Source organism: Idiotropiscis lumnitzeri, chromosome 9, assembly GCF_059441095.1.
Source record: "Idiotropiscis lumnitzeri isolate Australia: NSW breed Sydney's pygmy pipehorse chromosome 9, RoL_Ilum_1.0, whole genome shotgun sequence".
In the NCBI taxonomy this organism is placed as follows: domain Eukaryota; kingdom Metazoa; phylum Chordata; class Actinopteri; order Syngnathiformes; family Syngnathidae; genus Idiotropiscis; species Idiotropiscis lumnitzeri.
This window is the reverse complement of record NC_142399.1, coordinates 3,647,414-3,770,532: the sequence shown is the minus strand read 5'-3', so window position 1 is coordinate 3,770,532 and position 123,119 is coordinate 3,647,414. Positions and strand designations below refer to the sequence as shown.

At 43.0% G+C, this 123,119-nt stretch overlaps 10 protein-coding genes and 1 long non-coding RNA gene across 16 annotated transcripts in view; 5 read left to right on the top strand and 6 right to left on the bottom strand.

Annotated features, from left to right (window-relative positions):
• Nucleotides 1–4,487: 4,487 nt before the first annotated feature.
• Nucleotides 4,488–14,225, bottom strand: trim8a (tripartite motif containing 8a). The gene is made up of 7 exons (XM_088304788.1): nt 13,890–14,225; nt 12,134–12,765; nt 7,528–7,623; nt 7,173–7,406; nt 6,639–6,670; nt 6,162–6,277; nt 4,488–6,090 (listed from the first exon to the last, which is right to left on the bottom strand). Exons 2-7 carry the CDS (start codon nt 12,704–12,706, stop codon nt 5,516–5,518), a joined length of 1,626 nt encoding a protein of 541 aa, XP_088160914.1. The 5' UTR covers nt 12,707–12,765; nt 13,890–14,225; the 3' UTR covers nt 4,488–5,515.
• An 827-nt stretch (nt 14,226–15,052) lies between these two features.
• sufu (suppressor of fused homolog (Drosophila)) lies at nt 15,053–22,647 on the bottom strand. Of its 2 annotated transcripts, none has more exons than XM_088305612.1 (12): nt 22,299–22,647; nt 21,865–21,999; nt 20,932–21,068; nt 20,174–20,316; nt 19,782–19,867; nt 19,423–19,495; nt 18,344–18,497; nt 18,174–18,270; nt 17,190–17,324; nt 16,780–16,918; nt 16,356–16,424; nt 15,053–16,272 (listed from the first exon to the last, which is right to left on the bottom strand). In XM_088305612.1, the coding sequence occupies exons 1-12, from the start codon at nt 22,445–22,447 to the stop codon at nt 16,183–16,185; spliced, it is 1,407 nt and encodes a 468-aa protein (XP_088161738.1). In that variant the 5' UTR covers nt 22,448–22,647; the 3' UTR covers nt 15,053–16,182. The 2 variants fall into 2 exon arrangements, with proteins under 2 accessions (XP_088161738.1, XP_088161737.1); XM_088305611.1 differs by having other exon boundaries at nt 18,344–18,500; nt 22,299–22,646.
• Nucleotides 22,648–23,125: 478 nt separating this feature from the next.
• On the top strand, nt 23,126–28,478 carry LOC148329898 (uncharacterized). Its single transcript, XR_015845098.1, has 3 exons — nt 23,126–23,246; nt 24,166–24,263; nt 27,871–28,478. It is a non-coding gene; the product is annotated as an uncharacterized LOC148329898 (long non-coding RNA).
• Nucleotides 28,479–28,921: 443 nt separating this feature from the next.
• On the bottom strand, nt 28,922–31,477 carry mettl18 (methyltransferase 18, RPL3 N3-histidine). Its single transcript, XM_088305142.1, has 2 exons — nt 31,088–31,477; nt 28,922–30,039 (listed from the first exon to the last, which is right to left on the bottom strand). The coding sequence occupies exons 1-2, from the start codon at nt 31,187–31,189 to the stop codon at nt 29,161–29,163; spliced, it is 981 nt and encodes a 326-aa protein (XP_088161268.1). The 5' UTR covers nt 31,190–31,477; the 3' UTR covers nt 28,922–29,160.
• Nucleotides 31,478–31,524: 47 nt separating this feature from the next.
• Nucleotides 31,525–36,914, top strand: zdhhc16a (zDHHC palmitoyltransferase 16a). 2 transcript variants are annotated; one of them, XM_088305140.1, is made up of 11 exons: nt 31,525–31,699; nt 33,534–33,797; nt 34,021–34,215; nt 34,295–34,383; nt 34,539–34,567; nt 34,649–34,782; nt 34,938–35,021; nt 35,138–35,223; nt 35,539–35,662; nt 35,769–35,839; nt 35,927–36,914. In XM_088305140.1, the coding sequence occupies exons 1-11, from the start codon at nt 31,667–31,669 to the stop codon at nt 36,027–36,029; spliced, it is 1,212 nt and encodes a 403-aa protein (XP_088161266.1). In that variant the 5' UTR covers nt 31,525–31,666; the 3' UTR covers nt 36,030–36,914. The 2 variants fall into 2 exon arrangements, with proteins under 2 accessions (XP_088161266.1, XP_088161267.1); XM_088305141.1 differs by lacking the exon at nt 34,938–35,021 and having other exon boundaries at nt 31,526–31,699.
• A 997-nt stretch (nt 36,915–37,911) lies between these two features.
• Nucleotides 37,912–44,621, top strand: ubtd1a (ubiquitin domain containing 1a). 2 transcript variants are annotated; one of them, XM_088305293.1, is made up of 5 exons: nt 37,912–38,239; nt 38,611–38,697; nt 42,326–42,553; nt 43,438–43,623; nt 43,698–44,621. In XM_088305293.1, the coding sequence occupies exons 1-5, from the start codon at nt 38,188–38,190 to the stop codon at nt 43,910–43,912; spliced, it is 768 nt and encodes a 255-aa protein (XP_088161419.1). In that variant the 5' UTR covers nt 37,912–38,187; the 3' UTR covers nt 43,913–44,621. The 2 variants fall into 2 exon arrangements, with proteins under 2 accessions (XP_088161419.1, XP_088161420.1); XM_088305294.1 differs by lacking the exons at nt 37,912–38,239; nt 38,611–38,697 and adding an exon at nt 40,549–40,856.
• Nucleotides 44,622–44,986: 365 nt separating this feature from the next.
• On the top strand, nt 44,987–55,466 carry rrp12 (ribosomal RNA processing 12 homolog). The gene is made up of 34 exons (XM_088305360.1): nt 44,987–45,156; nt 45,646–45,875; nt 45,970–46,053; nt 46,232–46,308; nt 46,388–46,493; nt 46,571–46,687; nt 46,761–46,899; nt 46,965–47,092; nt 47,164–47,262; nt 47,349–47,440; nt 47,518–47,629; nt 48,311–48,411; nt 48,498–48,612; nt 48,961–49,103; nt 49,189–49,310; nt 49,387–49,451; nt 49,559–49,721; nt 49,786–49,940; nt 50,021–50,088; nt 50,886–50,979; nt 51,050–51,208; nt 51,308–51,388; nt 51,464–51,569; nt 51,825–51,932; nt 52,111–52,268; nt 52,359–52,450; nt 52,809–52,964; nt 53,027–53,193; nt 53,659–53,769; nt 53,847–53,893; nt 53,988–54,063; nt 54,710–54,777; nt 54,958–55,040; nt 55,119–55,466. The coding sequence occupies exons 1-34, from the start codon at nt 45,018–45,020 to the stop codon at nt 55,219–55,221; spliced, it is 3,864 nt and encodes a 1,287-aa protein (XP_088161486.1). The 5' UTR covers nt 44,987–45,017; the 3' UTR covers nt 55,222–55,466.
• Nucleotides 55,467–55,872: 406 nt separating this feature from the next.
• antxr1d (ANTXR cell adhesion molecule 1d) lies at nt 55,873–80,080 on the bottom strand. 2 transcript variants are annotated; one of them, XM_088305362.1, is made up of 18 exons: nt 79,690–80,079; nt 75,330–75,401; nt 74,435–74,506; nt 73,372–73,453; nt 73,239–73,269; nt 73,085–73,158; nt 72,609–72,677; nt 72,441–72,521; nt 72,313–72,373; nt 67,885–67,983; nt 67,562–67,631; nt 63,811–63,889; nt 63,480–63,575; nt 63,355–63,393; nt 62,320–62,418; nt 62,085–62,249; nt 61,909–61,989; nt 55,873–56,894 (listed from the first exon to the last, which is right to left on the bottom strand). In XM_088305362.1, the coding sequence occupies exons 1-18, from the start codon at nt 79,860–79,862 to the stop codon at nt 56,604–56,606; spliced, it is 1,734 nt and encodes a 577-aa protein (XP_088161488.1). In that variant the 5' UTR covers nt 79,863–80,079; the 3' UTR covers nt 55,873–56,603. The 2 variants fall into 2 exon arrangements, with proteins under 2 accessions (XP_088161488.1, XP_088161489.1); XM_088305363.1 differs by lacking the exon at nt 55,873–56,894 and adding an exon at nt 57,111–59,819 and having other exon boundaries at nt 79,690–80,080.
• znf488 (zinc finger protein 488) lies at nt 59,014–84,911 on the top strand. Of its 2 annotated transcripts, XM_088305364.1 has the most exons (6): nt 59,015–59,323; nt 59,502–59,657; nt 81,745–81,867; nt 82,466–82,685; nt 82,763–82,991; nt 83,357–84,911. In XM_088305364.1, exons 2-6 carry the CDS (start codon nt 59,593–59,595, stop codon nt 84,424–84,426), a joined length of 1,707 nt encoding a protein of 568 aa, XP_088161490.1. In that variant the 5' UTR covers nt 59,015–59,323; nt 59,502–59,592; the 3' UTR covers nt 84,427–84,911. The 2 variants fall into 2 exon arrangements, with proteins under 2 accessions (XP_088161491.1, XP_088161490.1); XM_088305365.1 differs by lacking the exon at nt 81,745–81,867 and having other exon boundaries at nt 59,014–59,323.
• A 7,322-nt stretch (nt 84,912–92,233) lies between these two features.
• gdf10a (growth differentiation factor 10a) lies at nt 92,234–97,410 on the bottom strand. The gene is made up of 3 exons (XM_088305369.1): nt 96,873–97,410; nt 93,247–94,382; nt 92,234–93,169 (listed from the first exon to the last, which is right to left on the bottom strand). Exons 1-3 carry the CDS (start codon nt 97,087–97,089, stop codon nt 92,978–92,980), a joined length of 1,545 nt encoding a protein of 514 aa, XP_088161495.1. The 5' UTR covers nt 97,090–97,410; the 3' UTR covers nt 92,234–92,977.
• Nucleotides 97,411–121,412: 24,002 nt separating this feature from the next.
• Nucleotides 121,413–123,119, bottom strand: part of ptpn20 (protein tyrosine phosphatase non-receptor type 20) — a 25,768-nt gene continuing 24,061 nt past the window's right edge. Inside the window, exon 47 of the mRNA XM_088305370.1 lies at nt 121,413–123,119. This exon is cut by the window's right edge and continues 474 nt beyond it. The gene's annotated coding sequence lies outside the window, so the exon portion shown is untranslated.

Here is a 123,119-nt window from a genome sequence, read left to right as displayed (position 1 = left end):
AGTCAACGGGGTTTCGGTTTGATACGTTGCTATTGCTAAATATCCAGGGTCTTTTTTCCTACATTTAAAATTAAGCACGTTTTCATCCGTCACTGACCCAATGGCTTGTACCACAAAGGTTAAAGTTGTAAAAGTTAAGAGCCGCTCAGGCAATCACATTTCTGGCGAGGTTGTGTTACGTGCTCGGAACAAAGGCGCTAATTGGACACAGATCAGCGTTCTGCATTTGATTGTTCTTCAAATACCCGAATGTTTTGTCAACCGAACTGGAATTTTTTTTAGCCATTTTTACTAGTAAAACTGAATGTGAAAAGTTACGCGAACTTAATGCGTGGTAAAAGATTTGTAGATGTAAAACTGAATGTAAAAAAATAATTTATAGCAAGGAATACAAATTTTATAAATCCGGTTTTAAATTGATCAAATGAAAGATTCAAATTATTACGCCATTAGAATTCAGCCAGCTTGTGTAACCTCGTTGATTTTTTAGTACGCCTTCAGAAGCAACACCGTGGCGTTTGTGCTGTGCGCGTTAACGGCTCTCACAGTTGATAGACAGTTGCGATAGCCAATCAGATCACGAGTTGTTTACGGTTGGCCTTACGTTGAAGGTGCGAACGTGTTCTGTGATTCGATACTCACTTGTGGCATCACGGCGCCATGCGGAAATGGACGCCAGATCGTCTTTCCCGGCGACCGTTTGAAAATCTTAAATATATTCTTGTTTATTTTTAACCCGCAATGACAGAAGGAGGGAAAAGTGTGGATTTGATAGTAGATATATTTGCAAGGCCATATGGTAGACGGCCCTTTCAAAAGAAGCTTTCGTGAGACGAGGTGAGTGTGACATATATTGTGTCCTGCTTTTTTGTAAGAGCTCTATGAAATGGATTTAGGAAAGGAAAGAAGCGTTTTGAATTGAAATTTTGTAAGGTGTTTTATTTGTGGTAGTGAGGCATGGGGTCTTTTTTCACAAACCATTGATATAATATATAATAGTCTCCATTACTGCACTGTCAACACTACATTTTGGTGCTGTAACACGCTATTGGGTGTAAAACATTTAACACTTCAGTAAATGTTTCCTTAAAACCAGCCAGTGTGGATGCATATAAACACTTTGTGTTAAACTCAACACTCTACTGTGCTGAATTAACGCCAACAGATTTCCAGTATACAGCTATTGCATAGAATTTCTGTTTTTTGAAAATATGATGGCTAAAACAATCCAATCAAAATTTTAATATTTGTTAGTTAGGCTCTACAAAAAAAAGCCAATAGGCTGGGTCACTGTTTTGCTAAAGTTTTATTCCAATAACTTACTGACTGATGAATCACTCATATACATGTTTGAACCACTGTTGGTACTCTATTGCAATCTGTAACAAACTATTTTAGAGGTAGAGAGTGCAGGTCATTTAATATAGTCTGCAACCATTACCTCAAAGTAGGGAAGGAAAGTACTTGATTGAATGCACTTTCCACCTTTCTCAGTAACAGGTGTCACTTCAATATAATATGAAATCCCAGTGTTGCCACAGCAACAGCTCAAGCACTCCACAAGTCACCCTCAACAACATACAGCTTTTTCTTGCTTGTATTTGTGTGTGCGTGTGTGTGTGTGTGTGCGTGCGGGGGTGTGCGTGCGCGTGTGTGTGTGTGTGTATAGTATCCAAAGGGGTTTGCAAAGGCCTTATCAGATGAAGGTTAGCATTCTGCATGTGAGCTTAATCGTCATTCTCCATACTTCCCGCTGTATGCGTCCAAGGAATGTCAGTTTTCCTGAAACTCTTTTGGACACCGCCACACTGTCTGCAGACTTTCTAAGTGTACCATAGCAGAAGAATGCTCAGAAACATGACTTTACAGAAGCTAATTCTTTGCACCAGTTCCAAAGGAATTACATTTTTGTAATTCATTTGTTGCAGTAATTGGCACATTGGGGCTGATTGAGAGATTGACGCAGCAATCGGGGCAACTCAATTGAAAAAATAAAAACTATTTTCAAAAGTGGAAGAAAAGATCCCTCGGATGCGATAGAAGCTTTCCGTGGAGTGTGTTGTGCTGTAAAATGGGATGTGATTAAGTTTGTCTGGAAGAACCTTCTAGAACGGCTGAACTTTATTTGGGGTTAAGGAGAGGTTGGTGATGGTGGGTTGTGTTGACTCCCACTTTGAATGCGATTGGCAAATTCTGAACTCAGCCACCAGTCACATGCTGGTTACGTGTAGGAGGTTGTGCATGATCTTAGTTATTTATCTTTATCTCAAGAACCTGCCGTTTGAGCAGGCGTATGTCGCTGTGTGTTTTGGACAATGGAAAAGCATCAAGTAGAGCCTTGTCCAAAGATGCATTTGTGGGGAAAATGGAGTCCATTATAAACACCCGCTTTAGATAACCAACACACCTGCCGCTACATAACACAGCTGTCAAGTGCATCACTCTTTACTTTATACATAACCTCAGAGTGCCGTGCACGCTGACACCTGAGCACACATTCATTTGCTCAACAGGATTCAACTCGCACTAAGCCTAACACAAACACATATAAATGCAAACACACAAGCACACACACACACACACCCCCACCCCCACGTGCTGTGACATTGCACACCTCCCCTTGAGCTTTCATTCCTGTGAGAAGAGAAAATCATGTGATATGAAGCTGTAATTAAAGACTTCTGTGTATAGGGTGCTTTTTTCAAACCTGTTTCCTGAGATTGGTCACTCGTTTTAGGTTTGGCCATGTGATGTTTGCAAGCTGAGCTGTGATTGGTCGTTACCTATATATTGTATTTGAAAGAAATGCATAGAAACACCTTTAGTCCACTAGCCATCCGACAAGCAGCTCAGAGCAGGAAGACAAAGACGATGAAACATCGGCAAGTAAAATATTAAAGTCTTTGTTAACTTTTGTCTCAAAACAGTTAACCTCAACTAGTCTTGGGTTAGTTCAGCCGTTTCTGCATTCAATAATTACATTGAAAAATATTTAGGGTTTTTTTTCGGGCCAATTTTCAGCATCGTCACAGAACGAATGAAACTTTCAAGGCACAATTGTCGCTGTAAAACTACTCAATATTGACACAGTACATGACCTTTGGTACACCATGATGTCATGCCCCCCCCCCCCATGAATATCTACTGTATGTTTTATTAATAACACAGACTGGAGGAGCAATACACAAGTGGAATGCTAATGGGCTGACACGCACACACACACACCCACACACACACACACACCCCCACACACGTGTGCACCGTGAGTGCCAGGTTGATGTCACACTGCAACTAAATAAGCTCCGCCCACTCCTCCACCATATACTGCATATTGAAGGCCAGAAGGCGGCCGCACTCCACTCAGAAAACCTCATCCCTTCTCTTGGATTGGGACTGAAGAGAGAAGGAATAAAAAGACAGTGGAAAAAGAACATTTTACAGATTATGAATAAGTGATGCGAGTTGTGCTCGTCATTTTTTTCTCCTCCCCTCTCGCACTGTGGGTAGGGTCGATGATGAAAGGTGGATGAGTGACAGATAAGTAGATGAGTGTACTATCTGAGCCCTCATTAAATCGTCTACTCCACTCTACAATGCCCCTCCTCCTCTTCCTGCAATGAGCCCCAGTAAATGATACCCCGGGAGAGAAAAAGGGTGGGGGGTACGTCTCATCAGTTATTCACACTATGACATAACTTGACAAGCAGCTCCAATAATGAGACAAAGAGGCACGATTCTGCCAAGAGCAGGATGTTGTCAAGGACTGACTAGAATGCTGTTTTTTTTTTTTTTACGACTAAAGGGAGCAAGCAACTTTTGACTTTCTAATGAGACAGCAAGTCGAAATGGAACATGCAAATCTCAAATTATGAACAAAAATGTGGATATAAACTCTACACATCCCTGTTCAAATGGCTGCTTTTGTCATTTAAAAAAATAAAACGAAGCACATCAATCATTTCAACTTTTTCATTTTAAAAATGACTTATTACAGGACAAGTCCATGAGGCAAAGTCCAAATAAACAACAACGATAATGTGGCCGCACAAGCGTGCACAACCTCACATAGCTGGAGGTGTGATTGTGTTCATAATTAGCCAATCTCGTTCAAATTTATAATCTTAAATGTGAAGTCAGTTTGTTTGTCTCGTGTGTATTACTACAATATTACTCTCCCAGACCATCAACAACAAATCAGCCGAGCAGCTTTTAGCTTCTACAATCAAATAAATAGCTGTTGGTTTAATGAGAGATAAAATATGTTGATTTCCCAGAAATGTTTTGTGGTGTCATATTGACTAAGTAACAGATCTCGAAAGCCTCCTCGGACCAGCAAAACCTTGGTGTGCTTCTGTTGCAATTTTAAGGACAGGGTCAGTCACCATCAAAAATTAATCAGCCCTATGCTTGAATCTGGAAATGATTGCATGCGCTTTGTAAAGATTTAAAAAAAAAAAAAAAAAAAAGCACACATACAAGGAAGAAAATCCCCATTCCACTGAAAGTTTATTCCGAATATCCACTGATTCTGTTTTTTTGAAGCTTTTACAAATGTATTAAAATCCTCACAAGCATCTGTATTCCAGTGTTTGTTCAAAGCCACGACGACTTTGGAGTGCCTAAGAGCATTCTTGCATGTTTTTAGCAGCCAACAGGAAATAAAACATCAAAATAAGAGCATACTATTCAAGTCTTGTTAGGCACTGTCTGTTTTTATTTTATTATTCACTATTCAATTTGACATACGTTTGACTGACTGACTGCATTGATTTCGGAGTAAACGGTATCATCCACATAATGTCAAGATGAGTTGACTAAAAGAAAAAAGAAAGCTGTGGAAGGGAATCAAACAGATTCATAAATCATAATAGGGATGATCTTGCTAGATACGAAAGTGCCAATCTTGCATTAATTTATGTAATCATGTCAACGACTAATGGGACACTTTATTAGGTACACTTGGACAATTAGATCCAATACAAGAGCTATATCAAAAGTACTCGATAGCATATTTTTGCCGTCATGAGGGTCGTGGGTGTGCTGGAGCCTGTCCCAGCTGGACAGGGTGAAAGGTGGCGTACATCCGGGACTGGTCACCAGCCAATCACAGTGCACATTCACATAGACAATCATTCACAATCAGTCTTCAGTGAACCTACTTTGCATGTTTTTGTAATGTGCGAGGGGGCCAGATTCAAACTCTCAACTTTAGAACTGTAAGGCCTCTCACTGTTCAGCCTGCATAAAAAAAATACTGCTAATTTAATCATTTTGTGTTGAATAATGTAGTGCATAAAATATTAGTAGTAGCATTCAGTATAATGCATTGCAGTTCTCCACATTTGTGAACCACAATAATAAATATTAAATGCTTCATTCGTGTGCATGATGATCATCGTGAAAGCAAAATTGTTTAACCAGCTCTAGTATTGTACCCCTTCAGGTTTTGCATGTATTCCCTAATCAAGTGTCTGCCGAATGTATTCTTAATCCTGGTGTTGTTTCTGCCATTTGGTTACTTGGTCCCGTAATGCTTGGTTGACGCTTGACCGTACAAGCCAAAATAGTCCGAGCGCCTGGATGTCTGTGAGGCTTCCATCAGTCCCCTCATGGGTAAATGCTGCAAGGGCTGGCTACCAGGTATGGGGCCAAACTCCTGAGAGTTGATGGGGGCGAACGAGTCGTGCGTCGGGTAAAGGGCTCGAGCGGCTGCAGGCCTGGAACACATCAGGACTTTCCTTCCTTCGTACACAACCTGTTGGGACGCGCTCCCGCTGCGGAGGTGTGGAGAGAAAATGGCCCCCGAGTGTTGGCCCACCACATGAATGTCCGAAGTGTCCAGGAAGTGATTGTGGCCTTGACCAGAGTGAACATTCTGGCCCAGAGCATCAGAGGAGAATATAGTTGAGTCGCGCTGGCTGGGTTCAGTCAGGAGAGGCATTTTGTTGGGGTAGAGCAAAGTCGGGGGATGCTGGGAAGTGGAGTTTTCTGTTGTACTCTCCAGGAAAGCCATGCCATATTTCCTCTTATTGAGCCCTGAGCGGGCGCCAACTGAGTTCACCTCGAGGATATACGCCTCATTGACAGGTTCTGATAATGACAAGACATAATTAAGTCTCTCTCTTATATATTTAATCTATCTATCTCGAAATCCGCCCTACCTTCCAGGATTTTGCGCAGATTCTTTTCCTGTGTTGAGAGGCCCGAGAAGAAATGATGAGCGCTAATTTGGCCCACTGAGAGCGGAGGCACAGGACAGCTCAGCTGTGAATTGGACCTAAAAGCATAGGTGCAATTGAAACAACCAATTACACAAATATATTTAAACATTCATCTAACCAGTTAAGATGGATTTCTTTTTTTTTTCTGATGCGAAACCATCCATCCATTATCAAAGCCCCTCACAAGAGTTGTGGGCGTGCTGCAGCCTATCCCAGCTGTCTTTGGGCAGCAGGCGGGGGACACCCTGAACGGGTTGCCAGCCAATCGCAGGGCAGACGAAGACAAACAACCATCCGTGCTCACACTCATACCTAGGGGCAATTTAGAGTGTCCAATCGACCTGCCATGCGTATTTTTGGAATGTGGGAGGAAACCGGGGTGGTGTGTTGAAACCAAATGGAAAATCTCGTGCTTACCTGTCAAGTAGCAGTTGGTAAGGTTTTGTGTTCTGCAAACGAAGGGACACAAGTCAATTAGCATAGAAAATCCGCTTCTATATTCTCAAGAAAAATGCAAGACTCGGTCACCTTAGCAAGAGTATTCATTTAAAACAGGAATGTGTGTGTTGATGATGATGACGCAACAATAAACTATAGGATAGCCTAAAATATGAACTGCAATTATGACAATATGCAAACAGCAGCTAATCATACATGACAGGAAACAAAATAATAGGTTATGATTGAACAGACACAAAAAAATTAGGAACTTTAGAAATTTATCCATTCATTAATCGGAAACACTTGGCAAGGACGAGGATAAATAAAAAGATGCAATAAAGCGATACAACCGGATTGGACGGAATAAGGAATGGAATCGAATACGATACTCTAGAAAAGAATATCTTCATCTTGTCATCTTGTCTAGAATAAAAACGACATCAGGATCTGTTGTCGCCGTCCTTAATCTTATGTGGTTTGGATGGAGAAAAAACCGAAAACGACACCAACCTTCATAAAGTTGATGTTGTCGGCTCTTTGAAAGAACGCCTGTACTGAGCTCAAGAGTTTTTCCGCTTGCTGCCGCCTCTCGTTGAGCTGCAAAACCTGCTGGGAGTTTTTCCTCCTGTATGAGCTGTATGCTCGCTCCAGCATCTGCATACTTTCACACTGCTTGGCTTCCAGCAAGCTGTGCATCCGCTGGTACTGGTCCCTGACTCGCTCCTTCAGGTCTGAAACTGCATCCTGTGGAGAGGTAGGGCAGGTTGTTTTACGACGCCATGCGGCGACTTGATAAAACAAGACTGAGTTCAAACGTCAAGACGTTAACGGTTGTCTCCAGAAGGGCGTATGCAGTTTAGTGTACCTTCATCAGTGTCTTGTCGGACTCCAGCTTGGTCATGTGCTCATCGATGTTCTGAACACGATCCTCCAGTCTGTCTTGTTGCCTCATTAGTGCGGCCTGTAAAGACAACCAACGGGAGACGGATAAGTCAAGAGAAGAATGACAAATGCGTAGTTTGACAGTAAATTCCGACAGGGAGTGGCATTGAACAACTTGAAGCCACTTGTTTGATGAATTGCTCACTATTTGCCAAGCTGCCGCTAATTAAAAGCGTTGCTCGTATCGCAAGTCTGTGCTTGAATAAATTAAGTTGAACAACGGTTGGTATCTTGAAAAAAAAAAAAAAGACGGCCCACTTGTAGGGCTGGACGAGCTCTCTAATCTCGTTGCACACTGTACAATGACAATAAAGGGATTTTTGATTTCAGGCAGGAAGGCCGGAGCCACTAAAAGATAAAAAATAAAAACATGCCAGCTGCGCACGCATTTGCCTCTTAGCCGCGGCTGCATGGAGAAAGCACCTTGAGATAAGAAAAGTCGAAAACGAAAGTTGTCTGTTACCTGTCAGTGTGTGTTGCTGCAGCGTTTGTGTGTGAATATTCATAATGTGACGACATATCACTCCCAGATGTTAATGCTAACTCTCCATGGGCACGTTTATGGGATTTCTTATTGACTTGAGCATTCGTTCTAGTGTCGTTTTTAAAAACAAAGCATGCCTTATATTAAATGATACAATGGGTGTGATTCCTGTTGCTGTTTAGTTTTGCATTAAAGCTCAATTGCGGAATTACCGCATTCCTACAGAATAGTAATTTTGCTTTTGTTTATAACAACAGTGTAAAGGGCTCCCCCTTTCTTTTCTCCTATTGAGTAAATATGTTGTTGTTTTTTTTTCATTTCGAACAAAGCAAACAACCTGAAGACAACTAAACAATACTGCCTGCTTGGTAGCTCATGAGTCACATCATCTACCGCCTCCAAAATCCCGAGTGGAACACAGGAAGCAAATGCTGCCCGGCACAAAAGCAAACATTCAGCTATGAGAACACTGACAACTGCACAAATCCACCTGACCCCAGCTGTCCACTTTTGGGAACCGGCCCACTTCCTGTGTGCACACTCCAAAGAATCCCACAGTGCGTGAACAACTAAACAGAATCCTTCTTGGTTTAGGGCTGCAGATGGAAATCAATGTACAGTCTCAGGCTGATTGATGACCGAGAGCATGGGGGGGGCACTCTTTAATGAGCTTGCTAGTGCATGGAAAAGCCACTTGCGTACCAAATAGAAGAGAGTGCAAACAAAGCCTGCTGGATTATCTAACGTGCATGTGGGGGAGGAGACGCTGACTAGCCCCGCTCTGCTTTCTCCTCTCGCTCGCCACATGCATCGCTCCCGTCCGTCATTGTTGTTGCCGTTTGGGCTCTGCCGCAGCGACACCGTCGTGTCTGCGGACGGGCCGCCGGGGTCCGAGAAGGAAAGTGAGAAACACAAAAAGGAAGCAATAGAGAGAAGGTTTGGAGCCCAAAAAAATGGGGGAGATTGAGGACATTCCTGCGGTCTCCAGCGAACGTTGTATCACAGCAACCGGCCTCTTCAGCTGCCCACAACAAGCCACTAGACTCAAACTACAACAACACTGCAACTCATCTCAGTGATGACGAGTGCTTCGAGTGCACCAAGGAGACTGCATTCACAAGTCTTTCATTATTTGAAACAAATTGCAATTTGACAAGCAGGACTCGTCGAGAGGTACTCGCCTTTACCACATGCAACAAAATGCCCAATTTAATCAGCCAATCCAAAATTCTGTTATTAAATACGTATTTTAATAGTCTTGTTTTGAGCACGATAAAACTGCTCGCGATCTCCATTGGAGCACAGACGGAGATGGACATAGAATTTTAAAAAATACATTTATAATTTTTTGTTATTTTTTTAGGAAAAATAAGTTGGAACCAAACAGGTCATAGAATTTAAAAAATATGTTTATAATTTTTTGTTATTTATTATGAAAAAAATTAAGTTGAAAGCAACCACACAAGCTACGTTACATATGCTTGCACAAAGGAATCCAATAGACTCCTCTTATTTGGAGTTACTATTCACAAATTCAGTTATTCACCTTATTTATTTTTTTAAATGTAAAACTTATCCCCAGCAATTTGCTGGAAAATTCAACTCTTTGTGGTTGAGTGCACAAAGATGCCACAAAATAGGATTAGCAATGAAATGATTATTTGCAATATAAGTGTTTTGAGTTATGAGCGTAATCAAGGAACAAATTCAACTCTTATTTGAAGTTAGCACTGTATGTTGAAGAAATACATCGGCGATGAAGAATTTGGTATGTTGGGGAGGAGCCAAGATTTGCAGAATTTACGGAGATTACTCTTAATTTGTGGTATATTTACAATTTAAAACCTTCCAACAGCAGAGTACTACAGGTGATAGCAACATTTGAACCAAAAAATGTCACTTTTCCCGCTTATTCAGAAAGTCAGTATGGTGAAGGCGGCAGCTGCATATGTGACATGGGAGCTCCCTGCACTTTTTGTTCGACTTTTAAAACTAAAGTTGTCTATTTTCTATAACCTAAAAGAAATAGCTTTAACATGATGTCAATCACTGAAGGTGTTTAATATATATGTGCTTAACTCATTCACTATCGGCTGAGTAAAAAAAAAAAAAACGTCTCTGGCCGTCTATGGCAGTAAATGAAACGCATGTAACCTAAGACAAGTTTTGGAGTTTTTATTTTTCACAATTTTGACACCATTTTACCCCATTTCGACTTCAAATATCGGTAATCTGCCTCCATGACCACTAATAATCTGCATCGAGCCTGAAAAAAGCATATCGGTCTATCACTACTCTCTTTGACACTCCTTTGTACTGCCTTAACGTTTATAGAGGGAACCGAGTTAGAACTTGCAATGACTCCTTCGAGGTGAGTTGGCATCACAAACTGAGAACACCTAGTCTACGTGTCTTCCTGTTTCCTTAAGTTTCCTTTTGTCTGATTAAGTGCTTGAAGCGGAACACGAGGGCCACTCTCTGGTTGGCGAGTGAGAAAGCCTACCTTTATCGAGATTAAATCCAACAAGGGTCACTTTCCCCACTGTCCTATTAATGCATTGCACAGCCACCGGTTTGCCAGGAAGCTCATGTTCAAACGTAGAGCCTCAGGGTCAATGAACAGAGAGCCTCTTTCATAATCAACAGACAGCTGATGTCATCCAACAGACCGATTCATTCCAGTGCACTTGCAAGATACTGGAGGGGGGGGGGTGAAATCAAGTTTCCTGCTGAGAAAGGCAAGGTGAGGTTTGCGTGGGAGGACTCCTCCTTCATCAGTCCCTGGGATGACATTAGTCTTTTATTACTCGGCCTTTCTTGTATCTGGCCACTCTCAAAGTCTCCTTTGAGAGCCACTCAGCCAAAGATAACCAAAGATATGAACATAGTCACATTGGTATTTCCATCTTTGTTTATCCCAAAAGCAACAAGACAGCTGCCAAGGGAATCTAAAAGGTTTTCAACCAAAATAGACCACAGCTCCCTCTAGGACACGGGTGGTGAACCGTTTTCCTATCAAGAGCCAGTTTGTTTTTTCCCAACAGTTAAGTTTTATTTGTTTTTCAAATTGCAGGGCAGGCCAGATCATATACTCTGGCGAGCCATATGCAGCCCGTGGGCCGTAGGCTTTCCACCATGCTCTCGGAGGGCTTGGTCAAATGAATCCGCTCCTATACTTTATTAACTCATTCAATCCATAAGACATACATATATGTTTTCAAAAATGTAGTCCCTGCCTCCCAAAGACGTATTTATACGTCTTAGCCTTTTTTTTTTTTTGCGTCATAACTCTGTGTTTTTATAGCATTAGAACACAGTATTCTATTGGCCTCGCAAAATCAGTCAAAATCCAGAAAAATGCGGGAATTGAGGCGTTTCCTCTCGTGAAAAATTCTGGCATTAAATGAGTTAAACAACCCTGCATGCAAAACTCCAAACTTTGTGGCATGGAGAAATATGCGCGCTCATCGGTGTGGACAACGTTAATGTGGGAAGAGAATCCTGGACGGATCTGTTGACCGTTTTGCACATACAGCTGTGAGAGAATACATGGTGGGTGTGTGCGTATACTTGTGTGGTGAGCAGCTGTGGAAAAGGCTGAACAGACATCTTTTGTCCCAATAATAGCTCTCCGCCCCAGCAACAATTTGCACCAAAAAACATCTCATTTGGAGCTCTGTGAACTTTATGTGAGCTTTCAACATTCTCATCGGGAAAGGGAAAACATATGTCACCCTATGCATGGGTCCGACACCAAAACCAAAATGATTCTCAAGCCAAACCCGACTTTGGCATCTATACATTTACGGGTTGGCCTTTTATTGCATTTGCATTGCATAGGGTCCTCAATATCTGACCTGAACGCTGTCATTTTTTTATTGACAGCTAATAGACTTTAGCTGGAGCGCAGTGCTCATGCAGATCTATGTTTATCTAAACTGGAAGTTCATCACTTCCGATGGACGCATTACAGATTGATCTAATGCGCAAGGCATGGGCTGCATGACCAAGGTTCGACGCGTGCGATCTCATACGTGGCGCTTACCTGCATGTGCATGCGCTGTGTGTCCACATCGCAGACGGTGTGTCTTTGGGCGCTGCAGTGGGAGATGCAGCAGAAGGGACACAGAGCCACCTGCTCTTCCTCGCAGTGGAGCAGCCTGTACTCATCATGGCTGGGACACGTCCAGGCGCTCAGCTCCTCGGCGTCCACCAGCAGGTGCCCCGGGGCCACGCACGGCTGCTGCAGGTGCGTATGCACGTGTATCTGGCAGCAGGGCTCCTTGCAGCGTAGGCACACCTTTCGGACGGGCAGCGGAGGGCCTCGCCTGCACAGGACGCAGTGCAGCGCCGTCGGGGACTTCTCCGAGTCCAACACGTTGAACCGCTTGACAATGTTGGCCAGCTTGAAGTTCTTCTCCAGTAACGGCTTCTGCTCATACTCGTGGTTGCACTCAGGGCAGCGAACCCCGGCGCCGTTGTCTTTGGCCCACGCCTCTGAGATGCAACCTTTGCAGAAGTTGTGCTTACATGGCAGCTGGATTGGCTCCTCGAAAACATTCAGGCAGATGGGACACAGAAGCTCCTCCTCGAAACAGTTCCTCCAGCTGGCATCCATGGCTGCAACTGCTCCAAACACTCAAGGCAAGTAGGGAATAAGTTCCTTGGGATATACCACTGTTGAAAAAAAAAAAGACATTCTTATGACAAAGACGCAAAAACATTTCAAGATGTAAAACGAACACAGGATTCTGGAATTCCTTTTATAAAGCAGGTGGAACAAAACATCAATAAATTCAAATAATTCAAATGTAATGGGTTGTTGGTAAGTAGTACCTCACAATAAGTTAAAGTCAAGCTTTTTTAATCCCACTCTACCATTCCAACCTGAACCCCAAAAGCCAATGAGAGCGATCAACGGTCAACGCCATTTTGTATACGGCGATCAGTGGGTCATTCATTCAAATCATATCAAAAAAGCACAATGACCTGATATACATTCCTTTTTCACACTTCTACTTAGCATTAGTTCGTTCCTCCTTGTCTTATGAGTGCACTGGGCAAAATTGGTATGTGTGCATTTTATTTCAGAGAATGACAAGGGGGGGCCGCTCCGCCCCTGTTTAAAGGGCACAGTATCACTTAACTTACCTTTTATTTATATAGCGCCTTCACCATAGCGGCGACAGCAACAAGCATTTTATAGCGCACGTGACAAAACATTGAAAAATTAAAAACAAAACTACAAAATACCACCCCCCACACCCCCCCTTATTCCTCCAGACGCTTTGTTACGCGAAGCGGATGGCACGGGAAGGAGATGGGACGTCATGATCACAGTGAAGTTTGAAGTTAGACGGCTTTAAAATGATAAATTCAGGTAGTCCCGAAAAAAACTAAATTCAAAAAAAGTTCTAGCAATGCTAATTTAAAGGGTATGCAAGGCACAATAGAAGAATAAAACAAATCCTACAGTGATGGAAATTTAACTTGGGGGGGGGGGGCGATAACTGAAAATTATCGTATTTAAATAGTTATTTTATTATTAATTATGGAACTACAGTTAATAGCGTTTTTTGTTGTTCTTGTTGATCATTATAGGCAATCCATTATAAGCATTTCCTTATCGAATGGGATTGGGGGATGGGGGGGGCGATGTCACTTTGCTCTCGACAGAAATGTCACGGTGAGCTCCGTTGACGTTTCTGTTTGTTATTACTGGCAACGTCACATCTTAGCTTCCTGTCAGCGAACATTAGTGTTGGAATTATCCGGTTAGAAGAAAAACAAAAACGACGTACCAACTATCGGCTTTCCATGTCCTCCGCACACTCCAGCGCACCTTCGCGGCTTCTTCGTCGTCCAAGCCCCGCGATGAGAGCCAAGCTCCTCCGCTGCCGAGATCGCAGCAGCTCGCCCACCAAACCCAACGAGCGGCAGCCTTTACCTTTTGTTTGATCTGTTTCTCAACCAAACTCGTTGCATTCCTCGACGTCGCGTAACTGTTGCGTTGGCTCGTCAACTAACCATCAAAGAACACGAAAAGCACGAAGGAAGGGGAGGGAAGTCGTCATAAAGGGAGCTGCGTGCGCCCACACACACCGGCCCCTCTCGCTAATGTGACCCGTCAGAGTTGATACATACGCGGGGAGGGGTGGGGAGGAGCCCCGGAGGGGGCGGGCGCAGAGGCCAGCAGGCCGGGAGTCAGCAGCAATCACTTTTATGAGCCGAGACCCCTCCGGGACCCATGAAATATTGACAATAAATTCATAAGCACAACATACAGCGTGTAAATGTGATTTCAAAGAGAACAGAAGCTTACCATTTTTACGAGGCTAATATCTATAAATTAGTAATGATTGTCACATACGCACAGAATATGCTTCTTTTATTCCGGAGGGATTTGACTGCAAATCATATTTCAAATTTGGACAATTAGTCAAATAATTCGAGTTCCAGCACTTTGTAGCAGTACACGTGGTACTGCAGCATGTGAGTGAAATGACATCCATCTCAGGTGCAGGTTTGAAGGTTGGGCCAACATTTCAATAACAATGCCGGATGTATGTATATTTCTAACATTTCCGCAATTAACCATGCTCCTGGAAGATTAGATTGTGTTCTGTTTTCCATGGATCATCTAAAACTGTTTTTGTATTTTTTTCTCTGCTTGTGATTTTGAATATTGCTGCTGTGACAAATTATCACCCCATGGGATACATATCTGTCTGTTTATTTAGCTTTTTATTTTTAGTTTGAATCACAAAATAGTGGAATCATCTGTCAATGGGGATACATTTAACAGCATTCATCCATGTCCTATTTGGGACCCCGGGCACAAATAGAGAAACAGGCATTTACACTCACATGCACACCTATGGACAATTTATTTTGGGAGACCGGCATTTCCAGTACATAAATCAAAGCCAAATAATGCTTTTATCAGGCAAAAGTACATCAGATGTTCATTTGTCAGTGTTCCAGCTTTATTTGTGTAAATACAAATAAATGTAAATACTCTTTAATGCACTTGGGATTATAATCGGCAAGTTCAGTCAAATAAAATGGCAAATAACAAAACCACAATATCTGTATTTATCACTTGATTAAAAAAAAAAACTGGCGTAACAGGACACACAGTCTAAAAAGACAATGTAGTAAAATTTGTCTTTTCAGTTTTTGTGTCATCAAGATTCAAATCTGGACAGCTCATGCCACAGTAAAAGTCATTGCTGACTGAGTCAACATATTGTTGTGTGTGTGTGTGTGTGGTCCGTTCCAATTCGAGGCACTGAGTTTTTGCTCCAACTCCTTGTCAAACTGATTGTACAAAGGACAACACAAGAATCCAAACCTTTTCATCCGCGCTGGCCGCTGGAGATAACACTGAAGAGATTGCCATCTTAATACACTAAAACAGACAAGTTATTACGTAACACAAGCAAATGGAGACATTACAAACGTAAACCGGGTGAAGAACCTACAGCCATATACACATTTGAACTGGCAATGCTAAAAACAAAACAAACCTCAGAGGAATTGTTGATATTATATTTCATACATTTAGGAGAACTTGATGTCAAATGAAATGGCCCCTGATAGAAAAAAGGTTCCTCACTCCTCCGATACAAAACCTTGGCGTAAAGCAACGTATCTAAAGCATTAGTCAGCTATACCAGAAAGACAAGAAATGTTGGCTTATTTCACTCAGTCGAAGCATTTGCACCGAGTGACTGACATTACCTTTGGCATCATAACAGGAAAAAAAAATGTCCAGCATTTGTTAAACGTACACACACAGCAAAGAAAACATGTTAAAAATGGTTCAGTAGCTGACTTTTTTTTCGTCTCTACTCTGGCCACTGAAATAAATACAACACAAGTTATTGCTTGTGATGTGACACCTGCATGGCTAAACTGCGTTAACGACGTCTGTAATTTGTACCGGAGACTCTGATCCGCCCAGATCGACTAGTAAGTCTTTTGGAGTTCACGTTTCCTTAGCGAAGACATTTCAACGTCCTCTGAGCATGTGGACGTGCAGGTTTTGACAATGTTTTTGTTTTTTTCTTGTAGTGATCAAGCATCTCCGGCTCATTGCAGAAGGTTATCAAAGACACAGTCTGGTAGGATGGAGATTTTCAGCTTCTTCTCTGGCCAACTGTACTCTTTTGGTAGTTTTGCCTATCACAACGAGAGAAACGAGAGTTAAGTGGGTCAAAACAAAATGAAGGCGAAAAACATACAATTTGCCAAGATTTACTCACATCCTCACGAGTGTTCAGATCGTGCAAATCCACGAGCATCTGATCCACAAACTCTTCAGTCAGTAAGATCTACACAGGGAGCATAGATAGTCATTCATTAAAATACGCAAATTACAAAATGAAAGTGGTGTTCACAACAAACTACAAGGGACGACTGTGTGAAACATGGAGGAACAAATTAGTTGCATAGTTCCCCAAGGAACATAAACATGGATGCACACATCATCGCGGCGTAATCATTTCATATTTTAACAATTTTCACTTAATATATAATGATGTTTTATAATTCTAAAAAATATAGTAATTATATGTCATCAAAAAAAAGAAATAATTTGAGCACATACGATGTTTCTGCCAGACAGCGATGATAGTGTACTTTATGGGAAAAAAATCGAACAACAAACTCCCACATTTGTGTTCGTACCTGAAGCCAGGGGCCGTGGGCGGCGTATGGATGCTCCTCAGTAGCGAAGGCTCCCTCCACCCCAGTAGACACAAACGTAATGGCCGTGTCGCCATTGATACTTTTGAAAGTAAAATGTCTGCCGTGCAGCAAGCGGCCCCTGTAACAAATACATTGGAAGTCTCTTATGCAACTCAGGAAGCAGTGAGAACATACGCAAACGACTCGTAGTGCAGACATGGGAAGAGGTCTACCGGTAAGACGGAAAATGTACATTTCTACCTTGGTACAAATCATTTGGCCAATTGACAAAACACACAGCCAGTGTTGTCATGAACACGATTTTACCATGTTCTTCTTCAGCATAAAATAGTTCAAGTGTAAAACCAAAGCGATACAAAGCTCATTTTAAAATGTATAATGTGCAGTACCGTAAGCACAGGGGAAGCAGCGTGCCGGACTCTTGATTAAATTTCAGGTGGACACTTTCCAACTGTCGTGTTCGGACTAACTCGTGCGGGACGATGGCTGTCGAGCTCTCGCTTTCCAAACTGTCCTTTCGACTTCTGGGAAGACAGAAAAAAAGGGAAACATAAGTGAGGAAGTGAAATGTGCTTCAATAAACAGCGAGGAAGTCGCTGTGTGACGCAAACAACTGGTGTATCGCAAATGCTTCTGCGCAACCGGGGATCACCATGCACCAGTTGGACAAAATTTCCTTGAAGAAGCGCTGCAATGCAGTGGTTTCATTTGTTCCATGACCATGCTCGTAACTCAAAAGTGTTGCACCTCATGTGGTTCTGTTAAATACAAAAAAATATATTCTCTTTCATGTTTTCCATTTATAATTTAACTGGGAGCATTGAATTTTTTCCTCCCAATTTTTAAAATAGTTTTGTTTTCTTCTGTGCCCTATTCCTCCCATTTTAGGGGAAATGCATATTGTAAGTAACATCTATCAATGTTTTTTTAAAAAAAAGAAATTCTAGGTTTAAAAATGCATTTTCATAGGTATCATTCCTATGCAGGTTTTCACTATTTGTGGGCCGCTATCCCCCGCTCAATAGCGAGTCCACTGTAAACATCTTTTTGTAAATTAGCTCACCATTTGCCAAACTGCTTCTTGTCATTTAATATTTGTCACTCAAATACTTGCTCATAAATCCACTCAACGCAAAACAAAAACCTTCCAAACCGTTGGCTTGCATTGCAAAAAACTTTTCAGGTGAGATACCATCATGGTCAACATTTAAAAAAGGTGTGGAACTTATAGTCCATGATGCAATTCTAAAAGCAAATACAATCTCTGCCGAACTGTAAGAAAAAAAAGTCATTTATCATCATCATCATTTGCATTTTATTTTTCAACTAATTTAACATGGACCTTGCAAGACTACGCGTGTGCGTGTACTCACTGAGGTCGGTCATGTCTCTGGCTGCTGATGGGGGGCAGTGCTGCCTTGGTGTTAAACTCCAGGCCTTTCCTTAAGGTCTCCCTGATCTGTTCCGTGTCTGTCAATGCACAAAAGGTCAGCGCGGAAGACTCCTATCGTGCACTGCCAGCACACCCCCAAAAAAGCAGCACCTTTATCGGAGAGCCTGCGAGGCTGCGAGCCGATGCAAATGGACCGACTGTCCTCGTCGTCGTCTGGCGGTCGACTCAGGTCGTCCCACACGCACTTGGCGCTGACCCCGCTCAAGTTGGAGCCTTCCGCCTCGATGCCGTGGTCCACTCTCTCCTGCTTGGATGAGCAAGCAAGACAGACGCAATCCTCAACACTAGGCCTGCAGGGTGCATTAGGCACCAAAAGGGGGCGCTTCAGACTCTTGTCAAGTCACAAGCTAGGGTTTAAAAAAATGGAAGGTGAGCCTTTTTCTTATCAGCGGCCATTTAAATGTTTATAAAGTTAAACTAAACTGATCATGTGAGGATCAAACTATTGAAAAAAATATTCCTAAATATTGAACACATTATATTTTCAGTGTTTGAGATTTAAAAGATTATGGCGACACGTTTAAAATACAGTGTCTCCTACATTTTATTTGCTTTTAGAAGTCATATAGGATCAAATGCGCTCGCATCTGAACCCTTGATGGAAAACGACACTTAAAAGCCATCCTAAAATAGATACCAGACCGAATCTTCTTACCAAAACGGACTGGTATACGAAAAAAGAATTTTAGGAGTTCCGCTACAGCGACTAAAACATCTAATTTTATTGTAACTAATGATACTGTAGCAGCAAAGATAATATCACGACAGCGATTATGCAAAGATCGAGATTCAGTGAACCGCGACCATTCGTCGTTCACCATTTCCAAATTCTCCTAAATGTCCTTTCGCTACGATCTGGAAAAACCCGCCTCTTTCTGTTTTTTTGTGCTCTTTCAGTGGACTCGACTGACAAGAGCGATTCTTGTGCACTGAAAAGACGCTTTTGTGCTCTAAATTTCTTTTTATGTGTTTATAATTGGCACAAATCTTAACGCCATGCGTAGCTTCTGACTCAAGAAGGGAAAACTTGCACTTGATCGTTGACAGTATGAATTATCTATAACTATGACATGTATTACAATAAAAAACATTGTGTCCCACCCTTCATTTTTTATGTAACCCTTACTCAGTCGCTTTATCTGAGTGGACAGAACGTAATTCAGCCTTACTTGTAGATGTGGATCAATGTCAAAGATGGTCTCCCCTCTCCTCATGTCTGTGATTAGCCAGGGACCGCCAGCTCTACATACATAACATCTGTCATTAATAATTCCGCAAGACAGCAGTTTTAACACAAAGCAGGTGCTTTTCTCCACTTTAGGTATGGAAACATGAAAATATCAATTGTATTTAACTCCTTCAAACAAGCAGTAGTTATTTTTCGAATCACTTTGCAATTGTGCCAAATGATTTGACTATTCCCAGTCACACTGACCCACAAAGATACTGAAAACATTTTTTGCAGCTTTCAGGCAAAAAAAAATAAAATAAATTAATAGATTGTAAGATGCCTTTAAGTTTAACTCACACTCGAAGCCCTCGCATCAGTTCCAAGATGCCTTGGCCGTTCCACTGCTGCGCCGCCTGCAACTCTTCTGTACAAACGCCCACAATCTGCGGGCCACAGTACAACATATGAGATTTGTTTTTGTTTTTTTGCAAAAGTACAATGATTGATTTTAATCTATTTCCCACCTTTAGATTATAAAAAAAAACACCAATGACAATAACATTACTCAAAACAAGTAGTTCTTAAAAAAAAAAAAAATCTCCTTCTGGGATTTGCTTTCTGTCTCAAACCAAACATGCATTAAGCCACAAAAAAAGAAGAAAAAAACCACTATCTTTCTGAAAAATGTAGATTGAAGTAATGAATTAAACGCCCCGTCTTTGTCTATGCTATGAAAGATTTCAACCCACCTGCAGGAAGCTGACGGCGCCAAAAGGAGTGTGAATGGGATGCATTTGAGGATCGTCTGTGAGCAACATATGCTGGATGCGAGACTCGCTGTTATCCAGGGGATTGTGCCATGAGATGTGGTCGCCACTACAAAACGTGTTTTCTGTGGCGACACGAAAAATAGAATTTAATCATCTCTCATGTGTGTTAGTTTGAATTTGGACCACTACTGAGGGGCTGCGGGTAGATCGACTTCAGAGTAATCATCTATCTACTCAAAGCAGAGTTAACAGTTACGGACAAAGAAGACAGTGAGGGTAAAAGTTGACACCTCATGACAAGAAAAGTGTCAATCGACATTTGCATCTGCTTGGGAGGTAGTATGCAGAAAGTTTAGTTTGGCTGTGGGGTAAATGTGTAGGGGTAAAGGGAGGCGGGGGGGTTGAGTTCAGCATTGGCTGAACTCAAGACAGCAGGCCCACCCACGAGCAAATTGATCCCAGCTGGAGGGCTGAGCGATGGGGAGACTGGAGAGAACGGGTTTCTTTCAGAATTGATCAAAAAGTCTCTTTGTCCCTTCCAATCTATGTTTGGCTTGAACTATTTAGAATTCAACCAAACCTTTGCAGAACAACTTATACTACCACCATGTGAGGTTGAATGCCAGCTTTTTAAAGTTGAAGAAGAATATGGGAGATAACTTAGTCGCTTTTTATTTTCTATTCTTCTTCTAAGGATTAAAATTAATTATGGCTCATCGTTGTGCTTTGCCTCTCACCTGATTGGAACACATAGCGCGCCAAGCCTTGCATGAGTTCAGCGGGCCAGGTGGGCGGTGCCGTCTCCCCAATCTCTCTTTTCAGTCTAAAGGTGAGCTCGAAGCCAAAGCCGCTGGGTTTTTCTGTTCCTGTGAATCTGACACAAACACACGTGGTGAGAAAACAAAACAGCAGTTGGGCTTTCGGGTCCCTCTCATATGCATGAGTCTTGTCAGCAGCACAATGCAAAACCAAATGAACAGCTTGGAGGGGGAGATAATGAAGAACATGCTAATTAGGAGGACTTACAGTAGGTGTTGAGACACAGAGAGCGGGGGTCTCCCCAACTATATTTAGCTGTATTTTGATGTAGAAACATAGATGGTGATAGTGTAATTGAAGCCTGCCACGCAAAGAGTGCAAGATTTTCAGTTTTCCATCTCACGAGACCTTGAGGTGACTAACATTTTTTTTATACACCGCAGGTCAAACAATTAAAAAAAAACAGTGCTCTGCAAAGTTGTCAGTGGTCATATTAAGAAGGTAAATTGATCGACATGTGGCCAGATGTTGCATCGTCCGATTCAAGAATGAAATTGAAGAGGCATTACCTTACTTGTACTCCACTTTACCATGTGTGATGTTTCCAACTAGAAAGCTTTCATTTTTATGTGGAAATATTAAATGCCATGGGCTCATGCTGCAGCGCCTGTATACCTCTCAATATCAAATATTGTATAACTAGTGTATTTAAACTACAATAATATTCGTATGGTTGTTGCAGCTGCATTATTGTAGCGTGATACATAATTACATATAGATGAAATATACCCCCAATATGTACAACAATGGGATTAAATGGGACAACCAAGCAGGCTTTGCATCCCCGACCTTGCAGGCAAAGTTAGCACAAGCCAAAGTAGTAAACAACGGTAGCCTTCATTACTACTTACTCGTGAACCCTGTTGTCTCCATACAGGTCGCTGAGTCCAAAACTGACGTAGTGCCAATGCTCCTGGACGTCCTGAGCAGGACTGCCCGTATTTCGATACATACTAATGTAATCTAACGGGTCTGGACCACCTAACCTGCAACAAAACACAAGAATGAGCCGTTGCGCTCCAAGTTTACACTTTCAAACAAAGTGAATTAACACGGCCATGCTAGGAGCGTGGACAAACAATTTAGCACCTTCACGTGTTTGTTGTGCAGATTGTTCGTCTTGCGTGAACCTGACCAATTGGACGCTCGGAAACTTTGGAATAAGATCACGACGAACGTTTAGCTGTAGTGTTAGCTTCCGAGCTAACTTTTTACACCGGCACCCTCAAAGCACAGCGCAAGCTGACTGAACATATGAACAAGAAAAGACGAAATGTTTCCCTACCAATATTTCACAATGGCTGTAACTTGAAGCGGGTTTGCCTGATCGGGATACAGTCGCCGACATTCCCCATAGATAGCCTGCAGTCCTGGGGGAAACAGTGACGATAGCCCGTGCGCTTGGGCACCACTGTTAGGCCGTACTTCATCCATGCCACGGCCTCGAAACAAGCCTTATTAAGCTACAACCCACAACGTGACTGCTACTATTCCAAATGAACTAAGACTCTTCGGAAAATAAACTTTCTAGTGAACCATGTAGCTCCGTTATGGATTGGATGTATCCGTCGCCCAGATGGGGCCCAGCCTGTTGAGCATGCCCCACCGAAAACGCCAGCGATTGGCTGGTAGTGCCTAGTGACGTAATAGACTGACGTCGCCATTAACCAATGAGAGACGTTTGTAGTTTCGGGTTTATGATTTGTTAAAAAGGACGACTATTCATAATATCTTGGCTTTTTTTACGACGTTGTTGTCCAACGCCAACTGTATACTCTTGAAATTTAACAGTTTGAATATGTGTGCTCCTTGTACTTCACATAGCTGAATAGCATTAATTAGTGGTAATAACATAATTACAATTGATTTTAATTTTACGTTCAATGTTTTTTCTAATGGCATGTAAATAATTGCCGTATGAAAAGTGAATTTGAGGATTTTATTACACACATTTTTAGTTTTTCTTTTATTTTCTGAATTCAGGATTGTTGGTTTTTTCTACTGTTATTTTAGCTCCCGTGTTTCCTCATGGTAGGCCCCCGCGTTGGGAGGTGTGGCTGGCCTTGTCACAGGGGGTCTCATCCCGGAAGCTCTTTAGGCCCGGGGGAGACCGGGGGCCTCTGCACCATGTGTAGAGTCTACCCCGGTCAATCTGGGCCGGGGGTCTCTGTGATGGTGGAGCTCCCTGTGGCTGTGGGCTGTCATTCCTCTCAGCGTGGATGACCTACCTTGGGTATGTTTTCCTCATATGGTTTCTCTGCGCCTTGCCATGTTTTTCACTCTTTTTACCAAAACAGTTTATCAGGTTGTGTGATAGTGTGTGTTTTGTGTGTACGTGAGTTCAGGCGTGCGTGTGGACGTGTCTTGTGTTGTGTATGTTGGGTGAGTGGGGGTGGGTTTTCGTTTTTTTGTTGTAATTGGGATGTTTTTATTGTGCAGCACTTTGAGCTGCATTTTATGTATGAAAAGTGCTATATAAATAACATTTGATGAAACAAAGTGATAGGTTATTGATGTCAAAGAAGAAGGACAGTAAGGTTAGCTATTCGTTGGTAGAAAGGCGCTGAGAGTGTCACATGGCCTTATGTGTATGTGGTTAATTGAAAATGCCACCCAACCAGACACCGAGGTCTCTTTATTACTTTCCAATCAACTAGTTTTTAATTATTATTTAATTACTTTGAAATATCATTGCATCCTTTTGTGAACCGCATAACCCTTGTAAATCCCACACAACAAACAAGACAGTTGAATACAGAGAACGATGTTTATTTCGCTTGAACATCGCTATAAAGCAGATTATTACATTCGATATATTTTCAGCATAAGACAGTACCTTTGTAATGTATTTCCATTCTCTGCTGCCATGTCGTTGTTAGTGCCATGCCAAAAGAACTGAGCCCATAGATGACACCTGAAGATGCTACCATCTATGGAATTCAGTTCTCATAGTGGAGCACATTTGAAAATGAGGTCCTCATAATATTTACGATTCACTGAAGTTTATTTTACAGAGACTGTAACACGATCAGTAGTACAGGTCATTTAACAAATTCAAGGACTTAAAATGTGAACAATTATATTATAAAAAATGCCATCTTTCACCACGAGCGACGAGTGCAGAATGTAACCTGCTTCTTTTTCCTTTTCAGATCAACATCTAAATTAGAAATGCTGTTCCTTCCTTGATGCCAGTGCTTCTCAAAGTGTGGTATGAATTGCACTAATGGTACATGGGCTCCCTCTGGTGGTAAGTGAAAGCATCACTTTATTCATAACAAGCTTTAAAACATAATTACAATAATGAAATATAACCAAACAGAATGAAGCTCGTAGTGACCTGGAGAGCCTGTCTGAACTTCCAAAAAAGCAAATTTTTCTCAGCAAAGTTTAATTTTCATTAACTTTTAATGGCAATTGATTTGTTTTTAATTGTTTAGAAATGACTGTGTGATGCTACAGTGATTCAAAATGATGTTCAATTGCATTTTTGGGAATTCAACATCTTTAATATTTGATCAATACTTACTATACCTACTACATTATTGTATTTTAATATTTGCTTTGACGGTGGCACTTGTAGAGTTTTTGAGTTGGTGAATTAAGTTTGAAAACCGAAACTGCATATCATCATATATTGCTCTTTTCTGCGCACAAACTAAAAAAATACTGCAACAAACAGACTGACAAAGATTTCCCAATACAACGTACAATTGATTGATGAGCAATAAAAATACGTTATCGAGACCAATCAAATCTCGACAATTATGGCTCACAAGTGCCGAATAAATGACCCTGTCCCATAAACCTTTCACAGTATATTACACCACCAAACTGTCATTTTGAAATGAAAGTGAAATAAGTCAAACCTCTACAAAGTCACTTATGGTCACGTTGCAGCCCTCTTTTTTCTTCGTTATTCCTGGAAATGGTTTCACTCGCCTGATACAAGCACTGATAGCCCTGGTCACCGGATGACGTGACTCAAAAGGTACAAGCACCTTACGCTCAGGAAAAAAAAAAAAAACTTTCGGATTGGAGTTAAAATACTGTGAGGAAGTTATACAGTCACAAACAAGAGCATAGTTGCTTTTTCCTTCTCATGCATCCACTGACTTGATTGGTTGCAGAGTGATACTGTAATTTCTGATAAGATAGTAGTCATTCAGAACACTGTCTTTGAGGTTACGCGCAATACAATTGAGGAAAGGCCACACCTGAGCATGTCCAGGAAACGACAACTATTCCTATAGCAGAAGTGGCAAACAACCGGTTCAACAACCTAAATCATCTACCAGGACACAAAATGGAAATGGAGAATCATTAGGATAAAGTTCAGGTGAGTTAAATACCTACGTTTTAACTCAACTATTTCCTTTGAGCTTGTTTAAAATGAGTTGAGTTTAGTTTTCCGCTTTAATACTTGCCTCTCTTGGTTAAATGTCTTGCATAGTCAAAAATATTACATTTCAGTTCTCAACGGGATCTGTTCTCCAAAAACAAACGCGGTCTGCTCCGTGTCCCCGTGTCGAGTACAGCGTAGTGACTCGACATCCTGCTCCGGCCTTAAATACCATCATGTTTCACATCACTAGCCGGCTTACCTCCCTCCTGCCCGCCCTCCTCGCAATCGGTTATTCATGCACTCCCTCTGCTCGGTAAACTCGCCAGTCACTTCCCAGTAAGAAGGAAACAGTGGGAGTCAACAGCACGCCCCCACACTGTGAATCAACACATAATAGTTTCTGAGGAAAACCATCTGACGGGCCCCGCCCCCCCCCCCCTGTTCTCATAAAATAAAGAAGGGGAAAGGCTGCGTCTACTGTTGAAGTCAGGAATTCCCCCACAGGCTCGCATACAGCTGTCGGCCTGTGACGAGACAATGACGAAGCAGCTACGCATGCTGACCCGGTGCATGCAAACCGAAACTTGAGACTTGTACTCGAAAAGCAGTGTGTAATGTGATTGTATGTTCTGTGTGATTTTTTTTTTTCTTTTGGGGGAGGAGTAGGTAATAGGGAATGCCATAGGAATCACCAGGGTTGGTTGGATGTTGCAACCAGCAGAGACACCGTTGATTCAGTGTATCGACTCCTGTATGAAAAACAGTGAATATCGCCGGTAGATGAAAAAAAACTAAAACATTTGAATCTGCCGGCAGCACAGTGATGAGTGGTTGGCACGACCTCCTCACATTTCTCAGGTTTGGAGTTTGAATTTCAACTTCTTGTGCGGGCTAAGCATGGCCCCCCTGTGCTCCGTTTGTCTCCAATGTTCCAAAAACATGCTTGGTAGGTTAACCCAGTGCTTCTCACTTATTTTCTGTTCTGCCCCCACCCGAGCAAGAAGAAAACACTTTGCACCCCCACCCCACCACCCACTCTCCGCCGCAACTCTAAATAATAGCATTTTCGTTGCAGAGCAAACCTACACCGTAGAGTTAATACTCGCAGCACAAAATGGGCAATGAGAGCGCCACTGCCAACTACTGGAGTGGAGGTGTAATTACACTTTATGGTAATACAGTGGGGAAAAAAATTAAAAAGCATATTCCCCAGGGTCACACGTGCCCCCGGGGGGGGGGCATCCCCACTATTTGAGAAGCACTGGGTTAACCCAAGACTAAATTAGAACCGGCCCGTTAGGCAATATTTATCGTTTCATTTCTTTTAGATATTTGGGAGCCTAACTTTTTTTTTTCTCTTATGGAAAACGCTTATTAACTATTTATCCGTGCTTATTCAAAAATTTTTGGGGTTATAATTGACATTGATAATGGCCGTCAATTATATGCGGATTTTTGCTTATTTGCGGGTCACCCCAGTCCCTATTTTCTGTTGGGTCCCACCGTAGGCAAGTGCTCAAAGGTCGCCGTGGCCTTGAGGGCGAACCACAAAATTCTGCAGCGTTTTTGGGAATCACTGGTCAGTCGTCAAGTTGTAATTCATCTTCATACTGATGTGCATAACAGAACAAATTTGACTTTATCTTTTTAGGACCGGAAGGAAACATATTTCACCTGAACAACAGCATTTTGAAATCAGTTGGAGCTATTTGCTGGTCAGCTCTTTTTAGTGCCATTCTAATTTCATGTGGGCGGATGGGGTATTGAAAATCAGTCGCTCTATGTTGTGTTCTAGCGAACAACATGGGGATGACGTCAGCTATGGAAAAGTTGAGTTTCAACTACGCGGATCTCTGCGATGGCACAACTCCAGCAGCAACATTATTGCTCAATAGGATAGCGACAAGGAAACAAAATTCAGAACCCAGAGTAAATAAATAACAGCATTTGGCCATTTTACACAGAATCGAGCAAAACGGGGCACTCCTCACCAGTGTGTGCTTTCACACAGTGAGACACGGCAAATACTTCAGCAACAGCTTCGATGGCTTGCAACACAACAGGGCGGGAACAGTCGAAGTTGTCACACTTTACTCCTCTGCCCTGACATTCCAGCTCCAATACGTTGAATATCGCCGGGGCGACTTTGTGCCTCCTGTTTCTTGTCAAGGCTTCCCCCCCTTGCGTAAAAGAGGCTTTTTTAGGGCCGCCCCCGGTTAGTTGATTGCGTTATGTCAAATATACACAACAGGTGAGCGGATCATGAAGCCAAAAAAAAAAAAAAAATAAAATTCCTGATGTCTATTAACAAGACCAGTCTTGATACATATTTCTGAACAAAAGGAGCGAACAGGTTACTTCACCGCATTTCCTGGATGGCTATTTGCATTTTTCCAGGATGTAGCCGGCATCAGCATGTGTCACATCTTGTGGCTTTTACACAAACCACACCCAAGAATAGGGATTTTTTTTTTTAAATTTTTTTCACTTTTTTTTGTTCTTTTTTTCACAGAAGTAGCCGATGACGCAATTTCCAGAATGAGTCTTCGAGAGACCCCACAGAGACGGACCGATCACTGACGTACCGTGTCGCCCGAATCCACTTTCAAGCAACATCCTCGGGCAGTCGGGTAAGTTGCAATTGACATTTTGTCTTGGACTTCAGAAACAAGCCTGGCTTTCATGCTGCTGTTTGAACACGGGGGAAATCACTCGCAAAGGTCACTGAGCCCATTTCCTTTTCTTTGCTCCCGGTGCGTCTAAATAGACCTGGAACGGCTCCCTTTCAACTGCTCCTCACTTACTGGAACATGTCTATTCTAGGGAGGAAGTATGGCAGAAAAAAAAAAACAGCAATCATGTTGACTCGGTGATGAGACTCCGTTTGTTTATTAAAACTGTTTGAATACACAGTAGGACTTGTGTTTCATGCGTCAGTCTATTTTTAACGCTTTTTCAGAAATACACAAATTTCAAATTCACAAGGCTGTATTCTTGAGTTCCTGTCAGTATCTCAGGCCCACCCAGTCAGTCCGAGTCAGCCAAACAGCGTTGAGAACGGCCTGACCTGTAACACGTCGAACGCAGGTGCCGTACACCTGACACAAAATAAATAATAAAACTGCGGATTGGCATATTGTTTTTATTTCACCGATCACCACACTGTGCGTGGGCCTGTTATTTTTATTTTATTTATTTGGCTACATGCTTGCTTGGAAATTATTTTCCTGACGCCCGTCGCTGGACTGGACTCAAATGGGTCGGCCTCAAAACACAGACGGGACCGATAATGCGCACCTCTGGTCCTTTTTCCAAATTCTCTAATTTTCTCAATTATTAGCAAGAAGAAAACAATTTGCGCCCCCCACACTCTCCACCGCAACTATAAATAGCATTTTCGTTGCAAAACATACCTACACTGCGCACAATGGCCAAATTAGAGCGCCACTGCCAACTACTGGAGTGGATGTGCAATTACACTTTAATGTAGTACGGCGGGGGGGAAAAAAAGCATGTTCCTCAGGGTCACACGAGTTTCCCCCCCCCAGGGGGGCCCGACCCACTATTTGAGAAGCACTAGTCTAGACTGTGTTTCTGAATAATTTAATCACCAGGCAAAAATTCTGACACCAAACTTTAAAGTACTGTGTGTATTTTAAATATTTGAATCAAAAATCAAATTAAAGCAAAGTACTATGGTAATTGGCATTTTATTCATTTATTTTTAGTTTTGTCACATTAGGCACCTTTCTTATGAGTCTCCTTGTATGGGTTGGCCTGTTTGCACATTGCCCGCTGTGAGCTAGTTTGATTCTTTTTTAAAACGCAGTACAACAACATGTCTCTGAAGTCCATCTTTGCTATCCCACAGGTGATTCACAGTGAAAACGCCCCTCTCTTCCACAAAAGTCTCAAACAGGTGCAGACCACCACCCACGCCAAAGTAGTGGGACTTGGTGGCCACATAGACGAGCCCGTGCGGTGCCAAAAGTTTGTGGAAGGTGTCGTGTAGCGCAGGGTAATAAGTGGTGTTATAGATTGTCTCTGAAGTCAGGATCAGGTCGTATTTTATTGGAGGGTCCTGACGTGAGGCCAACATAAGAAAGGTGCGCCAGTCACCCGAGAAGAACCGGCACCTTGTGTCATGTTTTAGTTTTATCTTACATTCTTCTTCTTTGTCGGTTGTTCCCTTACCGTCATCATCATCACTGTCATCATCTTGGCAATTGAGAATGACATTAGACATAGTGAGCTGCTCAAGGACTGTACTGTTGTAGTCCTGGAAGTGGACTTCCCTGGCTCTTCTCTTCAGAGACAAAATTCCCAGGAGCCCGGCGCCACAGCCGAGATCCAAGACAGTCTTGCCGCCAAACGTCTCGCCTTCCTTCTCGATTACCTCCAGGAGGTCGTACGTGCACTCCCACACCTTCAGTCCGCCCTCATATACTCCCGAGATGAGGTCAGACCTCTGCTCGGCCGTGCAGGACAGAATGTTCTCCGTGTCCTCCCTCTCGTAGACGGTCCTCTCAAAAACTGTCTCGTTGAGAAAGTACAGGGGAGGAAGAGTGCCGATGGTGAGGGTTTCATAAATGGCATCATCAAGTAAGTGCTGAGGATCAGAGGGTGGAAAGTGTTCTTTGGCCTCTTTTACTGCCTCTGCAGGGCAATCACTTTCATTTACCTAAAAAAAATTGAAAGCATTGTAATGAGGAACATGCAATGATTTAGTTTCGATACACGAAAGTCTCTTTTTCGCAGCAATCCATCAAAATTAATGAAACAAAAACATTTCTTTATTATTACAACTCAAAGAAATCATCTTCCCTCCACACAATTGATTGAAAACTAATGACACTATTTCATTCGCATTTTTTTCATCGTAATTTGAATACATTTAGTTTTTTGACAAATGATATATTTTTAGATTGACTTTTCTCTTCATTGAAGACCGTACCACTATATATATATATATATATATATATATAATATTTATACAAATCAATGATGGAAAATTAACCTTTATCTTGTTTTAATGCCTCGCAAACTCCTTCGGAAGTTATTTTCACTCCACCAATAAATTCCTTGCTCTAAGTCAACTGGTTCAGTGTCCAGCTCACCCACAACCCAAATGATAAGTTCTACAGAAATGGATAAATGGATGAGTCTACCTATTATGATTTTCAACACCATTACAAATCATTCATGTGATTGAACGAATGACAAGAGCAAGGTTAGCACGTCATGTGTTGATGATTTGTCAACCAGTCAGGACAAATTGGGATTTTTTATTTATAAAAATAAATCCCTCATGACTTTGATTCCTTCCGAAGAGTGCATGTCAGCCATAACAGTGAACAATTCACTTCCTTTCAACCATTTACCTATTTGATAATTCCTACAAGTCATTACTGACATATTGGAGGAGAGTATTTTGCAGGTTGACCGTGTGCGTGGGCGCCTTCTAGTGGATGAAAGTGTAATTTGTTGATCTCAAAATGATCTTTTAGGTTGGATTTAGTTAACAAGTCAGGAACAAGATAGGACAGTATTTACGATTTGCCTACCACCACAGTCACCTTTTAACTAAAGAAGGACATTGCAAGCACTACCCCGGATTTCATAGTTGTAATAATAACCCAAATATTCATTATGGAATCACACTTTTGTTATTATAAATGGTGCCAGTCAATCAAATGAACTTTTAGAAAATAGCTTTTGTCTCTACTTACAGGTTTCGCAACAAAGTCAATCTTGTCGGTCAACGATGCATTTCCCTGCACGTGGTCCGTGTCTGTCGTTGCACTTACGTCAAAATTAAAACAAAACGACATTTCTGACTCGCAACGGAAAAAAGTTAAGCTCGTTTATAAAGCTGGCTGGTTGGTAGCCACTACGCACGTTCCTAGCTAGCTGCAGTGCACAACTACGCATGCCTTGCTGCGCGAATACGAGTGGCGGCACTTCACTTCCCAGAATTCCATGAGGTTAAAGCGATAAATCTCGATTTCTCATCCGTTAAATTAGAACATAAGACATTAGGATTTGTGTATAACACTTTAGTCGTATTTTCTTAAAGTTTTAGACGCACATCAGTGCTGACCGTGCAGCAAGAATGTCACCAAGACAGTATATCCGGACTCTATTGACCATGATGCTTTGCGCCACAGTTTTACGCATGCGCACCAACTCACGAGCTCAAGCTCGAGCTGAACTGTCACACGAGCTGTCTTTATCCGGCAATTCATCGCCTTTTTTCTAACTGTCAATAATCCCGATGTGGTCGCCCTTTTCAAAATGTCGATTGGATAATGTATTTCAAGAGGTTTTTCATTCATAAAAAAGTGAGTACCCCCTCCACAAAAACGTGTCGCTCGCGAGACTTAGGATGCGCATCTATTTATTTGTCAACACGGGAATGACATAAACAAGAGGCCAGATCGAAGGGCATTTTGGTGCTTTCCGTTTAATACAAAATGCTCACAGTTAATGTCTTCAATATACATTGGCTTTATGGGACACGTGCAAACCTAACTGCTTCCAGTTGTCAATGTCTAACTGTCCAACTCTACGACTAGGCTACTAGTGTATTTTATCAAGAAAATCAGCTCTCCTTGTAGACAATTTGGCACAGAAAATCACAAAGCCTCCGACTCCACCCTCGCTGGAATGCAGTTCAACATGATTAGGTCTTTAATCACCTCTCTCTACCACAGCCACACTTCATTTAACCATTTCACTTATTTTCTTTAGCGAAAATAATGACAAATAGAAAACAAATACTGCAAATATTGTGTGCTAAACATATATACAAATTAACTGTACTTAACAAGTGTACTGTAGTAAATTACAAACTGCACTGTTTGACAATTTAATTTAGTGATGCTTTCACATGCCACTAGAGGGAGTCTCTGTCCGCACCGAGTATGTCATGCCACGTAATAATTAAACAAGAGTTGAGCCAAAATACTAGATGTTTCCCGATCCTATATTGATGTCGAATATCAGTCCTATATCAGAAAAAAAAGCAGTATCTGATTATTTTGGTCGAGATCTAAAATCACCGATATTAGCTTTCATACACAAGCAGTCCATTCCAAACCCCACTCCCGCTCTTCTATCCAGCAGCAGCTTTTGATTTATTTTGCATTCATTTTATTCAAGTGCAGTACGTTCTCATGTTCAAGGTTGAATTTTTGTAAACCAAATGTTTGGAATAAATGGGTCATATTTTGTCACACCTACTCTTGCTGATTATTGTTTTGTTTGATTAGTATGACTTGATCAAGTCCCGTCTAATATTTCAAACTAATAAATTAATACAAGCATGTATCCTGCCTGCTGATATTGTATCATATCAATACCTCTATCAAATAATACTCTAAGCTGATATATCAGTATCGTATTGAAAGTAAATAGGTTGTATCGGCACACTTTTACAAAATACCAATCATTAAAACTGAAAAAAATGAACGTGTAAAATCTATCTGTGCTTCATCAAGAGACTAATTTAGCCTGGCGTTTATGATCAGTCAGTGGTAAGAACATGGTTTCGTCTTTCGTTTGTTGTTTTAAGTGCAATTTCAGAAGTATATTCAAAGTATTTTAAAGATGCTTCTTAGGGTTTAAGGAGATTAGCCAAAGTTGTCTTGAAAATCTACTTCATGTCAGTGGCTTTAACACTCGTGTCTGTGCGGCAGTTTATTTAAGACACTTTTCAACTGGTCTCAAAGTTGTCACGTTCTGTGCAGTGGAACTCAAACACAACCCGTGAAATCTGCTGGTGTCATAAAACGTTTTCTTTTAACTTTAGCGTGCAAACTGTGGTTTCAGTCAACAAGCTTCCGTTTCACGGTACACACAACAATAACAAGAACCGATATTCAATTTTTTTTTTTTATTCGGAACAGAAAATAATTGAAAAGCACTGGTATAAGTAGTTCATGTCACCGGGGCTTTTGCTGCAAGGACAGAGGTCATGAAAAGAACTCGACTTAAAAAAAATCATCCCGGTACATTGACTTCAGTTTATCAATGGATTATCTCTCAGTCCTTGTTTTAAAATGTCTCTATGTACACTACCAGGAATTGGTACATAATCAAAAAGAATGAAACCAGTAGCAGCACTAAATCTCCTAAATCACGTCCACCGTATTTTTGGGTGTTTCTTCCATGCAGGTGATTGGCTGTTGCAAGCGTAGGATGCGGTTGTGGTGGTGTCCGGGCTCTCTCGTGCACCTGCTGCGCTGCATGCTATTGCGGCTGCGTCCCAGGAGACAAGATTGCCGGCTGCCTCCGTGCAGGTCCAAAACGCAGGCCTACTTGAAACTTCTTCTGCAATCACTTTTTTATAATTCCCTCACAGATTCAGACGTGGTTTTTGACTGCGTGTTTGAGCCGTTGTTATGGACCGTGGATTATTTGACACGTTGGTTTGGCTTGGTGAGTGCATGCCCATATAATTATAGCCAACAAATACACTTGAAAAATATGAAACTTTTATTGGAAGTACTTTAAGTATTTTAATTGAATCATTTGGTACATTTGGCATTGACTTTCAAAAGTAAACGATATGCCTTTTGCTACCGTGATTGAGAACTCAGCATTTCTCGTACAATATTCAGATTTTCTCGGCCTAAAGGTTGCTTTTGTTTTTGCTCTGAAGGTGTTTGTGTGGATGGTGGTGGTACTGACCACCTCCATCTTGCTGGTCGCTTACGTCGTCCTATTGCCGAATGCACTCCGGACATATCCGACCGGATGGCTTGTTTGGCACCTTTCTTACGGCCACTGGAACCTCGTCATGATTGTCTTTCATTACTACAAGGCTGTCAAGACGGCCCCAGGATACCCTCCTTCCGTAAGACGGACATTTCGGACGCAAGTTGCTCGTCATGATGCTCAATCAATGATTTCTGAATATCTTGGATTTTTTTCAGGAAAAAAATGATGTTCCCTTTGTATCTGTCTGCAAAAAATGTGTCATTCCCAAACCAGCGAGAGCGCATCACTGTGGTATCTGCAACAGGTGAGTTGTCCTACAAAAGATCCAAATACAAATGGGTTGTCACTTGCATAGCACTTTTCTACCTATGGTGCTCAAAGCGCTTGTAAATTTGTTCTATTTTTAGCATGGAAATAATTGACGGCGACATTCTTTTTTTTTTTTTTTTTCTTGTGCAGGTGCATTCTCAAAATGGACCATCACTGTCGTATCCTTTCTCACGTCCAGCGTGCAAACTCTCACAGTGACACAAAGTGTTCTCTTTTCATCCTTAATGTCTTCCGATCAGCCTGGTTAAATAATTGCGTCGGCCATTTGAACCACCGTTACTTTTTTTCCTTCTGCGTCTTCATGACGTTGGGCTGCGTTTACTGCAGCTTGAGCGGCCGAATCCGTTTCCTGGCTGCGTACAATGCCCTTGAGGTGAGTGGCGGGCAGCCATGATGCGTCATTTCACCTTCTTCATAAACCGCTTGCAGCTTGTGATCATGTCCCGTAATGCTTTTGTGTTGTTGCTGCCTTTCTCCCTTTCGGCGTCTTTTAATGCTGGGCTCGGTGTTCTTGGGCCGCTGCTTTAGCGTTTTAAGCATTCGGAAATGGAAAAATCAGGTGTTCCTGTAACAGGGATGGGACCTTTAATTGGGCTTCTCCCCTCAGGACAGGTATTAACTAATCGTACCCAGTCATAAGAAGTGTTTCTGTTTGTGTTTGTTTGATTATTCTGTTGTTTGTTTTTTTTTTTCTTTTCTGATTTTCATTTTTCTTTTTTTTTTTAAAGCCTGACTATGTGACACCTGCGCCTCCATACTCTTTCAAGGAAAAAATCATGGATAAGGGAATCATCTACATGTGGGTGCTTACCAGGTAAAATATTTTGAATGATACAAGTATTAAAGTAGCATCACTGACGTCTTCGTGGTACTTTCGCCTGACTTCGATGTCGGCAGCATGAATTCAGTTCCCACTCAGCGACGGTAGCTTGGCGGGTATCCGTCTCTATATGTGCCCTGGAAAGAATTGGGATTAGTGTCACAGCCCCCCAAAAAAAGCATTTCAGAATTTTTTGATGCATCGAAATCAGGGCGGTGAAATCTATGGCCCACATTTTAAACACGTTCCGGTGATGCCACAAGATCACACAGAACGCTAGGTTTGAAAGCGGCTGTTGCATCATTTCAGCACAGTGGCGGTGGTCTTGGGAGCGCTGACCACGTGGCATGCACTTCTCATATCGCGAGGTGAAACCAGCATAGAGAGGCACACCAATTCCAAAGAAAAAAGTCGAATGGAGAAAATGGGACAGGTGGGTCTTTTAAATAATTGGTCTCGTGATAATTCCTCGCGAGGATCAAGGGTTGTTTTTCTTTTCAATTAGTGTGTCAACTTATCTCTTCACCCTTGTGTGTCAGGTGTACAAAAACCCATTCAACTACGGCAAGCTGCATAACTGGAAAGTCTTCCTTGGGGTGGAGAAGAGAAGGTGTCTTTTTTTTTTTCAGATTTTTATTTTATTTTTTTTTTTTTTGTGACCGTCAGTTCTAACCTTTGTTTACTTGTCACTTTGCAGTCACTGGCTCACACGTGTCCTGCTGCCCTCTGCTCACTCACCATTTGGCGATGGGCTCACGTGGGACAGCTTCCCTGTCAAAAAAGAGCCAATACCAGTTTAAGCTGTCAAGCTGCCGCCTTGCATTAAGTGGGGTACACACGCACATTTTTTTAACATTGTAACCGATTTCCCAAATGAAACACCGCACGTGGCGTGGAAAGAAAATGGCCCTTGTGTTTTTATTGCTTTTATACTTGTTACATGTGTAAGGATAAAAAATCAGGAGTTTCCCTCTCCCAATCCAGGTGTCTGTGTGGTACCAATATTGTCCTTTGAGAGGTCCCAAAGCAACCATTTTGATGAAAAAAAAAACAAAAAACAAAGGAGAAACCTATTACCCTCTCCGATAACTGTTTGCAGCGGCAGACTCTTCACGTCGTAATTCTTTTGTGTTGAATGACTCGTAAGTCACGTTATTCACAACACTCAACTCACCCAGTTTGTTTTCTGCAACGACGCAAGCTTCAGGTTGCTTACTAATCACATTTCATGCCACAATGACAGTGGCGCGGCCGTTCGCACTTTTGACACGAGTCAGAAAATGTAATTTAAGATTTACAAAAGTAAGCTTTGATTGTTTTCTGAGCAGGTCGGGGAGGAAAAATCACTCATAACGCACAAAATGTTCAAATTCAGCTTGATTATCAGTATGTGTGTACCCCACTTTAAGGCTGGCTTCAAGATGGATCCTGATGGAAGGAAAGAAAATTGGATCATAACAACCTCCAATACCTCAAAAACACTGTGGAATCTCACAGAGTATGATTTTTTTCGCCCCTATCATTCGCTTTGATTGAATTGAAGTGAAAAGTTTAAGGTCTTTAACTGCTCATATTCCACCAGAGCTAACACTTGATGAGCCAGTTAAACGCCCCAATAAAACACTGTTATTTATCTGTATGTTTTTTTATCTGTTGAATTAATAAATCTTGTCAAAAAAAAACTACACATTGGGCTCATTTTCTTCCCAGATTCACTTTATTCATAACATTGGAACCCTGCCTATACTAAACAATCTAACTGCATTTGATTTCATTTTAGGGTCTCATCTCATCTGTTACATCAGAGCGTTGTTGGGGCAGACAAACCACACATGCGCAGGCCCACATGATGCAATGTCAGTGGAGTGGGATTAAGTCAAACCGATCCCTGATTCGATGTTTATTTGAGCCCATGGTATTAGAAAGAAATCATGGCGGTAGTGATATACTGTAATCAATATGTTGCAACCAATTTTGTCACTGTATGCAAATATGTTGTCTTAAATTGGATTCTGAATGAACCACTTTTGCAAACTGTAATATTAAAATAAATTTACAAGACTGTGATAGGACAAAAATGTTAAAAAAAAAAAAAACCCACACACACACGCGCGCGCGTTGTAAATATATATGAATCAGTTACTTTTATAATAAACATTTTAAACATTCTGTAACATAATGCATTATTTCCTCCACCGAAAATATCACTAATAATCCTAAGCAAATAAGTGCAATTTCAGTAGTTCTAACCAGTATCTGTTGAATTCACCCATACAATACTCGCCTTATTGTAATAATAAACATTTTTGGTGTAATAAATATTCTAAACAAAATGAAAATAACTACTTGGAGACTCAGCCATAGAAAGTGTGCACATCAAATTGCGTGGTCGAAATTTGGTGTAGAAATCCATGAATACGACGCAATCTCACTTGACAAACACTTAAAAATAAGACTTCCGGTTTCTTCGTACAGTATAAATACATTACTAGTTTAATTTATACGCACTGTTTTACTATGTAAAGTAGTCTATATGATTACTTAGAATATCCACCTTATCGATGCTACGTTTGTATCTGATACCTGGACACCGTACCTTTAGTCAGCAATTTACGTTTTTATTTTGAAAAGCGTGCGGCTTTGACTTCAGCGAACTTCACAGCGTATAAAGAAATAGTCTGGATAGCGCATGCGCGAACGCTGATCGGGCTTTGTTCTCTGTCGACGCAAACCTCTTGTAGTCTTTTAGTTCTATTCTGTTCTACAGGATTCAGTTGCGAATTAATTTAATTTTTATTTATTTATTTATTTATTTTTGCATTTTATTTTCTTGTTCGTTGTTTTCGCATTTGCACACGTAATCTATGGTTCTTCGAAGGCTTCTGTAGCAACCTGACGTTTTTTTTTTTTTTTTTTTTTTAACATTTTCGTGGTCTCTTGAGAAAACTTGGAGCTCGGATGTGGCAAGCTAACTGCCGACGAATGCATCATTTAGCAGACTGGATTTCAGGTGCGTAATTAGAAAGAAGAGGAACTTTACCGAAAAAAAAATAACAAGAAACAATCGTAAATTCACGAATTAACAATGTGTATTTTTTACAAGATACATTTTGGTATATACTATGTAATGTTAAACAAAAGTCTGATTACAATCGTGCGAAATATGATTAGATAGTGGCGCGTGCACCGGGCGCGTGCTTAGGTCAGCTGGCAGTACACGTGACGTAAACATGGCAGACCGAGCAGAAACATGCTGAGCTCTTACAATTCCTTCACGTGATGTTTTATGAAACTACGAAGACTCAACGCACATCGTATTTAACACCCTTTTTTTGTAATTGAAAGCCATGTGGACGTGATTTCGTGTACGTACATCTGCAGGTACCGTGATGGGGGGCTGCGTGGGGAGGAGCAGAAGCGATGGCCAAGGGAGTGTCCGCAGCTTGACCAGGAGCAAAAAACGTGGAGGTAAGCAACTATATTTGCTGCCAAGTGTTTGGAGTGGCATCGGGTAGAAATGTGGTTTGCACGCCTGCTTCACAGTGCTGATATTGTGGGTTTGAATCTTGGTTCAGGCCTCCCACTTTACCAAACCCCAAAACATGCTTGTCGATTTCACTGAAGATTTTAAATTTCCGCCAAGTGTGAATGGGTGTTTGTTTCCATTTTCATTGGCTTGAGACCAATCGAGTGTACCTCACTGGTGGCTCAAGGTCAAGTATAATTGGCTCCAGCTCACCTGACCCTAACCAAATAACATGTCCCCATTAGGCAAACAGACCCGAGGCCTCAAAATTTCCCGGAGTCCCCAAACACAGTGCTTTCTTTGTTTTAAAGCTATTCTTGTATAAATGTTAATTTTTGAAAGCAGCTCAAAATGCTTTCATGAATCACGATCGGCTCGCCTCATCCCTTCTCATGCCATAGACTATTCCATCTTCTTATTATGTACTCGCAGACTTGATTCAGGAAAACAACCTTGTTGGCACATTGTGAGCAAAATGAAGTGAGTGGAGGAGAAGAAGTAAAGAGAACAAATACATAAAAAAAAAAAAAATAAAGCTACTGAACTTCACTTTAAACCTTTTTGATGACACCAAATGCGCATCATTGGCAACATCAAAGGCCGCGGACACTCTTGCCAGTGGCAGTCGCGTCACGGTCAGTGTTAGCTACGGAGGATGCAAACTCGTTGAGATGCTTCGACTTGGAAAGGAGTTAAAGGACTTTGTCTAATTTAGGAAATAGGAGAATCTTCCCAAATTTACACTTTTTCCTTCATGGTAACCATTTCAGAATCAGAATCAGAATGCCATTTATTGACATTGTACTCAGTGTACAACGAGATTGGAGAACTGCCCTCGCCAGTGCAATACAACAATTTAATCAAATATATCAATGAAATTAATAGTAAATATGCCTAGGAAATGCTTTAATAAACCAGCAAAGGGACTTTTCAATAATATCCTCTGAGCTTTTATTTAGTTTCAGAATTGCACTGCGGGCCTGGATCAGCGACTCTTCTGGGCTGTCAATCACCCAGAAGCCATAAATTGTCCCGCCCTGGTATAGAAGGTGGTTTAATCCTCTTGTAGTCTTGGCATCATATTATTGGTCTGCTGCGTTCGAGTAGATTACTACTCGTTGTGTCTGAAGGGAGATTAGGATACTCTGAAGCGACCGTGCTGGCAGGCATCATAAGGGAGATATAATCTATATTATGCAGATGGCAATGAAATGAGGTAACTCTCAAATATGGTACGTAAGCAATACACAGAAAATTCTTAATTCTTCACAAATTCATGTAGTAGCAAAGAGCAAGTAGCAAGACAGTCCAGTTTGTTCTTTTAGAATTTATTTATTTTTTTATAATTGTTGATTTCATCCATTGGAAAAATAAACACCTCCCTTAAATATACGATGTTTTTTTTCCCCATTATTTTTTTTTTTTTCAATAGCACTAATCTAAAACAACATTAAACGTGTTTCGGGCCTCAAATCTGGGTCGTGTGTTTCCACTCCAAAATCCCCAAAGTGTCTTCACGCACGACTCTGTCATTCATAATACATCGTGCTGAAGATGGCGCCTCACCAGAACGCCTTACTTAACATCACAAATTTTTTTCAGTATTCCATAAACATGACGTCAATGTTTCTACAAGTTAGCGTTTGACACTTCACACAATCTTGGTCTATGGAATATCTGATGCTCTTTTATTGTCTGCTAATAGGTTTGGCATGCAAGCGTTGGGCATTTTTATCCCTCCTCCAAATAGAAGTGATAGGATTAGGCCTTGTGTGCAGAGATGCAACCTTCAGAACAACCAGGACGCTGGACTTACTCTCCCCAGCTTGAACTCTTGTTCCATGAAAAGCGGGCGCAGGATATATCTGGTTGGTTATTAGAACACGTACAAGTGGAGGCGGGTGGGGGTTTATTTCCAAGCACTTGAGTGAGGCGGTGGTACCGATGATCGACTAAACCAGACTTGCTGCGCTTTTGACCGACACGACTGTGGGTGTAGCCGCACTCTCAACCAATCCCAAATCGGCTATGGGAGTCCCCAACTCGAGGGAGTTCAACTATTATCACTCTCCAAATCCACCTTTAAGGATTCTGCTAAAAAGTAAGTGGAGATGGATTGATTGACGGATAGATGGATCGATGAAATTTGATTTGTTTGTTAGCAGCGACGTTTTGCGTTGATATAATTACTCTGTTCTTCATTATTCATTCAAAGTAAATTGGACACTTTTCTCGACAGTCTATTGTTTGTTGTTGTGACGACGGCAAACGTCTTCTCACACGTATTCTCCCTCGTATTTATATAGATAAATTGTACGATTTAATTTGTACTTGAATGATTTTATTTGTATCGGTTTTGTGGATGTAGCATGTGAAAACCTTTTTTGAGAGTATAATCAGAATCGTGAAAATCTCCCCTAAAAAGCCCAACCTGTGATTAGCACAAAAGTGTACAAATTATTTGAGGCACTTTGTGTATTTTATATGAATTTAAGATCAATACTATTTATTGAAAAATGACAGAAAATGTCAAATGATTCCACTTTATTGGCTTCTCTTTCGCAGTTTGACAAACAAAAATAGAATAAAAAAAATATGAATCGCAATGTAATCATTTGAATGTTGATATATTTTTGGGGGGAAATTGTCATGCTGCAAACATAATCAAATAAACCTTGCGTAGGAATAACAAGACGATATCGTAACGCATCATTTGAGCTCAGGCGGCACATGTGCTGATGGCGACTGTCATTGGCCAAGGCACGCTCCTCTGGCCGGCCAACGCCCTTTGAAGATAGCAACCGAGAGCGAAATCCTGTTATGTGGCACCTGATTACCGCCTCTAATCCAGCGCCATCCACCCGTTTGTGGCTCGCATGCGTGTGTGGTACCGCTCACTCCACTAATCTACACTCACGAGAATGAGTCACTTTAATTATAACCCTGATCACCGTGCCAGGTAAATTCACTTTTTTGGGATGTGCATCCTTTTTTTTCTTTAAAAGCGATACCAGAATGAGTATACTCAAGTGAAGTTTTGTTGAGACGGACGAAGAGAGAATTACAGTCGTCAAGACGTGAGGAAACAAAACTGCGGATGATCGTTTCTAGTTCGGAACAAGATTACTATGGATGAAATAAAAAATCATTTATAAAATAATGAGATTATCCTGTTTATTTTATTGGGTTCAAGTGGACATGTTTCACTTACCTAATTGTACTGCACTGCTGACAAAAAGTTAGGGGTATTCATATTTTGGTTTTACACAACTAGCAAGGTGCTGAACAATGTTAATTATAATATACATTATTTTCTACATATTTACTCATTTAAATATCTTATCTTGGTTTGTACTTTCTAGCATTACAGTAAATGGACATGTTTGTAATATAATATTGACAGTCAAATTTAAGGGCCTTTCTTTTTTTTTATTTACTTTTGTATATTTAATTTTACGTTTGAAAAAAGAATTACTAATTGAAAAAAATATTACTGTAAGATTTTCATTTCTTTATTTGCCATAATGAATTCACTTTTACTCATTGAGCGAGTCTTACATTTGCCTTCAGGACGTAACGAGCCTCTCAAGAAGGAGCGTCCCAAGTGGAAGAGCGAATACCCGATGACCGAGGGGCAGCTCAGGAGCAAGCGGGATGAGTTTTGGGACACGGCTCCGGCTTTCGATGGTCGCAAAGAGATCTGGGACGCGCTTCGAGCGGCAGCGCTGGCCGCTGAGTGCAATGACCTGGAGCTGGCGCAGGCCATCGTGGATGGAGCCTGCATCACTTTGCCTCACGGTACGCGCGCACACACACGCACACCCACGCACGCTCGCCTGATCTCACCCGGGAATGCAAAGTGTTTACGTTTTTGAGCACACGCGCATAAGTCGCTTGTCATAATTCTGAAAATGTCAGAGGGCAGTTTGCAGATGGCCGCGTATCACTTGTTTAGAGATTACGCCACTAATAGTTATTACATAATAGTCCTGCGTGACCACTGCCACTGGATTGGTGCACACAGAGACATGGAAAAAAAAAAACACTGGCATGTCAAGAGCGTATTCATCTACACAGAAAAATCTATAAGGCCTATAATCTATAAAAATATTTTTTTAATTGTAATCTAGCCTACTGCTGGTCTACTTCCTTGCACCAAGTCACAGTAACACTACAAATTTCCCTCAGACATCCCAAAAATAAATTTCAGACTCTGATGCCGATTTGTGAAAATAGATTTTTTAAATAAACAATCACCACATTTTAATTAGCACGACATTTTAATTAGCACGGATTCGGGCATTTCAGTAGCCCTTCGCAAACTTAGATTTTTTTTTTTTATGTATAGAACAGAATAATATGAACTAACTATCCATCAATAAATAAATACAATGAAGCTCAAATATCCAGCGGTAGGGAAAAGTCCCAATCAAAATATGTGGTTGAATCAATTCATTTTCTCGCATTTTCAAATGTTCCCGCAGGCCAGATTAAACCTGTTTGTGGGCCCAATCCGGCCCGCGACCCGCATGTTTGACACCCCATGGTATAAAGTGCTTTGCTGTCTGATTTTCCCACTGGAAATAGTTGATGCCATTTCTGTGTGTATAGTTAATGCATATAAAAAAAATAATGAGTGAAGATTTGTATGTTTCACTTGAATGGATTTTATAACTGTGCAGGCTCTCTCACGGAGAGTTACGACGAGCTGGGCAACCGTTACCAGCTCCCAGCGTACACTTTAGTACCGCCGGTCAACCTCATCAATGAAACATGCAGCGAGAGCAAAGTCAGTGAATCCACACAAAAGCAAGTGCAGCCTCCTCCCTGCAGGCAAGAGTTCCAACTGCGTGTGCGACTGTCCTCAGGTAAGAAAAGAAAGAAGAGGAAACAAGATGGTTAAAAAGCAAGTTGCTCCTTCACTTTTTTTTTTTTTTTTTAGGCGAAGATGTGCGTCTGACTGCCAGCTTGGCCGACTCCATCGCTGAGCTGAAGAAGCAGCTGGAGGATCAGGAGGCCATCGACGTGTCCCGCCAGAGGTGGTTCTTCTCTGGGAAACTCCTCACAGACAAGACTCGTCTGCAGGATGCCAAAATCCAAAAAGACTTTGTTGTCCAAGTCATCGTCAACATGAACCCTCCACTTATGGCCAACTGAGAGGAATGCAATAATTGAAAACATATAAAACGGGCAGAAAGCAAGAGAGCGAAGGAGCGAAAATGGGCTTGGAAGGTTCATGCACTGGAATTTTCTGTACAATTTTCTATAAGAGTATTGCTTTTATAATGTTCCTTTTTGTATTTGTTCTCCCTCTTTTTTCCAAAAAATACTAAAAATAAGCACTGAAACACTTTAGAGCAGGGGCCGGCGAACTTCGGCCTGTGAGCCATTCTGTAAACAAAAACTGAGAGCATTTCTACCCACTAATACTCGAACATAAACGTGGTCGCATTCTACTCTGGTTTTCATCCGTTTAGTACGGCCCTTCAGGATTTTACAAAAACTGAACAGGTCAGAGGTTTCCCAGCCTTGTGTTAGATAAAAACTAGAATCCCAAAATGCACATCCCTGTTTTTATCTTCAGTGAACCTTTTTGACTTTCACCTCCGTTGATGACAGCCCTCTTTCTCTTGTGTGTTTGTCTTTGTACTCGGAGGCAAACTCAATAATGTTTGCTCCGGCATCCAAAAATAGAAAATCTATTAACTTATTTTTTTTCCTGTGTACTTTGAGAGGATAACTGGGAGACAGGGAAGATAAATGTAAATATTGACATCTTTGTGTGTTGTTTGGTCAATTGACTTTGTGCTCAGTCATTGTCATTTCTTGTCTCTATTTCGAATAAAGACATGAATTCCATCTTAAATGATTAGTTCTCTTTATACTGTAACTCAGAATCAGTCAACACCTTTTAAAAAATGTAAATTACATGCTTTGTAGATAAATACATTTTTAAATTTAACTTACATGGAACAAAATCCGTGGAATATTAAACTATTTTACGATTGTTTGATTGGAATTGCACATTTATATTAATCCACGATGGTTTTTAGACAGAGTTAAGATCATGAAGAAATGTGAAATAAAACGTGTTCCGTTCTGATTTTCCAAATTGAGCGTAGAACTCCAGGATACACAGCGCCCTCTTCAGGCGAAAAAACATGGTTGAAGCAGTCTTGTGACGTCATCAGATGAGCGACAGAGTCGTCTATGTGGACCGGGGAGCTCCGTGTACACACAGCAGGCAACGGAGTGCTTGAAAATGGTCAAATCAGGGAAACTCCGATCCGGGACGAGCTCGAAACTCAAACGATGGAAGAAAGGACACTGCAGCGACTCCAACCCGCGGACGAGTCGACATCGACATGCTGCTAAAAGTCGCTTTTTCAGCCGACCGTCCGGTAAAGCTTCATTTTGCACGTGGTTTAGGGGCTGGGCTAACTTTAGCTGCTGGTAGCCAGTTGGATTCAATCCACATCGATGTCATGCAATTGCGTAGCTCTAAAAGTGTTCTACATTATTTGGGTTTTTCTCTTTTAAGCATGGAAAGTCCGTAAATGTCCGATTTGAAGCTGTATTTGGTTAAGTTGAACTCAAACTCTCACAGGCCGCTGTCTTACTGTCATGTAGTGAGCAGGTTTATTGAATGTTTTGCTCTTCTGAGTGTATGACTGTAAAACTGACGAATGACTTGACTTGCTTGGTGCATTGCCTTCATAAAAGAACTGCATATTTTATAATTACAGTTATCATTTATCATTTACCTGATAGTTGTACTAAATTAAACGACTTTAATAAAATATGGATAATGCAAATATTTGGTCTATAAATTCAATTGACAATTATGTAAGATCCATGGAAGTGACGTGCTGTTTTTTTTTTTGTGACAGAAAAAAGTGATCTGACGGTAGATGCGCTCAAGCTCCACAATGAGCTGCAAACAGGTCCACTGCAGATCAAAGCAGCGAGCCAGAAAGATGCACGTATGGAAGACGAGCCGGATCAGGCGCTGTCGGAGAGGACGTCGGGCACGTTCCTCAGCGGTCTCTCAGACTGCTCCAACCTGACCTTCAGGAAGGTGCAACGTTTCTGGGAATCCAACTCGGCCGCTCATAAAGAGGTATGAACAGAGCAAAGAGCAACGTCTATACCTTTTGGCGTCCATGTTGAGCTTTCTTCGATGTAAGCAACCTAATTTCCGAATTGCTTTGCAGATCTGCGCTGTGTTGGCCGCTGTAACGGAGGTGATCCGCAGCCAGGGTGGGAAGGAAACAGAAACGGAGTACTTTGCCGCTTTGGTAAGTGTGCTGACTGTGCATTGTGTATTGATACGTAAAAGGTTGACCACGATCCATGCCGTGGCACACAAATCAATTAAAGTCCAAAGATTTGTGATGTGTGAGCTTTAAATTGGCCCAAAGCTAAAATAAGCAAGGGTAATTGGTGTATTATGTTTAATTAATTCATTGTATCTAGATGACCACTCTGGAGGTGGTGGATTCAGCGGACTCACAAGCTGCCGTGGCCTACCTCCTCAACCTCACAATGAAAAGGTTTGCCTTCCCACAAATGGATGCATTCATGTCAAGTTGGTGAAGAATGAAATGAATGCATGCGATTGGCTGCTTTCAGGGTCCCCGCTCCGGTGCTCCAGTCCAAATTCTCGGACACCGCCAAGGCTTTGATGGACATCATGTCCCAGCAGTCCTCGTCCGAAAGCTCCTCATCTCTCCGATGGGTGAATATGTCCTCTTTATTTTTCCTTGATCGTTTCCAGCCACATCAAATTGATCATCTTGTTGCTGTCCTCCTCAGATTTTGTCATGCTTGGCTACTCTGTTGAGGAAGCAAGACGTGACTGTCTGGACTTACCCGTCCACTCTTCAAGCGTATCACGGCCTCCTCAGCTTCACCGTGCACAGCAAACCAAAAGTCAGTTCACTCGTCTGCATTTTTCGGGGACAACTATTTAACACGACATTGTTGTGCGTACACGCCCGTGTAGGTACGTAAAGCGGCCCAGCACGGCGTGTGCGCCATCCTCCGAGGGAGTGACTTGCTGTTCGCAGACAAAGCGCCGGCCCATCACCCCGTTGCCGCGTCCACGGCCAAGTTCTGCATCAAGGAGATGGAGCAAGCGGGAGGTCGGCCAAATTGTTTTCAATCTGCCGGTCATGAAGGTGTTTAACTTGTTTTTTCCGCTGTGCAGGAAGCAGAGAGGACACAACCACGCTTCACGTGCTGGGCCTCCTGAAGGAGCTGATGTCGTCGTTCCCCGTCGGGGCCATCAAGTCGTGTTGTGAGACGTTGTTGCGAGTCATGACGCTCAGCCATGTGGTGAGAATGTTGTTTCAAAACAAACATTTCCACTTCCTTTCTGTTGATGTGTTTTTTTTTTCTGCATGAAGCTGGTGACCGCGAGTGCCATGCAGACCTTCCACAGACTCTTCAGCGGGAAGCCAAATGCTTCAAACCTGTCACCTGAACTCAATGCACAAATCATCACAGTAAGACCGAAGCAACGTAAACAAAACAAACAAAAAAAAGTTGTCCTGCTCTTTATTACAATCTGAATTGTAAATTTTCCCCACAGGCTCTGTACGACTACCTTCCAAGTGAGAATGACCTGCAGCCTCTGCTGGCTTGGCTCGCCGTCATGGAGAAGGCGCACGTCCACTTGGCATGGTAACACGCACTTAAGGAATCATCTTTTCAAGCGAGTTGTCGTGACGTTCCATTGAGCGAGTGTGTCTTTTGTGCAGTTTGCAGAGCTCGCTGAGTCTGGGCCACCTGCCTCGCCTCTTTTCGGCCACCATGTCCTGCCTGTTGTCGCCTCACATGAAGGTGGTCTCTGCAGCCGCCAACATGCTCAAGGTAAAGAAGTGAAATTAAAAAAAATTGTCACACGGTCCACTGTAAACAGTAGTTTTATCCACAGTATATAAAGGCAGTTGTGGAAATATCACGAATAAAAAGCGTGATCTTTTATGGCAGACTTTTGATTATCGTGAATCATTTGTCAAAATAAATTTACGTTTGTAGAATTTGTTCCAGAAAACTATAAAGTGATAAATTCACTTTCACAAGCTGATTTCTCATCGTACAGTCTGCAGCGATAGACAAATAATTTCCGAGTTTCCTTGAATGCGGCACAAGCAGTGATTCTCAAAAATGTTGCGCGATCGTGGCACACGGGCTCGCTTTAGTAGTGCACTTGAATCAAACGCTTCATTTTGTACGCTTGACATTTTCTTTTAATTAACTTGCGTGAAATAATGTATTTTAACTGAATCATTATTTTGGAGTAGTGTAGTGTTCGTATTCAAACTGCATAATTTTACTGTAACTGCTGTTGTACTAATTAGAATCTTTGTCGTTGCCAATTATACGAATTGAACTTCTGCCCTGCTTTTGATGTACACGTAGGCCTACTGTGCTACTTTTTTCATGGTGGTCATTATGGTCGTATTCGGAGTCAAAACTTGGAGAACCAATGTACTTGAAAAATGTAAACGTTAACCTTTACCAATTCCAGATTTATGTTTCATATTTCAGGCGCTGCTGACAGAGTGCGTGGGTCCGCGCATGGAGGAAATCGGCTTGGTGTCTTCCACCGCCTCGGCAGGAAACGCCTCCTATGTCTTCAAAATGTTTCGGTAGTCGAGCTTTTGTCGTTTGCGCAACAATTTGCAGGCAGTGCCGTGACGCTAATACATCAAGCGTTTACGCGTGTGTGTTTCAGTGTCGTCGAGGAAGGCTTGTCTTATCGCTTCCATGCCTCCTGGCCTTTTGTTTTGCAAGTACTCGGCTGCTTCTACAAAGTGGCGGGGAAACAAGCGCACCCTGTCATGACCAAGGTACCGTGATCGTAAATATGATGTAATACGATTGAATTTTTTATTTATTCATTTTAAATGTTTTTGCACAAATAAAGCCTGTGCCATAATCGACATGTAGTTATTCTGTAATTGAGTAAAGAAATATTTCTCACCACTACTGTATAAGAGGGAATGCAAGTGACAAAAATAGAAAATGTAATCAGTAATGTCTACTTATTTTGTGATTGCATTTGAAGACAACGTCCTTGAAAATCTTTTCTCCTGGAAAACGATTCTCTTTGGAGGGTCTTCTTAAAAGGAATGAAAAAGACAAAATACTTCATGGATGTTTATTTCTTATTTTTTTTTTCTCCCCTGTGCTCGTAGTCGTTGCAGTCTCTTGCCGACCTGCGAGCCACTCCTCAGTTCCCGTACAGTGGCGAGCTGGATCTGGCTGTAGGGGGCGCTGTTCAGAGCATGGGGCCTGAAGTTGTGTTGGGCGTCGTGCCTCTAAACATCACTGGCTATGAGTAAGTGCTCGCTCACAATTCTTCTAATTATATAATAGGTTTTGTTTGGCTTTTACTGCACTGTATCTTTTTCTGTGGTGCTCAGTGACGACCTGGAGTTCCCGCGGAGCTGGCTTGTCCCGGTCATCCGCGATCATGTGAAGAACACTCACCTGGCCTTCTTCACTTCATATTTCCTCCCTCTCGCCAACACACTCAAGCAGAGAGGTACATCTAAACATTTGTCCAAAAAAATCAAATTAAACATGACACTGGATAATGATGGCATCCTTTTGTGTTGTAGCTGAAGAGTTGGAGCAAGCGGGCCAGAAACTAGAAGCCAAAGTCTATCAGATCTTACAGCTTCAGGTTGAGTCCTTTGAGATGCAGCAAAACATCCATCGCAATAGAATTGTCCAGACTTGCGACACAAATCGACATGGTCGTTAGTGACACGAGTGGATGATGTCTTTCAGATTTGGAGCATGCTGCCCGGTTTTTGCACGTGTCCCGTTGATTTGGTGGTGTCCTTTAAGGGCATCGCCCGCTCTCTCGGCACGGCCATCAACGAGCGGCCCGACCTGCGGCTCATCGTCTGCCAGGCCCTGCGCACCATCATCAATAAGAGCTGCGCGACAGGTACCGTGTCGTTCTTCAAGTCGTATCCACGCGGCTGCCTCTGATCACCTCTCTGTGTCCGCAGAGGAGGAAAAAGCCCAAGTGGGCTTCTTCTCCAAGAACTTCCTGCCCATCCTTTTCAACGTGTACAGCCAGCAGCCTGCCGAGGGAGAGTCCGGAGCCTACAGGATGGCCATGTTGGACACCATCAAAGTCTACTTGACAGTCACTGAACTGCAGGTTTGATTAAAAAAAAAAAAACATGCGTGTCAAGTGTGTTTAAAAATGCCCATGCTAAACAAACCCCAAATCACCCTTAGATGATCAACACTTTCCTGCAAAAAGCCATCGAGAGATTGACTAGCACAGAAAGCGCAGAGTTCATCCGGTAAGTTTATTTCAGAGAACTGTTTCATTTACATGTTGTAAGATTAGGAAACTACCATGGGGGTTTATTTACTTAACTGTCGTTGGCAAGTGTGTCTATTAGTGAGGAGGCATTTATTTCAATATTTAAAAAAAAAAGGTAAAGTTGTATTGTGCACATCGTTCAACATATATACAGAAAATGAATGTCTAGTTTCATGAAGAAATATATCTCAATTAATTTGTCCATTAATGAAGAATCGTATCAACAAACTGTGATCCTTGCTGCATACTACGAACGCATTTTCCGGACTACAATGCGCAGCAACTCTTTTTTTTGGGGTGGGGGGAACAAACAAAAAATAATTATATACAGGCCGCACCCGGGTTTTCTATATTGAAAACAATTAGTTGTTTACTGCATGGAGAGAACGATTTTATACTGTGAATGCACATAAAGGTACATCAACAGATTGTTAAAACAGAGCCTTTTTAACACGGCAACAACTTTGCTGATTAAAACAGAAAAGACCCAAGAGGAAAAAAAATATTTAGCGTATTTTCTAAACTCTAGAGCGCCCCCTACTGGTGAAATAAAATTCCAAAGAAAAGCTGCGTGGTTCAAAATCTAGGAAAAAAAATAGCAGCTTATAGTCCGGAAAATACGATACTATTCATTTTATTTCCCGTGAGGAAACGATTGGAGGGAGGCATTCAGTAGTCGCACATGAATGAGGCACCCGCTGACTAATTGGGTCACTATTTGAGGAAACGCCGTTTATCAGATGTGGAGTTCTATCGCTCTCTGCTACTTTTCAGGTTGTCAATGATGGACCTCGTGATTGCCATGGCGCCCTTCTTGGATCAGCTAACGTTGACAAAGACATTTGAGCTCATCAGGCCATATTTGGAGGTTTGTGCGCGTTGCAGGCTTGAAACGCTTTTCCAAGTCCTCTCACCCGTCCGTCCTTGTTCTCGCTCAGATTAAAGAACCGGGCATGCAGAAGAAGGCGTACCGCGTGCTCGAGGAGATGTGCGCGGGGGAGCGAGACGAGTGCAAGTCGTTTGTGGTGGCCAATCTGGAGACTTTAAAGGTGGTCTTGCTGGAGACGCTGAAAAGTGCTTCATCGCCGGCAAAAAGGGTGAGAAGAGAGTACAAAACACACGGGTAGAATTTAACATCAGGTACGCCTGGTGCGATAGTTATTGCGTCTATATTTTTTCACTGTAATTCTCCTTAGCCTCGACTGAAGTGTGTGATCCACATCACGAAAAGACTCGATGAAGAGCACAAAGACTTCATCACCTCGCTGCTGCCAGAGGTACCCAAACATACGCTAACAAACAATGTGCAAGCATTGATCCGTCCCATTTCTAAAGGACGCTCTCTTCTTCAGGTGATCATATGTACCAAGGAAATGTCGGTGGGCGCTCGCAAGAATGCGTACACCCTGCTGGTGGAAATAGGAAACGCGTTTGTGCGCTTCTGCGGGAATGCGAAAGGTAAACTAACAAAATCGAGTAAAGGAAATTTGAAGAACATGCTGTTAAATGTCAGCGGCAGTTGATGTTCAAAGTTGTTGTGTTGTCGCATACTTGCGGGTCCCAAATTCATCATTCCTGATGTCATACTGGCACATGATGTAGATGGAAATCTTTGGCAAGTTTTTAACCAAGTTGTGAACAAATCAAGTTGTTGACTTTGTTGGAGAAGGTTCGCTGACTAACAATGTGTGTGTGTGTGTGTGTGTGTTTTAGAGGCCATCGGGCAGTATCTGGTGATGGTGTATGTAGGCCTCACAGGCTCCGTCACCATGCTCACCTGCACCGTGTTGGCACTCACACGACTGGTGTACGAGTATAAAGGTATGTATGAATGAATGTGCTTTTTGGCGTCTATATCCGTCAATGGCAGTGAATGAGTTAAGTCTATACACCGCTTTAAGCGTGCGATTTTTATATAAATAAAAAAAAGCAGTGTGGTGTGTGGACTAATTCTATGCACTGTAAGAGTCCAATCAAATCCTGTGGTTATTTATGTCAGACTCTATTGAGGTGTCCACCATGGCGCAGCTTCTGCGCAACATCTGCATCCTGCTGCCCTCTCGCACCCGAGAAGTGGTCAAAGCGGCGCTGAGCTTCATCAAGGTCATCCTTTTTATCCTGGACACCCAGACGTTGTCGTCGCACCTCACTCTCATGGTACGAGCGGGACACGTGGTTAATATCTCACAGTGGATCATATCGTTAATAACGTGGAGTCTTGTGTCATAATGTTTGTTTTCGTGCTAGTTGGACGGGATTGGGAGCATAACCGATGACGCAAGGAGACACTTCAGAGTCAAGCTCAAGAACATCTTCACCAAGTTTATCCGGAAGTTTGGGTAAGGCATGGAGGAATCTATTTTTCATTTTCTGTGTGTGTGTGCTCACTTAATGGAAGAAGAAATTTTTCATTTCACAAATTGGAGAACTGTATATAATGTAGCTAAATGAACTTTTGAAAAGAAATGTGTTTTCCAATTTGTATTATTACAAGGCTTGTATTTCAAATTTGAAAAAAATCTCACATTACGTGCCCAAACTTAAAGCTCTGCGTCTTCGATGTGATCGTTGTCCTGTTACACCATCAAAACGAAATTAAATCCAAAGCCCAAAATCTACATACAAAAACAGTTGAACTCTATTTGTGTAGCGTGCCGTTTTTCTTTGGAAGGCGTCACTGAGGGCTGTTGTGTGCAGGTTCGAAGTGGTGAAGAGGATGCTACCTCTTGAATTCCACAAAGTTCTGGCCAACATACGCAAGACGGAGGCTCGCAATAAGAGAAAGAAACAAGCAGCGGAGCAGCAGGAAGACTCAGACAGTGAAGACGAGACTCCCAAAGTCGCCAATGACAGGTACAACACGTAGTTGTCGATCTCGCGTTCAATGTGAAACCTCGTTGCTTTTGTCTTGTCAGTATTGAGGACATCCTGGCGGGGTCAGACAGCGAGCCGTCGGAGGACGAAGGCAAGGCCGGGAAGAAGAAAGGCGGGAAGCAGCAGAAGGGTCGGGCTTGGCTAAAAGAGGGAGAGGATGACGACCCGCTTAACTTTTTGGACTCCAAAGTTTCACAAAGAGTGCTTGGTAAAAGAAATACACTAATTAATATATATTTTTATATTTTCATTGATGTACTGTGTATTTTCATACAGTATTTACATTAATACAATAAAATAAACATTTGTTTTTACTTCAGGCAGTAGATTGGCAAAATTGGTAAAAGATTTTGCCAAAAAGCTGCTTCAATCTGTTAGTTGCTATCCCTTTGAAGTTTACTCTCAAACTTTTTAATCATTTATTAATCTGTTGATCTATTTGTTTTCTTTAAATTTTCCCAACCTCCACGGGGCCAACTACAAATGTCACAAAAATTATAAATATTGAAATTATGATCTCATCTGAATTTACTCTTAAAATATATATTTGTGTGAATAAATAATTTAACACAGCATCTCAAGTCAAAATCTATTGAAAAGTTCCAAAATAAAAAGCCACCTCTACTTTGCATAATTTTTCAATTTTGACTCCGGAATATTTTGCCTCTGCCAGCCACCAACCCAGAGAAGAAAAAAAGCGCCAAGGCGGCGGCGCATGGCTTTAAGGTGACGTCAGATGGGCGGCTGATGATCACAGAAGACGACGACGACAATGACCAGAAAGGTAGCAGGCACCCACTTTTTTTTTGTTCTTCTTTCTAAGCACCCACAAATGTTCGAATAATTCACCACGTCTCACAGATGACGACGAAATGCAGGATATTCTGGAAGAAGCTGGAGTGAAGAGTGTGAGTGTTTTTCGCCATGATGTACCACCAAAAGGCCAACACGATGAACTGCAGATTCACAAAGTTAATATTCACTTGTTTTCTTTTATTGTAGAAAAAGTCCCAAAAGAGGAAACTTCGAGATGGCAACTTTGATGAAATGGACACCGATTCACATAAAAAGTACAAAGGTACACTCTAGTATAGGCAGAAGGGGCTTAAGCGTTTTTTGTTTAATTGGAATGAATCTTGTTGATTATGTTGAGTTTGTTGTACGGCTGCATACAAAATGCAAGTTTTGAGCAAGCCAAACTGAAAAAAAAAATTGTTTGGAAAAAAAACTGAATAACTAGCACATAAAATGGTGTAAAGATTATTAGGATTTTGGCATGAAGTTAAAATAGAAAAAGATCCAATTTAACTATTGAGAAGAAAACATTTTCAAATATTATTGTACAAATTATTTTCATGAATAATTGTAAAAGTGATTGAATAAATATTCTTGGTATTTGCTGGTATGAAATTAATTATTACAACCTATTTTTGGATCAGCAAACAATTGTATCCCGTTGCCCATCTTTAAAAATGAACGGCATTAATTTTATTTTTGTGATTAAGTGCAAAAACATGTATGGTCATTGATTCAGATTCTTGCATTGCTTGAAAATGTCTATTTACATACAAGTTTATTTTTATTATTTTGATCATCTGTTTGTTGATCAAAGGAGACAATTTGGCAAAGTAATTCATCAAGTATTTACATTTCCTATATTTTGTAGGAAAATTCCTACCATTTACATGGAATGAATTAATGGAATTTTTCATGTTTTTACTCAGCTGGTGGTTCGGGCATCCACAGACCTTTGGGAGGCAGCAGAGACTTTGGATCGGAGTATAAGTCAAAGGTGAGGCAAGCATCACGTAGAAAACACCTCAACAGATTTTTATATATATTTTTATATATATATATATCATTTTTAATTTATTTATCTCATTCACGACGATTCTAGACGTCAAAAAGTATATTCGTTTTACCTGGATTGGCAGTGAAGGATTTATTTATTTATTTATTCATTTATTGGCAGAAAGGAAAAGGGGATGTTAAGAAGACAGGCAAACTGGACCCTTACGCTTACGTCCCCCTTCGGAAGGCCCAGCTCAATCGCAGGTATGAACGCTACTTTGGAAACCACGTTATTCTTGAAGGATATTTGTGACATGGCGTGTGCGTGTATTCGTCAAACAGGAAGCGGGCTAAGCTGCAGGGCCAGTTCAAGGGCATGGTGAGAGGAGCGCAGAAGGGGGCACTGTCAGGGCGAAAAAAGCAGAAGGGCAAGAGGAGAGCCTGAAGATCATGGATGACTCTTCGAACAAGTTCCAAATGTTTGTTTGGTGACGTTTCGCTTGTGTGCATGTGAAGAGGACATCAGTTTGTTTTTGAACTGCCGCTATTAATACTAATTCTCTTCACATTGAGTCTATGCAGATACAAAGACTAAGTATTATGTATTTCCTTTCTTTGCCACCTGAGGGCAGTGTTGGCTCGTAGGTGAGATCATGCGTGAATAAAAAATAAAAAACATCTTTTAAAGGAGACATGCATATGATTTTTTTTTGTTATCAAAACTGATTAGAGTTCCATTTGTCTGTGACATGTTGTCATCCGAATTCCAGTGTCAGTGACTATCAGGATTTAATTTGCGTCCAACAAAATGTGAAGCATCTCTGCTTACCTTGAACCTTTACCTTGCTTACCCTCTCCTAACATTTAAACTTAAAATATGACTTTGAATACACTCCAAAAAAAAACCTCTGCTTTTGCATTGCGACTCCATAAATGTCACAAATGCATTATTAGTGTCCTGGCAGCAGTTAAAAGTCAATTTGTTTAATTGCAGCACTAAATGTCATAAACCACCTCGCAAGCATATTTCTACAAAAACATCTGAATATTGTGAAAATGTATCACTTTTATGAGATGAAAAAGGTGACTCATAAAATAAAACCAAAACTAATTAGTTTATTGAAGTTGTTAATACAGAAATAATGCAAATGATCATTTCAGTCAGTAAATGAAGTGAAGAGAAAAGCACAAGGCAATCTTTAGTACTAAAGTTGTAAAAAGACCACAAATGTATGTCAGTCTGAAGGGCTTGCGTGCATTAAAAAGTAAAAAAAAAAAAGAAACCCAAGTGTTGAACTCAACCAAGGCTATTAAAATAAATAAAATCTGTAGAAACTGCCCTGCAGTTGCAACACAAATTTTAGTTGGTTGGGAAATGTAAAAAGATCGGCGAGGGTAGTCTACATTTTTAAAAAAATCTTCTTATTCATTACAACACTCTTGTTTTTATGAAAATCTCCTGTAACAAAACTAAACAAGTTACTCATCCATGACATTCTACACATTCCAGAAAGGGTGGGGAATCTTTTTCCTATGAGAGGACAAACTAAAAAAAATGATGCAACAATCAAACCGTTTATCGAATGCTAAGCACGTCTGCCTCACACTTTGGAGGTTCTTGGTTGGAATCTCTCCAACACCCTAAAAACATGCATTTTAAATTCACTGAAAATTAGAGAATTCACATCACCCCCTGATCTAGAAACTATCGCGGATGGACTTCTACATGCTGTGAGAATATTTTTTTTGAGAATGTTTTTGCTGTCCAGCAACAAAGCCCACAGGCTTGCAGGACTTGGACCACTTGCATCATCATCATCATCATCATCACAGCCTGGGAGGGGGTCTGGAAGGCGGTGGTCCCGGGGGTGCGCGGGATGGTGGTGGCCCGGGAGGGGGTCGTGCCACGGGAGGGGGTGTGCGTGACGGAGGCGTGGTGCGGGGCCCTCTGGAAGGCGGCTTGGTTCGGGGGACAGAGTTGGAGACCAAGGGTCGCTGCTCGGTGGGCGCGGGAGGAAGGGAAGCGGTGGGAAGGGGGGAGGATGGAGGAGAGGGGGCGGCGCGGGCGTAGCTGGCAGATTCGTCGCCTTTCACCCGGTGGAAGCGTATGCAGCGGCCCTGGAAAGACGCAACAGAAATGTTAAAAAAAAAAAAAACAACACTTTGGTTTCACGTCTTTGTCTGTCTGTCCGGCTGTCTCCATTCATTTCCATCGTGCTAACCGGTCGTCCATCGTGCCGCCTGCTTAAAACACAAATCACCAAACTGGTGCCTGTTTTAGGAAAAAACTTGGAGCTCATCACACTCATCAGCAACCATGAAGAGGTCAGCTTCAAAAGGTTTGGTGAGCCCTGGCTTCAAAGATTATATCACCACCACATAATGTAAGAGCTAATTAGCATTAGCATTAAGCTAGCAGGCTATTCTATCTTGTTTAAAAGACACAAGATCCTTGTTTTATTTTTTAATGTGATAATAATGTGTGTCAGTTACGGGGGATAAAAGTCCATCAATGGACAAAAATTTATTTTTTTTGGAAAAAGATTTAAGGCTTTACTGTTTCGCATTTTGAAGAGAACTAGCGCCGTTGCAGCTAAGCGACTGCCTAAGCGAGTCGCGTCTCCACTTGTGCGGACAGAAGCGAGAGTGTTTGACGGCGGACAGAGGCCCGCCTGTCTTCCCTTTCACACCTGCGCCACAATAGCTCACAAAATTAGGCACACACACTTACGCAGTCTTTCCCTTTCCTCCTCCTGTGCTGCGACACCCAACAGAAAGCGCTTTATGTCTTGTTATGCGTTGGCAACATAAAGAGGCATTTCCAAATATGCCCACAATAGTTAACAGAGGGTGCTAAGCATGATTTACAAGGCAGCAAAGAGTGGGACGCTTCTCTTATTGTTCTCATTGATGGCTGGTTGCAAAGTCGGTGTTGTTGTGAGGGATGAAGAGGGAGCTCTCTGTGTCCTTGGTGGTCTGATTATAACACCTTATTAAACAGAGAGGCCCTAAAGTCACACAGGGGCCATTTAGATGGCCCGGGCAGCAGTAGCTTTGTGGCTTGAGGGGCGCCATTGTGCAAACGCATGTATATGAGGGGCTGCGTAATTGATTGGGGTCAGTCTGCTTGGGGAGAGGAGGGCTGCCTTGGGGTGGGGGGTGACCGCCGGGGTCTTGTCAACGGGCTGCAGAGAACGGGCCGGTTTGGGAGCAGCAGTACAACACCAGCGAGAGCATATGGACACAATGAGAACACAAGCTCATGAATATGAGTGTGTTTTGTGTTTTGTGTGTGAGCATGCCGCCGCCACAACATATGGCCTGAATGAACCCTCTGGCTCATGAATAAACAGACAGGAAGGTAAGGGAGGATTCTGCAAAAAGACAAAAGAATTTGCGTTTTAGGAAGAAAAAGAAACTGGCAACCAATAAAACTTTTTCTGACTGAAAATGACACTCGTTAGAGAGACTATTGATAAATCAAAATATTTCGAAATTTCTATCCCTTCCTTTTTATCGCATCTTTGCTGGATGAGTGCAGCACATCTTATTTTGGAGTCAACAATTCTAAGTCGTACGTCTACACAATATTATCGACCCAGCCGCAATTTCTTTTCACAAAAAAAGGGTTACTGTTGGCCGGTAACCACGCCGAGACTACCAACACGACGCCGACAAGCGCCTGTCAAGAAAACAGTCTTTCCTCCCTCATTTCTTACCTCCCGCTGTTGCCTTCACAGACTCCCCAGAGAACAGGAAACCACAGAACTTGTGAACTATTTTCCAAGTCGCTACAACACTTTAAAAAGCACGATGTCAATAAATATCAATTTTACTTCAGCGATTTTTTTTCCAACTTCGCTTATCAAAACCGCATTTTAGCACCTCAGCTTTGTTTTATCTCCACTCAACGTTAGCAACGTCTAATACGTGGCTGGCAGTGACAACTGTCCTCTCGTATACATTGAACACGTCGTACAAGCGGACAAAAATTATCAATAAATACTTTGAAAAACAGTATGAATAACGTCTTACGTTATATATTTTATTTTTATCACTATTCCAGCTTTTCGTCTTTTCCCATCCCGGCGGGAGTTTCGGTCACTTCAGTTGTAGCTTTTGCCTGGGTTTCGTGGCTTTTGCAATCGCGATGTAATTCGTTGTTGTTGTGGCTTTTGCAATTATGACATTTCTCGGCCCCCGTATTAAACAGACAACAGGTGGAAAGGACTTTTGCTAAACAAGTCCTCCTGTGTCGCCTAGCATAAATTGTCCAGAGCGTGGAAGAGATACCAGGAGACGAGTCAGCACACGGAAAAAATCGCAAAGCAAGCACACTATGCTTGTATTTTGCCCGATCTGATTTTAGCTGCATTCCTCCTTAGTTGATATTTTTGTTTTGCTTTAAAGTTTTACTTAACATAAATTGTAACATATCACTACGGTTATTCCAGAACCAAACATGGACAAATCAAGGCCTTCTTCTAATAAATCTTTGCCTCCACAATGGAATAATTCACCATGGACACTTTTTCACAAAGAAAATTGTGAGTAAGAACCCAAGTACAGCTCATAACCAATTCGCTTGTCTTTATGTCATGTGCAAATGTATCCAAATTCAATGGCAACTTTTTAAGTTGCACTGGTAACAAACATACTTGAATACATGCAAGATAAAGAAAAGACTTATATTTGAAGATGTTTTCCAATTTTTATTCTACGCAGACTAACCAAGTGGCCCTGTGATTGATTTGTGTGGCGAGCAGTTCAAAATCAACCAGGGGAGGCTCCCGCTTTATCTTGAATGGAATAAGCGATGGATGGATGGATGGATGGATGCTTTGGACGTGTGGCAGACGACAAAAGTCGAGCCTTAAAGAGGTGAGTGATGAAATGTGTTGGATGAAATTAGGGCGAAGTGAGGCTTTAAAGCAAAGTGATTGGGTGACGGACGCGGGTTGGCGGGAGGGGGAGGGGGGGCAGGATGGCGGGGCGACCCTCTGGTCTCTGCCGTACTGTGTGACGGAGCATCCGTGCCATCAGCTGTGGGGACAAAAGAAGGGAATCACTTGTGTCACAATATGGCTCGTGGCCTTTAAACTGCCCATCTGTTTGTGTGACGCTCACTCGGCAGTGCTGACACACAATTACAGTGACAAGCGCACACACATGCAGCACAGACATGAAATGCAAAGACAGTGTGTGGCAGAAAGTGGTAGCACGCTGATGGCCGTTTGCAGATGCAGCGAGGTAAAAGTAATGCGGGGAGAAAGCTGAAGGAGCACTCCCCTGAATAGATGCTCAATAATCTTTCCTGCTTTGTTGTGCTTTTTGCCACTTTAGTTTATCAGTCTTTAAAAAAGGATATGTTTTCCATCATATAAATAGTTTCTGCGGGGGTTCAAGGCAGTACTCCCGCTCCCGGGGGAATTTATTCAACTTCGACTAAAGTTGTATTTATTGGTCATACACTTATTTGGGGAATCATATTTTGGTAACAATGTTACCCTATTTTACAATTCTTACAATTAATTTCTGAAAGTGGAACCTCAGTTCAATTTCAGAAAAAAATATCAAATTCAAATCACGGTGGAGCAGAATGGACTTTATTTTTATGTTTTCATTTATGTGGTGTTGAGATTAGCCCGGTACTGAAGAAGTCCAGTCTGTGTTTCCACACTGTATTCTTGTTTCATGAAGCATAAAATGTTCGAATCAAATTTATGACTTACTGACGCCTTTTTTTTTTTTGGTAGAATTTTTCAAAGTTGTTACATTGTTCATTTAAAAGACCGTAAGTGAAAGTGTTTAGTAAATTAACAACGCCAATTCTTATACATATTGGAAATAAACTGTCTTTCATATTAATTGATGGTCCATTTGCTTTTATTTTCCTGTAATCCTAACCTATAAAAGCAAAACATTTATGTCTAATAAATCTGTTTATTCAAAGATGAATTATTCAATTAATTAATGTTTTTAATATATGGTAAGAGGACCGTGAAAAAAAAAATGGGGACAACATAGTTGAAGAAAAATGGCTTTGCATGATTTCCGGTTCGCCAACAGTCTTTGCATGGCTGCAGAAGGACCAGTCGGGTTTTATTTCGTGCCATGTAAACATCATTGGCTCCATGCATCACAGATCGCGCGAGTCTTAGTTTTTTTTGTTTGGTTCGAGAGCTTGTTGGTGATCGTGTTGGCAAGGCTTTGCGGTTGAATTTTGCTGTGTCATTCTGCTTCCATTTCTTGCATTTTAACACGTTGTCTTTGACCTCGCACGTTTATTGCTTTTTGTTCCATATTTGTCACTACGCAAAGCTCGACTGACAGCGGCTCTTTAACGACAAGTCAACGCGATCTTTTATATTTGCCAGGCTTTTCAGCGGAATGCTGCTCTCACTTGCTGCAAAAGTGCACCCGCCCCCCCCCTTCCCTTTCCTCCGCCTTTTGTATATATGTGAAGAGTAGTTTCATTTTTCTCAGTTAATGGGGCATGAAGGCAGTTGTGCTCATTGTTGGGGCATCTCTGTGAAGTGACTGAGAAAACCCTCGAAAAACTTCTTTCCTCACAAAGATCAATTGTGCAGCTCGGAAGAAGAAGAAAAAAAAAAAAGTGACCAAGTGGAGCCTAAATCCATTGATGGTGACTATAGACGCATACTGTTACATACGAAGAAGATGCGACACAGGGGACAAATTGATACATTTTCCAATGTGGAGTGACAATGACACCATTGAAAAGTGCAGATGTTCTGCCATGGCAACCAGCGTGATGATGAAAACATGTCCTCGGGGGTTGTAGGGGTGCCGTATGAGGGTCCAAGGTTAGAAAACAGGCGCCACTGTGCGCGATCTCGTTGTGTTACACCTTTTGTGTGACATAATGATGTCACGGCGGCAATGGTGGCACCGCTTTAGAAATGTTTCGGAAAAAATTGCACCGTTGATAACTAGAGGCCATTTTATATGCATTGAGTGTGTAAAATGTTACATATCGACATATCACAGTTGCATGATGATGCTTGGGTTGCCACCCACCCGCAAAAATATCCATAATTCTACTCATAATGCCAATGTCTAGTTCGTATTATTTATTTTTTTTGCTGAAGGAATGCAAGCCGGCACTCACCTGGTCTCCCGGCTGAGGCCTCATCAGAGAAACTTGGTCGTAGCCTCTCCTAAAGAGGGCCCACAGAGCATCTAGCTTCCCCTGTGGGGGGGAGGAGGGGGAGGGGGCGCAGGCACATTATTCATTCCAATTCTAAACATGCTTCAAAAGTGTTCACGCATCATTTGAAGACAAACCTGAATGGGCGTGTACCACCTCCTCCGCTGGGTGGGCCGGCGGTGAGGTTTGCGAGGCTTGGGTTCATAAGGCTCAAATTCCTGCTCCGGCATCTTGACGACGGCATTTTTGGGTTTGTCCAGCTTGGCGCCCTCCTCGGTGGAGCCCTTCTCCCCCCAGCGCACCTGCATGAAACACATGACACGTTTCACACCCAGCAAGTGCTAAATGTGTCAAGTGTGTGTGTGTGTGTACCTCCATGCGTTTAATGCCCCCCACTCCTCGTCCTCCGTAGTAAGAAGCGTCCACTGTGGGCCATCTCTTCTTGGGCATCCCATCTTCATCGTCCGATTCCTTTTTGAAAGGAAAGCCTCAATTGCAGCATTCCATATTCACAGTCTCCAATGAAATAAATCATACTTGCAATAGCCATTAAATGTTTGAAATTTTTACTTAGCACGGCGATGAAAATTAGCTTATGATCTCTTAAACATCTTGTGTGGGATAACGTTTAAGATAAATAGCATTTTGGTTTTGATTACTGATCCTGTTTTCAGCAATTATCTTCAACCATGTTCGATGCACACGTCGCAAGGTCTTTAATTAAGCAAATGCGTTTTAAATTTATTGCATCAATTATAATCCCTCAAGGGGAAACTCAGTTTAGGCTCTGATCTACTGCATTTTATTTTTATATTTTTGTTGAACACCACACCCATGAAGGCATGCAAGGTGATCGCAAAAGCGGGAGGGGAATTGGGGAGGTTGTCCTCCTCAAGGGCACCTTAACAGCAGTCAAAAGACGAGCATCACTCCAACAACAAGTTTACACGTTTTTTTTTGGGGGGGGGTTGTTTCTTCCAGCTCCAAAGCTTGAATCCTTATTGATGATCTGCTGCTGCCCATAAATGGATAAATTGGACGAGTAATAATAATATTTTATTTGTATTAAATTAACACATTGAGGTTAATGACATTTGGTTAACTGTAAAACAACCTATGAGATTTTGGGATTATTAAATAAATAATTTAGCAAAAAACTCCCAAAAGCCCATCTGGGAAAATAATGGGAAACGTTGAGATGGGGCCGCAGACGGGGGAATCCCTCTTTTTCTTTCTCTTTTACGGCTTTCTAATTTTTTTGTTGTAAGTTGGAATCATTTATATTTTAACATACCAGTGTTTAACCAATTTTTACACTTCTATGACTATGTTCAAATGCACAATTTATAATCATTTTCTAGATAGCTAGATAATAACAACAAGAATCAGCATGCCGTTTCTACTCACAGGTTCTGGGGGAGGCGGAGGGGGAGGTTCTTTGATGACCTTAAGGAAATAAAGCTCGTATTAATGTCGTGGGCCCGAAAGAGTTGTTTCCCGAATGAAGCTGAAACTCGGAGATGTCAACTTACCACAGTGCAGCAGAGGGGCCAAAACCACCACATGAGCAGCAGGGCCAAAAGCAAGAACACCACCAGCAGTGAGATCAGCACGATGGTGCCGTCAAACTGCACAAATGGACAATGGCGGCGGTGCGATTAGACCGAGGGAAAGTCAAAGGGAGCAAAACTTTTGCCGCTGTGCATTCAAAGTACTCACAGCCTCCTCTGATGACACACGCAAACAGAGGAGACGTCAGAAAGAAGAAAGGAAGAGGACCGGAGGGAATCCAGAAGAGGTTTTCGAAAGGAAAAGTGAAGTTTATTCCAATCTAGGTCCAGAGCACGCACATGATCTACTCACACATTCCGTCGTCGTGATGTGAACCGAGCTGGTGATGTAGGAGATGCCCTCATTCATGCTCACCTGCAGGTAGATGACTCTGAAAAACACGGAGGCAACAAAATCATGGTGCCGGCTTGCTTGGTCTGCCGTACATGTTTGCCCGAAGCAGCCTGCACATTCCTCCATTTGCTTTGTCCGTACTTGCTCTCTCTAAAACGCTGACATGGACACTTTACCAAAATCCACAAAGAGGTCAAGGGAGTTCTCCGCCCTATGGAGTAAATCTCCTCTGTACAGAAACCACAAACCTGAAATTTGAATGAGGTCTTATTTATCTGCAGCCAAGAGTGGGTGAATGAATGTTTTTTTTTGGGCAAATTGTTGATGCTTAGCGAAACTTTGGTGAGTCATGCATGAATAAGGTAAAAAAAAAACAACAACATATATTTTGTTAGTCTGATTAAAATTTTAAGATCTGCATTTTTTTTGCAACAATAGCATTTTAGAGCGAGTGCTCTTATTCTTCTTCTTTTTTTTTTAAATGAGTGAGGACATTTTCTTGCAACTTCTTATCTACAATTGTTGGTATAGCAACCTGTATTTTAGGATATCTTTTCAATCCAAATTTGAAAAAAAATGTGAAACAGTTAAAATAAATTAATTAATAAATATGCGAATGAAAGGTCACACATTTACTGTAATCTGAATTTGATATAGATTTGGGTTATCAAATCTGACCAAAGTGGTACCGTTTTTGGTATGTCTGAGGGGTTCTGGTGCCGACGGAATTTTGAACGGCATGTCAAGTACATGTCGAAGCGTTCCCTCACATTGGTCAGATGTCGCAATGCGTACCCTCGCGCTAAATATCATGTAGCATTTTTTGCTAACAACCAGCAACTGAAATAAAGATTGGTGAAAAACTAATGGAGACTTCACATCAGGTTAGAGTTTTAATCTAATATATACAAAACTGGATTCACCATTGAGAGTAAAAAGTAGGACATTTTGCTCTTTTTTTTTGTTTTCAATGGCTGAATGGACGGATTTGTTTGTGCCCAAAACAAAAGATGCTAGCAGCCAAAGTGAGAAGTCGCAAAGGAGGCAGCTGCAGATTGTAGTTCTTGGTTTCGGGAAAAGAGTGGAGAAAGGCTTCTTGTGCTGTGCTTATGGTTTGGGGGGACAGAGACAAGGGGGGCATTGAGCTTTGGGTCCACATTTGAGGAGAGGGCGGTGACGGGGGGGAGGTCACTGCAAGGTGGGGTGTGGATGGAGAGTGTGGGGGATGGGATGAAGAGGACCTTTTCTATCTGAAATCCCTTCAGCGCTGTCACTCCCCTTCTGAGACCCCTCTTCCCTCGATCATTCATTGACTTCCTCACCCACCAAAGCCCATGTTTGCTCGCCTTGACTCATGCTGTCACCGACTCGGGAGGAGGAAATCGGCAGCGCAGGTGCCACTTCTATACCCGCCATGGTACGGTCAGGGGACATGCTGCTATCAATCTCTATCAATCATCATCTCCCCACTATCTTTGCCCCGTGTGTGTGTGTGTGTGTGTGGGGGTGTGTGTGTGCCGTCGCATCCGGAAGGATTGCAGTCAACACGGATTTATGTGAAGCCGGCGTCAATGACTTCATTCTAGGAGACAAGGCTCGGATAGAGCAGGAGAGGATTGAGGGGCTTCGAGGTTTGGTCGGCAGCCTAAAGTGTGCGAGTGGATTTGGTGCGAAGGTGGGGAACGACTCCTTTGTTGGCTTCCTGTCGAAGAAATGAACGTAATGGCGGTTGCACCTGCGATATGTCGTGGGAGCGCTAGGTGCATCTCAGCACCGCCCATCAGGCGGCAGGCGGCCTCCTCTTTTGGGCCCTTTGGCCATTCACAGCTGACTAGCTCTTTAGTGGAATGCAAGGGTGTCAAAGAGTGCTGACTGTGCACTAATGGGCTTCAGCTACATGGAAAAATGGACTCCTTCAGGCACTGTGTGATGATGGTGCACCGCATTCTTATCTGGTTGCACAAAAAAAGTTGGTACAGCGATAGTAGGAGATTTTATGACTGGCTGCTTTAGCAAATGAATTTAGCGTAATTCTGCCAAGTATTTTTTTTTTAGCCAATTAATCGCAAAAAATTCCGTAATCAATTGCGATTGATCACATTTTTTCGACAATTTTTTTGTTCAGCTTTTAACGTGAATTTTACATGTATTTTAAATCAAAGACTGTTCTAATAGTTTTCTTTGATCATTGAATACAAACTAAAGAGAGCAAAAGTTTGTTCGGAAATTAAATGACGTAATTACCGTATTTTCCGGACGATAAGAAAAAAAAAAACGAATAAATAAATAAATAAATAAAATAAAAAATACAAGCCGTACCAGGCTATATGCGGCAGTTTTCTATGTTGAAAAAAAATAAACTGCATGTCGACAAAACAATTGTGTAATAATAATAATAATAATAATAATAATAATAATAATAATATTCCCTTTATTAGTCCCACAATGGGGAAATTTGAGATTCGAACCCAGGCCTCCTGGGGAGACTGGGTCCTGAACGCGGCGCCTTAGACCACTCGGCCATCCTGGCAGCCACTGTGAATGCACATAAAGCTACATAAACAGATTGTTAAAACAGTGCCTTTTAACACGGCAACTACTTTGCTAATTAAAACAGAACAGACCCAAGAGAAAAAAAAATCTAGATTTATTTAGCGTATTTTCTGAACTATAGAGCAGAAAAATTCACGGAAAAGCTGCACCGTTGTATTAGCCGCATGGGTCAAAATCTAGGATAAAAGTAGCGGTTTATAGTCCGAAAAATACGGGAGTCACTGGTTTAGAAATTCTTCAGCCTAACTCAGTGACGGTGGGAATGGTTATCTGTCTCTGGGTGTGACTGGCAACCAGCCTTTTGTAAGATGTCAGCTGGAATGGGCTCCTGCTCCTCGAAAAATTAATACAAACGTCTAATTGTTCATCCATTGTCTGAACCACCTCACCTATTCATATACGCTTTACATTTAATGTGATATAATACAGCATGTCAGCGAGTCTTCACGGGCCGGAGAATGAAAACAAAATTCCTCTTTCCAATTTGTGTGAGGAATGATTCCCTGTGAACAAACTTCATTGCAGAAGAGCTCAAATCACACAAGAAATCTGCGTGACAGCACCAAGACAGATGATGACTGGGAGGTGTCTGAAGCCGCAGGGCGGCCGTGTATAATTATGCACAGGACTTTGGGGCAACGGGGACGGGAATGCTGCCGGGCCTCGGTCCACTTGGAGCTCAGCCCAAAGCCGAGCTCTGTCTGCCGCACTCCAAAACTTCCACTCGCAATCACCAAGGGCAGGGCTGCAAACGCTCGGAGGAAACTTTACACTCGCCGGCCGCCTCCCCTCACACTCTTTCTCTCCCCTTAAAGTGTCAGCCACAGATTGGGATAGCACACAGATCGGCACGCACGTTCGGATTTACACACACACACACAAAGGGGGGGGGGGCTGTGAAGGTCTAAACCAGGAGGCGCTCATTAAGTCGTGTTCCTGGGCTCTCCTCCTGTGATTGGTGTCTGCCTTCGTTAGCTGTGACAAACTCTGATTGATCGCACACGCTCAGTGACTTTGGTCAAGTTGTTTTCAAGGACAAGTGGCGCGCCGTATAAAACCGGACTCACGCACGCAACCGGCTAAGATATAGACAGCTAAGTTTGGTCTCACTATAAGAAAGGATGAGAGTAGAAATGACAAATGATGCGCAACTCACCTTCCTACCTCTTCGATAACCGGAGCAGGACAGAGAAGGAATGTATCCTCGATTCCGGCTGGTCTCTCATCTGTAGAAAAATAAAATCAGGTTGGTTTAGATGAGAAATCTTTTAGGGCAGATGAGGATTGTGTTCTCACTAAGATAGGTTGTACATAGTGTGTGTGTGTGTATATATCTATATATTTATATTATTTTATATTATATTATATTTTGTTTATTATATTATATTATATTATTAATTCACAGGTCAAGATTGACTTGTTTTTTTGCAGGTAAAAATTTTTTTCACCATATTGCTCCATGCTTTCACCATAACTTACCAACAGAGTGCGTGTCATTTAGTTTGAAGCTACAGCGGACCTGGTCGATGTTTCTGGCATGGAGAAAGCCGTTTCCTCTCACCACCACCTGAAAGCTCTCTGAGAGACAAACACTGCTGTCATTTTATTTCATACACACCAATAACATGAAGACATTTTTTTTTTTTGTGATAAGAGAACAGTTCAGCAACTTACCGTATTTTCCAGACTATAAGCTGCTATTTTTTGCCTAGATTTTGAACCATGCGGCTAATACAATGGTGCAGCTTTCCTGTGGATTTTTCTTTCACCAGTAGGGGCGCTCTATAGTTAAAAAAATATGCAAAATATATTTTTTTCTCTTGGGTCTTTTTTTCCCCCAAAAAGAGCTGACACGGCTTATATATGGGTGCACCTTATAGTAAATATGGTATTTTTATACAATTCAAAGGGAAAAAGTCACCATCATGGTACTCAACCCTGCGCCATGCCTCACTCTGATTTGTTTATATTCGTGTGTATGTGCGGACATAACGCGTTCCAATGGTGCTAATACTAAAAGTGTTCCTATTCCAAAATATCTGGGTATGTGTTTGCGGTAGCCACGAGGCGCGTGTGCATGGTGCGTGTGCGTCTTTGACCTTTACTTCCCCTCGGGCGCCGTTAAAGTGCACTGACAGGGCCTTGCCAGCATATGCCGCAGTGTCTATGTGGCTGCTTCTCAGCATATGCTGGCGAGCGAGAAGAAAACACTTGGTTAAAAAACATGCCTGCGGGGCTGACAACAGCAGAGGGCTGTCAAAGTGGGTCTGACCTTACCTATGGCACAACGCATGACGTCTGCACGTGTGTGTTTGTGTTTTTTTTTTACCTTTACCTGGGCTAAGTGTAAGCAGAAAAGTATGTTTGCGCTCTGACTGTGCACCTCTAGCATCCTCCCGCCTAATAGAAATGAACATCGGTCGCACCTTTAACATTTAAAAGCACCAGCGTGAAGATCACTGCATAAAAACACAGTAGGGCGTTGGCGTATACGTGACACTATATTTTTTTTGAAAGGTCACACCAGTCGAATCTAGACTTGCTTTAGATGTTCAAATGGTGATGGTTTGTGTTGTGGCTGTTCTGTGAAAAACATATATGTCCAGTTTTGTCATTTTTTAAAAAATGTTTACGTGAATGCGATGTCTGAAACGCGGACAACCTATTAGCGTAAATATTTTAAAGGGGGAGTCAACCCAAAAAATTTCATTACAAGAAAATGTTCGAGACGGTCCCACTAGTCGAAACATGGCATTCTGATTAATATTGCATTTGTGGAATATGAGAACGAGCAGTAAAATCCACCCGTTTTTAACCATCTCAGAGAGCGGCCATTTTGTCACTTCTGGTGACTGAAAATGACATCACAGCTGCTCAAGGACCAATCATGGCTCAGCTTCAGCAAACAGGTGAGCTGTGATTGGTCGTTACCTGAGCTCTCAGCAGCTGCGATGTCATTTTCAGTCGACAGAAATGACAAAATGGCCGCCCCCTGAGGTGGCTAAAAAAACGGCGTCAAATTGGATTAATTTATATTCCACAAAAGCAATATTAATCAGAATGCCATGACGAGTGAAAGCAAATACAAGATTTTATCGCCGAAAGTGTTTGGGTGGGTGGACTTCCCCTTTAAAAAAATGAAAAAAATTGTTTCACAGCGGCAATGTGAATAGTGACGTAGAAATTAATTCTTGCTCGTTCTTAGAAAGGCAGTTTCCTGCAAATTTACATTCTTGTGCAATTTGCTTTTTTGCCCATTTTTCTTGAGATTCGGGCACGCTCAGCGAGCATTATACATCCGCAAACAAACACAAACATACAAACCCAATCGCACGCAACACAAAATGGCCATTTCCTGTTTGGCCCGCCCTCCTCTCGGGCTTTATTTTATGATCGGACCTGAACCACAACAATTCGAGGCATCTATCAACCAATATTTGTACCAGATCTCTTGATTGTACCGTACTTAACATCCTGATTTATGACGCAGCCGACTGCATACATTAACTGGGCGTCTTGACATTAATTACATCCAACGCTTGCTCCCTCGGCTCCTACAAAGTAGCATGTTGCAGCCTCGTCTCGGGAGAATTTTGTGTGCTTTGTTCACTTTTTCTATAAAGGACAAATTTTAAGCTTATTCATCAGGCTGCTTGTCTGTCAACGACGATGACATGCCCTTAAATGAAAGCTTCGGCACTCCTTTGTCAAAATGTCAGCAAATTCTGCATGACATTTCAGCAATTAATCTTGGATGCTCCTTTTCCTTGAAGGATTTCTAAAGGGACTTGGCTATAAAAAATGGACTGTTTCAAACGCAGCCATTTTTTTTTTGTCATTAAAGGTCCAGTATATTAGGTTAGTTCCCTGCACTCATCACATGGAGATTTCCTTTAGCTTCCTCACACACTTACTGTCACATGCAGTGGCAGGCGAAAAGGTTAATGCTGTCACCATCATGGTGGGCCAGGACTGGTGGCGCCCTGCTCGCTTGTACCGTACATATGTTGCTGCCCGCCATGTGTGACCGTCCATATGAAAATACATGTTTGTGTGTTTGCTTGTTTTTTTTTTTTAGTTTTTTTTTTTTTTCACTCGTGTGCGCGCAGAAAGTGGGGTAAGGCTTGTCCGAACGGCAGCCCTTCAATCACGTTAGTGCGAGAGGACAGCGAAGGGCAGGGCGGGGGGACACGTAGGCAGGAACGACGGGGAGGAATGGGTCAGACGCTAATGAAAGCAGCAATCTTGGCTGTCATGTTAGATCTCAGGTTCAACGTTCTGCCTGTGTGTGTGCGTTTGTTGGGGTGTGTGTGTGTGCGTGTGTGCGTGTGTGTGTGTGTGTGTGAAGTCGGTGCTGTCATGTCTGATAGTGTGGCCCGATGTTCACTGTCCAGTCTGATGGCCTGTTTGCAGGCAGCTCAGCATGGTCACTTCACATCAGTGTGAGAGACGCGAGTGTGTGTGTGTGCACGTGCGCACGTGTGTGTGTGTGTGCTCCTAAAGAACTATACTTGTTAAAAACCTGACTTGCACACATGTAGACAATAGTATTGATGCAATATGTCGTGATGGTGGTTATAAAATGCCGACCCGCGCTAGACAATCACATTATCTTGCGTCACGCTACGGCAATAATATGCGTGTAAAAGACACATGCTGTGATTATTTCGACGCGGCTTCATTTAATCACAAAGGATGCACACTGGAGTAATAAGCGCCGTGCATTACAGTGGCCGCCCTTCATTAATTAGGCCAGAGTCAAGTTTTGGACGGAGTGAGTTTCTTAGTTCACTGACCATTAGGCTGCTCATCAATCGAATAACAAATGAGGCTGTTTGAAAATATTTGGGAACATGTCGGCTGATAACATGGCAACACGCCAGAGATGATTATCATATGAGGACACGTTATTAATGTCCTTCTCATTGCCGTAATGATCATCTTCATCTTATTTTACTCGATGGTTGTTTTCGGATTGCTAAGACAACAAATCTAATAATAGATTAGTGTCAAACTCAAGGCCCGGGGGGCCAGATCTGGCCCGCGACCTCATTTTATGCGGCCAGCGAAGGGCAAATTGTGTGCGTTTTTTGCACATTTTCTTCACTTTTAACCACATGGAGATATGAGATGTCATTTATTTATCAATCCTCTCTTTTTAAAATGAATTGAACAAACAAACGATTACTTACTGACGACCGATTTCAAAACTGGCTTTCCATCAATTTGTTGTGTGTGTGTGATAATGTCATATTTACATGGGTGAACAGTCATAACGGCCTTCTGAGGGAAACCAGAACTCCAATGTGGCCTGGCCACCAAAATGAGTCTGACACCCCTGCTCTCCATCCTAGCTCTTTAGAGAGTCTCATAATGGATGGGTTTTCTCCAATGGTCATCCAGGGAGCAAGGCCATCAATGCACTCTCCTAAGTGATTCTTAATAAGGTCATGTCAAAGCTCATCCATCCCGTGGACTCGCATTGATGCAGTTGTTTTTTTTTCCTTTTCCTTCCTTAAAGTGGCATCCAAACGCCAGCCATGCAAAGATTGGGAGAAGAGGCCCAAGTAGAGGTTGATGGAGCCGGAGTGGCTATTCAGCATATACGATGTGGCAAACTAGGCCAGGGAGCAAAGATTCATGGCTAATTCCTCCGACCAACTCCGGTTCCTCCTCCTCCTCCCCTTTTTGGCCCACATGCTGAGGCCGAGCGACTATGCTAATCTCCCCCGGCCGTGAATGACAATACGCTGTGTGTCACCGCACGGCCATAAGCATCTGTGCGATTACTCAACTCGGCGGTCCGCTCCAGAGGCTTTGGATGACTGTCATCTGACACAATCACACCCACTCATTACTCTTTCGGTGTCTTAACGAGGGAGCCTTGCTCACCGCACCGGCCCTTACCTCCTGCACACACGCTGGATGGCTCAGCTGCCAGGATCTCAATGCAGGACTTCTTGATGATCTAAAAGCACAAGCCAGTTTGATGAAATAACGCATTTTTTGTGTATTGGTGTGCATGTGTGTGTTACCGAGTCAATGATTCCCCTGAGGGCATGGAAGCCCCCCCACACAGGAAACACGTGTTCCATAGTGTCTGCAATGGTCGCAAGCTAGAAAAAAACGTACGCAGACGGACAATGTTGTATTTGCTTTTTTTGCAAGTTTAAATACATTCACTTTGCTTCTGCGCTTCCTACCTGCGTCTGGTTAAACTCTTTGACCCCCACACAGTAAACGATGGCTCCCATGGACCTGGCCCTTTGAGCCTGTGAGGATGGAACACATAAATGGAAAAAATGCAGTAAAGCCAAAAGGGTCGCCAGCCGTCATCGCTGCTGCAATCGCTAATATTGACATTTTTTTGTCTTAGCAATGGAACTCATTAACTAGCTGAAAAAAAAATGAACGACAATAATTTCTTTTTAGGGCAGTATTTGAGAATTTGTGGATTATTACATTTTTGTGGCTTTTTTTAATCACTCTCTTCTGTTTTTTTTATTATTAATTAATTAATTAATTTTTTTATTTCAATTAAAAAAAATTTTTTTTTGATCTTTTCGAGGACTCTACATGCCCCCCCCAAAAAAAACAAAACGTGGTGAACCCACTGCTGATATAATACTTCAAAAATGGCAGTGGAGTATTTGCATTAAATCTCCTCATCCCATCTCACCTCTCGCTGGGCTGTGTCAAACTGCCACTCGTTCAGTTCCCCGTCAGTCAACGCGATGATAACACTTGCTGTCCCTGCGCAGCATGCAAAATTCAACGCTGGTGAAACAATGGACTGGAATGTAACGTACATAGGCAGTCGAAAAAAAGTTTACCTTGATTCTCTTGATATATTTGTGCATTTGCCTGCCAACACAGAGACATCGTTAGTCTGAATATTTTACCGGTCGCGTAGTACCTTGTTTAATTCTGGGCTATTTGTAGATATTGAGTTAAAGTTGTCACTACCATCTCCAGGCCGAGGTTCATAAATGTGTCTCCTCCAGCAATCACACTTTTTAGAGCCCTGAGCCCTCCGGTGATGGCCTCCCTGCGGGGCACGAACACAAGTGTTACCTCAGAAGGATTTGAAAAAGTGTGCAAATGAAATCAGTGTTTACGCCTTGCTGTTAAGTTTTGGTTGATTTCTATTTTTGTTTAGGAGGGTTTTTTCCTTCTCCTCATTCACGTAACCTATTTGTGATAAAGAATTTTCCCTGATCTTTCATATTTGAAAGCACGGATGATGAGGGTTGTATGATAAAGATAAATGTATAACAGCCTCATTTGTTTGGACTCTTACATTTGATTTGTGTACCAAAAAAAAAAGAAAATTACAAAAGGTCTCTGCTGACATGTATTACTATTAAATGTATTTTGGAAATAATTTAGATGCCGATTAAGTGAGATGAAACTTTACTTTTCAGTTTTCATATCACAACTAAAGTAGCCTTTGCTGTGGGGAATAAAATAATTGTTTTGAAATATGATATTTATTGAGGTTCTCCTCATGTTTGTTTTATTCTTTTATTTTGTATAACTGCAATGTACCACCAGGCATGGAATGTTATATCATAAATGTTATATTTGGGGTATTTAAAAAAAAACAAAAAAAAAACGAACTGTATATTGGAGTCTACGGTGCAGAAGCTGGTTATTATTTCTTCTAGTGTCATGAGGCAGTGTAAGGGGTCAATTGCTTTTGAAAATAAATAAAAAATAGCCGAAGAGTGAAACTTATGTTCAAGAGGAGAATGACTTCAACAGAAACGGGATGTGGCGCTCAACAGCCTCTGAGCATTCCATCAGATATAAACCAGCGAGTTGATGGAAAACAACAAAAAAAAGTAAGCCTGTAATTTGGATCTGCACTCAAAAAGGTAGTAGACTTTGGTTTTGGGCTCTATTCTACATGCGATTTTTCACAAGAATCAGCTTTATATTTTCCATGTCAACAAACGTCCGAAAAAAAGCCCCTCCTGGGACCGAGATAGAGCTAAACATGCAATACAGATGTGAACTGTTTCTGTACCTGTTCTCCGTTAACTTCATGATGATCTTGCCATGCGTGGAGAAGACGATGAAGGACATTCTCAACATGGGACTACGAACACATTTCATATTCTAAAGTCACAAGTTTGACAGATTCCATCAATGACAATAAGTGCATAGATCGACTTAGAATTAACATATTACAAAAGGGCAAAAATAATGATGTTCAAACCGGCCGCCCCCAAAAAATCTGCCCCCCAAAAATTTAAATGGGCCAATTTGTGCCAAATTTTCTCTCTGTTGTAAAATTCAACAAATATTAATGGAGAAAATATTACAAAACAGTCAGACGTTCTGTCGGCAATTCATTTGTTAGTTGTAATTGTTAACGGAACAAAAAGTAATTCATTTATTGAATGAGTATTTTTTTTTTTTATTCTCGAAATCGGCCGACTAATCCGTTATCAGAATTTTATCTGGAATATACATCAGTCTAAAAAAAATTATATTGGTATGGCCCTACTAAAAATGTCAATGTTACAATATGGTTAAATAAAATTACGTTATCATATTACAACAAAATTATTTTTAATCAAAATTGTAAATATACATGATTTTTAAATGATCAAAAAAACAGTTTTTCACCCACTTTTTGCAAATTTTGCAGATTGCTGTTGTATTATTTCCACCTAAAACTAAAGCCGCACGATGCACCTTTTCCATATTTCTCTGCTGTTTGTGTTTGTATCTGGTGCTGGCCGGAATGCTTGAGTCGACAAAAGACGAGGATCAATATCATGACTTGAATGAATTTTGGTATCATTAGTATTTTTTTGGCCGTTATTAATTCATCAGTATAATTGTTTTTTGTTTTTTGGGTTTTTTTCCCCCCACCATTTCAATTGCTTGGCAAATTGTGACAATAGCAACTATACCTGATAAATTTCTCTGCTAGCTGCTCCACAAAAGAGTAAATCTCGATCCAGTGATGCTTCACACTTCCAGATCTGTAAGAGAAGAAAAAACATTGGCAGGGATTCACTTTGTTCCAATTTATTTTCTGTGATTTGGAAAGTAACAGCAAAAGTTGAATATCCATACTTTGAAACACCTCAGATGAAACCTTAACTCACTTTATTCATTCACGAAGACAAATGAAGGAATGCAACTTAAGAGCAATTGCCAATTTTGTATATTGAGAGCGTGCTGGTATGATAGGAATAAGTCTCTCATGGTCGCATTCCACGATGTTGCTCTGTAATCTGTTCGCCTTGCCGCTTAGCCTGCTACATGCGACGACTGTTTACATGACCGTCTCCTTAATGAAGCCCAGTCCCAGGGGGGCTGCTAATGGGGGCTAATTGCTGTTGGGCCAGAGGCTTGAGCTGAGGTTAGACTGGGACAGATGCCGCAGCAGCCCGTAGCGGTGAACATGCAGCGGGCAGCTGGCCTGCGTGTGTCCATGTGCATGTGTTTGCTTGTTTGTGTGTGGCAGTGAGGGCGAACAGATGGTGATGAGCACAGGCAGCCTAACAACAGGTTGAGGGAGAGAAAAGGCAAGGACATGAACAACAGAGGGGTGCACAAGTAGCGCGCAGCAGGGGGGGGGGGTTGCATTGACATCAAACAGCAGACATGGGCAGAGGGTGGCGGTCTGAAGAGTGTAACCGGCTCGTAAAAGGAAAGAAAGTCAAAGCTGTTTGGATTCATCATGCCTTTCTTTTGTACCGCCCGTTTAACCAGACACTTCCTGCTCCACTTATCCTTTTCCTCGACAGCAGAACATGATAAAGGTTCCAGAAGGGGTCTGCTCGGGACACGGTCTACATAATACCATATAAGGGTTTCAAAGTGCTCCTTCGGTTTTAGGATTCTCGATCGTCTGGAATAAACAGAAGGGAGATTTGTAGGCTTGTAGTGCTATTTGGATTCTAAAGCAAAAGCTAAGCCTTCTTTCTTCATTATTTCTTTCAGCTTCTCAAAAGTCAGAATGTTAGAAAAGCCAGAAACTGCATCTGCAGTTTGGGTTTTATTCATTTTTCATTTTACAGTCATTTAGTTTTTAATCCATAAAACGTATATACACGTTTTCAAAATTGTGGTCCCCGCCTCCCAAAGACGTATTTATACGTCTTAGTCTTTTGCATCAGAGCTCCATGTTTTGAAATCTTTCTAACACAATATTCCTAGGCTTTGCAAAATCAGTCAAAAGCCAGAAGAAAGTGCTGCGATTGAGCTGTTTCCTCTTGCGAAAACGGCTGGGATTAAATGAGTTAACAGAGCAACAGCCTGACCATGGAGCAGAGGATTGTATGTTAATTTTAATTTGGAAATGTTGTTATAACAAATCGCTGGTCGACCAGTGTGGCGGACTGGATTATGTTCGACAATTGTTTGCGCTGTAATGTCTGGCACCGATCCCATATTTTCTCGACATGCTCTAATTCCTCCGAAGGCTCCGCTTCCGCATGATTGCCATCAGTTTTTCATCGACGATACAAATCCCGACTCTTTTACATGTATCGACAAACTCATACAAAGAAAGCAGACTGCAAGTACTTCATACGAAAGCCCAGAACTCCAAATTCCACCGCAACCTCGGACGCATATTTCTCTATTTGTGGGTTACAAAGGAAATAGTCAGCCTCCTATTTGGTGTAGGAATGCAGAGAGCGGATGATCCTTTTCTCATTCTGCCCATTCTAAATTTCCTTTCTCAACATGCCGGACGCCGGAGTTCTCTCGACCGGGGGGTGCTGCCGAACGGGTCACTGTGTGGCATTATCGTGAAAAAGGCCAATAAGTTGCTTTGAAAAAAAGAAAAAAGACACAAAAAAAGAGCAGCGGCTTCCTGGAGGCCTTGTGGAGACATGCAGAGGTCCAAGCACCGGGAGAGCTGGCCATGCGTGACGCACACTCCTCGGGCTCCTCTTAAACTTTCGGAAGCAAAGGGTAAAGAGTGAAGAGCAGCTGGCAGATGTTGCCGTGGACACCCCCAAAGAGTGAAATGTCATTCAAAGTGTTGACTTGGTAGCTCCGATGCTGGCGACAAGGGAAACTGAGGACATGGAACAACATGGTCCAAAAATGACATTTTAGCAGATCCCGACTTTGAAGCCGTGTCTGTACACCGGTCGGCTTGTAACACGTTTGGACACGTCTAATCGCTCTGCAGCCATGTGCATCATTTTGCAGCTGGAGTGCAGAAATGACAAAAATGTCAATTATCATGTCTGAGCAGCTCCCAATGTCCACAGTGTGAGAGGCACACTTATACGGTAAATTACACAACAAACTGGCAACATCTTAACGGAGCATTTGACCTAAATGAAATCATTCGCACAATAACGCTCGATGTTGGTCGACGGCGCAGGTGGGCAAGTTTGAAAACAAGCGTCTCTTGATGTTTGTGCCTGCGTCAATGACGGACGAGAAACTTAAAAAAACGGACCAGAAAAATTCCTTTTTTTTTTTTAAACTTTTTGGCCAAGTAACAAAAATAGTCTCCTCAATGTGAGACATCTGTTAAAAATGACGGAACGTCCTTGACACGTATCAGAATTAATTCAATTAAAATGACGATGCGCTGCCTTCGTCTTCTTGCCGTGATAACATAATATGATCTTTCAATCTAATAATTGATGCCTGTGTGTTTATTTTTATATGAACTTCTATGGTTTTGTTTTACATTTTGGTGAAATTATTTTGTTTGCGAATGGGAGCGTAATGTTGCTTGATGTATATACATTTATCTACTACTGCTTTGCAAGGTGAACACGGTATGTCATAATTTGTTTATTTTTTAAATGTTTCAGTCAAATAAATGATTGTAAATATTGATTGGAAATACTATCTTGGGTTTGGATTTCACCAGAGGTTGGCATTCCGTTGGTACTGATGGAAGGTCTTTCAGCCCGTGAAAACTTTTCGCCGTGTTCCATATTGGACGGGCAATAAAACCGTTGTGGACATCATTATTATTATTATTATTATTATTATTATCATCTTTAGAATATTTTCAAAATCACCACAATGGTTATGGACAATATCAAGTGGAAGGCGGTCTTCACGTGCCCACGTCACAGCGATGATCCGTGGTCCACCATGACATCATCCACCCGAGGAGGTCTGCTTGCATTTCTTAATTAAAGATCTTTGCAAACTTTGACCTTCTGCCTAAACGCCAGCAAATCCGTTTCTGTCACGTCAACGGCTGGGCGCTTTTCCGATTTTAAAGGGACTGACTGGCAGGAGCTGCTTCGATTGGGTGGGAAGCAAGTCGGCAGTGTTGATGCCCACAACTGCGCAAACGCCCCCTTTCTAACTATAAAAAAAGGAAAACGATGGAAAGAAACTACACCCATGCGCAACTTTATGCAAAGCCTAGCTGAGCACATAGAATGCTTTTAGTGTTGTTGCTCTCAGTTAATTTTTGTCTTTAAATCAAGGGTCTCCAACATGGTGCCAATGACCACAATGTCACCCCCAAATGCCACACTTTCGCCTGTTCTAAAAATATCCCACCTGTTATGGGACATTTTGATTAATGGGCAGATTGTAGAAGGATCATTTAAAAAAAAAAAAAAAAGCCCACTTCTTGCCAAAAGTTAGCTGGATAGCGTCCAGCAAAATATATGCATGGACAATAAAACCCAAATAACTTTAGTAGGTCAAAACGGATCTTTGTTGAGACCAGATTTTCATCACGGGTCCCTATGGAAGGCACAGCTGTACTGTGGCCAGAGAATGTATTCCTTAATGCAATATATTTTTATCTCAAACAATAGAACGTGGATGTGGATTGCAGATTAAAAAGCCTGCACGGAACAGAACTTGCATATGGCTCGTCTGCAGCTGCAGCTCGCTCGGCAGGCAGGGAGGCGTCATCAGCCTGAAACTCAATCCTGCCTAGCCCAGCCCACATCCCGTTGCTCTGCTTGTTCGGCTTGCTTCGCCGTTATGAACCGGCCCAAAAGAACAACACGGCCCAACAAAACCAAACACAAACATAACGACAACGAAAAAAAAAAAAATCTTAAATCTGTGCGCGCTTGAACGCAAGACCCGAGTCATGCTAACCCAGCGCACAACCGATTGCTTCATTGTGTCATCTTTAAGAACAAACGAGGGGATTTCCCAGTTCGGTTCGATTGTACCCTGGCTCTGATTTGTCCAAAATGACGCCAAAGCTTCCAGGCCGGTGTGCCACGCGTTTCCCAGCCTGCGGGGCGGTTGCGCGGCAAAGCGCAGCCATGAGAAAGTAACAAAAAGCCATAAATAAGAAGAGACACTCACTTGTCCAGGACAAAGTAGAGGTCGAAGGCACCCTGGCAGGACCTTTCCTCCTCCTCCTCCTCCTCCTGCTGCTGCAATTGCCCCTGTTGTTGCACTCCTTTCACCGACACATGGAGGAGGAAAAGTCCCAGCAAAAGCGAAGCGAGGAGCGTTTGGATGCGACTCCTCGCCATGTTTCCCCCCCCCGCTTGCGTTCGAGCTCCAGCAACAGCGCCGCTACTCACTGCAAATCTTCACATTGTCCCTCCGACATCCGCTAACACTCGATCGACTCGTCTCAAGTTTTTTTTTTTTTTTTTTTTGCTACGTGTGACCGGGTCGTGTTGCTCCGCACGGGCGTTGACTGGAAGCCGGCCTCCCTAAATCTCGCCTCTTGAGGCTGGGGTGGGGGGAAAAAAAAGAAGCATGAGGCTTTGCACAGGATGGAAGAGAGGAGCGACACCCGAGGAGAGACTCCAAACTCCACTTTCCCTCACTAGGTAATAGAAAAGTGATGAAATCGTCACAAATCATACGTTATTCATCCTTCGAAGAAATGTGTGTTTTACGGTGACTCAATGCACAGCAACAATTAAAACATATCAAGTAACTATCTTTATACAAAATAAAGAGAAACAATTCTAGTGTAAATGTGATGTACCAAGTATATGATCAAATGTATGTTAATGCTCAGTAGTCAATGCATCAAATGGAAATGTGATCCAATGCTTAATACGCTTTTCTTCATGCTGCTAGTGTGTAATTACGCTTTAAGTAATTCATTCTAAACTACAGAAGCTAAAAACACACTCACAATAAATACAAATCACCACGATGTATAAATAAAAAAAAAACACAAATATAATATCATGAGTGAAGGAGGCCCTGTCATTTTCGGAGTTCTCGGCCCACCAGTTGAGAATCACTGGACTATAGTGCAAACGTCCGGCTTTTTTTTTTTTTTTTTAATTAACCTTTATTACATTATTCACAGGCATAGGGCCACCCAAGACTTTAATGAGGCTCATGTCCACGGATGGAAATTGATTTATTTATAGAAACGATCAAACTTTGTTCGTAGGATGTGTTGCCCAAAATTTGGGAAATGACTCGATTGTATATTCCAAATCCTCATAAGTCACATTTTGGCGCATTCCATTTTTTTCCAAAAATATCTATAAAATTGGTCACTCCACATGCGTGGGTGTTATTTTTACACATTATTGACCAATTAAAAGTGTTGAAAATGGCTTTGTCACGTTCTTGGTGAATGCCCACAGTTGAACAAATTTGCCATATTTAGGGACTCCTGAAAAGTTACGATTTTTGGAGGTACAAGGTTTTGGCTCACCGTCAGTGAAACCTGATTTCAGATGTTTCCGTTAATTGCTTTGTGTTTTAATAATGTTACTTGACATCTCACTGATGCCAGTAATTGGCGTCTATCTAGAACCAACCTTGCATTTCTAGTTTGTTGCATATTGGAATGTAAGCTTTTCGAAACATTTCAGGCATTCTACCCCTGAATAAAATGTGATTAAATATCATCAAGAACAATGGAACCCTCTTTCTGATTAATTAACTGAAACATTTGAGGCCAAACTAAAGTTATGAAGCAGAATAATCCATTATATGCTCATTAGACAGAAACATTTCGAATCTTCGCCCAGTGGCAAACCTGACACACACTGCATCTTACCACGCATGAATGTAACATCGCCGAATATGAAGTCGCAATCGAGTCAAGCGTGACAAAATGGTTGGTGGGGCGCTTCCCTGATGCTTTTAGACCATGTAGTTCTTTTTTTTTTGGGTGCAATGTATTGCACTTGAGTACTACAGGTTTATAAAATGAATACAAAACTGAGCAGCATAACACCACTATTGCGTTATTTCTTATTTTATGTCATGGGCTGTGGCCTAACATCCCCAGCATGTGATTGCTTTCTAGTCATTGGCTACTTGTCGCCTCCTCCTGGAAAGACCCCCAAACCAATCAGTAGATAATTTGGATGAAGGGGGGTGGTGGTAATAGTGAAATCGTCTGCGCGTTTGCATCATTGTGCCACGCACCAGAGGGTGTTGTGGGAGTGGAAGCTTCGGAGGAGCGACAGTGCACATGAGCGCTCAGTCGGATAACTTGCTCATCGTGGGACCACCAGGGTGCACATCGTCACAGAACATCATCATGTCCAGCAGGTGAGCCCTCGCACCATCTCTTGTGGGACTTTTTTTTTTTTTTTTTACTCCTCTCCATTAATAGGACAAATTGACAGCGTGTATTTGATTATTTGATGTTTGCAACAACATGGGCTATTTTATTTTATTTTTATTTTTTTTTAGTATTGTTACTCTCAGAATCCTGCCGTGTGATTATCAATATTTGTTGCGGAGGAAACTGCGATTGAACTTAATGCATGCACATAAGGAGACAGTTGACGGCAGATGGAGGAAACAAAAGAAGAAACCGAGTGAAAACACTGAGACAAAGGCGGTTAGTCGTGAATCATTTCGTCTGCATCGGCTTTGCCTGCTTGACTCCGTTGACTCGCTACATGCGACAATTGCCCAAATATGATGAATGAGGAGGCTTCACATCACGTCGTTTCATCGATGCGGTGCCGTACGTCGATATAAATCACATTTTTTGTTCCGTTATAAAAGCAACTTTAGTTTGCATTTTGTTAAGATCGCGATGCGCTTTCATGTCAAATGCGCCCCCCGGAAAGACCCGCCTATTCTGAACCCGCGTTTTATTCTCCAAATGTGTGATCTAAACATCCTCATTACTTTCCAGTTTAACGATGGATCACGCCTTCCTATCTCGGTCCATATGGCCGGGTGACGGCAAATTCGTGCAGCATCCCGCCGAGCTTCACACGAGCGTGGTGGTGACGCGCAGCATCCCCGCGGGGACGAGCTTCGGACCGTGTGTGCTCCAACACACTTTTTACGACACCATCGCTTTCATTGCGCAGAAATCCAGTGACCGAAGAGCCAAACCATGCGTGTTCAGGGTAAGTTGCATTTCAAAATACACAGGCTAGGCAACACATTTGGCTTTTGCTGCATGCTAACTGCTCGTTGCCAACAGGTGGACCCAGAGGCCATGCGTAATTCCGCGTTGGTTCTGTCGTGGCTTCGGCTGGTGCAGGCTGCGCGCAACAGAGATGAGCAGAACACGGAGGCCTTTTTGAAAGGAGGTCAGCTCTACGTGCGGACGACCAGGGACGTCCACCAGGAGGAGGAACTCCTGGTGTGGTACGACCGGGAGCTGTGTCACCTGCTGGGCTTCACCGAAACCAACAGAGGCTCGGGTCAAGGTGAGCTTATTTTTATGTTCATCAAATGTCTCCAGTTGGCTCAAAATGCTGTTGCTCATCTCTTAACTTAAAAATGTATAGATTGTGGACCCCCTGGAAAAGATGCGCAAACACTTTCGCTTCACCCTTTACACGTCCCTTCACACACAGACAAGCTCCATCACTGTCCTTTTTTTAAATTCGTCTTGAAATTTTTTGTTCCGCTTTAAACTAGGCATGGGACTCTAGTTTCATTATTTTCAGCTTGTTTAATTGTATATTTTTTGTTTCAGCTGTGGTTGTTTTCAAAGTGCTCAAAAAGCAAATACAATTTGAGAATTTGTCTTGGACACTTCATGATACCTTTTATATTTGTGTGTTTGCAGAGTTCAAATGTGTCAGGTGTGAGCAAGTGTTCAAGAATGAATACCCCTTCCTGGCTCATTGCCGTTTCCTTTGCACGCGAATCTGCAGCGACGCGTGGAGTCGTGATGTTCACGATCACAAGCACGTGGAAATCAAGAGGCAGCGGCGCGTAACAGATTTCCACAACATTGCCAGAGATTTGGAACACAAGAAAAGCGACGCCGATGACGACGCTCCCCACGGGAATAAACGGAAATGCCAAGAAACTGTTAACTTCAAAGGGAGGAAAACAGTCCTGTTGGAAAAAACTAATATTTCAAATGACGACAACATTAGCCAGCTGGCCAAGATCCACGATGAGGCTGGAGGAGATGCATCTGACTCACCCTTGAAGATCAAAGCTGACAGAACCAAAGTGGATCATTTGGGATGTAAAAATGCATCTTTTGGAGAGGAGACGGATGCCAAATTGACGATTACGCATGACAGGTTGATGGACTCGGATACAGGAGAGAGCTCCGGTTTACGCTCCAGCACCGGTAGTGCTTTTTCTTTAGTCCACTCCGGCAATCGAGAACAGAGAAGCGCTTTTTGTAAACCCAGCAAAAGAATCCCTGCGGGGGAGCTGAATCAGGGTAGCCCAATAACAGTCGCTTCAAGCGGCCTGGAGGAGATGCGAGAGGCCTTCCCCCCCAGGACCGTTTCAGTGTACAACAACCTGATGGCGCCGAGCATCCTTAGCAGTGACGTTCACACGCTGCCTTCCCCCGTCACGCTAAACGCCTCCTTCCATTACGCGTCGGAACACTGGTCAAGAACCACTCAGGTCCAGTCCACCTCAGCCCTGACCGTCCTCCCGCCCACCTTCACCTCCTTTGGCGTGTCGGTACAAAACTGGTGTGCCAAGTGCAACCTGTCTTTCCGCATGACCTCTGACCTCGTTTTCCACATGCGCTCCCACCACAAGAAGGAGTTCGCCGCAGAGTCCCAAGTGAGGAGGCGGCGGGAGGAGAAGCTCACCTGCCCCATCTGCCACGAATACTTCAGAGAACGACACCACCTGTCCAGACACATGACGTCACACAACTGAGACCTCACTTGGCGGAAAAAAAAGATGTATTTATTCTTGAAATGAGGTTATTTAATAGGTTTAGAATTCAGGATTCACAATGAGACTTTTGATGTTTAACCGTGAATGTAGATAGCTGAAATAAAATAGCATATGGCCAATACAGCTTTGTCCGCTAGGGGGCGGCAGAGGTTTATGGACGCTGACCTCGAAGGCGCTCGTCTGTCCTTCAGGCCTGTTCGTTGATAGTCTGCTGATGACTTGGTGCCTTAAGGAACTCAGGATGGAAAATAGATGCGCGATGTGGAGGACAGCTCATGATTGTCACGCATATCTCGAAGCGGTCCTCTTATTATTTATCCCTCTGCTTTGTACATGCAATGTGTGTGTTTGCACCTTTACAAATCCAAACTTGTCAACATGAAATAATGCGTTGGGTGATTTTTTTATTTATTTTTTTTAATACATCTAAATCTTAGTTTTGGATTTCAACAATAAATAATTTATTGTATCTTAAAGAACCACCGATAGGAGGAACTGATGAAAATTCTTGACTCTGTTCCTAACACTGCATTCATTATGTCACAATATTAGGAAGTCCTGCGCAAGCGATTTAATACAGATCTGATATGAGCTGTGGGTTCACATATTGCCTCCGCCCTTGCCATCTTCCTCCCACATTGCCAAAAGATCCATGCTCGGATCAATGAAAATTGTGAGTGGCTTTCCATAAAGGCCTGTGATTGGCCTATCGCACAAAGTTCGCTGCGGTAGACTCCAGCTCACGTTGTGTGTTTGTCTGTCGGGCCCGTCTGGGTCCATCTGCATCCATCACCAATTAGGAAAATAGATTAAAACATTTATGGGTACGCCCATTGACAATTACAAGTCAGAGGAGTTGTACCAAAACTACAACAAGATATCAATGAATGTCTTTTTGTTTTGTTGTGTAGAACTGTGCGCTGTATTCTACTGTTGTTGCCTTATTTTTGCTCTCTGAGAGTGGAACAATTTAAGGAACATTTCTCCGGATGATACAATGCACTAACTGCAACTACCATAATTAAGAGTGAGCGTATCGGTCAAAACATCACATTAACTTTGTAAATGTTGATTTATGAAACCCATTTTATGTACTCTGTGGCATTTGTTACAATATGATATCATAATTCCCGCACACATGGTATGAAAATGTGACCCCAAATCCGATGAAACACATTTTTCCTCCCTGAGCAGTCGATCAGGTTTTGCATAGAATATTTCATCCGCATACCTGGAAAAAAAATCCCCACAAGCCCACGGTCATATATTTCGAGTTTGTCTTCCTTCCCCTTTAATAATGAACTTACAGCAAACTTTGGATGTGTGGCTATAAATTGGCGGCTCTGTGGCAGGTAAATGAGCCATGAAGGAGGTCTGAGGTTGAAGGGAAAGACAAATACCTCCGCGTGTTCCGTATGTATTTGAATGTGAGATGTAAAGCACAGAATGCACGCTTGGTTGCTCCTCACTGATTTGTTGTACCACAACACTGGTAAGTTGATGAACCAGCTATGGAGTTCATTGTCCTTTTTGCAGAAATTGAATTATTCACAGATGCTTTTGATGATTCAAGACATTAAAAGTTACCCACCAGTCAGTGCAACGAGGGGGGAAAATCCCACCAAGTAGTCCAAAACATTTCTGTTCTTTTAAGTCTGCTTGCCATGCTCAGCCTCTGTTCAAGTTGATTTTAGGAGTAGCTCAAAACTAAATGTTGTTCTCTAAAAGGAAGGTATTTTCATGTTATTCTGTATATTCTAATTGTAGTTTACATTATTAAGCGGTCTCAATCAGCTTCGTCCTAATTTCTCCAAGCTAAGCAGGCCGTGTGAGGAATTAACATTTCAGCCCAGACAGAAAATCCGCTGTGGTCCAACAATGGCTTTATTTCATTTTTGGTTAATTGAGCAGTCATTTTGGGCAAAACAAATATTTTCTTCTTGGTTTCTGGCTTGGCTCATTTCTTCTTGGCACGTAGATATTGAGTTCTGAACACAGGTCCTGCCTGCGGTTTTGTCGACTGGAACTGACCACCGAAAATGTTCTCCTGTGTGTTGACATTGGGTTCTTGTTGTAATCATCGACTGAAGGTCCAGTCTCTAAAAGGGATCAGTTTGGAAACAAAAGCCAAAAAGTGAACTCGGATGTGTTATTCATCTAAGTTAGATTTATGACAACTGTCATTGCTGTCATCGTAGTAATTTCGACACCATTTAAACCCCCAAATCTCAACTTTAAGTTAACAGCTTTAAAAATCATTCATCATCATTATCCGTAGAGCTGTCAAACATTATTTCATTTGAGGAATGTCACAATATTACCGAAGTATCTCATTGCAATAATAAAATCACCACTTTTAAGTAAAATACATACATTTTTATTTCAGTCCATTAAAATACATTGCCCATTTAAAACTAATACTGTGTATAGTTTAGTCCGGGGGTGGGCAAACTTTTTGATTGGCGGGCCACAATGGGTTCTAAAATTTGTCAGAGGGGTCGGACCAGGAGCTGATGGATGGAGTGTTTTGGTAACGTCCCCTGATCTGAGAAAAAGAAAAAAACATTTAATTTTAAATGAAAGCGAACAAAAGCATTACAACAATATATGTGTCCTTGAAAAAACACAGTATTTGGAAAATAAAACATTAAAAATGTTTATTCGTTTAATTTTTTTCAAGTTTGGCGGGCCAAATTAAATCGTTCAACGGGCCGCATGAGGCCCCTAGGCCGTCGTTTGCCCACACCTGTTTTTAGTCCATACATCATAAAATGACACAAATACAGATTTGCTTTGTTTTTCTTCCTCGGTAAATCCGTACTGTTGCAGTCCCTAAATGTCGACAGAAGACTGAATTTCTAGAGTGTCTCTTGTTCCAGTCCAGTCTGGCATTAAAAACCACAGCAAGTCCTGCAACTCATATTCGACAACGAAACAAATCCTGTACAAAAGATTGTTGGAAAACATTCGACAAAAAGATACACCACAGAAACAGTTTGCATTTGAGGTGACAGCAGTTCAGGTCGTTCAGATAAGCACGCGCACGCTTCCCGGGAGAGCTCTTGACTGCAGTAAAAAGAATTTGTCTGTCCCCCGAGTGCTTACGACATGCTTTTTTTTTTCCGAGACAAAATGACCATCCACTGTCGGCAAAGGGGAACTTCAAAGCACTCTGTTCCAAACAGATGTGCAGCTCAGTGCCAACTTTTGCACACGGACGCCAACGCGACCGCAGTGTAATAAGAGTTGAATAATCAAGAGGTACCCTCTGTCATTTCATTGACAGTGTCATGATTTGTATTTGTTATTTTTGGTTTAGTATTTGGTTTCATGTTTTGGCCTTGTTCATGTGTCTTGTCTCGTCTTGTCTATTGTGTCCACCTGTGCTCGTTTACCCAACCCCTAGTGTCAACCAATCCGGTCCTTCCAACCCTCCATGTCTTGTCCAGGTGCTCCTCGTTGTCTCGTCAATTTGTGTGTATTTAGTTCCCTGGTTGCTTTCAGTTCTTGTTGGTTCATTGTCATTTTAAGTGTCGCTTGTCCCTGTCGCTTGTCCCGGTTGCCTGTGCCTGTTGCCAGTTCCTGTCGCCTCTCCCTGTCGTTGGTTTCCTGTCGTTAAGTTTTTCCAAGTTCCTTGTTTGCCTTAGTTTTCTGTTTAATAAATCCCCTTTAAGTTACCCCTGCCTGGCTTCCCTGCGTTTGGGTCCTCACCTTCCTCAACCTTGACAGAATGAACCAACCAATACTGGACCCAGCAGGAAGCTCACGGCGACGAGTTCGCCGTCGCCGCCCAAGCTGGTACCCCCCTCAGCCTGCCGACCAACCCCTTCGTGTGAGTTCCATATGTTCCGCCAAGCCAGTTTGCCACTCTTCTTCGTCTTGTGTTAACATCTTTGATTACGACACCATTTTGTCCCCCCATGTTTTTGTTAATTCAGATTTAGATGATGACCCCTATTTTCAGTTGTCTGATTCCGAGTTTGACCCAGATTTTGATTTTTCTCATGAGTTTTCTTCTCCCAGTCAGTTTTTGTCACGGTTTCCTTTCGAGTCCTTTGAGTCCACACCTGAATCACACCCATCAGACCTTTACTTGGGCACCCGGTTGGCCATCTATCCTGGACCTCCGCGAGGTGGTCAACGACGGCGCCCGAGTAAAGGATCTGCCACCTCTCGTAATAGCACCCACTTTTTACACCCTGAGTCACGTTTTTCCGATTCACTTAGTTCACTTCGTCCGTCTGTTTCTGTACCTCGTCCACAGTCGTTTTCTGCACCACCTTCCGTTCGACCCACGTTTTGTAGCGCACGTTCACCAGCCCCTGTAGTCCCGGTCCCTCGTGTCCTTCGCGTCTCCCGTTCCCCTGAATCCCTAGGGCGGCAGGCTGATAGGGATCCGGCCCCCGACCCAGCTCCTCACGAGCTGCAGCCTCCAGTGCCGGCCCCTCGCCAGCTGCAGCGTCCCGTCCCGGCTCCTCGCCAGCTGCAGCGTCCCGTCCCGGCTCCTCGCCAGCTGCAGCGTCCCGTCCCGGCTCCGCGCCAGCTGCAGCGTCCCGTCCCGGCTCCGCGCCAGCTGCAGCGTCCCGTCCCGGCTCCTCGCCAGCTGCAGCCTCCCGTCCCGGCTCCTCGCCAGCTGCGGCCTCCCGTCCCGGCTCCTCGCCAGCTGCGGCCTCCCGTCCCGGCTCCTCGCCAGCTGGGGCCTCCCGTCCCGGCTCCTCGCCAGCTGGAGCCTCCCGTCCCGGCTCCTCGCCAGCTGCAGCGTCCCGTCCCGGCTCCTCGCCAGCTGCAGCAAACCACGCAGCCTCCAGAGTCCCACTCGGGCTCACCGCCAGCTGCTGAACCCTGTTCCGGCTCCTCCCCAGCTGCTGAGCCCCGTCCCGGCTCCCCGCCAGCTGCTGAGCCCCGTTCCGGCTCCCCGCCAGCGGATGAGCCCCGTTCCGGCTCCCCGCCAGCGGATGAGCCCCGTTCCGGCTCCCCGCCAGCGGATGAGCCCCGTTCCGGCTCCCCGCCAGCGGATGAGTCCCGTTCCGGCTCCCCGCCAGCTGATAAGCCCCGTCCCGGTTCCCCCCGAGCTGCTGGGGCCCGTTCTGGCCTCCCGAGAGCTGCTGACCCCCGTTCCGGCGCCTCGCCAGCGCTTCAAGTCCCTGTTCCGGCGGAGCACGTCCTGCGTCCGCCACCAGTCCCGGCGGAGCACGCCACGCGTCCGCCACAAGTCCCTGTTCCAGCGGAGCACGTTCTGCGTCCGCCACAAGTCCCTATTCCGGCGGAGTACGTTCTGCGTCCGCCACCAGTCCCTGTTCCGGCGGAGCACGCCCTGCGTCCGCCACAAGTCCCTGGTCCGGCGGAGCACGCCCTGCGTCCGCCACAAGTCCCTGTTCCGGCGGAGCACGTCCTGCGTCCGCCACCAGTCCCTGTTCCGGCGGAGCACGTCCTGCGTCCGCCACCAGTCCCTGTTCCGGCGGAGCACGTCCTGCGTCCGCCACCAGTCCCGGCGGAGCACGCCACGCGTCCGCCACAAGTCCCTGTTCCAGCGGAGCACGTTCTGCGTCCGCCACAAGTTCCTATTCCGGCGGAGCACGTTCTGCGTCCGCCACCAGTCCCTGTTCCGGCGGAGCACGCCCTGCGTCCGCCACAAGTCCCTGGTCCGGCGGAGCACGCCCTGCGTCCGCCACCAGTCCCTGTTCCGGCGGAGCACGTCCTGCGTCCGCCACCAGTCCCTGTTCCGGCGGAGCACGTCCTGCTTCCGCCACCAGTCCCTGTTCCGGCGGAGCATGCCCTGCGTCCGCCACAAGTCCCTCTTCCGGCGGAGCACGTCCTGCGTCTGCCACAAGTCCCTGTTCCGGCGGAGCACGTCCTGCGTCCGCCACCAGTCCCGGCTCCGGCGGAGCACGCCACGCGTCCGCCACAAGTCCCTGTTCCGGCTGAGCACGTTCTGCGTCCGCCACAAGTCCCTGTTCCGGCGGAGCACGTTCTGCGTCCGCCACCAGTCCCTGTCCCCGCTGCGCCCGGCCCGCCGCAGCTCCAAGTCCCGGCCTCTGGTGCGCCCGGCCCGCCGCCGCTCCAAATCCCTGCCTCGGCGGTGCCAGACGGCCCGCCGCCACCCCACTTCCCTGTCCCGGCGGCGCCCGAGGACACGCCGTCGCTTCCCGTCGCTGCCTCGGCGGTGCTCGACGATCCGCCGTCGCCCCAAGCTCCTTTTTCGGCGGGACTCGACGATCCGCCGGCGCTCCAGTTTCCTGCCTGGGCGGTGGATGACGACCCGCCGTCGCTTCTCGTCTCTGCCACAGCGGCGCCCGACGAAGCGCCGCCGCTCCACGTTCCAGTCTCGGCGGCGTTCAACGACCGGCCGCCGCTCCACGATCCAGTCTCGGCGGCGTTCGACGACCGGTCGCCGCTCCACGTTCCTGTCTCGGCGGGGTTCGACGACCAGCCGCCGTTCTACGTTCCTGTCTCGGCGGGGTTCGACGACCAGCCGCCGCTCCACGTTCCATTCTCGGCGGCGTTCGACGACCGGCCGCCGCTCCACGTTCCTGTCTCGGCGGGGCTCGATGACCAGCCGCCGCTCCAAGTGCCTGCATCGGCTGCGCCCGCCCCGTCGCTGCTCCAAGCTCCGGTCTCGGCTGCATGCGGCGTCCAGCCGCCGCGTCTCGTCTCAGCCTCGTCAGCGGACTCCATGCAGTGTTCGGGTCATCCTGGACGTCCGCCTGAATGGCCGCCCTTGGACTTATGCGTCTGTCCTCCCGGACGCCCGCCTGAATGGCCACGGCTAGACTCCCTGGTCTGGTTTCCCGGACGGCCGCCTGAAGGGCCACGGCTGGACTCGCTGGTCTGGCCTCCCGGACGCCCGCCTGACCAGCCTTGATTGCGGACTGTGGTCCCGCCTCCTGGCCCCCTTCCGCCCACCCTGATTTTGGACAATTTTCTTTTGTTTGTGTTTGGGACGTCTGGGATCCGTCCCTTAAAGGGGGGGTACTGTCATGATTTGTATTTGTTATTTTTGGTTTAGTATTTGGTTTCATGTTTTGGCCTTGTTCATGTGTCTTGTCTCGTCTTGTCTATTGTGTCCACCTGTGCTCGTTTACCCAACCCCTAGTGTCAACCAATCCGGTCCTTCCAACCCTCCATGTCTTGTCCAGGTGCTCCTCGTTGTCTCGTCAATTTGTGTGTATTTAGTTCCCTGGTTGCTTTCAGTTCTTGTTGGTTCATTGTCATTTTAAGTGTCGCTTGTCCCTGTCGCTTGTCCCGGTTGCCTGTGCCTGTTGCCAGTTCCTGTCGCCTCTCCCTGTCGTTGGTTTCCTGTCGTTAAGTTTTTCCAAGTTCCTTGTTTGCCTTAGTTTTCTGTTTAATAAATCCCCTTTAAGTTACCCCTGCCTGGCTTCCCTGCGTTTGGGTCCTCACCTTCCTCAACCTTGACAGACAGTTTCAGACAGGAAGACTCGCTCTTAAAAAGACAAATTCTCAAGATTTTCAGCAGACTCGCAGATAGTCCTTTGAGAAGAACATCCTGTAGTTAGTACTCGGAGGGGAGGGTGTGGGGGGGGGGGGGTCTGGTAGTGGTGGTGGAGGAAGTGCTCCACGTTTTGAAGTTCAAGTGGCTGACGTCTTAATTAGCTCATGCCGGTTTCCTCCATCAACCATTAATCCACCACGGCCACATCAGTCACATTATTTGGTGGACAACAGACGTTGGAGCCTTTGGTGGTGGTGGGGGGGCAATAATAGGTCAAGAGGTTTGGGAAGGGGGGGGGCTGGGATAAGGGGCGGGGGGGGGGGGTGGTATCTTGGAGTGGAATCTTCCTGCCTTTGTAGTCACTTCTTTTTGAACAGTGGTGCCTTTTAGTTTTGTTTTGACCAAATGTTCCCCCCCGCCCCCACGAGCCCACTAGAGAGCAAAGAATAACACCAAAATATTTTTTTTCAAAATATATACCATAGTGTTGGATTAAATTACTATTTGATTCTACCATATAGACAGCTAGCTTTGACCTTTTCATAATTTAAACACATATGTACAAAGTGACATCTAAAACAGTAGCTTATAGCCTCATTACTTGGAAAAAAAAATATTTAATTCTCCTTTAACTCATTTACTGCCATTGACAGCTAAAAACGTCAGAGACTTTTTTTTTTTTACTCGCCTGGTAGTGAATGAGTTTTAATCATAATACTTTAAAGATGTTACGAGAGGGAATGTGATGAAGGATTTTCCGATGTGCTGCCTTTATCGTCAAGCGGTAGCACGGATGTCTTGAAATAGGTACAGCGGTACAAAGTACACAATCATAAATAGACAAGTTGCTGCATTAGTTACCTGCGTGAACATCATCGTGACAAATTCTTTCATGAACATTTTGCCTCCACATAAATAAAATGTCGAGACGAGAGAAAGGGCCTCTGGACAGACAACATCGGAATTCTGTCTTCCTACACATATGATCAGCAAGCCAGAATGACTAAAGGTTATTGTTCGTTCCCCATAAGTCTCTTTTGTTTCACTCTCGTTCTGCCCGTAGCCTTCACTTTTCTCATTTCACCTGCACGAGCAGGACTGGACTGACATGTTGGGGTACATCTTGAGCACCAGGTCCTTGGATTCTTCTTGGTAAAGCACTGCCAGAGGACTCATCCTCTCCGGCACGCAACAAGGCTCAGGAACCCCGGAAATAATCCCCACGGCTCGGACTATGCTCTGGATGGTGGCGTGGTTCGAGGGCCTCACCACCTGGCGATAGTTAGAGAAGAGGTTGAGGTGACGTGGCTCAGAAGGGACCAAATGAGACAAAGTGGTGGTGTTCTTACCTTGGGCATTGGGAAGCCACATGCGCCCGAGCAGTAGTAGGCGTCAAAGGCCTTGGGTGCTATGATCCACTCGCTCCAGCCGATGTCTGCGAAATCCACTCTGAGGTTTTTTCTGGAGCAGCCGCGGTGCCGAGCGTGTCCCCACTGCTTTCTTTTGGCCTTTCGCATGGTTTCTTCATCGAAATTCAAAAGAGGTGAGCGGGAGTGATGACCACTTCCCTTATTGTGCTTCCTTACGTCCCTCAGCACATGTTTCTGTTCTAGCCTTTGACTAGCCACCACTCGGGCGTGGCTATCTTTGTATCGTCTCACAGGTGAGGCTTCAAATCTAGACCTGTCTGATGTTCTTTCAGGAGAGTCTTCTTCATCGTGTCCTCCTCTACCTTGATTGCCCGCTTCCTCGTGGATTTTCCTTTTCTTTTCCTGCTTCCCAGCCTTGAGTTTGGATTTGAGGGCCGGATACCATGAGCTCGCCCAGAGGTCGTCTTTCCTGTACCCATCAGTCCGGTAGTGAACCTCAGGCAGCTCATTGTTCTGTATGGAGTCTGGGAGAACAGTTGCTTCCCTCCTCACACGTCCTTTCAACTGTGGCAAGAAATTGGGTCCGTACATGTTTTGGGAGGACTGCGAGTGCTCGCCGCTCTCAGAGAACGGGTCATATCTCTGAAGACTTGGGTACACACTGTTGGCTTCTGCCAAGGCTAGGTCATCGGCGTAGACTAACAGGTAGGCCATGTCGGATCCCTCCGTTTTCCTCGGGTACTGCTGCCCTAAGTCCAACTCCACTGACACTTGGCGATGACCCTTGTCCCTCGCCTCCTTTATGACCTGGGTCACGTCTTTCATCTGCCACACCCCTCTCCTGTGGGGGTGGAAGGTCACATTGCCTAGGAATGAGCCGGTTGACCCAGAGCTGACTCCTGACCCTGAGGAGACAGCGCGAATGACCAGGCTGACGGGCATGGACGGCTGCGTGGTGGAGGACCGGCAGGATGTGCTCTTGAAGCGTTTACAGATCCATTCTTTTTGAGGAGGGAGCCGTCCTAGCAGGAAGTGGAATGTGGCTGACAGGATGACTTCAGAGTCTTGGAGGGTTGTGAGGTTTAGATGGTACACTGTCCTGAGGTCAAAGGGCACTGCAAAGACAGTCCATCAATCAGTACACATATCACCGTCAACTTTTTAAGAGCAAAAACCACCGTCAAAAGCTCAGCACGGACTCCATAATGGGTCGCCACCATTTCTATATGAGTATTTCAGGGGTGTGCAATTTCTTTGTTTCGTGGGCCGCAATGGGTTCTAAAATTTTGACAGAGGGGCCAGACCACCAGCACATGGATGGAGTGTTTTGTTAACCTCACTTCATCGGAGAAAAAAAAATACATGTAGTGTATCTAGAGAAAATATATGCTTTAATTTCAAGTGAAAATGAATAAACGCATTACAACAAAATATATGTATCGGAGTGCACCTCCTAGTGGGGACACATCAGAATTACAGGGAAAATAAAACATAAAGAAGATTTATTTAATTTTTTTCAAGTTCTGCGGGCCTGATTAAAACGTTTAACGGGCCGCATGTGGCCCCCCGGGCCGTAGTTTGTCTGGACTAGTATTTCATTTTGTCTAAAGAATTGTCTCACGTCTTTCTGTACAGGAGGTTCTCATTGACCACCGAGTTGTACACTTCATACGTTCAAATACATTCATTTTTCATTTAATGAGTTTTAAACATTGTACGTGCAAAGTAGCACCAAATTGTCTAACTTGGTATATATATATATAACACAATCACTCTAGAACATGTTTTGCAACTTCCAGGTGCTTCCATGTTTTTGTTTTAACATGGCCCAATCATATTTATCAATATTTGTTTCATTCTTTCCATCATTCTCAAATGTTGGTTTTGGACAGGTTCAACGTGTTGTAGAAAAAAAAAATGTTTTGCATCAGTATGATGATAAAAAATCGTTTCCAAAACAGGAATGGAATGGTACCCTGCCACAGAACTCATTTGAACTTGAACTCGTTTTGACTGTAAAACCTGATAAACTCATGTGAAAATGCCAGCGAGATTTGTAAATGGATAACAAATTGTACTTCACACAATCTAAAGTGGTGCAATTAAACACGTTCCCTTGTTAATGCCCGTGTTACATGAGCAGACCGAGTGGCTGAGACGTGCCTGCAGAAGCCGGCCCCGTAAGAGGAACCAGACTCTGGGGGGATGTGGGTGGCAGGGGAGGAGGTTGAAGCGGGGAGCTCTCCAGATTCATGATGAACATTAACTTCAACAGCAGACTTATTGTTCATTGTGTAAGAGTTCAACGGAAGTATGGACTGACTCAGGAGATATACATTACCTCAGATTCAGCCTGCATATGGAAATGCTTACCTCAAGCTTCGCTCTAAGCCTTTTAATACAACCTGCACCCTCGACCCATGCAGGCACCGGCGACACAATCGACTGTTTTAACAGCTCTCTCATTGTTGTGAGAAGTCCCTCACATCTCTCCTTAGATTACACCAGGCCATCGCAGTCAAAATACGCGCCTGTTATGTTACGCTATGTGAGAAGTACATGGGATATAAATGAGTTATAAAAACAGCATCAGAAGTGCTGTGACTAAGCTCCCCTCTTGGGCTCCGTCACGTGGAGTCACACATGTCCTGGAGCCACAACACAAACACAGAATCCATGACAATGACAATCTGAGGCGCCACTCTGCGGTTTAAACCAGACATGAAGTCGGGCATGGCTTGTAGGGTATCACAGGCAATTTTTTTATTTTTTTTTTGTCCTGTGGGTAATGGATCTGACCCTCAGCAGAGGGGAGGCAGCTGCTGCAACGTCCCAGCATCATTTAAATGCATTCTCAGACTGTTCCAAAACAATCGCACCTATTTAGAGCGCCTGGCTGAGTCATGGAGCCCCGCTGAGAGCTTGTAACATATACGCTGCCTGGCCACAAAATTAGGTACACTTAAACACATTAATGAGCTATAACACAACAGTAAGTAAAAGAAAAATGCTTACAATAGATTTAGCTGTGGGTGTTTTTTTTTTTTTTGAACAGTGGTTTAGAATGTCATTGCACTCTAATCTTGTTTTTATCTAATTTTTCAGCATGAGAATTAACGTATGAATGGATGTTTCCTTAGTCCGTAACACCTTTAATAATTCACGTTAAAAACTGCAAAATGATTCTGCGTGCAACTGCATCCTGTCTACTGTAGTTGGATATCGGAAAAAGAAAGTATCAGGTGGTACAAATAAATAATGATGGGTAATAATTTGTAATAAGATATTCACAAACTATATTCAAATGATTTCCATGTCAGAAACATGCTTTATAAATGATGGCCAGTATTTAACTAATGCTTATTAGCGTGTACTTATTATAAAGTGTTCCTATGCTCTTGTCTTGGGTCCAATTAAATGATGTTTTGTGAGATAAGTGGCGGCACGGTGCAGACGTGGTTATCACGTCTGCCTCACATTTCTGTGGTGTTAGGTTCGAATCCGTGCTCTGGCCTTCTTGTGTGAATTCCAAAAAAATCAGACAAAACGTTGTCCATACAGTATGTGTTGTAACGATTTCCCGAACTTCGTTGCATTTCACTCACCTGGGCTTGCCCTGAAGCTCCTGGCCGTGTTTCCCTCTTTGAGACGCTGTTCTCTGTTGCATCTCTCGTGCAGTTTGGACATATGTTGGAGGAGCACGTCCTGGTCCAGTTCACCTGAGGAGGGCGGCCGAGGGAAGCTTGCTCCCTGCGCGATCCGAACCGACGCCACACCGAGAAAACACTTCAACACTAACACGGGCAGGTGCGTGGAGAACATCGTCGTACCTTCCTTTAGAAGTGCTACAATAATTAAAGCGGGGGGGTGGGGGGGCAATCCAGAAAGAGCGAGGTCGTGAAGGGGAAATTTAAAAAGCGAACTCCAATGCTGCGTCAAGACAATATCGTGCGTAAAAGTTCCACGCTGTCCTCTCACGTGCTACTCGTTGCTCAATGAGCCTCCATGTGCACGCGGAATGTGCGTAACTGGTCCAAGAGTTCGAGCAGCTACTTTTATTTCGACGCATGTGCGTGTGTGTGTGTGTGTGTGTGCGAGTGTGTGAGGTTTGCCGAGCTGCTGACGTGCACTCCAGTGGGGCCAAAGAGCTCTCTGTGTTAAGCCCTCTTGCAACCAGCAGCGGAGCGGAGGTCATGATGCTGACACCCCGCCCCTCTTTCTCCTCTTTTTCACGTCGTGATGATGTGTTCTTAGTGTACTAGTGTAGCTATGGCAGTGGTTCTCAAATGGGGGTACGCGTACCCCCTGGGGGTACTTGAAAGAACTCCAGGGGGTGGGGGGCACGCAAGATTTGAAATAAAACAAACAAGCCTGCATAAATCCTTTTAAAAAAGTATTGAATTGATTAAATGTTTCAGGGAGAAGATAGAAGTTCATAAAACAAAATTTCTATTCGGTAGTTTATTCAATTGAATTATTTTAAAAATCCAGATTCTCCCCCATACAAGAATGGTTTGGCCCAACTTGTCACATGACATTCTCGCTACCTGTCAATCACTTGAGGACGCTAATAATGGAGTCGTGCTTGTAGTGTAAGCCTTCTGAAAAACTCAGGCACAAGTGTAAAAGAAGGTCAAACCAGAGTCGACAAAATTCCTTGTTTTATGTTGAAGATTGTTTTATTTGGATTTATTCCCACTAGTTGCACATTTCTTCTCTGATGATGACCAATGTAAATGAAGTTTGAAAGCTTCTAAAGGTTATTAAAGCAGACAGTGATGGCATGTTTTAAGTCTTTTTGTTTTTTAACCCCAAAATGTTTTGCGCTGGTTAAGGGGTACTTGGCTGAAAAAATATTTCACAGGCACTACATCACTAAAAAAAAGTTTGAGACCCACTGCCTATGGAACTATGTCCCACGGCACAATTTGCACTCATTTGTTTAGCAATGGTCAAACAAAGCCACTTTTCAACATTTTTTTTTTTTTTTTGCCTTTGGCAATTCCAACTCAACATTTCCAGCTTGCCTTATTATTTCCAGTAAGAACTTTTGACAGTCTGTAGTCACACATAATTAGCATCAAAACACCTCCAATAATAGTGGCACTCACCAGCCAAGGGCTATTGTTCCTAACAGTCATCATTCGGAGTCAACGTGCCGTTTATTGTGTCAGACCACGGCGGGATTACACACTTTGAGGGGAATTTCTGTGCATTTGTGAATGGCATACAGTTGTGGTTTCTCGACCTTTTAAACGAACCACAGCTTAGTCCGCTCTTTTTTATGTTAAAAGTTATTTTCAGTTTCCGTGAGTGTCTGGAAGATTGGAACGACAATGCTTGTTTTGTGAAAGTGGTGGTCTCCAGCAGTGAGGGTGTAACTAGCTGGGCCTCTCGGGTCACTCTCCATCACCACCGCACGTACAACACACTCACACACACACACGCACACACCTCACACACACAAAGTAGCACTTTTCTAGCTCCCAAGTATGTGAATGTGTGTTACACTGGACTTTTGCTTTTGGTGTGACAGAAACACAAACATCTTGGATGCTGCCTCCCTCCAACAATGATTGATGACCACTGGTGGTGACTTCAACTTGTATGATCTACGGCCACTCTCTCAAACTTAAACTTGAATTTTCATTTGGAAGTGGCTGCATGCTGGAATAGCAATGCAACAAAATTAGAGAAAAAAAAATCATAGCACTCGTGTGTTATGAGCCAAATAAAAAATGATGAATAAAGAAATCATTAAAAGTTTGGTTCTGTAGTGACAAACTACCCGACTACTACTTTGAGCGTTTTCTCGATTTAAGATCAAGCACTATAATGACAACATTCTTATTGTTTGACCTCTGAGGCTGAATATGTAGGGCGGTCCAAGATTAACGCTGGGCTTTATCTTCTTAAGATGATTGCTCTCGGCATCGGGACTGCGCGGAAAGCATCTGAGACAAACGACATCAAGATAAAAGCAGGATTTTTTTTTCAAACACAAACACAAGCATGCAATGCACAAGATAAGATTCGATTCATTTGAGATGAATTCCAATGTTGGAAATTTTCCACAGTAATTAAAAAAAATCAGTTAGATTTAACAATTATGCTACTGTGGGACTTTTGAGGCCACGGCCACTGTTATATGTTCATTTGAACACACATTTACATTTCAAGTTCAATAAAATTCCCTCTTTATTAAAAAAAAATTAAGCCGTAAACATTAATAAAAAAAGTACAAATGTCATTAAAATTATTTTTAGTGCTGTATCAAGTGTCCAATTTAGCTCAATATTTCCAAATATTCTCCGGCTTTTAAGATTCTTTAGTCTTTAAATCAAAGTTATTTCATTTAAACACAATTTACAGTATGGACAAAATAATTTAGGTATACCTCTTAAAATCACCACAATGTATCCCAACTAAACAGTAAAAAAAAAATAAAAAATCGCTATTAATCCAGAGAGTCCACTGGATTCTACCGGTAGAAAAAGCTTAATTGGTCAATGATGGATTTTGTTTGGACCCCATAATTCCACTTTGGCCTGCCAGCAAATAGTTTTGATGCATTTTGTAGTGTTAATCTATTCAATCAGTTTTCTGTTCCTGCATGACTTGGAGTACACAAAAGCATGCTAGGATTTGATCTGCAAGAACCTGTGTCGAACCCTGACCTCAACCCACAACGCAACACATTTCAGATGAAATATAAATATTTTATAATCTAACAAATATCCTGCTGGTTAAATGAACAAAAAATTGCCACCAGCACACAAAATCTTCCCGGGAGAGATCGGATCGTTTCTTCTATTTTCACAAGAGTTGGGTTGTTGATCTACGAACACAGCACCAGACGTGAGGCTTAGACAGAACATAATCCGTCATTTTGATGATGACATTTGGACCAGAAAATCCAGCATTCGTGTGATGTGAGTGCTTGTTGCTTCCTGCTGATTCACGCGGCAGTTCAGCAATGAAGTGTGAGTGCGCTTGTTTCTGGACCGGCTTAGTCAACACGGAGGTCTCCTTGTCGGGCCATCCAAGTCAAACAAGACTTGTTTTCTGCTCTCTGCGGGGGTTATGGGGGTGCTTGAGGAATTAACATGCGGCGTTGTGGAAATTCTCCGGCTTTCACACTTACGTATTGCAATGAGTGAGACGTGACGAGAGGTCCGCATCGGTGTTAGTGTGCCGGCTCACAGGATTTGGAACCGGTTACAAAAAGAGACATCTTGTCATCACGGAGTTTGTCTTGCTCTGACTAAACAGAATGGGGCAGTGTCAATTGGAAGGGTGGGCTCGCTTGGCAATGTCTTGAGCGCAGAAATGGAAAGTGGTTGGATTTTTATTTATTTTTTTTTTTGTGGGTGATATTCTTTTATTTGTTGTAAAATCACATTGATAGTTTTACAACAGCGCCCCGATATATGGAAGGGGAGCGCAGGCCTGAGTTACGAACTGTCGAGGAGTACAGTGGCTCATCTTGTCTTTGTTTTCTTCTTCGGTGAGCACTGTTGAATGTCCCTACCAGTTCGTCCCCAAACGTTCGCAAACTAGCTCGCCAGTCATGTGGCGTTTTGGTGATTTTCTGGGAATGTTGTTGAAGTTATCATTTGAAAAATGTTAACGGTGGCCGAGATCGATTGAAGAAGTCTTCCATAATATATATTTATCTATTTTGTGATCACTCTAAGGTAGTCATGAAGCTTCAAATTTGCTTCATGAACCAGTTGTTGTATTTTTGAGTCCAGTAGATGGCACTGTTGGTTTAAATAAAGGGTTTAAAAAAATGGCAAGTCAGTCAATGTTGAACAGAGAGGGCCATCTAGAGGATTCCAAAAATACTGCAACTGGTTCATGAAGCAGATTTGAAGCTTCATTTACCTATCACTACTGTAAGGCGGTGCTTCTCAATTATTCTCTGTTACGCCCCCCTTAGCAAGAAGAAAACGATTTACCAGCCAAGTAAAAATAAAATAAAATCTAAATTAAAAGTATCTTTGACGTCATTATCCGTCAATGGCAGTAAATGAGTTAAGCAGATGGTTTTTTTTCAGAAGTATGTCTCAAACTGGTAGCGCTCCGTTAATCAAAAAGTAGGTCGCAGTTTAAAAAAAAAAAAAAAAAAGGTCGGTGACTCGTGGCTTAAAGACTCTTTTGGTCCTTTTTGAAGGTAACTTGAATTATTGACATTGTGGATTCTGTTGCTTGTGTGTTATTGGGAACGTCGCCCCATCACAGTTGGAGCATTCAAGAACTTTAAGTGGAGCGTTTCTCGAAGAAGGCCGCGCATACCACTGGTGGGTGGTCTGCGAGAAACCCCCGAGAGGTCAGTGGGAAACTTTGAATTTTGGAGTTCAAACGTCAAAATGGCGTACAGGCAAATTTTTAAAGTAACATTTTAGCATTGGTAACTTTCATGTTAGCGCAGAAAAGAAAGTAAGCAAGTAACTTGATGATAGTAAGGCAATAAAACGTGACAAACCTGGCAGCTTTTGACGTGATCGGCTCCTTTTCTGGTATTGTCGTGATTTTATTTTCGGGCTCATTGCCAAAGCGGGTTGACACGCACAAAAAAGTAAAGAAGGCAGAATAAATCTACAAGGGAGATGAGAGATCTTGACGTGGTTCTTTTGGAGTTCTGACATATTTCAGTTCAACACTGACTTATGAACTTCGGGTATAGGGCTGTGCAATTAATGGAAATGAAATTAGGATTATTACACTCAATTCTTACAAAATTGTCATCATCATTTAAAAATGTTTATTAACCGTATTTGAAACTACCGTGTTTCAAAGAATTTTACTAGTCTTGATTTTATTTACGTTTGAATTTTTTTTCTTTTTGTCCGCCCCCAAAAATAATCTTTTTTAATAATCGAGATTTCAATTATTACTAAAGTAATCGCGATACATTTTTTTTTTCCAGAATCGAGCAGCGCTACTACAGTTTTTTTTTTAATTCAACTTATGAGTGGAGTTGGAGGAGCTTTTTGTTTTTTGAGTGGTGGCCATTGGTAGTTTTGTGGATTCTGTGATGAATTCTCAGCCGATCCTCCGTTCACAAGAGACATTGTTGGAACACGTTCAGTCCAAGGAAAACGGATGATTTCGTGCTTCTGTATCTTGAAGTTTATGGAATAGTGCTTTAGTGGAACATGTTCTGTGCATATGACCGTTTTTGATCCTTTGCTTTTGGTCGCCGACGTTTTTACCAAACACTTGATCTATTTTTTATGACCTCATGTGAGGGTTCTGTGCAAGCGCTGTTCTGGAAATAATCAATTTATGTAATGTCGTGCTGACTTCTTCCAAATGATTTCCGACGCCATTCTGTGGCCGCTAATGCATATCACGGAGCTTGCAACCCAATGCGGAGAACGGTTAAATGATTAACATTCACCACTGCAGATTTCAGTTTCGAAAACGAGTTTGAAGCTAATGAAAGACCAGGAAGCCAAGCATGCGGCCGCCGTCCATCCCGTCACCTTCACACGCGTGTACGTGAAAAGGGCAAAAGTGTGTTTGTGTTTGGAGAATGAAGTTACGGTGGTGGCCGGGTAACTTTGTGACCCATTCACATGGTTAATAAAACATTCATAGAAGCGGAGGAATGTTCTGCTTTGTGTGTGTGTCTATGTGCGCGCATCCATGTGTGCAGAGCAGGAGAATTTGTGCGTGTGCGTGTGCGTGTTGTTCTGACTGTGATGTCGGGCCTCCTGCAGTGACCCCACGGAGTGCACCATTCTGTTCGCAAACAAAGGGCTGGCTGTCCCCCCCTCCACACTTCAACCGTGGACTGTCCCAACGCCGCCGAGCGACCGCTCACCGCCGAGCAAAGTAAATATTTCTCTTCCTGCTCTGAATTTGTCTCAATAAATAGGTTTATGTTTTGGGGTTTTCTTTCTCCTTCGGCTCTTTCAACTGAGCGCTCCCGAACACTCAGGTGGCCCCCTAATCTCAGGCCTTACCGCGCTGGACGTGGCGCCTTTTTGAACTGGGACGAGAGCCGCGACATTCAGACTTTTTTTTTTGTGTGGAATAACATCCCACAGTCAACTCTCGGTGGGAGTATTTTTTTCATCTTTCATTGACACTTAACTGATTCCAATTCATTTTTCTTCACTGACGCTTTTTTTGGGCGAGTGAAAAAATACACTGAGCTGCATTGTGGTTAGTTCAGGGGTCCTATTTTTTTTTAACACAATTCAAATTACAAGTTGGACTGACAAGTGATTAAGAAACAAAAATACAGTATTTACACTCGTATGGATATGCTTTATCGTCCACCCATTCAACGCTCACGTTCTAACCATCAATGTTCTTCTCTTCTTAGCAAAGAGCAAGTGCCTTCAAGCAATTATTTTTTTTACTAATTAATTGAAAAAAAAATCTTGCAATTAATCACATTTTTTTCTTCTACTATTATTAGGCATTTACTTGAATAATATCTTGTCATTAATGTTTTATATCAAAGACGGTTGCAATAGCTTTCTTTGATCCTTGAATGCGATCTCATATGGTACAATATTTGTAAAATATGCAAATTATTTTTGAAGTGAATAAAACTGAGTTAAAATATTTAATCGCATTAATTTTCTTTTTTTTTTACATTAATCGTGAGTTAACACTTTAATTTTGGCAGCCCTAATTCTTAACTATCGTGCAAGCAACTGTAGAAAACAATTTAATCACAGCGGAATTATATTTCATGTCAAGTTTATACAAATCTGTAACTTCCTGCGTATATTCAAATGACAAATTCCAAAATGTCCCAACTCGGGGGTGTTTAGACTTAATTGTTTGATTGTATATAGAAGTTACATGATCCAGTCCTTGTGTGGCGAACGGCAACAACGAGCCCACTAACCGGCGCGTCGTGTTTACAGGCGGTACGGAACTTTGCGGGGCGAGTGTGATGTGAGCAATGACTGCTGGTGTTGTGTTTACTCTGACGCCCGCGATATTCATTACAGGCTGCGCTTTATGCTGCCACTTCCTGAACATGTCCAATAGGCCCCGTGACCTTCCCTAACGCGGGCTGCCCTTAAACCCCGTTGGGTTGGGGCCAGCTCGGAGGAAATTACACTGTGAGATTGATCGGCTAAATCCTTTAATTATGCGGCTTTCAATGCGGTTTGTGCTTTTGGTGCTTGTCAAACAACATTAAAAAAAGGGTCAACCCGCTTGACAAACCGACCCGTGTTTTATTGTTGTGATTAATGTGAAGCCCGAGTGTTTTTTTTTTTTTTTGCTGAGAGGGAATAAACTGAGGTTTCCCAATATTGACAGAAAATTCAAAACGCTCAAGGGAAGCCGCCGGAGGCATTTAACTATAAAACGATATCAAAAGGAAATTATTTGTCACTTCCTTCACACTTTTTGTATTTTGTATGTTACGTGTAATTTTTCCTGTGAGATGGGCTAATTCGGCCTCGTTTTACCAGATCGTGATATGCCCTCCCACATTCATTCTGTACAATATCCTGCTGAGATTTTCACGAGGTTTGTTTCTATTGGGCCAACCCACACTGAGTGGCCTCAAGCCTCATTTAAAAAAAAAAGCGTGTTATCCGCATGCTCTGATGAAAAAGCAGATATGGAATATGAAGTGGGAATATGATGGGGGATTCTGAAATCCAACATCTTCAAGTCTCTGTTGGGCCGACCGTCCGTTCTAAGAGAGGCAGTGTGTGACTCTAGTGGCCGAGCAAAATCAAAATCGCAATATCTATGTTTAGTTCGGGGGGGGCGGCGTGTTCCGACCTCCTGTCGTTCCGTGGCCTCTAATTGGACGTGACCGTTGCCACGGTGAAGTCATCGTGGGGCTTCAGCTGGTAAAACGCAAGCGAGTGACTGAGTGACTGGAAAGTGAATTTCAGGAAATTAGAGATTTTGAAAAGAACCATTTTTCAATATTTCCAAGTCTTGTTGAATCAGTTTGATATTTCTTGATTCTGGCAATCGCTGACACAAAAAGCAAACATTTCCATCCACTGAGTTTAAATGCGATCTGTTTTCTCTGGCACGGGAAGCCTGCAGAGTAAACGTGCGGAATGAAAGATTGGCGGCGTCCATTGTCGACCTGAAGAAAAGATTGCGTTAAAGGCCCGAGCAGCGACCACTCTTACTCAATAGCCTTTGTTGAATACTTCCTGGGGGGGGGGGGGGACTACAGTCCTTAAAGTAGCTCAGATTTGATCAAAAATAAATCAAGAAATTAATTAATTAATTAATTTAATTGGTTGTAGATTAGTGCAATGCATCATCACAAAAATTTGACAACTCGTACAATATCACTCTAAAGACTTGATCTCATGTTTGGCAAGCTATGAGAGAAAAAACGATGTGATTCCAGTGGAACTGGAAATAAATCAACTTGTTGGATGCTGAACTTTAACCCTCTCGGGAGCAATAACCTCATGCCATCGCTCTTTTTTTTTTTTTTTCGGAGGACTGCCCTTGGGAAAAAGTCATTTGGATCAATTAAACGATCATTAAGAGAGCACGTGTAAGTGTCAGCGCCACTTCTGATCTCATCCACACATCTTTGTTCACGCAACGGGCCCACGGTAGGGAGATAAAGTTGTCAGGAAAACGTGGCAAAAGTGTCACGGGCTGAGGCATGTGGCGCACGCCAGAGGATGTCTGCCTCATGTGCCATCCAGAGCCACGAGGCCTTCAAATGCAACTCCCAAAGCCTTGCGTGGTGAATCCGGGCTTCAAGAGGACCCGCAAGCCCCGGGCTTGCTAATGCTGAATGACAGGCAGACGCTGATCAAAGCCGCTTCTGGAAGCTGTCCTGTCAACGTCTGGGAGGGGGCAGAGTGGGCTTGATAAGTGCAGAGACAAGAGCAGTATGCCCGCTCTGGACCTGGGCCAAGGATCAAGGATCAGACAGCATGACTGGACTTTATTAGCTTGGGCGCAGACAATGCACTCACCGCAGTGGACCTCCGCTATGGCCCGATTATCTCACGCGTCTTTATATGCGAGTGACACCGAGCGCTGGAGTCGGGAGGTGATCAGATGCTTGGATAATCGATGCTCGAGTCAAAGTTCGAAACAAATCTCGACTTTGAATGCGGTTCGAAAACAAATGGGACTTTTTTTCTCTCACACGACTTGAAACGGAAAGTTGGAGGCGAACAAACAAACGGACGGCATTTGAGCATCTTTGCTCTGAAAGTCAGCAAAGGCCGTTTTCCTGTTGGATAGGGTTTGTGAAGTCAATTTTCTCCTGCTCAACATTTCGGGCCATCAATCGTAAATGTTATTCTGGTTCAATATTTACGATCGCAAATCCTAATATGACACGGATTTCGGCCGTGTCGTCGGACGCCGTGATTGGGAAATGAAATGGAAATTAATTGGATAGCCAATCAAGTGTAGCGCGTTCTGTTGCGGGACATAAACAAGTAAATTATTCACCAAAAAAAAAAAAAAAGATGAGAGTCAGAGTTTGCAATTGCAATGTTGTCACCAGATAAGCAAACAATTAGCAATGCTTCTTGTATTTATTTTGCCACTCCTTTCTTGTTTTTTTCCCCCTTCTTTCTTCTTTGGAAATTTTTAATATTCCCTTTATTAGTCCCACAATGGGGAAATTCGAGATTCGAACCCAGGCCTCCTGGGGAGACTGGGTCCTGAACGCAGCGCCTTAGACCACTCGGCCAAACTGGTTGCGATGTTAAGGACGGTGTGATTTGTGCAAATATTTGCAGAATATTCTGTAACTTGACTGAAGGAGGATTGGGCATGTCAAAGAAAAAAAAAATGACATGTGTGTCTGGATAAATACAATGTATGCTTAAATTTTTTTGAGGGCTGTAAATCGGTTTGCACGTCACTCTGAGAGGACTCAACTCTCTTTTGGGCCAGGAATCAACCTCATGTGACATAAATCACATGTCCAACGTGCACGTCTCTTTGCAAAAGGGCTAAAGTAAGGTAAGGTAAGGTTAGAGTAATGTGGTCGAGTTCGACGAAGGCTTTGCTGACAGATACAAATAATGTGATTACAGTTTCAGAGTCGCATCTTTACTAAAAAGTATTCAGAAATGGAAAAGACATTTCTCTAAGTTGTTACCTTGTCAATAGGAAATCTCCCAAAAATGGAATGAAATAACGCCCTTTCATGTGCTTTAAAAAAAAAAAAAAAAAAAACAAGGCTCTCAAAGGCCAATCCTGAGCAAGTTTTGACTTCGCCTAAGTGAAATGAACACATCATCATAAATTCAGAGAACATAAGCGTATTTCTCTCCCTTGTTAGCCATGCGGACTGGAGCCAAGAAAAACTACAAGCGGCCTTTCTCCATACATAAGCGGCGGAGGAAATGAGAAAGAAGAAAAATGAAGTCCCAACCGAAAGTCAGGTTTGCAGTTGTGTGACCTTTTTGAGAAGTTTGAAACATTTGTTCACCTCACTCACTGATCAAAACACCCAATGAGGGCCCAAGTTGCTCCGGGGGTGTTTACAACCTTAATCGCCAAGTTTTATCTTGCTTTGGTGCCTCCTGTTTGTTTCCACGACAAAGTTGAAAGGAAGTGCTTGCTGACCTCTCACGCTCCATGCCTCAAGGCAGCACCCGACACAGAAGACGCTCAACGGAGCTTGTAAGAGTACAGAACTGCGTCCGGGTTTTGAATTCATCTTCCACACGTTCAATAGGCTGCAAAATTTGACAAACAGGACAATAATTTGCATCAATCAAATGAATCGATGATTTGCAATCAGTCGGGAAAACGATAAACGGCATTCCAAATCATCCTCTGAATAGAAATGCCATTAATTCGTTCCAACCCCTCCAAACACCGACATTTTCCCATCATGAGAAAAACTACACAGTATTTTATTGTATACAAAAAACAAAAGCAACAAGAACGCCATTATTGATTGAGAATGAATGAAGGTGTGGAAATGTCGAATGTGAAGAGTTTAACAGTTCAGCTCATGCTTTATTTCAATGGACATTTTGCTTCACTTTCATTTGACCGACATTAAACTAGAGTAGCGTGGTAGCTATGGCATAAGTAGTGAGGGGTAAATGAAGCTTCAAATCTGCTTCATGAACCAGTTGTCGTATTTTTGGACTCCTGTAGATGGCACTCTCTGTTCAACATGGGGCTGAAAGCAAACTGACTTGCCATTTTTTAAAGCCCGTATTTAAAGCAACAGTGCCATCTACAGGACTTAAAAATACAACAACTGGTTCATGAAGCAAATTTCAAGCTTCATTTTCCCATCACTAGGCGTAAGTGTAAGGAATCGATGATTTCGTTTATTCGCCGTCTGCTTTCTGGTTCTTGGCTTATCATGTGCAGTGAGATGCTCAAAATAAAACACTTTGCGCTCCACAATTTGCAACGTGGGATGAGGGGAACATTTTTTTTGAGACTCAAGCAGCAAAAAGTGAAAAAGATTTTGGATTTGTTTTCGGAGTTTTGGGTTAGAAAGTGACTTCCTGGTTCTAGGAGTACCACATAAAGAGGTCAGTTTTGACAGAAGCGAACGTTTATATTCTGCGGTGGTTCTGTTGTGACAAAAATTATGAATCACATTCCAAAAATCTTTTTTTGGGGGGCGGGGTGGGGTGGGGTGGGTATGTGCCACCACATCCACAATTTTTTGGGGAAATCCAACTAGAAACTATCAGACTTGGCTTTGTGGATTTTTGGTGCATGAAGCAAAGAATTATTTTTTTTTTTAAATATGTTTAAAATATTACTCTCATTGTTTTGGTGTATGTCAAACAATTTGTAATGCTCCCATCTCTCTATTCATAGCAAAACAGTTGAAATTTATGACCGTGCTCAGACATTTGGATTAACACGTTTCTAAACAGCTTAATGATTGACTGCGATGCCAAACTGCACCGAAATCTTGTAAAAAGATTCATATGAGCGTTTTTCCTTTTCAAAAAATGACCCTTCTTGTCGTTGAGCATCACAGGCCAACATGTTCCCATTTAGTGCGTAAACAGGAAACAAAAATCATCTCTCAAAAATGTAAAGCCGCGGTTGAAAATGCCCTTGACCTCTCAGCGCGCCCGACCTCTTCATCTGAAGGTAAAAGCAATCCAATATCCTGCTTTCCGTCTCTCATCATATCTCAATATATCATTTGGATTTGTGTTTGTGTTTGTGTAATTATTCCCCTTCTTGATGGAGCCCGAGCTGTAGTTCAGCGTTCTAATATTGCATTTGATCTGGAGCCCTTCAAACGTGTGCCCATAAATCTTGAAATGCAAATCACAGGCCCCGAGGATTTGCTGTGGTGCCTTGAGGTCTGCGCGCACTTTTGATGCTTTGAGATTCAAAAGAATAATCACAGTTTGGAGGAAAGAAAAGTGAAACCATAGCCGAGCGGGATCCTCTCTCAAGTGCTTCCGCATGCCTCCGCCGTCAAAAAAAAAAAAAAGTCCCGCCATTGCATTTTCCCGTTGGCCATTTTGCGTTCTCCTCTTTACGCCGTGTTGTGATGATCCTCCTAAAGCCACCTCGATAAATCTTCCCCGACTTGCTTGACTGAATGGCGGTTTGTTTAATTTCCAAGCTGTGTGTGAAACAATCAAACTCTTGTCTGTCATTGGCGGCGAGCCCCCCCCACGAGACGGCTCGTCGAATAGCGCTGTAAGTGTCCGTTTGAACAGCATGAAAACACATGTAGCAAGTTGCTGGAGCAGGCTTTGGTCTCACCACAACAGTCGACCCACATGACGCCAGAATGGGTTTGGTTGTTCAACATTGGACTTGACCTGAGCTACAATGTGTGTGTCCGACATGCTCTTTCATCCGACGTTTTGTGTTCAATTCAACTTTTGTTTCGACTCTTTCTCCATTTCTGTAAAAGCTTTTTGAAAGAGTAAAGTTTTTAAAATACACTGGTTGGCAAAATTGTCTGTCAGTAAGACTACAGTCAGGTTCAATAAATTAATTTTTGCGTGTATTATAACGTCGTGCAATTATACATGTTTGAATGCAGAATTTTCGATGCAGGGCCGATGATCGTGGCCGATATTTGGCATTTTGCCGATAATCGTCATCGGCCTTTTTTTTTAACTTTCAAGACCGACAAATTAAAAGCTGGTTTATTTCTCTCTCTCTCTCGCTGCTGTGCTGGTAGCCCCGCCTGCAGAAGCAGATTGGCCCGTCCCCAGCACCATCGATTGGTTCCTTGTGCAATGGGTAGCAGCCAATCAGCAGTAAGCTGCTTGTTTGCTTTTTCACCTCGAGTCACACGCACTACAACAGATTTTTTTGTTCAATTTTAAAACTATATAAAAAGCATTAACATATTGTAAATCACTAAAGTTGACTACTAATATCGGTCCTGAAAAAAAAAAAAGCATATTGGTCTATAACTTTATATAAGCTGCCTTTTTATCTGCCAGAGTTGAGTTTTCATCACTTGGTCGCGTTTCGAATGTCGCGACAGGAGTGGCCTCTCGCTTGCTTGTCAATATGCGTGCCATAAAATGTTAAACGAGTGGAAAATGATTTTTTTTTTTTTAAATGGGTGTCTGCCTGTTTTTTTTTTTTCCTTTGTCCCCGATGGCCAACGATGTTGAATCAACATCATGATGTTTATTTAAATTTCGTGCCGAAATGAGCTGAAGAGGCCAGTGTTAGCATCATTTTGGTCAAAGGCCGCAGCACTTGGCGCTCCTCTTCCCCTCCCATGGCACTCGACCAGCTGAAAAAAAATCCTCCGATTGTTTTTGCACATTGCACCATCGCTAAGTGTCTCTCGCTGTCCGTCTGGCCGCAGCCGCATTTCAAGCAGCTTGCAGCATTCGGCTATTCTTCTGAAACATCGCATGGGTGGATGATGAGCACCAGAGCCTCTTTTCTTCGGAAACCTGAGGAGGAAGGAAGTGGACGGTGGGATTTAAAGGAAGATGACAGCTGACTGAAGCAACGCTGTTGGGGGTTCTGATGATTTTTGGATCGCTCCGATGGGAGGTGGCGACTCATCACCCTTCTTGTCATCTTCTCCAGCTGGGAAGTTTTGAAGAACATCGTCAGATGGAAGCAGTAACGGCGACTTTTTTTTCTCTTGGGTTTGAGGTCTTTGGTGGTTTATGGTTTGATTCCCCGTGGGACTCGTGGTGCTCATCTGGAGCAACCCTGCCCAGTTTTTTTGGCTTTGCTACAAATCTCACACGACATGGCCCTTGATTCATTTGGATTCCCGAAAACCCAAAAGGCAGTTCTTTGTGTTTTATGTTCTTTTTATTCTCTTCTGGAGAGTTGCTACTGAGCGGAGGAGCTTTATCAGTCTTGCTTGCCTGCTGGGGAGATTAAAAAAAAAAAAAAAAAAAAGTGCAGTGTCGGGCTTGTTGATTAATTCCAAGTCTTGCTTCTTTTTCTGCTTTGCGGGTCATCAGCGTAGGGAGGAGTTGCTAAAGCCCCCCAAAAATTCACTTTCTCCCAGTGGCCACTCTCAGAAGCAGCTGGCAGTCTTGGACTCGGGGAAAGAAGCGGGCTTTGTGATGGAGGGCGGCCTGCTGAGCCCGCTCTAAACACACCCACGGGGCTTCGGGAGAGCGGAGCTGGGAAAAAAGAGGCCTGAGAGAAAACAGAGGCCTCAAAACAGCAGCCAGTGACCCCGGCCTGATGCAAACACTTTTTGCTTTATTGCACTGACACCACCGAGGAGTAGTGGTTGATTGAAACGTCACCAAAAAAAAAAAAAAGCAGAAAGGGAAACAATTATGGAGCGTGTACGTCGGTCCGTTTTTGTTCGTACGTTACTTCCAAGTTCATGTCGTTTGATGTACGATGTGAGCGTTCTCTATAGGAGAGGAGAAATCAATTCTGTGAATTGAAAACCAAATTTATTGTTTTCTGCTTTCGGCATATGTGGCTTCGTAAAATTTTACACAAAACAATTGATTTAAAAGAAGCAAATGACGATCAAGATGTGACCTCTGACCTCTCGGCGGAGGTGATAACGGCATCGCCGGCTTTCACAAAAACCGTCTTTTACGCCCCATACGCCATTACTAGAAAAGAGTTTGAAGTTTGACAGACCTTTGTGGAGCACCTCGACTTTTTAAAGCAAAGTCAAATAAACTGAGCGTAGGTGCCGAACGTGCAAGTAGATTTAAAAAAAGACTTCATACGTTATTCAAAGATTAAAAAAAAAAAAAAAACACAACATGTATGTCTTTCTCCAAAGTATGGCTACAACAGTAAAACCTGCTCACAATTATTGCCATGCCCTGCCCCAAATATCAGTCAGATTATTTGAACGCGGCAATCATCCATCATCGCAAAAAAAGAATGTTGCTTTTTGCCTAATTACCTATGACATCAACTGCCGAATGATCCATGATATTCCATGACACAGTTTATCCTGCCAGTCAAGATCAGAGGCGACTGAAGTGACATCATGGAAACTACGAGCGTAGCGGCGTTGTGTTTCAACCTCAATGCATTTCTGTTCAAAATCCATCATTATAACAAATATAGGATTCCCTGAAATTCCCATGTTAGGAGTGTGGGGGGGGCACCCACATGCGCCCCTCAGCATTATCTGCCACTCCACACGCTCTCATGTAGTTTGTTCCACTTCCCCCGATGGTTTCCATAAACTCCTTACAAGCAATTCTTTTTTTTTTTTACCACACTTAGAAATCAAATGGCAGAGAGGCTTATTTTTTTCAAGCCTCCCTCATTAAAAGGCTTCCTCATTGAAGTTTCCAGCCCGCGTGCACCCCAGGCTTTGAGCAAGTAAACAACAGAAAGGTCTTGATGAGTGGAAAATGTGTCGAATGCCGTCAAATGGCATCGGTCCTTGCGAAGGCATCAAACAATCGAGCCATTATCAACCTGAGACTGAAAACACCACAATAATGAAGCGAGGGTCAAAAAAAAAAAAAGTTGTTCAAACCATTTGGCGCACCAAAAAATTTTCATTTTAAAATATCGACAATGCGCTCTATAATCAGGTGTGTCTTATTTGGGAATGTTGAATTAAGTTTGACTTATTTGTACTAGTTTGTCTCCCTTATTGGGCAGTATTGCGCTTTATAATCTGATGAAATATATTGAAATACAACAAAGTTTGGTTTAGGACTTAACTTATATCATTATCTTCACCGCTTCTCCTCACGAGGGTCACAGGCATGCCGGAGCCTATCCCAGCTGTCTTTGAGCAGTAGGCGGGGTACACCCTGGACTGGATGTCAGCCAATCGCAGGGCACACATAGACGAACAAACATCTTCTTTCACAATCACACCGAGGGGCAATTTAGAGTGCCCTGTGAACTGATGAAGCATGTTTTTTTAATTTAATTTAATTTAATTTAATTTTATTTTATTTTATTTTATTTTATTTTATTTTATTTTATTTTATTTTATTATGTTATTTTATTTTTTTATTTTTTATTTATTTTTATTTTTGAATTTATTTATTTTTATTTTATTATATCACTATTATTATTATTATTATTATTATTATTATTATTATTTACTATAAACTTATTTAGTAAAAATACCATTCTACTCATTTTTCTAAATCCAACCAAATTGGAGGTTGATGGGTTTCTGTGCATCGCAGTCCTTCAGTGTAGAGGAAATGACTCATGATTGTGAGAGTTCTATGTTAGGGTTCTCCAAAGGGTGGCGGATGAGTAGTAAATCCCATTTTAGCGGCATTGGAACGGTCTGGGATTTTATGATCATCCGGAATTTCATGACCTCATTTGGCATGTATTCTTCCGTTGTATTGCGAATCATGTTTCGATTTAGTTCTGCCTTCTTGCACGTCGACGTCTGCTGTCTTCTTACCGTCTGGTCCGACATAGATTCAACATGAATGAGCACGTCAATGTCTATTCGCTTGGACCCAAGCGAGTGCATATGCTGGCCGGAGGATGTCGAGGAAAGCCCAGGTGAGGCGTTTTCTCACGGAATCCCTCCTCCACGTGCCGCCAGCTCGTTCGAGTTTCCAGCCACACGTTCGATTCTCCACTTGGGCGCACACGCATTCCTGCTCAAGCCATCGAACACCGAGGCGCCAAGCCACACAAGAGCCTTTCATGAAAACGGGGCATTAATGTCCTCTAATATCCTCAGTGTCAGCGTGTTGGCATGGAAGGCTGTGCACAATCAAAAGGCAATTTAAGAACGCTTTCATGCTAAATTTAGCAGGAGTATTGTTTGGAAGCAAAATGGAAAAAGGGGATGAAACGCGCCTCGTCAGGTGGCTCAGGAATACTTTTCGGACTTGGAACGGTTGATTGATGCAGTCCGCTTTTAACGACCTTGTTTCCCGCTGTGGGTGAAATTGACCGGAATACGTCTTTGTACCCTACCAAGAGCGTGACCGAGTTCGTATTTTCATTTCGCTGGAAAATTCTGACTTTTCCACCGGGATTTATGATTATCACCGCATCATAATGTGACATTTTTAAAATGGTCATGTTTCAAAGGGTCTGCCATATTTGAGTGAATCTAACGTGATTGATCACCCGTGTGGGTGCAATGATGAAGATGATGAACGTGTCACCTTTACTTCTTTGACGTGTGTGGGAAGATGTCACAAAGTTGAGGCTTGCACCATACAAATGCACTTCTAACTGTTCCTAAAAATCGGGGCAACAACATATTGTCAAATTAATACCCCGAACCAATCATCATTATCAGCAATTTTATTAGAAAGGTCTGATGTTGTGGCTCATGAACACGTGGACTTCGTTTGTAGCCACGTGATCGCAAAGTTTTACACACAACCTCAGTCTGAACACATTTTAAACAACGTGACTTCCACCACACACACACACACACACACTCCTGTGCTATTCACATCTCTATCTTGACCAGCCTGCGCCATGGTCATACTGCCCCCGCTTTGTTCCTCAAACGTCTTTAAAGAAAGTCTCCGATGGGCCTCTTTGACACGTATTGTTTGGGGAAAGAGAATTTAGACCCGGCAGCCCCTGGCCTTGGCCCTCGTCTGCAAAGCGACCCTTGGGCAAGGCTGCCAGTGTGACTAATGCCCCACAGTCGAGCCGCTGGACGTGCTCGCATGCGTGTGTGTGTGTGTGTGTGTGTGTGTGCGTGTGCTTGAGTCCGGGAATGAGAGAAAGTGTGACTAATGTCTACAGAATGGTTTTTTATACATTATGGAGCCATTAGTAGTTTCGGCTCCTGGATGGAACAGCAGGGAGGGAGACAAGCATTGTCGTGCCCCCCCAAGCCCCGCCCCCCCCCCCCCCCCTCCGCCCCAACTCCCATCACATCGTCCCTACAGCCATAATCAAAGAAAGTTGAACCGCTGAGTTTCCACGGAGTTATGTTGACATTTCACTTTGTTGTAAAAGTTACTTCTGCGCTGGGGGATATTGATTTACTCAACTGCAGAAGGGATCGGGCATTTAGGTTGGTTTTATTCATATGCATGTGATGATGCATAGAAACATCAAGATGAAAAAAAAAATGTCTCAGCACAATGTCAGACACGTTCACACGTTTAATTCATCTGAGTGACGGCTTTGGGGCCGTTGTTTTGGTTTTATTGTTCGGGAGGATTCTGAACTTCACATTTCTTTAGTGACATCATCACCTACTGGTCTCACGTGAATATTTGTGTTTTTTGTAAAATTTGCAGGTTATTGCATACTGATTCCAGATGGACCCTGGACTGGTCACCAGCCAATCACAGGGGACAAAACGACAAACAACCATTAGGCGCTCACATTCACACCTATGGATCATTTTGTGTCATTCCCAAAAAAAAAAAAAAACCTAACAAGCATGTTTTTGGAATCTGGGCCAAAGCTGCACTATAACAGAAAACACCAACAAGCAAACCTTGCACGTTGCGGCCGACATTCGGATCCACGACCTCGCGCCTGTGAGGCAGACTGCCCATCCACGATTTCATCATGCATCGTCTTTATTTGAAAGTTACACAAAATTGCTGTAACAGTGGAAATTGCAGAAATGCCCACAAAAAAAAAATCTTCATGCACATTGATTGTATTTCAAAGGTATATAAATTAAATTAAAGACTAAATTGGTCACTGTTTACAAGAATCTGCGCCGAACATAAATTGTCATAATTTTTCCAAGTCTAGACAGACCCAGACAAAGAAAATATGACCTTCAAGTCAAGGAAAGGCCCCAATTCATGATATTTATATAACACAGAGGAAGTCCCCAGCCGAGTGCCCTAATGGTACCAGCAGATAAACGCTCCACAAACACAGATAAGAGATCATAATTTGGGGGTTAAGGAAACTAAAGGGGAAAAAAAAAAAAACTCCCGCGATAACATCGACAAGCTCATTTCGTCTTTTTGACGCCAGAACAAATTGTGACATTTTCGTTGGCAGAAATGATAAAAATCCCAGAGTTCTCTTCAGGATGTTGAGTAAGAGCATCAAGGCCAAGATTTGCCCTTCATTGGTGGCAGCGTTGGAAGGGGTGTGTGCGTGTGTGTGTGTGTGTGGGTAAAAGAAGCAAAGTGTAAAAATACCAACGCGCTCCAAGATAAACCTCACGACAACAGTCTGACATTTACAGACGCTTGGAGCGTGGGAGTGTGTGAGGGGGTTGCCCTGTGAGTGGGTGCTCGTGCGTGCGTATGTGTGTGTGTAGGAGGTTCTCCTTCACCTAGCAGAAAAACCCCATTGATGTTGGCTGTCGCTCCTCGCAAGTGCAGACGCAAGGTCAGAGGGAAGCTCTTGGCGATTTTCCAGCGAAAAAACACCCCAGCGTGTTTGCGTGGAAGTCGACGACATTTTCAGGGTGTGACTAACGCTTAATTGAGAGGGGAAATCTGTTTTGATGTGGCTGGATGTTTTGGGCAGAGGTTGACGTGGCCGTGAGGAAGACGAAGGATGCTTTGAGAATGACCGTATTTTCCGGACGAGAAGCCGCTACTTTTTTCCTCGATTTTGAACCGTGCAGCTAAAACAACGGTGCGGCTTTTCTGTGGATTTTCTTTCACCACTAGGGGGCGCTCTATAGTTCAGAAAATACGCTAAATAAATCTTGAGTAGGCATGAAAATACAGACTTTAAACAAAAGTGAACGTAATCACTGACAGTATTTAAACACATTTAAATCAATTTCTGCCGTTTGCATCTCTCCTGCGGCGGCGGCATGCACGGATAATTTTAAAAAAAATTTGGGGGGGGGGTTATGTGTTCGGGGGCCAACAATTTTTATGAAGAAAGTCGGATGTTCGAGGACGGACCGGTAACTGGAGGGAGGGGGACTGACCGGCAAAAAAAAGGGTCAAGCGCCCAGCTCTGGTTAAATGCAAACTCGTAATAAAAAATCTAAGTTTTATAAGAAACATCAGCTGGGAATGGCAATAAACATCTTGAGGCAAGCTCATGGCCTTTTGAACTGTTCACTATCTGACAAACTGCTGCTTGTGAAGTTCGCAGCGCTCGGAACTTAGAATTTTTCCTGACAACTGGCGACAAATAAGCCGAGCGACAATATGCCGGGTCGCTCGTAAGTTAGGTAATAACTATGTTATTACATTGCACTGAATTTTCAGTACGATGGCAAAAAAAAAAAAAAAAGCAAGATTTTCCCGTGTTCTCAGCCTTTCCAGCCGGGCTCTGCCAGCGACCTGTCAGGTCAATAAAATGCGACCTTTGGCGTCCGGGCATCCGATAAAGTTCCTCACGCTGCACTGTGACAGCCCACGTGGACGTCATTTAACACGGGCTCCAGTCACGGGGCACGGGCTGCTTTGTGACAGGCGGGCAAGTGGGCGAGCAGCCCGGCCGGTGAGCCGCCATGTTCGATCTTCATCACGGTGACAATGACCTACTTGACTTGTGCCATCTCATCTTTAATGTCAAACAAATCACTGGCTGACATTTGGAGAGAAGCAAAAAAAAAAAAAAAGCTTGGTCGATTTTAGTCAGCCTTGATAAATAATAAGATGAGCACGAGTCTTCAGTGTGTGTGGTGCTTGAAATGTCGACGTTCAGGATTTAAGGTCTATTTGCTCGCCGAGCGCGCAGCCATCAAACGAACATCTCAACTCGATTCCGACGCAGATTGATGGCGGCGACGCAAACGCGTCTGATGCCGAGCGAGCGGGCCAATGTTGAAGGCGCCGACCCGAAGCCGAGGTTCCGTCGGAGGCTGTCCCGCTTTGAGGTCCCTCTGCCTGCCAGAGTCACATTTTAATCACAAGCATAATTTGAATCTACACTAATGAATACAAATGACTCCCAGGACTCCACAAGACGAGCGTGATAGATCATTATCGCCGCTAACGTTCGCATATCTGACGCCTCTTTTCAATTAGCGGCCCCTGTGGAGATGATCACAGAGGCCCCCGGCTCAAATGAAGACAAACGACGGCCCTCCACACGCCGCGGATCTTCCCTCGCTTCTTTAATAGCTTTCTAATTTAGGAACATCTTTGACGCGACGTGATTTGGCATCAGGCTCTTTTTTTTTTCTTTCTCCTTCGGTCTGAGAAGTTGACGAGAAAGTCACGTAATAGAAAGCAGGTGTTAATCAACCTTACTCGGATTTGACACAGAGAAGATCGTCCTTGCCACTCCGTGACACGAAGACGCTTTCGTATCAATTTAGTCAAACATTCTTTTTGCTTGGCGCTCTGATTGGCCTTTAACTCATTTACTGCCATTGACGGCTAAAGACGTCAAAGATCCCTTTTTTTTTTTTTTTGCTTGGCTGGTACCTTAAAAAGCTGCAAGTCTACGCTGGTCAACAATTAGTCCTCCCTAATTGTTATTATTATAATTTTTTATTTTTTTTTTGCAAAATTAGGAATCCAAATCATGCAACTGTCCAACGTCTTCATTTGAAGTCTAATTATGTACTGTTTGGGATTACTTTGTATATTATGAGCCCCCCTCTTAAAGTCCACCACAGAAAAATCCAAATCTCTTCTAAAAAAGTAACCGACTTCGTCGTGAACATGCAAGAGGGGACTAAAAATCATCATTGGTTTCCTCTGACAAGTGTGTGGTTTGTTCGTGGAGAGGGATGAATGGCTTCTCTGTGTCTCTGTCAGTGGGATGTCATCACAGACGAGTTTGTGGGGGTCACGAGCGCCCGGCGCGGTTATGACTGTCAGCCCCCTTCAACCGAGCAGTGGGTGGGAGAGGCTCATCTCCAAAATCTTATCTTAACCCGCAAAGACTGGTCAAGGTCCTCGTGTTTGTGCGAAGGCTGAGACGGAATGAAAAGAAAATATGGATTTGGTGACAGCCGACATGATCTTGCTTTTCATCTCGCATATCAAGCACGCAAACTTTGTGTAAAGATTTCTCTCATCTACGCACAGATAGCAAAAGTGTCACGTTTGATTTTATCCATTTAAATCCATTCAAGATGGACCAGCGGTGCAGTTTGAAATACTTGCAGGAAATAATCCTTTGCAGACCACATGCCGAATCCTGCTCACAACATGAACGATGAAAACCTGCTGGTTTTTAACTCAGCAGGATGTTTGTTTTAAGGTCGATAAATCAATACAGCAGAACTAAAGTTAAAAGTTGCAATTGGCCCAAAATGTTTGACAAAATTTGGCCTCCAAAACCCACATCACCAAAATAAAACTTTACTTTAAACAATTCCTGTACAAGTCTGACCATAAAATCCCGACATTTGAACAGGGGTGTGTAGACTTTTTATTTTTTATTTCCATTGTCTAGAGTCACCCACAAAAAGCACCAATGGCAATCATATTTTAGCCTTGCCAGTCTGTTGTGATTACAAAAAAATCCTTCATGGGTGCAAAAGTTTAAGAATTAGGTCCAAACGCCTAAATTGGAGAAGACATGGATGTGGACTATAGGATTTCCAAATAAAGCCGCACATATGTTGATAATTTCTTGTTTGCATCGCTTACCACCCTTTATGTGCTCCTCGATGTGGTGGTAAAAGTTGACAGGGGAGGAAATGTGTGTTCCACATACGGTGTTACACACTGCGTGCCCAATAGGGAGCTACATGATTTACGTTTCGACACCTTCCTCCCGGCCGCTTTTAAATCACCGCCTCTCTCTATGAAACGTTCCTATAAACATCCTCCATAATGCCATATTTCACTCTGCTATTTATACTGTCGATCACTTAAAGTCGTTCTTGCACGGACCTATATTACGAGAGGACTATAATGGCGCATTGATGGAAATACAATTCTTCATAATTAAGCTAAATAGTTGTAGGAGGAAAATTGCTCTGGTTGTGAGAAATCGCTTGCCAAATAGTGATCTCCATTCTTCCATCCCTTCAGCGCGTCAGCAGTTAATAGTGAGCTCAGACACACTTTGGGAATTTTGTGATTTTATTTGCACAAGGGTGCACTTTTTGAGAAGTGGTCCCAGTTCAGTGCACAGGTTTGTCATTAACGGTCCATAGCTTGCCAGAAAGTGAGCCCACATAGGATGCATGAATTGATTTCAATGTCATTGTTTCATATGCAAAAATGTGCACTCACTCAGTGATGCTGTTAGACCTCGTTCAAGGGTGCCTTTAAAAAAAAAAAATGCAACATAAGTGCACTAGATTGCAATTACCATCTGACAGCTTGCCAAATAGTGAGCCTGCATTTAGCTTTGTCTGGCACTCTGTAAATGTCTAATGATTTAAATCGCATTTATTGACTTCAATCCCATTCTTAAAGTTGTGACCTCACACCTACATAGTTTATAACATCACGTGGATGATTTATAGCACATGTAATAGCGTCAGTGTCATTATTCACCAATGATTCCACCCTCTTTGAAAAGCGGTACACGTTTGAGTACACATGCTTCAAATATTTGCCCGGCGTGTCCGACGGGTGAATGATAGCCCGTCGGTTGTACACACAGGCAGAAAGTGAGGGAGTCAATCCCCCTCTTTCTCTTCTCAGCATCAGGTTCATGTGTGTGTGTGTGTGTGTGTGTGTGTGGAGCGTGCAGCGAGCGTCTTTCCATGCTGTCACAAAGCACTCTGTGAGAGTGACTTATTTACTCTGCAGTAAAAGCCGAGAGGGAGTCGAGGCTGCGGTAAAAGTGGAGAGGTGCTCAGAGGAATTAGATTTAGAGCCTCCTCCTCCTCCTCCTCCTCCCTTGTGCCGTCGGATGTAAGTTACACGGTGTTGCCGTGTCAAAGGGGGTGCGACAAACACACGAGCACATCTTAGAATAATCTTTATTAAGAGAGGTGGTTCCAGTCAAGAGTTACATAGCGGCTGGAGCAAGTGACAAGATAGCCATCGATAGAATAAATATGCAGCAGTGCAATTAAGGATTATTACATTTCACGATGCTATTGCTCTTTTTCACGCGACACGATGCATTTCCGCAAATGTGCTTTCTTGCTTGGGAGCTTTCTCAAAGGGAGAGAAGACGTTAAGCAGCGTCGAGGGGAAAAAAAGCATTCACATTACAGAGAGTGATGGTTCTCGAACACCCCCCAACACACACACACACACACCCTCCGCTCCCTCCTTCCCCCTTGGAGAGTATTGCTTTGCTTTGTTACATTCCACATCGTGTTCAAGTCAACTCCTTTGAGAGTGTGCATGCACTATAAGAGATGGTGTGCGTGTGTGCGTGTGCGTGAATGTGTAGCCTCGTTCACGCAGAGATCCTGTAAAATTGCCGTGAAAGAACAACGGGCATTGACACCCCTTTGGTTTCGACACCGAACCCAGTAAAGGCGGGATAATACTGCGTGTGTGTGTTCATGTAATGATACCTATTCGATGATCATGTGTATACACACGGTAAATTGGAGTGAAAACAAATGTTGGATTATAGCATTTAAATGTATTGAAATGGGACAAAAATATCCAAATCTGATCTTGGTGTTATTGTTGACACAGCAAAACGTTAGTAGTATCCGTTTATTTATTTATTTATTTAATGTTTTAATTAAAAAAAAAAAAATCAAAGAAAACTCTTTTAGCCCTCCAATTTTTTAAAAGGAAATTGAAAAAGTAGCGGAACATTGAATTTTTTCCAAACTGTTTTACATGGAGAAAAAAAGTGCGAGATTTCACCCAAAATAAATAAATAAATAAATAAAAAGCAAGATATCTTATAACGATCTACTTTTGTATTTTTTTTTTAATTAAAAATAATTACGTAATATTAACCTTTGCGCTCAGATGTCTCATTTTTCGCGACACAGCGACATTTTTTTTCTTTAGGTGGTGGACACACGGGGACACCGGTACTACCTCCTAAGGAAGAAAACTGCTAGGTCGACTTTGTACCCCTCATTTCTTTGTCAGCGCCATTTATATAGAACAGCAACATGAAAAAAGGCGGCAAAAGCTTTTACAATCGTGTTTGTGTGCGTGCGTGTGGACGGAACGCGTGTGTCACAGCAGCTACAAGCGTCCAAAAGTCGAGGTACAAACCAGCAGCTATTTGGTTGCACTGTACATTGTGTGTAAACCTCATTCATTCCGTTTTGCATCATGGCTGATCACAAATTCAACCAAAGATCACATTTGCAACAACGGGCGTTTAAGCCTTTAGCAAAAAGAGGGAATTGAAAATGTACAAATGTATTCAAATGCATTCTGTTGCTTTCTGCTAGGGGGTTCAAGTACAATTTTGTGGTTTTCATACAAAATAGGGAAAGTGTACCAGCTTCACACTGTGACTCGCATCAACTTAAAATCAAATGTCGTTGTCTTGCCTGCGATTTGGAGCAAGCAAACGTCCAACATTCAACGAGAAAAAAAAAACAAAACGGCGCACATTCAGTCAGAGGTCTCGTGAGCGCTCTCAAACGGTGTCGTCGCTCTCTCGGCCCCGTTCGCTTGTGACTATAGCAGCTCAGAGTCGATTCCAAGGCACTTGATTCTTTTCATTGCGTTCCATGATTTACA

Excerpts from the sequence above, each read along its gene's own strand:
- gdf10a (XM_088305369.1), bottom strand. The coding sequence starts at position 97,089 with ATGTTCTCCACGCACCTGCCCGTGTTAGTGTTGAAGTGTTTTCTCGGT. Across the intron at positions 94,383-96,872 it reads GAGCTTCAGGGCAAGCCCAG|TGCCCTTTGACCTCAGGACA; the intron begins GTGAGTGAAATG and ends CTGTCTTTGCAG. Across the intron at positions 93,170-93,246 it reads GTGGCTTCCCAATGCCCAAG|GTGGTGAGGCCCTCGAACCA; the intron begins GTAAGAACACCA and ends AACTATCGCCAG.
- antxr1d (XM_088305362.1), bottom strand. The coding sequence starts at position 79,862 with ATGGCGAGGAGTCGCATCCAAACGCTCCTCGCTTCGCTTTTGCTGGGA. Across the intron at positions 74,507-75,329 it reads CTAGCAGAGAAATTTATCAG|TCCCATGTTGAGAATGTCCT; the intron begins GTATAGTTGCTA and ends ATGTGTTCGTAG. Across the intron at positions 67,984-72,312 it reads ATCCAGCGTGTGTGCAGGAG|AGAGCTTTCAGGTGGTGGTG; the intron begins GTAAGGGCCGGT and ends TTTGTCTCTCAG.
- rrp12 (XM_088305360.1), top strand. The coding sequence starts at position 45,018 with ATGGTCAAATCAGGGAAACTCCGATCCGGGACGAGCTCGAAACTCAAA. Across the intron at positions 53,770-53,846 it reads CGACGACAATGACCAGAAAG|ATGACGACGAAATGCAGGAT; the intron begins GTAGCAGGCACC and ends CACGTCTCACAG. Across the intron at positions 54,064-54,709 it reads TTCACATAAAAAGTACAAAG|CTGGTGGTTCGGGCATCCAC; the intron begins GTACACTCTAGT and ends GTTTTTACTCAG.
- sufu (XM_088305611.1), bottom strand. The coding sequence starts at position 22,447 with ATGGATGAAGTACGGCCTAACAGTGGTGCCCAAGCGCACGGGCTATCG. Across the intron at positions 21,069-21,864 it reads GGAGACAACAGGGTTCACGA|ATTCACAGGAACAGAAAAAC; the intron begins GTAAGTAGTAAT and ends TGTTTGTGTCAG. Across the intron at positions 17,325-18,173 it reads CAGAGACATGACCGACCTCA|AAGTCGAAAGGACAGTTTGG; the intron begins GTGAGTACACGC and ends CTGTCTTCCCAG.
- zdhhc16a (XM_088305140.1), top strand. The coding sequence starts at position 31,667 with ATGTATTTCAAGAGGTTTTTCATTCATAAAAAA. Across the intron at positions 35,022-35,137 it reads GGCTTCTCCCCTCAGGACAG|CCTGACTATGTGACACCTGC; the intron begins GTATTAACTAAT and ends TTTTTTTTAAAG. Across the intron at positions 35,663-35,768 it reads GAATGGAGAAAATGGGACAG|GTGTACAAAAACCCATTCAA; the intron begins GTGGGTCTTTTA and ends CTTGTGTGTCAG.
- mettl18 (XM_088305142.1), bottom strand. The coding sequence starts at position 31,189 with ATGTCGTTTTGTTTTAATTTTGACGTAAGTGCAACGACAGACACGGAC. Across the intron at positions 30,040-31,087 it reads TTGACTTTGTTGCGAAACCT|GTAAATGAAAGTGATTGCCC; the intron begins GTAAGTAGAGAC and ends AATTTTTTTTAG.
- trim8a (XM_088304788.1), bottom strand. The coding sequence starts at position 12,706 with ATGGATGCCAGCTGGAGGAACTGTTTCGAGGAGGAGCTTCTGTGTCCC. Across the intron at positions 7,624-12,133 it reads CACAGCGCATGCACATGCAG|GCCGCACTAATGAGGCAACA; the intron begins GTAAGCGCCACG and ends TTGTCTTTACAG. Across the intron at positions 7,407-7,527 it reads CCGACAAGACACTGATGAAG|GATGCAGTTTCAGACCTGAA; the intron begins GTACACTAAACT and ends ACCTCTCCACAG.
- ubtd1a (XM_088305293.1), top strand. The coding sequence starts at position 38,188 with ATGTGGCAAGCTAACTGCCGACGAATGCATCATTTAGCAGACTGGATT. Across the intron at positions 38,698-42,325 it reads CAGGAGCAAAAAACGTGGAG|GACGTAACGAGCCTCTCAAG; the intron begins GTAAGCAACTAT and ends ATTTGCCTTCAG. Across the intron at positions 42,554-43,437 it reads CTGCATCACTTTGCCTCACG|GCTCTCTCACGGAGAGTTAC; the intron begins GTACGCGCGCAC and ends ATAACTGTGCAG.
- znf488 (XM_088305364.1), top strand. The coding sequence starts at position 59,593 with ATGGATGGATGGATGGATGGATGCTTTGGACGTGTGGCAGACGACAAA. Across the intron at positions 59,658-81,744 it reads AAAAGTCGAGCCTTAAAGAG|AGGGTGTTGTGGGAGTGGAA; the intron begins GTGAGTGATGAA and ends GCCACGCACCAG. Across the intron at positions 81,868-82,465 it reads AACATCATCATGTCCAGCAG|TTTAACGATGGATCACGCCT; the intron begins GTGAGCCCTCGC and ends ATTACTTTCCAG.